The 144,179-nt window shown below is 32.1% G+C and overlaps 4 protein-coding genes across 10 annotated transcripts; 2 read left to right on the forward strand and 2 right to left on the reverse strand.

The window, feature by feature from the left end:
• Positions 1 to 821: 821 nt before the first annotated feature.
• On the forward strand, positions 822 to 39,644 carry LOC134681210 (myotubularin-related protein 3-like). Of its 3 annotated transcripts, XM_063540717.1 has the most exons (16): positions 822 to 1,003; positions 17,383 to 17,583; positions 21,070 to 21,362; positions 24,547 to 24,719; positions 25,263 to 25,365; positions 26,591 to 26,704; positions 27,118 to 27,311; positions 28,409 to 28,519; positions 29,484 to 29,595; positions 30,842 to 31,037; positions 31,791 to 31,976; positions 32,824 to 32,997; positions 33,920 to 34,945; positions 35,562 to 35,804; positions 36,542 to 36,729; positions 38,462 to 39,643. In XM_063540717.1, exons 2-16 carry the CDS (start codon positions 17,569 to 17,571, stop codon positions 38,631 to 38,633), a joined length of 3,300 nt encoding a protein of 1,099 aa, XP_063396787.1. In that variant the 5' UTR covers positions 822 to 1,003; positions 17,383 to 17,568; the 3' UTR covers positions 38,634 to 39,643. The 3 variants fall into 3 exon arrangements, with proteins under 3 accessions (XP_063396787.1, XP_063396786.1, XP_063396785.1); XM_063540716.1 differs by lacking the exons at positions 822 to 1,003; positions 17,383 to 17,583 and adding an exon at positions 20,496 to 20,596 and having other exon boundaries at positions 25,266 to 25,365; positions 38,462 to 39,644; XM_063540715.1 differs by lacking the exons at positions 822 to 1,003; positions 17,383 to 17,583 and adding an exon at positions 20,497 to 20,596 and having other exon boundaries at positions 38,462 to 39,644.
• Positions 39,645 to 52,295: 12,651 nt separating this feature from the next.
• LOC134681211 (serine/threonine-protein kinase TAO1-like) lies at positions 52,296 to 85,107 on the forward strand. 5 transcript variants are annotated; one of them, XM_063540719.1, is made up of 20 exons: positions 52,296 to 52,387; positions 58,780 to 58,956; positions 59,487 to 59,558; positions 61,434 to 61,535; positions 61,787 to 61,832; positions 65,032 to 65,181; positions 65,633 to 65,785; positions 66,055 to 66,230; positions 67,438 to 67,626; positions 68,676 to 68,834; positions 69,606 to 69,632; positions 70,243 to 70,293; positions 72,012 to 72,185; positions 72,611 to 72,745; positions 74,468 to 74,596; positions 75,287 to 75,484; positions 77,396 to 77,635; positions 78,641 to 78,853; positions 81,667 to 81,849; positions 82,271 to 85,107. In XM_063540719.1, exons 2-20 carry the CDS (start codon positions 58,825 to 58,827, stop codon positions 82,520 to 82,522), a joined length of 2,781 nt encoding a protein of 926 aa, XP_063396789.1. In that variant the 5' UTR covers positions 52,296 to 52,387; positions 58,780 to 58,824; the 3' UTR covers positions 82,523 to 85,107. The 5 variants fall into 5 exon arrangements, with proteins under 5 accessions (XP_063396789.1, XP_063396788.1, XP_063396791.1 ...); XM_063540718.1 differs by having other exon boundaries at positions 52,304 to 52,594; XM_063540721.1 differs by lacking the exon at positions 70,243 to 70,293 and having other exon boundaries at positions 52,304 to 52,594.
• An 18,529-nt stretch (positions 85,108 to 103,636) lies between these two features.
• LOC134681212 (uncharacterized) lies at positions 103,637 to 111,076 on the reverse strand. Its single transcript, XM_063540725.1, has 2 exons — positions 110,965 to 111,076; positions 103,637 to 105,419 (listed from the first exon to the last, which is right to left on the reverse strand). Exon 2 carries the CDS (start codon positions 105,407 to 105,409, stop codon positions 104,225 to 104,227), a length of 1,185 nt encoding a protein of 394 aa, XP_063396795.1. The 5' UTR covers positions 105,410 to 105,419; positions 110,965 to 111,076; the 3' UTR covers positions 103,637 to 104,224.
• Positions 111,077 to 116,286: 5,210 nt separating this feature from the next.
• On the reverse strand, positions 116,287 to 122,881 carry LOC134682010 (uncharacterized). Its single transcript, XM_063541617.1, has 2 exons — positions 122,763 to 122,881; positions 116,287 to 117,620 (listed from the first exon to the last, which is right to left on the reverse strand). Exon 2 carries the CDS (start codon positions 117,608 to 117,610, stop codon positions 116,438 to 116,440), a length of 1,173 nt encoding a protein of 390 aa, XP_063397687.1. The 5' UTR covers positions 117,611 to 117,620; positions 122,763 to 122,881; the 3' UTR covers positions 116,287 to 116,437.
• Positions 122,882 to 144,179: the final 21,298 nt, after the last annotated feature.

A 144,179-nucleotide genomic window follows, 5' to 3' on the forward strand; every position in this document is an offset into this window, starting at 1 on the left:
ACCGCGTAAATCTATGTACAAAAACAAAATTGGGGTAACAAACTAAAACTGAGGGAAACGCATTAAATATAAGAGGAGAACAACGACACAACATTTATATGTAACAAACCCAGAAACGGACTAAGCATTATACAAAATCCGATGAGAATAACAAATATTACATCAAAACCAAATACATGAATCGAATTTGGGGTAGAAAAGTACCGTGACACATCTGATAGGACCTTATAGTAATGTAAATTCACACTCAAATATAAGAGAAAACAAACGACACAACGGAAACACAACGTTAAAATGTTACACACACAGAAACAAACTATGATATAACAATGGCCATTTCCCTGACTTGGTACAGGACATTTTTAAAGATAAAATTGGTCGGTTGAACCTGGTTTTGTGGCATGCCAAATATTAAGATATTTTAATGACAGAGCCGGCCAAAGTAGATGCTGTCGAAAAAAATCACCGTAGACCCTTAATTGGAACACCGTGGGCAAAATAACTTTATTTGTATTAGATGGAATTGTTTGAATTTGAATCAGTTAAATAAAAAAAATCACCCATCATATGCTAGCATTTATGGTTATTTATATATTAGTTCGATTAGATTCTAAAAAAAAAATTAGTATTTTGATGGTATGCTTTTGATCATTGTATGAATCGTGAGTAAATAGCGAGTTCACGTCCTTTTTTGTATAATAAATGTTAAGTATGATAGTTTTTGTTACTGTCAAGTGTCCATTTGCCGATTCATTAATTATTTCGTTTTGTCCGATATTCTTAAAGATTTTACTGACCTTGACCCGTTAGTCATATGATTACATGACGTCACCGTCTGTTGACATTCTCCGCCATGTTAAGGTTTAGCCGGGACACAGGGCTTTGTTTACTTGTTTTCATTTCTTAAAATCATAGATAATTAACAAATGCAATCTAAAAGCACTCAAAAGATCGAAGATTCGTCTATTTAATTACCTAAAAAAGAAGAAACAGAAAGGAAGGAGTGAGTAGTTTTACTCTAAAACATATGATGCACTTTAAAATTGAGTTTTGACACTTTCGCTTTTATTTCCCCCTTTAGCTACAGTGTTATTGTATTTCTTGAGTGTCGTTTTGATTGTTACTGTTGTTTTAAATATTACGTTTTGTTTGCCTACAAGTCAACACCAAGCAGAGTAGAACATTCCCCAAAATGATTAACAGGAAATCTGTCAAGTGTGCATGAGTGTTGTCTGTTGACAGTTGTGACCAAATGACAATATGTGAGGTTATCAATCATGGTTATCGTAAACTCAAAGTCATCATTAAAATCATACATGTTCATAAACTTGCCTGTTTTACTTCAAATTACTTGTGGGTTTTAATTATTTGATGTGAAGTGTTATAAAGGTTTGTAAAATTCGAGGTTTCTGGGAATGCCATTAGCACCAATTTTTGTATTACCCGGTATGTATTCTGTACCCTTCTGTGATTTAAAATTAAAATGAACGCTATTATGAAAATTTTGAATTAACAGATGACAAGTTTCAGATACACTGGCATCACTTATTACTTAACTAAGTTTGAATTTCATTGATAGATATAAAATAATTATCAGAAATGATTAAGATAATTGCGAGTATTTACAGAAACTGGTTCTGTATCATATTATGTCATTTATTAACTCGGACGCAAGTATATAAAATCGGCTAGGATTTGAAAGTGTCAAGTCCCGTCAAAATATATTTTCCTCCATTACCCAAGTTACCCGATACAAACATTGATATAAATAGATAGTTAGCATGTGTAATTTATTTTGATACAACAGCAAAAATATTTTTGAGATCGTATAATGGTATGAGGTCGTTGTCTGAAGACACATTTTGTTTCCGGACAATAACTTAAGTTTAAGACAGTGTATAGATCTCTATGAAATTTAAGAAGAAGGTTCAATACCATGAAAGGTCAAGGTTGGGATTATTTTTGGGTTGATGGTCCCAGCCATTTAGCAATTTGGTGCTCAAAAGGGGCCAAAACAAGCATTTTTCTACTTTCAGGTTAATAACTTGTGTTTAAGTTTTTCAATTGCTCTGAAATTGTACCACAATGTTTGATACCACAAGTAGAAGGTTTGGATTCATTTTGGGGGTTATGGTTAACATGTACAGTTAATTAAGGAATTAAAAGGACCAAAAAGGGACCAAAAACAAGCATTTTTGTAGTTTATGGACAATAACTTGTGTGTAAGTACAAATGTATATGGATCTCTCTGACATAATGTACCACAAGGTTCGATATCACCAAAGGAAGGCTGGGAATAAGTTTATAGGTAATTGCCCAATTCATGCAGGAATAAGGGGCAAAAAAAGACCAAAAACAAGGATTTGACTATGTGGTATGGGCTTTGCTAATTGGTGATCGCTGTACGGTTACCTATAGTTGTTAATGTTTGTGTCATTTTGGTCTTTTGTGGAAAGTTGCCTCATTGGCAATACATGTAATACCACATCTTCTTTTTTATATTTTTCTAGTTTCAAGACATTTAACTTTTGTTCAAGAGTATGGATCTCTGAAATTGTACTACAAGGTTCTATACTTCAAAGGAAAAGCTGGGATTCAGTGTGGGGGTAATTGCCTCAAGGGGGATTCTAAGGTTTGGGAGATTCTAATTTTTTTAACTAACATGACTAAGGGGTTCAATTTTTTTTCTTCAAAATTTTTAAAAAATATGAAAATTTTGAAAAAGAATCTTTAATTGCACAATAGACATGATAGATTTGTAAGATCTTGACATTTATTTTGTGTCAGAAACCTAAACTATGTCAAAAATTTTATCCCAATCCAAATTCAGACAGTATAAAATTTGAAAGCTTGAATATTGTGTTCAAATTTGCCCTAACTATTCAGGGTTTTACATCTGCAGTTGTATCAGGCTGTGCTCAGCGAACTAATTTATTCATCTTTGGTTTGAATTCATATGATAGTTTAGAAAAATATGTGAATCATTGTTCAGACTTCTTAATACTAAGGATTTTTGCAAGGACTTAGGAGATTCATCATTTTTGTCCAATTCAAGTCCCAAAAGTAAGAAGTTTAATTTCTATGTATGTTATTTATAACATGTATTTCAGTCCCCATGACATGAATGATAAAACCAATGAAGGAAACTTTAGTCTACTGTGAAAGTACTTTAATTCATGTGTATCAATTTTCGTGGTTAGAACAAAATTAACATGTTCGTGGGTTTTTAAATTCGTGGATTTTAGCTTAAAAAAAAAAAAAAATTAAAAGACTAAAGTTAGAAATGAAGGTTACAAATAGTCTGGATTGAGGAAATTGAAAAGTAAGCATTGACCTGTAAAACGTTGTGATAACACTACTAATTAACCCATGATAAAGTAATCAACGAATTAAAGACCATCAAAGGTGTTAATTAGGTCATAAACATGTCACCTAAAGAAAACAGTAACATAAACAAGTGCTATAAACGTATCTTGAATGGTGCATTATGTTTGTGCGCATTACCATTACATTTGTGCGCAAAAATCATTATGTTTGCGCACAGCTTTTAGTTACTATTGCACGCATTTATTTGACAGGTAAACTCAGCTAAGTACAGGTAATAACACTTATATATTTATCAATTCATTCAATTATATAAAGAACAAGTATTCCCTCTGACAGTTAGTCCAAGTCTGTTTTTCACTAGCAAGGAGGTGGATGGGAAGTTCAAGCAGGATTACCTATATTATACAAATACTTTTTATCTTGGTCACTTTATATTCTGATTAACAATTCAATATGAAAAATATAAAACTTAAATAAACGAATATTTTCAAAATTAGTAATTCATAGTCATATTTACTATGAAAACTATTAAACTATCGTGTTCATTTCCATTCTCAATTTCATATTTATATATTTATATATATTTTTTTCATGTTGCCTTTATTTTTACATGGCTGTAAAATAAATGCGTGCATATGTAACCAAAAGCTGCGCGCAAGCATAAAAATATTTAATCCCAAATGCACACAAATGTCACGCGCCCATCTTGAATTGTCAAAAATTCTTACCAAAATCATGCTTAGCATGAAACTATTATTTCCCATATGTACGAGAGCTATGAGGATATAAAATGAACACTTTATCATACTAGCATACCAATGCTGAAAATCTGACTTTCATCGATCAAAAATATTTTTATGATAATTGAAGGATCAAGAGTTGTACAGTTTAGGTTATTAAAGATTAAATGGATATAATCCTGCATGCAGTAGTAGTTCTGTGACTGCTATAAAAGTATTCTCAGATTTGGCGTTATTCAGTATATTCTCTAAATAATATCAGTAGTCAAACCTACCGATGGGGAGCTTTCCATTACTTGATTTGGACAATGGTGGTTTTATTTCGTTGTACACTTAAATTCATGTATAAAGTCACCCTTGAAAACCACGAAAATTGGTACCCCATGAACAAAAGTACTTTTACAGTAACTGCTAATTTGATACAACATTCAAATTGTCGATGAATCTTTGAAGTTTGGACTCGACAGTTCCATGGTTCTGAAAAATGTCCAGGACTCATGCTTATAGTCACTTCCTGTTTACATATTATTTAAAGATTTTTTTGTGGATGGAATCAGTCTCATTTCCTTTTCAATGCTGACATTCTTTTCCTATTTAAATTCACCCAAAATCAACTTGGACAATTAAATGGCTATACATTTCAATTTTCTGTAAATTAACATCTATTACCTCATCGCTTGGTAAGGCTAAATTAATATTAAGCAAACCCCTGATCATCTGATGTCTTATGATGCTTAGTACTACATGTATAGACATTTTTCCCTCCATTGGACAAAGATAAAAGAGGAAAATAAATCAGCTAGCAAATTAATTTAGAAATATGCATTATAAACTGATAAAGTCAGGTTAATACGCTAATTCAGAAATAAATTGCATGAACTGATAAAGTAAGATTAATAAACAATTTGATAAGTCATTAAAATATCTTGTTTATTCCTTCCATGTTAGATTTTACTTGTGCTTATTAAGTGAATGTCCCTTAGTGTTAAGTACTTCAGTTGTATTTCCTTTTCAAATTCTGTCCGGAAACACTGTGTTGTGACATGTAGTATGGATATGTGATAATTGTTTAATGCGGCTGTCACACAGGATGTCCTATATAGTACATTTGTACATGTGGACACATATATTCTTGTTTCATTTTTCAGTCCGACAAATTGTTTGTCATGTTCTTTATTTATACATGTATGAAACTACAGTCCAGCTATCGCGGATTCACCAAATCACGCGATTCCGTGATGGAAATTAAATAAAGATCGTGGATTTCCGTGATGGACGCATTTAAAAGATCGCGACCTTTTACCTAAATAATATCCAAATCTGGTCCGCGAAGTCCACGATGACGGTTAATTACATGATAAAACAATTCATTTAGTGATGCTACATTTTGTAGCTGATACAATGTAAGCTGTCTTAATGCGAGTGTAATGAGATAAGACAACGAGGTGTTATTGGGTCTACGTGCAGAAAAATAAAAAAAAAAATGTTTTAAAGGTTGTTTTTTTTATTCATTAAGCAAACGTATGATATGTGATTACTAAATACTTTTTTAGTCTGAATTAAGTTAAAATATTCTAATTTCATCCTCCCGAAAAAAAGCTTTAAATTATTTATCAAATTTGACACACGCTACCTTTGTCGTACCTTAATTTGGATGTTATTGTGAGTTCGATAGATAAGCAACAAGGTCTAACTGGGTGTACATTCAGAATAAAAAATACCTTTGTATTTTTAAAGGCTTACGCATTCATAAAAAATAAGTATGATATGAAAACTCATTTCTTTTTAATCTGATTAAAAAATAATTTTAATTTAATCCTGTAATAAAAAAGTGGTTAATTGTTTAATAAATTTAAAACATGCTACCTTTTTTGTACCCCAATTTGGAAGTTACAAAGATTACAATGCCTGTCAATCATTACCCCAATAAAGGTTAATACACTCATGACCTACGTCGGCCAACAGACACCTGCTGTTATAAACAAGTGTGTGTCCGGCTTATATTTTAACAGGTAAACAGAAATTGATAGGTGTTTTTATTAAATTGTTGAACGATAGTTTAAACCAAACTTCACATGTTCTTCATTGAGTCTTTTATGCAAACATTTATTTCAGGAGGATAATACGTCACTTGGATTGTCTGATTATTGTCTTTGATTTCATTTGAATAAAGTACAAAATTTAATCCATGAACACTTTTAAATTTTTTGCAATAAAAACAAATGCTTGTTTTATTTGTTATAAAATTTTCAGCTTTTTGATTCTATAATTATAAAAATGTGACCAAATTGTTAAACAATCTTTTTTACTAATTTTGGAGTGGTTGGAAGTTGTTTGTAAAATGTCCAGTGACAAATATCTCGTATATCGTCGTGCAATTTCTTTAAGCGATGTTGCTGGTTAGCACGTTTATTTTATTAATGCATACCATTCTTTAAAACCCTTGGATTGTTAGACAACAGGACATTTATCAAATAGAGTTTAATGGCATTTAGTAAACATTCAAAATTGAGCACCACAAGACATGATTAAGACCCGGGGTTTATACATGTACTTATATGATGCAAAGGACAGACTGTAAACTCGGATGCCTATGTTCTGCATTAGTAAGTGCATGTCATTTTGCAAGATAACGGTGGGAACATTATGTATATAATAAGAGAAAAATGGTGGAAAACATGTTTGTCGTATGATTTGCCAAAAATTAAGCTTTATCAAACTTGGTGGGGTAAGTTGAAAATGTAGTGATGGGCAAAGAAAAAAACATAATTTGTAGTAATATAGCATAGAGGAAAAGACAGAAGATGGACTGGGAGAAGAGCTAAGTTTATTGTATTTAATTTAATGCAACAATTTCAAATATCTTTTTGAAAGATTTGTGTGGTCCTTAAAAGGACCGTTGTAATCTTTGTGTAATCTGTATACTTCTTAAAGGGCGTTGAAGTCTAGCTCTTGGTAATGGGTGTCAGCTTCTGGTTGATTGTTCTCAATCTGGACAGCAGCAAGTGCAGGTCTTTGCTTCTTTGGCTGGCGACGCAACATCTCATTAACAGCATTGATGACATTCGTTCGGAAGATGTCTTCCTGACGGACCTCAGGGTACATCCGAACTGTGAACTGACGAATTATTTCTCGTCTGGCTGGGTCCAGTTCACGTTTGCCATGCTTGCCACCACCATTCCAGTTGTAGAAGTAGCGCAAGTTGTCCATGCCGTACAATTCTGGAAAAAATCTTTTTGTTAAGGCAGCCGCAAAATTACCAGAGCTCTTTGCAGAAACCTTGATTCTTGTCAGCTCCTCATTTTGAATGTTGTACACGTCTGGTATGGCAGGTACCTGTTGGTCGTCTACAACTGCTGCTGGAATGGTGGGTCTATGTTGTCCGGCTAAAATCTGGTCATGTTGTCTCGCCAGTCTTGTTTGCATGACTTCTAGGTCTGTTATCCTACGGAGCATTGTATCATTTGTTCTCTTCATAGTATCAAGGCTTTTCTGTATTGAGGTGACTGCAGAACCTATTGCTGCTAGTGCAGACATTACAGGACCGAGATGACTTGAAGAATGGGTTGGTCTGGCTGGTGTAAAGGGTGATACTAGAGGTGGAGTTGGTGCTGTCAGATTTGGCCCACGGATGGCAACTGGTGTACTTGTAGTTGGTACAGGTAGGGGGGCTGCTGGTTGAGTCTGATTGGAACCTTCAGCAGATGCTGGTTGTTGAGTGGCAATGCGACGTCTAGGTGGCCTGATAACTGGTAAAGGATCGTAAAACCCTGGGGGAGTGACAACCCTAATAACTCTTGCTGCCGGTTTACCACTTTTGGTCAGGGGTCGAACCGTTTTTGATCTGGACGTCTTTGGTCTGCTAGGTGTTTGGCGTAGTGGACCTGATGGTTTAGCTACTGGTTTTTTCGTCTGTCTTTTCTTTTTGGGTTGAGTGGCAGGTGGGCTTGAAGGCTCATCACTCTCGGCTGCGAGAGAAAACCGTCTGTCCTGCTTTGCCTTTTCTACTAGGGCTGACATTGCCGCGTAGTCACCAGAACCAAGGATGATGGCACTAGCGTAGTCTTTAATGTTCCACTTAACGCGGTAAATTTCATTTACTTTTATTCTGTCTTCTGTTGCTATGTGGACTCTCTGGCGTACCATGACACCCCCACAGTTAACAAATCTGACAGCAAAGTCAGATTGCTCTCTGGTTAGGGCACGTAAAGACATTGTTGAAGTAAATGGTAAATATTTTATTTAACGGATAACTGAAATGATAATTTTTTTTGTTGGCCTCCGTATTTATTGCCAGTAAATTTGGCACCGCCCAGACGAAGATTTTTAATGATTCCATAAATTTCATTGGTGGAAAACTAAAAATTTACTCCCAGAACACGTGCGCTGCCTTGACACGTTACTGTGTATTACAGATGATTTCGAAGAGGCGACACTATGTCTGGCTGAACACCTGTGCTTCAAAAGTTTGTGAGAAGATTTCAAACTATTGAATAAATATATAATTTTAATAATTGTTTTAAACTCCGCAGTCTTCTGTTGCTTTATAGTATTTTGGGGGCACAAATGTATTTACATGGATAAAAAAGTATGATAAGCTAGTTTTACACCATTAAAATATGCCTTAATTTTGACTATAATGCAATCTAATATGTAGTAGAACTTAATCAGAAATCAATATTTTAATTAAATTGGACTCTATAAAGATTTTTATCATTATTCTATATCCAAAAAAAAATTTCTCTTTCGTCTTCTCAACAATGGTATTCCAAAATAAATTTATTACTTCATTAGTTTTCTGTCAAACTGGTTTCCTATTCAAGGTCCGTATTTACTAAAATGTGTATTTAAAAGATGTTGATTTGAATCGATTGATTGAATTATGGTTGCTATTTTAACCTTTAGTGACAAATATTAAATACATATTCTACGAATGAAAAAAATACACAATTGATACAATTTATATGCAGGGTAACCGAAATTAAAGGTTAGATGTTTGAATTGGCGTCAAAATGAGAGTACATGTATGTTGTTTGGTAAGAATTTTCAACTGACCATCTATAATTGACACCTGCTATTTTCAAAAGGTTTCATAGACTTTTCTTCCGATAAAGTTATTTGCAACAGGAAATTTTCTTTTAGTTGCGTCATTTAATAAGAAAGAGAATTATTATCTTTGTAAAAAAGTAAGTTGTATAAGAAGTGTAAAGATCAAATTAATAATAAAAAAAACAACATTAAATTCCGACAAAGATGTGTACAAGAATTTAAACGTTTTCAATTAAAAAAAAATGGTAAGTAAATTCTGCCAAAAATAAATCTGGATTTTATATGCGTTGGCAATTGTTACATTTACGGGTAATAATAATATTCTTACAACCGTGAGAATTTATTTTGGAAATTGTTTACGATGACATATTCGGGTATTGATCAGCGTAATACCTGTGCATGTACATTTACCTGTTGAAATCAGTTGACCACAACGTTTATTCCCGGGGGCAGTATAATGTCATTTGCTGGTATATTGTGCAACAGGGTTTTATGGCTTGATATTTTTCAAGTTTACCACCTGAAGAAATTTATGAATTCGCTGTCAAATGATGATTTAATATTAAAATACCAACTGTATGATGAAAAATTATCATTTTCATCTTAACAATGGGCAGAGTAGACGACAAAATCAAACAAGAAATCGCAGTATTGAGAAAGTCGGGCAACACAATCCAAGCAATTACTGGAATATTGAGGTCCAGGGGCCATAACATTTCGCGTCATTCCGTACGGTACTGGCTGAGAGCCTATGACAGGGGTTTTATTTCCGAGCTTGGTGTTCATGTCCAACCAAAACAACGAACCTTCAGAAAAGTTTCTGAAAGAGATGCCGAACTCATCAAAGAACTTATCAAGTCAGACTTTTCCATGTCAAGCAAGCAGATTCACAAAGCCCTACTTGCAGATGGTGCCAACATGAGTCTGTCGCTAACCAAAATAGCCATCGACGCTGCAGGCTTCACCCATTCACGACCGCGGTATGGCCAGATGGTGAGAAGGGCAAACAGACCAAAACGTGTTGATTTTTGCCAACACCTCATTGACGAAAATGACGACTTTGCAGACATAATCTTCTCTGATGAAAGCTCCATACAGACCTTCCAAAATAAGACCAATTATTACAGAGAGAAAGATTCTGCTCCAATGGTTCATGGAAAGCCTAAACATCCACTAAAAGTCCATGTTTGGGGTGCCATAAGTCGGAGGGGTCCGTCAAAACTGACCATCTTTGAAGATATAATGGAAAAAGAATTTTTCACCAACTCAATTTTACGGGACAACCTTCTTTCTTATGTTCGGGTAAAGTTTCCTGATGGACACAGATTCCAGCAAGACAACGACCCTAAGCACAAGTCAAAAATGGCAAAAGAATTTATGAACGACAACGGTATAAATTGGTGGGATATTTGGCCTTCAGAAAGTCCTGACTTGAACCCCATAGAAATGGTATGGAATCAGATGAAGCGTCATGTTGCCCGTGTAGATCCCAAAACCAAAGAGGAGCTTGTCGACACTTTACAGACCTTTTGGTGCGAGAAGATGACAGTAGAGCAATGCAACATGTACATTGATCATATATACAAGGTTGCACCTGTATGTGTCTTGATGAATGGAGCAGCAACTGGTCATCTGCCCGACAAGATTTTTCCTGAGAGGACAAGGGGTAAATCGCTAGCGTATTTCAACAATAAGCTAAAGACTGACCCAGATGTCATCAAGCGATTGAAAGGTCTGCAGTTCCAGTGATAAAGCCTCTGTTAATTCAGTTGTAAAACGGTCCTTTTCAGGGCCACCAAATTTTTCAAAAAGATTCTTTATTTGTTGTAACAATTTTTCAAAACAATAAAAATCAGTATGAAGAAGTGGCTATGCATACAAATATAAGAAGATGTTGTATGCTTGCCAATGAGACAACTATCTATCAAAGAAATAAAGTAGAAAATATAAGAAAATAGATCATAGTATATAAGCCATTCAAATTTGAATCTTCATCCTTTCAGACTTGTTACGAAATTGTCAAAGAGTTCAAATTCACTAGTACATTTCCCTTCTTAAAAAATATACTCATATCCAACCCACAAGTGTCCGTGATTCAAAGAAACAAATATTTTTAATTATAATAAAAACTTTCACTTATAAAGAACATGAATATTTTGTCTACATAAGTACATGAAGGTTTTACAATGTTAAGCACATGCCCCCATGCAGGTGAATTCTGAGTATGCACTGACTGGTATATTGGTCACTGTACGTTTAACCATCAATACGGTAATCTCTTTGAAATGGACAGAAAGATATTTTTATAACAAGTGTCCCTATTCGTCTTTGATGATGTCCTTTTCGACTTTTTAAACATACATGCACAATACAATAATCAGTTACAACAAAACAAAAAGATGTTTCTCCACGATAAAACAATTCACTTAAAAATCACCAGATGTCAGCCTCTTCCGTACTATTACGTAGTAGTGTTTTTTCAAAAAAATGAACTGAATCATTTGTCATTTGCGGAGAATGCGATACAGTAAGGGAGCCTATAAAATGTACATAGTTGTATACAGCGTGACATTGAAAATCCGAACGAGCTGTATCAATAATTATTTATATTTTCCTTTTTTTCAAGAATTCACGTTTGGAAAAACCCGGAACATATATAATATGATATACTGTTCCCAGTAAAAGCCTAAAAAAACCATTTAACATTTCAATAAGCCCAATTTGTAAGACAAGTATCATTTTAATGATAAACTGAATATCACATTTTAAAAATTACGATTTTTTTTCTCTACGGTAACAATAAAAGAGGGGGGTAGGATCCTTATCGGAACAACGGGATCGGGTGTTTTAAGCTCCGGATTTTAATATTGATCCTTTTGGGATCGGTAAAATCTTATTTTACGAATTTGCGGGAAGTCAGGATTTTAATTTATTTAAATTCGGGACAACGGGATTTCGTCTTTTTAAGCCCGGGATTTCAGGACCAGCACCCCTCCTAACCCCCCTCATAAAATAAAATAAAAATATTAGTTGCAGGATTTTAAACTATTTTTTTTATTGATAATTAATAACTTGTAACATTAATTTTACGAATCTCAAACAATTTTCAAATAACAAATTTCTAAAGATAATGAGTTCAAAATCAGTCAGCATAATGTAGCTCCTCCTTCTACATTCGATTATTACCAGAACACCTGTTCATTGGTTTAAACTTCTCGTATGACTTTTGTGTATTTTTCTGCAGGTATGCCTCGACACACAAATTAATGTAGCTCCTCCTTCCACAATCGATTATTACCTGATCACCCGTTTATTGGCTATTTATAGTATTATCTGGTATGCATTACCTTTCAGACAAAAGTACAAACGAAAGACCGCCCAATGTCAATCAAACTTTACCTGAGCTTGAATAGAACTAACAACAGGACAAGAGGAGTAATTACGGGTCAATGTGATTTTAAATAACAATACACAACTAATAAACTGACAATTTTTCGCTACCCGCTTTGACCGCCACAATTAATTCTCAAGCACTTTCATCGTAACAAAAATTAAACATTATCGATAACATCAAATTCTGCGTTATTACAATATATATATTCTATTGATTTCCACGAAGGTCCACGATAAAAAATTGACTTGTCCGCGACCATAATGGACTTTTCGCGGCAAATAATCGGTAAATATTGAATTTCCACGTCGCGATAGTCCGCGTCTTTAGATGGACTTTGCGGGAATCATCTTGGCGGGAGTGTAGGAACAGATTTAAACTTAAGATCTAGTGAAGATAACAAACAAATCAATTTACAGGACTTTTGTTTCAGTATTATGTTGTTATTATTAAATTTGTGGGTGTTATTACTCCAAGTTAGGGAAGAGAGTTTAAGGTGGTACCTAATACTTCAGGGAGATAACTCTGTAAAATCAGCTAAATGTTTAACTTACGTTCTGTTGTTAGTGAATATTAAGCTTCTCAATGATTAAAATTAGTGTGTGTCAAATTGCTATATAACTAGTGTAATTTTTCTGATAAATTGGTTGGTTCAAATTTTTTTGAAATTTTGATACTTTTGACAAAGGGTCAAAGTAAATACTTTGTAAAAGTTTTATAAAATTTAATTACGCCAATTTATTTTTTGTGAAGGTGTTGGGTACCACCTTAAAACAACTGCAAAAAGTGAAATTAGATTAAGTGTAGAACGTACTACAAATGTAGTAGATACATGCATATAGGTCAGGACAAGTGGGAACATACTATTATCCTTCTTAAGACTTGACCCTTTCCTCCATTCACATTTTTTTCTGCATACTTGATTCACATAAGATTTTTCAAAAAAAGGCTAAAAATATGCTTTAAAGTATACACAAATTGCGAAAAACAACTATTTCATCAAATAAATTCAAGTCCGATATTCTTATGATATATTCCTTTTCATATTGGATACAAATTTTATTAAGTTTGAAGATGACACTTTGTAGTCAACTGATCATGAGGTACTACACAGGCATGACAGGTGTCAAAAGGCGTCACTATGGAGGAAAGGGTTAAACCAACTGCAAAAGTGAAATTATATTAAGTGTAGAATGTACTACAAATGTAGTAGATACATGCATATAGGTCAAGACAAGTGGGGACATACTATTATCCTTCTTAAATTGCAATATATATATATGCATACTTATATGCATGAAGTGACCTTGGAAAAATAGATTATCTTTATTACATACATGAAGTTGTCTACCTAGTCATGTATTGATTTTAGTGACAGGAAATTGAATATTTTTGTAAGCTAAGTTTATAAGGACACAATGGATATTATATAACGAAACCTGCATGTCATTACACTCAATCGTACCTTGATTAGAACTCAAGGCTCGCTGAGTCAATATTGTCTACGATATAGACATTATGTCACGTCAGCAATAATTTTTCTAATGAGTTTAAAAATACGAATCCATTCATATAATACCTGGGAACGGCTTTGAACCGTCCAAGTAAATCAATATCTAGTTTGGAGAGATAAGTGCAATAAATGACTGTTTGTATACTTATATCTCAACCTTGGTAATAAAAAAATAAATAGGTGAATAACTATCTGGTTTTAAATTTCTACATAGACATAATAGATATTGCACACCAAGTCTATACTACATGTATTACTGCATGGTGCTTGAGGTTTTACAATTATTCACAAATACGTGTACTATTGCACATAAAATTTGACAATAAAGCTTGAACTTGTTGCATATTAAGGCTTTAATGGATTGCATCATTCAGTTGAAGAATACAAGGTAATCTTTTACATAAATAAGGCTGTTAGTTTTCTCATTTAAATTGTTTTTACATTGTCTTATCAGGGCCTTTTATAGCTGACTATGCGGTATGGGCTTTGCTCATTGTTGAAGGCCGTACGGTGACATATAGCTAATTTAATGTCTAGTGGCATATGATTATGATATATTTCATGCATGTTCAGGTCCAGAACAAATAAAACAATAAATGCAATGAAAAGGAAAGTTTTTAGCAATAATTTGACTAGTATGAGGCACTAGAAGTTTGAAGTGCCACTGGAAATTGAGGACATGCAGTGTTATAATTTATCATTGCAAATAAAAATAAAGTACAAATTGAATGCAAAATTATATTAGAATGTTACATTAAGGATAAAAACATTCTTAGAACATACCAACCAAAATGTTTTGCAAATTATTTTTGAGAATCATACCATTATTGATGTTCAGACATATTGTAATAAAGTGGTATTTTTCTTAATGTAAAAATATTTGACTGTAACAGGTCTAAAAAGCCTACTGCCACAACTTTAATACATTCCCATGCAGAACTAAAGCTAGGGATGAACCTTGTGAAAAGAAAACTCTTATAAAGTAAACTCTTATAAAGTAATCTCTTATAAAGTAATCTCCATGTCTGTAACAAAGTGTTAATCATATAAACAAATTTGTTGTTGTCTAAAAGAATCAGGTCTAAAACTATGGAAAATAGTTTTTAATTTACTGAAGGTTCTGTATCAAAATCTTGTTCAAAGTTCATTGTTATGGGGAATGTGTAGTGTAACTACAAGTATGGGGACAAAATGGCTTGATCAAAATATAAGAAGTGACTTTAGCTTAAAGACTAATTGTGCTTTCTTTTATTTATTCTTCAAAGATATTAAAGTCTAGAAACTGTTTATTGATTTACTTTTTCTACCAATAATTTTCTGACCCAAAGTCCTACAACACAGTACCACAGTAAACAAAACAAAGGCAAACAGGTAATGACAAAAAGTAACAAGAAAAAAAATAAGCGACGCAATGCGACACAAAATACTGTAAATTCATTTCGTCACGCGTTACCCTGGTGCTATCCAAAAATCCTGGGGAGAACACTGGACATGTTAGATAGGGGGTTTAGGATTTTCTCCTGCAACAGATCTGATTCTGTAAAGATGAATATGTGTGAAAGTTATGTCTGCACCAAAATCTTTTCCATCTACTAGTCCAAAGACCAATATTTAGACATTTTCTTTATGCATCTAACTGTCTAAATAAAGTTTACAAAATATTACTAGACCAATTAAAATATTACTAGTCCAACTAAAATTTTACTAGTCAACTAATATTTTACTAGTCCAACTTAAATTTACTAGTCCAACTAATATTTTACTAGTCCAACTTAAATTTACTAGTCCAACTTAAATTTTACTAGTCCAACTTAAATTTTACTAGTCCAACTTAAATTTTACTAGTCCAACTAAAATTTTACTAGTCAACTAATATTTTACTAGTCCAACTTAAATTTACTAGTCCAACTAATATTTTACTAGTCCAACTTAAATTTTACTAGTCCAACTTAAATTTTACTAGTCTGGGTCATCACAATAGTAGCTAACTGTAAAGGCTGTTGTTGAGTGAGAGTGATTTTTGCGGCCGAAGTTGTTTCCTTCATAATGATTTAATTATCGAATGCATTTAGTTTTGACTTATAATTTAATGTTGAGGAAACTAGAACACAAACACGGCCTTACTTCATGTTCTTGTAAATGCATTTCACACTGATCAACCTAATATAGATTTAGAAGATATTTTAAAAGTTCATTTGAACTATATACTCTAGACAAACCTATAAGTATTTTACATGCTTCATAGAGACTCTATTGATCAAGAGACTTTAAATAATACCCTAGATTTTTATCTGACAAGTTGCATGTTTTTTAAATCTTTTACATTGTTTCACATTCATGTATTTGAAATTATTTTATTTAAATTAGAAATAGTCAGACCTCAACATTAATTTGAATAAAACATGTAAAAAGGTGTGAAAATTAAATAGTTGTATTAATCAATTAAACTTATTGGCAATCTCGAAAGAAATAGTCTCTTCTTTCAGTAGATTACATATATATATAAGTACAAAAAGACACCTAATTTTGGCACATATTCAAACAATTTAAAAAATTATAATTTAAAGAAATATTTTTAGCCATATATGCACTGGTATGTAATTATATTCAACATGCAACCTTTATTTTGAAAGAAGTAGGTAGGGTTTAGATATTTGTATATGTCAGCATTTTTGTTTTTGTTTGTTCAGAACAATAACTATTTTTTTTAGAGTTATTCTTTTCTCAGAAAAAAATGTATATATATATATATATATATAAATATTCACATGTTTCATAAAACGAAAGTAGTATCAAAAAAACTTATTTGATATGATAAAACTGAAGATAAGCTTAACACTGTATTTTCTGTCAGTCATTTGAAGGTACTGTACACCTGTCAAGTTAGTTTAACGCTCATACATATGAATTAAGACTTGTAAATTTGGTTACTGAGTAAAATGATTTATTGGTAATTTCTGTAGTTTTTGTCTCATTGACCATGTTGTAATTTACATTGTTGAGTTGTGGTGATGTGCATAGGACACATTTTGTGTGCTCACAAATTTCTCCATACTCCTGATACATGTATATGCCTAGTCTAACCTTTTATTCACATGTTAGGTGACTAACTTTTCAAGAAAACATATTGATAGTTATAACATTGTACATGTATATATTGAATAGAATTATATGTAGTATTTATTAGATTATAACCAGTTAATTGAAAATCTATGATTTGGTGTCAGAGGTTGTCTGGAGAATTGATTGTCTATTACAAGACATTAAAGAACACATTAGGCCTATAATTCATATATATGATTCTTGAACAAATGCTATTACAGTTAGACTATCAATTCAACGTTTGAAAATTTATTTTTCAGGTGATTGAGGAAGTAAATTGGTAAATAGACAACACGTATAGAAGTTTTGAGACAAACTCATTAGTTAGGGAAGTTACACTCTTAGGTAGTGATACCAGTTGTTGGATACTCTTTCCCTAGACAGGAAACCAGTACTGGTGTTGTGAACAGTTTTCCTGGCTGGTTTGTGGTCAGTCTGTGAGCCAAATGCATGACAATATGGTATGTATCACATCTTTTTATTATAAAAAAATCAAGTTAATATGAAAAAGAAGATGTGGTATGATTTTCAATGAGACAACTCTCCACAAGAGACCAAAAGACACAGAAATTAACAACTATACGTCACTGCTCAGCCTTCAACAATGTGCAAAGCCCATACCGCATAGTCAGCTATAAAAGGCCCCGATTGACAATGTAAAATTATTCAAAGGCGAAAACTCACTTAAATTCATGTTTGGCTAATTAATTGTGTTCTGTTGATATAGTCTCCACACTGGATTTTAGGTCCTGTAGCCCAGGCTTGTAAAATTGCCCTGGGGCCTTGAAAAAAAACTAGCTACAGATCAACAGAATCTAACCAAAATTTTCCCAAAAATTGAGCATCAGGAGTTGGTTTCCACATAAAAAAACTTCTAAGATTCAGGTCTTCAGTCATGAACAAATCAGTATACTTACTTTCAATTTTAGTCGTAAGTTTTTTTTGTGAAATTGACTCCAGGTCTGTATAGTAGATTTCAAGTTCATCGTGAAGACTGAAATCTGTAGGATTTTTGTTTTGGCTTTTCTACATTGGCTGTTTAATATTTGTTCTTTTTCTCCTCCTTTTAGTGGACTTATTTTGTGATTTCATTGCAGACATGGCAGAGTCTCTCCATCCTTTAATAGATAAAACTATAATAACCATGTACATGTAATTTTCCATTTATGGTGTTGTTTATTCAGAAACAAATAATATGTTAACAAGATCAATTTCTATTTCAACTTTATTGCTTCGTCCGCAATGTACGAACATTAAGGTCTCCTACAACTATTAATTGGACGGAATAGTAAACACCAAAAGTTTACATATTATTATTAAATTGTGTATTTATGTTGTACAATACTTTATACCTGGAGGTAATTTTCTGTGATAAATGGATGGGTCACAATTTCTTGTTATCTATGTCCAAACATTTGATTTAGGTCTTATTTCATAACTCGGTCACTGACCTTGAGCAGATATAATATAGTTTTTAACAAGATTTAAAAATATTTTAAATAGTTTGTAATATTTCAAGCATGGATTATTTATGTATATTTAGTTAAGGATATAACTACTTACACAACACAAACATTTTAAGATTATTATATATGATAATATATACATATTTATAATGTATGTTAGGATATATAAAAATGTTACAATACAGAAAGGACGTGTGCAATACTTAGAATAAACACATTTTGGTAACCAATTGAATATTTCATTAAAGCACAAGTTAAAAAGATACTATTGCAAATTTACGTATGTAGGTATCATCCTATATTTGTGGAATTTACTGAACTGCATAAAAACTGCAAAAAGGGATGGAAAGAATTTTACAGTACAAAAGTTACTCATTCTTCATGGTTGTATTCCCATTTGACAAAGCTTTTTCCAGATAGGTTGTTCTGAGTGACACTCTTTTAAATTTGTTAATTCTTGATTTTGTTGATTCAGATTGTTTTGGTCAATGCAGGTTTACTCCAGGGATTTTTTGAATGCACTATGTCAGTATGTGATGTTTTTTAAATACTACTCCATGAAATTGAATTGAAAATTGATATAACTGTTATAAGTCTAAAAGGACAAACTAAATGAAGTATGAAAGGAATTTCCAGCTGTTTCATTACATACTTCACAATGAGTATTGATCATATATATGTAAATGTATACATGTCCTTGATTGCATTGTTGTCTTTTGACCGATAAACAAAGATAGTATATTAAACGTAATATAATGCATCTCGTTGTCTGTGTCTATATAAAGTCTGGTGTATGTATTGACAAAGATGAGGGGTTTAAATGAGTTTTGAATTACTATACATTGGTTACACTCGAGGGGTGACAAATGTATATTGTTTAGATTTGATCATTTCCCATTTACATGTACTGTCAGTTTATGATCTTCTTCCTAATATGTAGACATGGTAGAGTAAGAATTATAAGTACATCTACAGTAAATTCAGAAATTATTGTGATGTTTTTAATTAAGGGGGAATAAAACGAGTGACTGAGTATCGCAAGAATAAGAACTTGCATTTGGGTAACTGAAACATAGACCTGCATGCAGGTGTTTTTCGAAATAGCAATAATTGAACACACATTTTATTCCATTCTTGAAAAATGGCAATACTTAAAATGCACGCAATTATTTTTGAAAATACAGTATATTTATATATAAAAATACTGTTCCTGACCCTAGCAAGACGGATTTCAGATTTCAGATGAAATTCCATATAATGGAGGTACTCAGACATGAACATTATCAGATTATGTTTATTTACTGCAGATTTCCTTGATACAAAAATTTAAAGATCATGGTTTGGGAATTATCTTACATAAAAACTAAACATTTAATAAATTCACTTCCTCATTGTACATGTTTAAGAAACATTAAGAAAAATGACTGAAGCTTGCTCTTAACCATATTTCTTTTTTTTCACAAATTAGTTTTCACATTTATAATTAATGACAATGACCTAAGCCAATATAAATTTTGTTGAGCAAGTTAAATTTCCTGAAATGAAAGCCTTACATGTACATTTATGTATGTGACATTGAATGATCAGGATTTTTCATAAATGAAAGACCAATTTTCAGGCTGATATTAGCATGATGAGAGTCAAAAAGTTTTGTGTTGAGACTGTATACATGTATGTGTATGAAGATACATGTATACATTATTATTACATATTATAAAATAAGTGTTTTGAATCAATTTTCTTGTCCTACTTATAAGCTGTAAATACTATTTCCTTCCTGAAATCTTAGTCAAAACAAAGCAAAGTTGTGATAATTGTCGTAGACATTGTAAGTGGATCAATAGTATGTTATTTATAGATTATCTACAACATGTACAAGTGTCTCTCTTCCTTATATATAGATTATCTATAAGTGTCTTGTTGTCCTAGGCACTAAATCTGCTGTGTTAGGATTTTATAACTAAAGCAGATGTATGTATGTCCTTGGACATTTATTTATTGGTTCCAGGTATGTCTATAAGATATATATGTATGCTTATTTCAAAATAGGTACAAATGTTGGGCACTAATCCTTCAATATATTTCGCTGAAAATATTCCTAGCGTATATGTGTAGATGACGAAAATTTGAAGTCAAGGCCATTAAATCAATTATATGAATGATTTGTAATAAATACTTGTTCTTGTTGCCCAACTGGTCAACTGAATTACTATAATGCTTCAATATCTTAAACCTATTATCTTTCTACAGCTTCTAAGCATGTTAACTGCTACATGTTATGTATCATCTGTTTATCGTTCAAGTTTTTTTTGTACATGTTTTTAAAGCATTGTAGAGATGGCTGAAGACAAAAAAGCAACCCAGGCTTAATAGGGTACATTTTATATACAAGGATATTACTATAAACTATATTGTATCTTTTATTTAATTAAAAAATATGAAATTGAATAGAATTTTTATTAAGTGTTTTATCAATTTCAGGCCTCAGCTGACGAACCAGCCAGTATGGAGTGTATACTGAAGTCTGAGTTGTTCCCGAAGAAATCTTTGGTGTGTGAGGATGATTCTCTCCAGGTACCCTTCCCTCTGCTCTGTGGAGAGGCTGTGGAGTACCTAGGGAGGACAGCTGATGGGGTCATTGCTCTCTCCAACTTCAGGCTGCTGGTCAGGTCCAAGGACAGCTTTATCAACATTCCTCTAGGGATGGTGGAGTTGGTCGAGTGTAGGGAAATATTCTCCGTTAATATCTATTGCAAGGATGCCACTGTTGTCAGGTAAGCCTTATCATATTCAGCAGTTATTGGTGCTGGTGAAAAACAGCCTGATGGAATGAAAGACAGACAAAAATTTGATCAGTCAGTTAAAAAAAAAATTTGGGACATTAAATGGTGAATTCGGATAAAATTGCTAATCTCTCTATAATATATACTAATGGTTAAAAAAAGATATACCTTTTAAAAGTGAATAAAGAATTCCTAGCCACAATTTTCTTAATAAGGAAACCCTAAAAAAAGTCACATGTTTTTTTTTTATCTTCTTGGCCTAAGATCATGACGATAGAAACAATTTGAAACCTAGATCTACAAGGATATAAACTACTAGACTACAATACAATGCACAACTATTTGTTAAGCTGATTTGTATCTGTCAGTTTAATTTCATGTAATAAAGCATTTATTATCTGTTGATCGTGTATTATTTGTAGGCTGTGTCCTTGTAAGGTTTATTTTTAGAAAACAGAGATATAATACTGCATAAAATACAAGAGAAAAATTAAATCTTCCTGTATCATACAAATTTCTTTTGCTTACTTTATATACAAGTGCTGAATATTCAATACAAAGTCTAAAATTTAGTTTAGCTGACAGTGTATTATGACTATTCATAATTTATGTATTTATTTAACGGCCTTATTGATGCTGGTCCTAACCACAGTATAAAATGCTTATATATGTAGAGGGGGACCAGTAACAACTAAAAGAACTGGACTCAGTTTCACAACAAAAACTTACGACTAAGATTGATTGTAAGTCATGGACAATTCTGTATACTTATAGTCATACAACAAATCTTAGTCTTGAGTTTTTTTGTAAAACCAACTTCTCGAGTCTTGTTTTACGTGTAGGTACAATTTTGAATGAAATGTAAATATTTGTCTGATTAATCAGCAACTAGCATAAAAAGTACATTTTGTCTACATGAATGCCTAACTGGTTTAGGAAAGGATCGCCAATCATAAAGAAAGTTCTATCTAGTCCTAATTGCTAGTGATAGTAAAAGTTTATGATTTGTGAAATATAACCAGAGGCCACAAACACATAAATACAAGTGATATAATTTTTGTGGCTTTTATTTTAATTGCTTGACATGGAGAAATATATAAAAGAAAATGAAAAAAAATATTTTACTTGATATACATTATCCTTGTTTTCAAAATTCCAATAGGGAAAATACTTTATATAATTGTATAATTGTTAATTATAATTTATAATATAGAAAAAGAAATGTTAGGTGTAAACCTGGGTTTGAGTAATAAATCTAGATGATATACATTATTCAAGATTGCCTTAAATTAGTGTGGATCAAAATTTGGGATAATAAAAAAATATGTTACATTAATACTTGTACATGTATTAAAAATGTGGAGGGGTTCAATCTTGGTCATTTGATTCAAATGAAAGAGTACAATTGATATAAGAAGATGTGGTATGAGTACCAATGAGACAACTGTCTGCCATCTAAGTCTCAATTTGTAAAATTAAACCATTATGGTTATAGGTCAACGAGGAGCCTTGGCTCACATGGAACAACAAGCTATGAAGGGCCCAAAAAATAAATAGTGTAAAACCATTTGAACTGAAAAACCAATCTATGAAAGTTAGAAACACTTTATGAAGTGTTACGAATAAGTTAATTCGAATTAAAAAAAAAGAGTGTGTGAACACAATTAGCGAATTTGATAGGAATTCAATTCGAATGAAATGTCCGTGTTAATGAGGCATAAAAAATGATATCTGCCCTTGTTCCTAGTGAAAGTACTTTAGGGAAACTAGACGATAGAAATCACCTGATTCAACATTCTCACTATCAACTTGATCAACTTGAATTTAATATGATTGTATTACATAGATTTACATGGATTGGTGTAACAAGACTGATCTATAGTAGATAATTGGCTCATTCACCAATCATTTCTTACTTTCTGTTATAAGATCGGATTAAAGATCTATCTAGGAGTAATATTTGACTTTTTATTTATTTGAACAGATTAAATCAATTGACTGAATTGTTAAATGTCTTTGTTGTTTTATTTTTAAAAGTAGATCTCTCGTCTTTATAAAGGAAAGTAATACAGAAATCCTTCATTAAAATATTACGTATTATGAAAAGATATACATGACATGTTCTTGTTTGTTTTTTTTTTTAAATCAAATCATAATAGCATAATAAGTAAAATACAGCTTTTAAATGATATAGAAAGGAAACGTATGAAGCATTTGGAATTGCAAGGACAAATTCTTTTCAACATGTTAAAAAAAGCATAATTTGATAGTAATTGGGTGGAGTTTTACTGTTTATGATATAGAAAAAGAAATGTTAGGTGTAAACCTTGGTTTGAGTAATAAATCTAGATGTGTTATTGCTTGACTGCTTATAAAATATAATAATTAACTAATCAATTGCTCTAAAGAGACCAAGGTACACACAAATATGCTGACAGTAGCAAAAAAAGACCCAGTTTATTTAATGTTGTACATATATATATACTTTCTTATGTATTACTGTAATTTCAGATATTATTATGCAAAATTTAACTCACTAGCCAGTCAACACAAAGGTTGTGAGTTTACTTAAAACTCACATTATGCATTAAACAAGATTTTTTCAATATCCAAAGAATAAAAATCTAATTATAAACTAAAATGACAAAATTGCAATGATAAATGGACACAATATAAATAATTTCTGAATTTGCAGTAATCAGTATACATACATGTATTATACCAGAGACATATATATCCTATTCTACAAGTAGGTGCTATTTTGCAATCACCTTGTCTATCCATCCTTCTGTCCATCTTATATTTTCTTCACATTTTTCTTCAAATCTTCAAAACAAAATAACTTCATCTGTGGTGAAAAGCTGTACAGTGATGATTTGTCATACATGTATAAGCACTTTTTGCATCTGTCAAATATGTTATGAAAATTTCCAATAAAGTTTGAAAATCAAATATAATTCTATGCTTATTTCAGTGGCCTAGTGATCTTATAAGTAGCTACTACTGTAATCACAAGCCAGTCTACACAGAGGTGCACTTGACTCCAATCTTTTAATTTACTAGGATTGTCAGTTTTTTCCATCGAATGTCTGGTTTTCTCCAGGCACTCTCGCCTCCTCAACCAATAAAAACTGGCCACCACGAAACATCATCAATCTTTGATGTTTATTTTCAGGTGTGACTTCAGTACTAATGACTCTTGCCAAGACTGGTTCAAAAGGATAACACAGCGAACCAGTATACCTAAGGAATTAAGTGGCCTGTTTGCTTTTGCCTTCTTTGCCTGGTGCCAAGACAGAAGTCCATGTCCTTCTGAACATGAAGTCTGTTATCAGCTTTGTCAGCAAGGTGAGATAATACAATATATATGTAAATCAAGAAAAGGAGCACCTTCTTTGGTCCTGTTCAAACAAACATATATATATCAATTTATGAAAATGTGTCAATATAGTTAACAGGCAAATTTGCTCATGTGAATTTCACATGAATCTTGTATTATATTCATCTGAAAGTTCTCTGTGTAAATGTAAGGAGATTTTTGCCACCATATGTTTGGGCACTTCAGAATCTGGAACAAGAAAACATGAAAATGAAACCTCACAAACTGATATGTACTTATAAATGACAGTAGTGTATCAATTTTTATCAATTCAAAATGAATGAGAGGTGATATGGTGTAAAAAGATATCAATGAGACAGTAACTAAACAACACAAACAACCAAAATGGATCCGTTGACGTATAAATGTATCATTTTAGATTAAATTTATTATGTATACATGTTTGTGAGCATAATCATGAAAATTTTCTACCCATGACTTTGAACTTTTTAACATAACCTAAAGTACATTTTATTAACAAATTTAAAATATAAATGTTTGTTGTTTTTCAGTAGAAAGATTCACTTTTAGCTTTGGGAAAGAAGTGGAACGTATGAAGTTTGATCTGAAGAGTAAATCTTCCTGGAGAATAACTTATGTCAATGAAGATTTCAGGTGAGTAAATCTTCCTGGAGAATAACTAATGTCAATGAAGATTTCAGGTGAGTAAATCTTCATGGAGAATAACTTATGTCAATGAAGATTTCAGGTGAGTAAATCTTCATGGAGAATAACTTATGTCAATGAAGATTTCAGGTGAGTAAATCTTCCTGGAGAATAACTTATGTCAATGAAGATTTCAGGTGAGTAAATCTTCATGGAGAATAACTTATGTCAATGAAGATTTCAGGTGAGTAAATCTTCCTGGAGAATTACTTATGTCAATGAAGATTTCAGGTGAGTAAATCTTCCTGGAGAATAACTTATGTCAATGAAGATTTCAGGTGAGTAAATCTTCCTGGAGAATAACTTATGTCAATGAAGATTTCAGGTGAGTAAATCTTCATGGAGAATAACTTATGTCAATGAAGATTTCAGGTGAGTAAATCTTCCTGGAGAATAACTTATGTCAATGAAGATTTCAGGTGAGTAAATCTTCCTGGAGAATAACTTATGTCAATGAAGATTTCAGGTAAGTAAATCTTCCTGGAGAATAACTTATGTCAATGAAGATTTCAGGTGAGTAAATCTTCATGGAGAATAACTTATGTCAATGAAGATTTCAGGTGAGTAAATCTTCATGGAGAATAACTTATGTCAATGAAGATTTCAGGTGAGTAAATCTTCCTGGAGAATAACTTATGTCAATGAAGATTTCAGGTGAGTAAATCTTCCTGGAGAATAACTTATGTCAATGAAGATTTCAGGTAAGTAAATCTTCCTGGAGAATAACTTATGTCAATGAAGATTTCAGGTGAGTAAATCTTCATGGAGAATTACTTAAATGTCAATGAAGATTTCAGGTAAGCTAATCAAAAAGGTAAAAAATAAAAACATTATTTCCAAATGCACACATATCGCAATATTATTTCGCTCAAACAGGTGCTAGGGGCTGTCTGAAATGCTCTAAATTCATAGTTTTATTAAGGAAGTAGAGAAATTTCTAGATACATTAATGAAGTTAAGTTGTATAATAAAATGTTTACTCTGTAACATAACAATGTTGTGTCAAAGTTAGATATAATCTTGTTATAATGGTTCAAGCCAAAAAATTAAAAAAAAATCTTGAAATGTGAAAAACAAATAAATTAAATAAATTATCTTGTGCATTTCTGAAATAAATCTACATTTTTTATTCAGTATATACCTTTGATAATGTTTAAAATTGTTCTACTTTCAGTGTGTGTTCCTCCTATCCTAAGTGTCATATAGTACCAGCCTGTATTACAGATAAACATTTAGGAGACGTGGCAGGTTTTAGAGCTCAGAGGAGGTTTCCATCTGTTGTATGGAGGTAGGTTTTTATACTGGCTTTAATTAGTACTGTCAAGTGATTTAAGCAAGTATTTATAGACCTTTAATTTCCTAAAACGCTCAAAATAATTTCAATGCAATTCACATCTGCACACTCAATTTAAATAATTATAGAACTTGTGTTTCCTCATGCACTCCAACTAATTGAAATTCACATTAGTGCACTGAAAAGGATAATTTTAGATATAAGTCAGATGCACTATTGAGTTAAATACTACAAAATTAGAAGTAAGGCAAACAAAGTTAATAAAAACTGACGAAGTTTTAACAATACATCTAAAATTTAAAACATGGAATAACAAAATAAATTAGTGTTTTTTTCTGTCCATATCAATTTGTAAATGTGCATTCATATTTTGCATTATTAAAGTTAACTTTTTCCAAATATTGCAGAGACCAAAGAAATGGTGCAGTGTTAGTAAGATGTAGCCAGCCTGAATTAGGTTGGCTAGGATGGAGGAGTACAGAGGACGAGAAAATGTTAGAATCTGTTCCTATAGCTTGTTCACAGAACCCAGGAACGTATACCAAATATCTTGGTATTAATGATGATTCATCTGGCTCGGAGTCTGGTTCACAGAATGGAGGTAGGTAGCTTGTTCACAGAACCCAGGAACTTATACCAAATAACTTGGTATTAATGATGAGTCATCTGGCTCAGAGTCTGGTTCACAGAACGGCGATAGGTAGTTTGTTAAAAGTACCTATGACCTTAATCAAATATCTTTCAGAATCAAATTTAAATTCACATAATGGAGGCCTTTAATTAATCACAGAACATAGTAATATCTTGCAAATATCCTGTTATAAGTAGTGATTAGAAACACTCTTAGATAGGTTCACATATAAATGAAGAATTTAGCGTAATTCTTCAGGGTTTCAATCACGTTCACAGAAGGAAGATGCATATCAGTCGACTTCTACACATATTTCTATCTTGTTCACAGAATGGAAATATAAGTACATGTATGTGTTTAAAGCTTATACCTGTTTGTTAACAAAGCTGACTAGCTAAAGAATTATTTTATTTTATATTATGAAAAGATAATGAAAGATATAAATTGGTGGACAATCCAATCATATGCATCTGGTATTTACTGAAAAATACATTAAACATTTGAGTAACATGGTACTAGACCACAATTAATTCGTAAGGCATTTCATTTAGAACATAAATGAAAATTAGAAAAAATCCCACCTGCGCTTTCTCAATGAAATTTTTACAGTGTGTTGGACTACTTTTGGGACAAATTATATCAATAATAAAACTTCATCGGCTCTAACTCAAAATATGGACAATTTTATGTTTAGGGCATCTTGAAATCTTTCGACAGCTTCGGAAGTGCTAATTTTAAACCTTTTTCAGCTGGGCCAAATCACTACTTTCCTTTAAAATTCTGGACCCAAATTTTTTTAAAGTGTAATTTCACCCCCTACTTCCAATTTGAGGCATAAAAGATGGAGAAATAAATTTGGAAGTGGTTTGAAAAATATTGCACATGCAATCCACTGTCAACACTAGGGACTATATTTGGAACAACCAAAATCACGGGACGACAATTGTGGTCTCGGACCTAATACACTATAAAGATTAAAACGTTACTAGTTACATATTTGAAATAGAACATGGAATATGTACTGTTATGTATATTTAATATTGAATCATTTATTGTTTTTATTGCAGATGTAGGAACTGCCATCAATACAGAGAACAAAAAGATGATTATAATGGACTGTAGATCTTACAGTGCCGCTGTGGCAAACAGGGCAAAAGGGGGAGGAGTGGAGTGTGCAGGTAATGTCCTAACGTAAACACTAAAAGCCCCCCCCCACCCCCCCGGGATGGCAGTTTGTTTTTACCCCCATAATTGGAAGCCCTTTCTGAATTACTGGTACAAAAATGTATATTGATTATTTACTTACAATTATAGCTATACAAAATCAATTTTTTTAATAAAAGAGGGACGAAAGATACCAAAGGGACAGTCAAACTCTTAAATCTAAAATAAACTGACAACGCCATGGCTAAAAATAAAAATGGCAAACACACAAACAATAGTACACATGACAACATAGAAAACTGAAGAATAAACAACACAAACATCACCAAAAATAGGAGTGATCTCATGTAATAAGATATGTTTTCAGTATAATACATTTCCATGTAGTAACATTTATGATGTGATGGTCATAAGTGTACTAATGTAACAAACATAAAAACAAAGAGCATAAAAATACCAAAATTCAACAAATGTCTCAAAAAATATAGATAGTTCTGAATTTGAGTATATTGATAAAGTGGATTCATTATTATCTTTGGGATACCAATTTTCCTTGATTTCATTGGTGTTGGTTTACCAAAATTTAAATGTTCAAAGAACCACAATTTTTTTTAGGCCTGTTTGCAGATTGTAGAAAAATCAGGAAATTAAATATCCATAAAAATACATTTTTTTTAGGCTGATAAGCAGACTTAAGCACAACCAGAAAAACAAATATCTATGAAAATATAAAATTTCCTCAATCCATGAAAAATAAATTAATTATCCATATTATATTTTAATTGTCGTAAGTAAGTAATTGTATATAGAATTGAAAGACGTCTAAATTTTGTATTATATTTGAACGGGCGAAAGTTAGTAAATGTTTATAAAATTGAAAGAAATATATATTTCCAATAGATTGGGAAATACATGTATCTTCAAAACTAGGTAGCATTATTAAAAGTCATATCAATATATCATATTTATTATTTTCAGAGTATTACCAGAATTCAGAGATACAGTTTATGAATTTGGCCAACATCCATACTATACGTAAAAGTTACGTAGCGTTGAGAGCGTTGTGCAGTGGAGGTGCTGATCAACCAGCGTAAGTCAAACTCATTTTATACCTAATTTTATTTAGCAACATAGGATAGTAAAACAAGCAAACAAGAATTTGTCCATAGTATATGAATGCCCCACTCCCAATATCATTTTCTATGTTCAGTGGACTGTGTAATTGGGGTCAGAACTCTTATTTGGCAAAATAAAGATCATATCATAGAGAGCATGTGTACTAAGTTTCAATATGATTGGGCTTCAACTCACGAAAAACTACCTTGACAAAAAAGCCTCTAGGTGGGGCATAAAAAAAAAGTTTTATTTCCCTTGCACTAATAAGATGTGCTGAAATGGTTCTAAATCATTTTGTAATCCAGTGAGCATTATGTTAGTGTGGATTTATTTATTTTCATGATACAAATTTTCATGGTTTGGAGATACAGTGTAATTATGTGGATATTTCATTTCATTGTTTTGAAAATGTGAACATACAAGCCTATAGAAATATAGAGAAAATTTGTACTCAGATCTATGAACTTTAAAATTAGTGGTTCAATTATATGCATGAAATCCTCTAAAATTGATATTCCATGAATAAAAATGAATTCACAGTATGTCATTCAAATTAATTGATATGTTTATCTATAATGCAATATGATAAGTTTAAATCTCTGCTAAGAAGGCTTGGAATTGCTAAACATAATAAAAGTAAGTATCTGCTAAAATAATAGAAAAAAAACAAAGGATATGGTGTATCTATTCATGATCCAAAATCAGCACAACAGCAACAAAAAACACACAAATAACAAAGAAACAAATAAGTTTGTTTACAGTAACTGATTTTGGAATTCTGATTAAGGGAGCTGGCTTCTCAGTCTCAAGGTTATTAACTTTTCAAAACACTAGCATAAATTGATAGGGGATTAATAAAGGAATCAAAAGATCCAAAAAAATATATAGGTCACTGTGCTTGTTTTCGAGATGTAAGCCATTGAAATTCTGGCGGGAAAATGTTCTCTCTTGACTTTTCATAGCTTTATCATTGACAAGCTTAAGTCCTCAAAAACTATTAAAAAGTATTTAAAATTTTATTAGACTTTAACAGACAGTTTATCATTATACATGTAAAAGAATTATTAAAAGAAAAATGGGGGTCACCTGGTAAATTTTGTTAAGGCATTCAAATGGATAAAACCAGAGGATTCAAAAAATCTGACGGAAATTCAAAAACATGACAAGCGAGCTTCCTTAAATGATGTACCATCTATTTTATGTTTGTGTTTTTATTACAGTTGGTTATCAACATTAGAGACTACTAAATGGTTTACCTATCTCAGTGCTATACTGAAGTCAGCTCTAGTGGCAGTGAACTCTATAGATAAGGAAGGGAAACCTGTACTGGTTCACTGTTCTGATGGCTGGGATAGAACCACACAGATTATAGCCTTAACAGAATTACTACTGGATCCTTATTATAGGACCTTAGAGGTTGGTTAAAACATAAAGGGTTTTGTTTGATTTATAGAAGGATGTCTTTGAATCTAATGAATATCTTGCTGTGAGATTCATAAAGTAGTTTGAGCTTTTTTATGTTATAATTGAAATACCTTTGAATAATGAAAAAATGCCACAAATTGGACAATATAAAGACATTTTATGCCCCTGTTGTTGAGGAGGAATTAAGTTTTACCCTTACAAGTCCAACCATATGTGAGAATGTGTCAAAGTTGGTTTTCATTCTCTAACTTTAGTTTGACCCAACCAAATGTTATTAAACTTATGCACATTGCTTTTGACTGTAAAATCCAGATGAAGTTTGAATTTTGGTGGCGTCACTTTAACCATTCTAGAGTTATATCCCTTTATAAATGTTCCGTCCTCTACCACAAGTCTTGCTTCAACCAAATGTTATGAAGCTTATACTTTTAATCGAAAAACTCAGATCAATTTCAAATTTGGGTAGTGTCTCTTTTACTGTTCCTGAGTTATGTCCCTTCATAACTTTATATGATAAGCAAGTGTAGGCATCAACTGTGTCCCGTGGACACATTCTCATTTTATTTTTTAATTGTACAGAAAGAAAAAAATGTAATAAAAGTCAAAAGACAACCACACCAAAATTTAAAAAATACTAGTTATATCTAATAATTTTGAAATTGAAAAAAACATTCCAATCATATTTTCAAAAATATTGTTTGTACATTCACTTCATGAATTAAATTATAAATTATATTGTTTTAGGGATTTCAAGTATTAGTTGAGAGAGAATGGTTAGATTATGGCCATAAGTTTGGTGATAGATGTGGTAATGGTATAAATACAGAAGATTTAAATGAAAGATGTCCTGTGTTTCTACAGTGGTTAGACTGTGTTTATCAACTGTATCATCAGTTCCCTTGTGCATTCCAGTTCAATGAAGCATATCTGGTAAGTTTATAAATAGAATCTCTATGTTCACCAACTCTATCATCAGTTCCCTTGTGCATTCCAGTTCAATGAAGCATATCTGGTAAGTTTATAAATAGAATCTCTATGTTTACCAACTCTATCATCGGTTCCCTTGTGCATTCCAGTTCAATGAAGCATATCTGGTAAGTTTATAAATAGAATCTCTATGTTCACCAACTCTATCATCAGTTCCCTTGTGCATTCCAGTTCAATGAAGCATATCTGGTAAGTTTATAAATAGAATCTCTATGTTTACCAACTCTATCATCAGTTCCCTTGTGCATTCCAGTTCAATGAAGCATATCTGGTAAGTTTATAAATAGAATCTCTATGTTTACCAACTCTATCATCAGTTCCCTTGTGCATTCCAGTTCAATGAAGCATATCTGGTAAGATTATAAATAGAAAATGCATGATTGAATAATGTATAGTTTTTAACCCCACCAAAAAAAGAGTTAATAGACATAAGAAGATCTGGTATGAGTGCCATTGAGACAACTGTCCATCCAAGTCACAATTTGTAAAAGTAAATCGTTACAGGAAAAAGTACGGGTTCCAACACATTACTCACACCAAACAGCAAGCTATATAGGGCCCCAAAATTGATTAGCGTAAAACAATCAACCAGGAAAACCAAGGTTCAAATCTATATAAAAAAGAGAATTTACTGGTTTACCCTTTGAATTTTGGTGACTTGAGTTATGTCCCTTTGTAATTTGAAAAATTGCAGATTTTGCAGTATATATTTTCAAGCATGAACATCTGTTTCTCATGGACACATTCTTCAATTATTTATGAAAATAATAACAATATATTATTTTGACAGGTGAAGTTGATGCAGCATACCTATTCTCATTTGTTTGGTACATTCCTCTGTAACAACACACGGGAAAGGGAGTCCAACCAGCTCAACCTTAGAACAGCTTCTGTATGGTCGCTACTCAACAACAAAAATAATAAATTTACAAATCATCTTTACTGCCCATCTCTAGAACAACAGGTAAGAACAGCTTCTGTATGGTCACTACTCAACAACAAAAATAATAAATTTACAAATCATCTTTACTGCCCATCACTAGAACAACAGGTGAGAAAATCATGTCAACATAAATTTAAAAATAGCATCTTTATTATTGAGTGGGTCTCATTGGGGTTTAAGCGTGACCCGGGATTGCTGATTTATTTGTAAGCATGACAAGTGAAAGTATTGTTCCCTGAAAAAGTGAAATGAAGTCTAGCAGATCACAGAAAATTACAAAAAAATGAGAATTGCTTACATTCATAGTGTAAGCGGGATATGGGAATCTGACAAAACAGTAATCAGGACCCAGGATCAGAACCTCCTAATGAGACCCCGTATTGATTCTCATTAACAAGAATTATACATTTTCAAATTGCATGCAGCTATACTCCATCAAATGCTGTTCATTTCATTTATTCAAATATGAAAATACAAATAAAAAGAGTTTATGTCAATGAGACAGCAATCCAACAACACAAACGAGTTTTAAAGACAGATCATACAGTTTATATAGTTGTTTTATTATATACTGTATTATTTCAGTTACTCTTTGTTTTTTGCTTTTTAAAAAACAGTCTCAGTGTCTTTAAAAATTACTTATCAACAATTGTATTGTGAAATACAGAAAATATTCAAAAAGAAATAATTGTATATTTGCAATATTGTTGGAACGGTAGCATTGCAGGCATTTTTATGAAACTTCTTCATACTTATTTATAAGGATAAAAGGAATTGACAAAAATGAATGACATTGCCACAGATCACAACAGTATCTTTAAACACTAGATTCGTTTGTCGAACTTTATATTGACCTCTAAATGAATTAAGAAAAAATGACTTGTCAATATGACATTAATGCATAGAAAAAAACTAATATTGAATATTTTCTTTTAATTGACAGGTGTTGTATCCATCATACAATGTGAGAAGCCTACAGCTTTGGGCATCAGTTTATCTATCAAATAATTTATCAAGGACAAGTTCGGAAGATTTATCTGCAGACAAACAGGAACAAGAGCCCTCTTGTATGACTTGTAATTTACATAAAACTAGGTCATGTGAAAATCTTTTGGCCAATCAGGAGGCTCCAGTTCCAAGTCCGAGTCGACGCAAAAGTGATCCTAGCATTGCGCTAGAAAATTTTGATCAGGCTGTTCATCAGACCAAAGATACAAGTCATCACGTCCTGTCAGACTTCAAAGACACTGCTGACAGGCGGGACATCAACGATTCCAAAATACCAAAAAGTATTCCACTAGAAAATGGACATAGACCGTTAATGGGAAATGGAGTGGTTCAAAACGGGAATAGTAATGACCTTAATAAAAGTGATAATTTAGATAATCAGATTTTAGTGAATGGACATTCTGAATTGACCCCTGACTGTGATGATAAACTAGGTAAAAACATTGTTCAGAATGGACATATGAATGGGAATACTTCCGATTCAGACAACGAAAGTGGTGGAAGTCCAGTTAGGACATTCGGCAAAACTAATAGTGAAAAAACATTATGTGATATAAATGGAATTGAAAGCTCAACAGATACTTTAGTTGATGAAAATGATTTGTCAAAAATTAATGGACGACTAAAAATAGTGTCGAGGAGTGTAGAAAACTTAATCCCTGCCAAAACAGCGATAGACAAATTAAAATCATTAGAAAGCAGTTCTACGATCAGTACGAGTACAAGTGAAATAAGTAATTCCAGTATTGAACTATCAGGTTCTACTTCTGATGGAGACAATCTGCGTAATCTGACATGTTTACTGCACCAATCAAATGCTCTGAAGTTGTCGTATAAAACCAATGGCTGTGTCAAACAATTAACAAATGGGTCGTTGTCTCCAAACAGATTATATCCTACTCCAACTAGTTCTAGAACTCCTAATTCTACATGTCCGCCTACACCCGGAGCTGATAGTAAGGTAATAAAACTTGTGGGCATGTATTTGATATGGTAGAAATTTTTGCATCAATCTTGATATTTTCATTATTTTATAAGGATAGTATCAAGGCTGTTCCAAAAAATTAAAAAATTAATCATAATATTATTCATTGTGAATCACAGAGTTCTGGAAAAGTGTTGTTCAAGAGAATTTGACCACCAAACTTTTGCGACAGACCACCACAATTTATTTTTTTTGCAAAAAAATAATAGTGAGAATCAGCAGATTTTCTTCTGAACCACCAGGGGGAAAAAGATTTGATGACTGAAATCTTGCCAGAATAGTAGAAAATAGTGTTTTAAATTTTGTTCATGTTGATAACAATATTTGTAATCACCATTTTCTCAGTTTTCAGACATTGGAAAAATAGGTCTCATATTTTTGTCTATTCTTCTATCACAATAAAAAGTACCTTAAAAAAATTATATTACATGTATGATGCAAGCAATGAATGGTACACCAGCTATAACAATTTTTTTCCTAAATATGATTCTCTACATTGCTCTACATGCTCTAAGAGTTGTGAAATAAAACCTATTTAACAATCTCCCGAGGTAAAATAAAAATAAATATTATTTGAATGTTTTGTTTTCAGTCAACGACAGAATCACACATCCATAGACAGTTAAATGGTATCAGTCGCTATCTTGACGTGGATGGATTGACAATCTTCAATGAACCTGTACAACAACGAATGTTACAGGTCAAGTCTGACTACGAACGACAGATCCAGCTTCTGACATCACAGCTAGAGGAGACAAGAGCAGCATTGATACACCACGCCTCAGCATGTAATGGGGCAGGCAGATGTTTGTTAGATAACTTAAGAGATGATTTGGTGAGTATATATGTCATGTTAGTAAATGCTGGCATAAAGCAGGCATGACTTAAAAATTAAAAGACAAACACAGTTTTTACAAATACACTGTCATGCTTATTACTTAATCAAAAACCTTATCTTATGACTTTACAAGTCTTGCTCTACATGCTTTAGGAAATTAGCTGTAATGTTATTGTTTTATAACAGATGGGGCTCTATTGTGGAATATTTCTTAAATAATATTCATAGGGTATGCTCATGACCAAAAGTTTAAAAGCTTAGAATACAAAGAGTTGGATAGCACAAAAACTAAAAGATCATAACTAGAATAGGCCAAACCCAAGATTTTAATTTAAGCTCACTGTAATTTAAATTTACAGATAAAATACATCATTGAAATTATGAAACAATAACATGATTAAGTAAGAATTTGACTGGTAACATTTACAATATACAACATAATATTATCCTCACACTTTTCAAAAAAAAAAAAAAAAAAAAAAGACTTTATATTTGGTAATTAGCTTGGCAATAATGTGGGAGGACTTTCTTTGAATCTGTCCAATACCTACTTCCTGTTGTCTGATACCTAAAAATACCATTATTACGATTATGGGTTCTCACTATCAATTCTATTGCAAATATCAAAACAAAAGCAATGCTAACATGCTCGTTATATTTAAGAGTGGATTTATGTTCACATTATATTTGCATCTTGTAGAATTTTATCTATGCCTTTTTATATTGAATTGTAGTTGATGTCACCCGATTCCAATGGAGAGATGAATTCCTTAGGAGGGTGTAGTAATGCGTCAGACGTTAGCTGGGAACAGCTGGACGAATCCGATGCTAAGATTGTTAAGTGGGTTCCTGACTATGTGGCTACACATTGTGCGGGATGTAATAGTGGGTTTAATCTCGTGAAGAGGAAACATCATTGCAGGTATACATTGGCATTTTTGTCCCCTGCATAACAGGTTGCAAATGGCATGAATATATCTGGCATCTTTCTGTCCGTCCGTGTTTCGGTCTGTCTGTCTGGTCTTGTTAATAGTGGTCTCAATGGTACAATTCTTGGTAGATTTTTATAAAACTTATACTATAGGTTGATATCAGCAATATCTCGGACAATTTACATAATGATGGACGATAAACTTTTTTAAAAAGAGTTATGTCCTTTGTAAATATTAAATAGGTCCAAGGAGGTGGACATTGGAACTCTGTTCTTTTATATGATTTAAAGATTGATATTAAATAGGTATTATAAGATTAACTGCTGAGGGCTCTTCCATAAACACACACATGGTTTAAAATTGACATATTTACACTTGTACGGAAATTTGTTCTTAATTCATTATTTCTTAAAATTACAAAGTTCCCACACAATCCTATCATAATTAAAAAAATATCTAAGGTCATTGGGAGACAAATTTCAGCTGAATACCAAAACCGTAAATTCATTTATTAATTTATTTATTGGTCTGATGATTTTGTGCAGAGTTATGGTTCTTGTACTTGGATTTATTAGGAAAACATTGAAATATAATCAAATATTTTTAAAATAATATGAAAATAGAATTTAAGGTAGTTTGTATATTTATTAAAAAATTAATAGTCATGATAAAAGAATTGTTCTTATCATTGGCTTTTAATTTTGTCCATATGAAATATAGACATAATAGAGCAGCTGATATTAAAAGTGATTAAAAAAGAATGATGCAAATAAAAAGTATATTACAAACATGTTCAACCCCGCCGCATTTTTGTGCCTGTCCCAAGTCAGGAGCCTCTGGCCTTTGTTAGTCTTGTATTATTTTAATTTTAGTTTCTTGTGTACAATTTGGAAATTAGTATGGCGTTCATTATCACTGAACTAGTATATATTTGTTTAGGGGGCAGCTGAAGGATGCCTCTGGGTGCGGGAATTTTTCGCTACATTGAAGACCCGTTGGTGACCTTCTGCTGTTATTTTTTTCTATGATCAGGTTGTTGTCTCTTTGACACATTCCTCATTTCCATTCTCAATTTTATATATTATACAGACTCATAAACACTGCATAATAAGTGTAAGTAAGAAAGAGTGCTGACATTAGCTTTTAATAGCTTAAGGTATTCTTGAATTCTATGCTAGAATATCCAAATTATCTCCCCTTCCACAAATAAAACCTCATTAGATTAGGTGCTTTAGTGCCTTATTTGATATATACCATGGCAGCTTAAAATTACATTAAATTCAAATATGTTTGCCATGCTTTTATGGTGCATTGATATAGCAATAATTAGAATTATTTAAAAATAAATGTCTTATTTCTTAGCTATACAGTATACTGTCTGAAATTTTAATAATTAGTATTGCTTTTTCTTGTGATACTAACACTATCAGTATAATGAAGCAATATCTAAAAAAAAAATATGGTTGTCTTGTTTAAGATGTTATAAGGCAGAGGTTAGATAAGACACTTTATGTTAATTTGGGATAGTTGAGGGGTAAAGAGTGAAAAAATATGACAAACAGTAAAAAATTTACATTTTCTTTGTTTATTGATACTTTTATTGTTGTATATTGCTGTATATTTTATCCTTTATAAGTCTTGTATTATATATAGACACTACACGAATTATTACAATATGGATAATAAGACATGATTTTTAATTTAATTTTTAATTTTTTTCAGGAATTGTGGGAATATTTTCTGTCATGAATGTAGTAATAACTACACGCCTATCCCTCATCAGAACTTAGTGGGAGAGGAACGGGTCTGTTTTAAGTGCTTCAGTTTTCTTCAAAAACTACCATTTAATGGAATGATAGATGAAAGACCATTGGCTGCTGCTGCTTCCAACTGACTAATCAGAAACATTGGTACTAAAAGATGAATAAGTCATACTGTGAAAGCAAGAAAGATAACTTTCAGTTTCAATTTTTCTTGTACCGATATTCAGTAACTTGTACTTATCTTTTGGGTTCAGCTGTTCAACTAGATTTTTTCAATTTGTATACTATTTATTTATTTTTATGTAAAAATAATTTATTTAATTACTTTTCTAAAATATGTATATATTCCACCAAGTTTTGTTTTTTCATAAATTGATTTCAATGAGAATAGGACAGTGGGGATAACTCTTGTTTCTATTTGTACTAATTAACTATTGAAGTCTGCAGATTTCTGTTAAAACAGCTTTAATTTATGGATTCTGAACCCATAGATATAGTATACATTACTGTATATCACATCTAGTCTTTTTAAGTTATATAAAAAAAATTGAGAATTATTTTTTTGAATTTTATGTCTACTTTTGTTAACAAGGGCAAATTTGAATTTTGTATTTCCCTTGGTTTATTTTGATTCCATGTAATGGGTCAGTGGACTTTAAAAGGATTGGATTACGTAGCTCAAACTTATAATTAATTAAATCATTGTTGATGCCTCAATGTAGGCTTTTAATTTAATAAATGTCATGCTTACAAAAAGAGGTGGTTAGCCAGTCATTATTTTCTGTGAGAATGTTTTATAGATTTTTAATTTTAAATAATTTTGATATCATATGATGGTGTTTTGAATTTTTCACTTATGGGGGTATACCTTGGTCCAAGGTGATAACTCTTTTAATCAGTTTGTAAAAGTCAAGTTTCATCAGAGTATTTTAAGCATTTACCTGAAACAGATTGAAAATAATCTATGTAACCTAGAAGCTTAGAATATATTTATGAAAATGGTTGACACAAACGTACAGATGATTTTAATAGTTCTTTCCCTTGACCAAGGTTTAAAAACCGTTCCATAATTTAATGTATGTTGGTTTGTTGGCTCTCATTCAGAATTTCAAAAACTTTATTTTTGCTTTAAACTTCTGTAAAATGATTAATAGATTGCTCCTACAAATTCTTAAATCCTGAAAGATATTTTGGTTTACATGTTTGGAAAATTGTATGCACAAACTTTATGAATAACGGTAAAAACACATTTGTATACAAAATAGATTTTTGATAAAATGATTGAAAAATAACATAATGCTTTTAATGTCAGGTAAAGGGTTGTTTTTAATTAAAAAGGCAGAAAATTTATGGGCAGATGAACAAAAAATCCATAGCAATTTCTTTTAAAAAAAATGATAAAAAACAACCTCATCTGAATATGAATTATCAGTCTTTAATAAGAGACTTATATTTTCTTGGTTTAAATTTGAATTCTCCCAAACATTACATGTATCTTTAGTTTTCATTGCACTGACTGTAATATTATAGCTAGACTTTAAAGCAGAGAATGAAATAAAATTTGAATATTATATTTGTGATCATAATAATGCACTAGAACAATTGTTTACATAAAATTTCAAGAATAAACCGAATTACAAATGGAGACAAACTTGGAAGTTCAATATAGAAGTAAAAAAAGCAGGAAAATTTGGCGTAATAAAATAAAAGATTATTTAAGCTTTTGGTCAATTAAACTCTACATTTGGTTCTAGATTTGTCTCTGAAAAGTTCTTTTAACTCTTAATATACATAAAACATAATAATATACTTCTTTTACCGATGAAATGAAAATGGTTCAAGATTGAATGTGAGAACAAATTTAATAAGGCAGAAAGGGGCTTTTATGCTGACGCCTACTATTGTTGAAAACTGTTAACCTCTAGCATGTCAAGAGGTATTGTGCTTATTGGTAACATTGGGTTGCTCTCCATTCATTTATCCTCTTCTCTCAATTATGAAATTTAAAAAATGACCACCTAATTTTATACACAATTTTAACAGCATAATTTTACACCTTCATATAAAAAATGCCTTTAATATGAATTACAGATGCAAATGCATTTACAAAATAAAGATCAATTGCTTATTTTTGGATTAAAACTCTAATTGTAAATAACATATATCCACTTACAAACATTCCTTTTTCCATGTTTTTGTTTGTTTGTTAAATTCAAGTGCTACATATACATATACATAATGTTTTCATTGACTTAATTTTATGTGTTTTATATATTCTACAAAGACAAGCACCTGCTGTTTCCATAACTATTTTAATTTGATTTGATACTGTATCTATAGTAATGAAATTATATTTCATTTTTGATGCCTTGTCAGAATGAAGTTATATTATGTTATTTTTTCCTTACATTAAGTTCTATGATTTTTTAAAGAGCAAAACTTACAGTAATTTTTAGAAGACAAAAGGGTAAAAATTCTACACATTTTCAATTTGTTTAAAGCACACAGTCTTCTTTGATTGAAAACAATAACAATGAAAGTGAAAGTAGAGTTATGATTGACACAGTAATGATTTGTGATATGATTTTGTAAGCTGACAAATCTTGTTATTAAATGTTATAAACAGCTGATGTCTTTCTTATTGCCAAATTCTGTGTTAAACTTGTTATACCCCTACAAAGAGGGGTGTTAAAAGGGGGGTGTATATGCAAGGAAGAACATGAAATAAAATTGCAATTTCAATGATAACAGAACAATTAAAAGATTCTTGCACACTGATCTTTTTACTGATTTCACATAACAGGGTGAATGACGAACTTTTTTCACAGCTGCACTTGACATAAAAATGGCAAAACATGTTGCACGGAAAATAACTCATTACCGCTCTCTGCAAACAAAGTTTCAGGGGTAAATCACCTTGTCTTGTCAGTCTATCTATCTTTCATTCTCAATTCTTGCCTTGGCATATCTTTTATATTGTAGAACTAAGGTTGTGTTACTTTCGCTTTGACTTCTATTATTATTGTAGAAACATTGGAGGGTTCATTTTAGGAACAGTACTGATGTAACATAGAATTTAGGTTGACCAAGATTGGTATGTAGATGCATGAGGACAAGGTGGTGGTCCATATCAAAATCAGGTCCCTGTTAACTTTGACCTTTGACCATAATGATAGTAAAACCTTGTCTATATAAAAAAGATGTGGTATGATTGCCAATGAGACAACTCTCCATAAGAGACCAAAATGACACAGAAATTAACAACTATAGGTCTAGTTCTAATGTCTTGCAGGGTTGGATGCAGCCAATTTTATAAGGGGGGGGGGGGGGTCCAACTTTATGACCCCATTCAATTGCATTGATGGTCCACCCCCCCCCCCCCCCCCCCCTTTTCTGGATCTGCCACTGTCTGTGTTATAACTGTTGTGCCATAGAATTTAGGTCAACTAAATTTGGAATGTGGATGCATCATATGAATATCTACTGATAGTTCACCCCATGATAGATATACCTTTTCTGGTTCATGTCCTGGGCACAACTGTTGTACAGAAGAACTGATGTTGACGAACCTTAAATATGGATGAATTGGTGAGAAGTCATCGTTTCACAGCACTTAAGTCGTGTCACTGTTCCTGCATCAATGATATTCTGTCAGATCGACTTATTTGTACCAGTAACCATGTGACGAATCAACACAAACAATTACTAAAGAAAATGAACATGCTGTCAAAATCTATTTGTTCTCATTAATGAAAGTAGAAAAAGCATGGAATATAACCACTACAAATTTTAACACTCAAAATGAATGACATTATAAAAAAATGTTCTCATCACAACAAAAATAAAATATAAGTATATAAATAATTATAATAATTTGGTGGATACCACAACATCCATTCTCTTGATCTACCAATACATGGGGTTGTTGTCTTTGGTTGAAACTTGCTCTCACTTTATAAAACTAGAATGGAAATGGGGAATAGGTCAAGGAAACAACAACCGAGGGCAGAAAACAACCGGAGGCCAGCAATGGGCAATCAATACAGCCAGAAATGCCCCACCAGGAGACTTGCTTCAGTTGGCCCATGAACAAATATGTATATAGATTGTTTGCCTTTTCAGTTGAGACACAATGTCACAGTATATTGATCGTTTGTTCAGTTGATACACGATCTCAAAGTAAATTGGTTGTGTGTTCAGTTGACACGATCTCACAGTATATTGACTGATTTTCTGTTCGGTTGACACACGATCTCACAGTATATTGACTGGTTGTGTGTTCGGTTGACACGCTCTCACTGTATATTGACTTCTTGTCTGTTCAGTTGATACACGACCTCACTGTATATTGACTGGTTGTCTGTTCGGTTGACACACGATCTCACAGTATATTGACGGGTTGTCTGTTCGGTTGACACACGATCTCACAGTATATTGACTGGTTGTGTGTTCAGTTGAGACACGATCTCACTGTATATTGACTGGTTGTGTGTTCGGTTGACACGATCTCACAGTATATTGACTGCTTTTCTGTTCGGTTGACACACGATCTCACAGTATATTGACTGCTTTTCTGTTCGGTTGACACACGATCTCACAGTATATTGACTGGTTGTGTGTTCGGTTGACACACGATCTCACAGTATATTGACTGTTTATTCAGTTGATATACGATCTCAAAGTAAATTGCCTGGTGTGTTCAGTTGACATATGATCTCACAGTATATTGACTTCTTGTCTGTTCAGTTGATACACGACCTCACTGTATATTGACTGGTTGTCTGTTCGGTTGACACACGATCTCACAGTATATTGACGGGTTGTCTGTTCGGTTGACACACGATCTCACAGTATATTGACTGGTTGTGTGTTCAGTTGAGACACGATCTCACTGTATATTGACTGGTTGTGTGTTCGGTTGACACGATCTCACAGTATATTGACTGCTTTTCTGTTCGGTTGACACACGATCTCACAGTATATTGACTGCTTTTCTGTTCGGTTGACACACGATCTCACAGTATATTGACTGGTTGTGTGTTCGGTTGACACACGATCTCACAGTATATTGACTGTTTATTCAGTTGATATACGATCTCAAAGTAAATTGCCTGGTGTGTTCAGTTGACATATGATCTCACAGTATATTGACTTCTTGTCTGTTCAGTTGATACACGACCTCACTGTATATTGACGGGTTGTCTGTTCAGTTGACACACGATCTCACAGTATATCGACATTAGAAAATGCCTGTACCAAGTCAGGAATATGACAGTTGTTATCCATTCGTTTGATGTGTTTTGACTTCTGATTTTGCCTTTTGATTTTAGATTTTCCTTTTTGAATTTTCCTCGGAGTTCAGTATTTTTGTGTTTTTACTTTTGACTGGTTGTTTGTTCAATTGACACACGATCTCACAGTATATGGACTGCAATTCTCTTCAGTTGACACTCGATTTCACACAAATATGGAGTGGTTGTCTGGTCGGTATTAACTCGAATCCATACTATTATGGTATTGATTGGTTATCTGTTTCGTTGACACACGATCTCACATAATATAGACTGCTTATCTGTTCGATTGACACTCTATTTGACACTTTATGGACTGGTCTGTTTGGTTGAAGCTAGTACCACTTTTTGAATGGGTCTGTCACCTTGGATGCCGTTTGGTCTTTCACGATCCGATAACATTTTCATTGTGGAGAATTTAATATACCCCAATGGGATTTCATTTGTCAGTTCGGTGTGTACAAAATCAAATTAAATCAAATATATTTTATTGTCAATTAAAGACGCCCATTACAGGCAGAATAATCACAAGTTAAATTTGGTACAAGGATTACAAAATGATTACAATTATTTGAATCCAATTAAATCAATGATTACAACGAAAAGACAAGAAACACACACTAATGTGTATTTATAAAATGTATCATGTTTTAACTTTGACAAATACAGTGATCCTTAAAAAATATAGGAAACTGAATTTCAATATTCTGGTTTTCCCCCTTGTGCTTTCATGATCCTACATTTACAACAAGAAGCTTTACAAATATTTAAATTTCTAAATTATGCCTCTGTCTTTTTACAGTAAAATATATAAACTCACTAAGTTTCTAATAGTTGTTTTCGAACAACATTTAAATTATTAATTAAATTGCTTACTTGATTAAAAATGTGACTACATTAGCCAAATAAATTGTGATTGATAATCTAAATTGTGAAAGTTTTTGTAACTTTTAACTATGTTGGAAATAATGGAAACTCTCTCACTTTCAAAAGATGAACATTTAAGTAAAAAGTGGAGTTCATCTTCCACTTCTTTTTTTACAAAGATTTTCCATTGCCTGAAGTCACCTGTATCTGCCTCACTCTATTTCTAAATCATGATTACTAATAAATAATCTACCATTATATTCATTGTTCTCACTTTACTGGAGATATTCTTAGCTAAGTGTAGTTCGAGTGATACTTATTTGTTGCAGTTTGGTTATTTATGACTTTTATTACAGTAAATAGGGAAGACAATGCGAGATTCTCTGTCTACTATACGTTGTTTATTTTTTTTACATACGAAATATTGGTAAGTTATAAAAAGTAATTCAGACTAGACTGTTTTGATGATTAGTTCTATGTTGTGCTGTTACCTCGGGAAAGGGGCGGAACTTTCTATATACAAGATAATAGGACGTGCCGCTGGAATAGGTCACATTGTTTCAGGCTAAAAAATATGTGATGATAGGTCGGGAAAACTATCAGAAATATATGTTATTAAAAGTGAATAAAGTTCCCATAACTTCTTCGTCTGTCATCTTTCTTAATTGGTGTTCCTGGCTGTGTTTTATCAACTTATTTTTCTTTTTTGACACTTTGGTGTTCCATTCGTACATTACACACCACATGAATTCCAAACAATCTTGGAAAAGGTTACATTTGTATCTAAGCAATATATGAAAAGATAAAAAAATTTTTTTTTTGAATTATATGAAAACTTAACAGAATGGGTAACACAATCAGAATGGCACCCTATCAATTCAGTATTAAAGAGTCCCCACCCCAGTGCCACTGTCCTAGGTAAGTTAAAGGTCGTGCGCATGTAAACCTGTTTAACCCTGAAACATTTTGTTTGTGCCTGTCCCAAATCAGGAGCCTGTAATTCGGTGCATGGTTGTCGTTTGTACTGTACATCATATTTGTTTTACGTTTTTTGCGCGTTGTAGATTAATGAGGCCGGTAGTCTTGTCGTTTGAATTATTTACATCTATCATTTCGAGACCTTTTTTAATGTACTATCCGCAGTGTATGTATACTGCTAACTAGTCCGGAGCACCTGGGATCACCCCTTGTTTATGGTGGGGTTCGTGTTGTTTATTCTTTAGTTTTCTATGTTGTGTCATGTGTAATATTGTTTGTCCTTTTCATTTTAGCCATGGCGTTGTCAGTTTTTTTTTCGAGTTTGACTGTCCCTCTGGTTTCTTTCATCCCTGTTTTAGTCTGGACCGACCAGACTAACATATACTGCTTGAAATATGATCAAATATCCTATACTTCGTACTTAATTCGGCCATTTTAACAGTTTTTTTTTATATTCGAACGTCACTGATAAGTATTTTATAGACGAAACTCGCGTCTGGTGCAAATACAAAATTTTAATCCTGGTATATGATGAGTTGATTTATATATATGTTCCGGACCATATGAGTATTTGGACCATACGCGTATGGTCATGACCATATGCGTATATACTCATATGGTCCAACCATATGAGTATAATACTCGTTTGGTTATTAACGGGCCGGACCATATGAGTATTTGGACTATATAGGTATATATGTTTTTTTCAAATTACATTATAAACGTTTCAATAATACAAAAACTTTATCTAAATAAGCAGTGATGGTTTAAAACATGACAATTTTTTAATTTTATGATCCAAAAAACTACGTAAAAATTTAATATTGATGCCATAGTTAGTTTTCCGGATCACTAGTTACATTCGTGCATGTAGGCTTGGATGACATTCACTTCCACATGGTATCATAGTTTTTTTTTGGATTTGCAAGTCTTACTTGTACACGATCTTTTTCATTTACACATTTTCTTTGCGAGTGAAAAACTAGCCTTTTTGCAGCTGCGTACAGTGATACCGAGGTCTTTGGCAAATCTGATGTCTACGGTGTTTTTAAGAAGCTCTAGATCTCAAATATCGTAAAATGACTGCAATACACCATCTTCACAACAAAACTTAAATCAATCTAATTAAAATATTGATTGGACTCAAATAAACTTATAGTATGCTACTTCCCAGTGACTTCTTATGTAACAGTTCATTTAGAAATTTTTGGAATTAAATTTTTTAATCGACATATTGCCATTTTAACTCGTAGTAACAAATCGTTAATGACCATCGGTATAAAATCTGTTTACTTTAAATTTGACAATTAAGTAAAATTAACTATGTGAAACTTCTTATTTTTATTTAGCTTATCTTTTTATTATAATATAATGATAACATTACCTATATGATAGCGTCCTTTTATGAACGGTCATACCATATGAAGAGTTTAGAAGTATTAAAAGTAAACTGTAACAGATTGTTAATTACCCCGACCGACCATATGAGTATATACCCATATGGTCATGACCATACGCGTATGGTCCAAATACTCATATGGTCCGGAACATATACATATGATGTATTATAGGTAAAATGTAAGGGACCAACTTGAATTAGGTAAACATCTTTTCAATGTTTATATACAAAAGACATCCGAATTAATTCTAAATAAAAGCTGCATGTATTTAACAAAAAAAAACAACATACAATTTTCAAATATTAATCCTGTCAAACGATGTTTTGTATTCAAAACGAGGAGACCCCTTAAAAAACAAAGCAAAAACAACAAACCAACACCGTAATGCTTTTTGGACATGCACAGATTTGTAAAGCCATCTATATGTATATATATATATATACTGTATATAATGGAAAGGAAACCTACATTTCCGATTTTCAAAAAAAAATCTTTTTCGATTGACTTTTTTTTAAAAGAATTCCAAAAATTTATAAATATATCAAAATCATAAAAGTTTATAAAGTCAACAGATAATATATCAATATCGTGTTTACTTCCTTCTGAAGTCCAAGGATCAGATAAAACTTTACAATGACCTTACTAAAACACTCAAATAGATCACTTTTATCTTTATAAGTAATTATTTATTGTATTCGTATGATATATAGATAAAATATTTGATTTTTACTGAATAAACACACAACAACCGTGTTAAATTTTATCATCTGTTGCGTAAATTTGATAAATGAGCATCTATTAAAATTTTATTATAAAATGTGTATATCCAAATGTGTGGACTATATGAACACATTTTAAAGATATTATAAATAGATAATCATATAGATGAGATCGTCAAAGGCAATACGACAGTAGAAAATAATTAAAAAGCTGTTTAAAAAATCTATGACATTTAATATGTCAATAATATGCAATAAAAATACCATAAAATGAACAATTTTCACATTTTTGTATTTTGGCACTAATTCAAGTTAGCTATCAATAAGACATCGAACAATATGAAACGAAAGAAAAAAACATTTATGGAAGTGATCCAAAAGTTTCATGGTAATTGCAAAGCTTCTGTTTCATCCCATGATCAGTTTGGAGGAAACTCAACATATATTCTCACGACACTTGCCAAAGAGGAAATCCTGGATAATCATATAGATATAGGACGATGTGGTGTGAGTGCCAATGAGACAACTCTCCATCCAAATAACAATTTAAAAAGTAAATCATTATAGGTTAAAGTACGGCCTTCAACACGGAGCCTTGGCTCACACCGAACAACAAGCTATAAAGGGCCCCAAAATTACTAGTGTAAAACCATTCAAACGGGAAAACCAACGGTCTAATCTATATAAAGGTCTATTCTATATGTTCCTTTGGAATTTCAACCAAAGAGGAAGGACTGGATCTTCCATCCCTGTATTGAATACCTAAACTACATAAGTGTCCTTACAAACATTGGTATATTGCTGGGTCTTCTTAGTGCACCACGAAACCTCTTTATAAATTATTAACATCTATTTTATCAGCAGTCAAATCCGGGCTCCAAAGTTATTGTGAAACTGCCTTTTCTAAAGGTGGCGTGAATCAGATGTAGATACTAAAAGAACCAAAGGTCTTTTAAAGTACACACAATCTAAGACTCTCTCATTGCAATAGTATTAAAACATTTGACTTTTCTACACTTTGCACAAGTATTCCCCATTCCAAATTAAATACAAATTGAAAAGGTTGGTATTACTTTGTTTCATTAAAGACAGGGACTCTTAGTTAGTTTTACTTGTATATATAGATATGTGTGTGTTCAACTCAGTTATTTTATTGTTGTTGTTACTTTTGTTTATGTCACAAGTATAATGTTACTTATATGACAATACAGATTATTATTAAAAAGAATGGCGAACGTAAATGCAAGTATCTTGTCTTAGGCAGGGATAAATCATACTTTGTAAAGAATCACTCTGATTAAAAAAGTTCTCTGAAACGAACATGATCAAGATGCTTGATTTTTTTATTGACAACATATATTACGTTTGGAGGACGTGTTTTTCAACAGATTGTCGGAATTCCAATGAGAACCAAGTGTGGCACTCTTCTTGCCGACTTGTTTCTTTATTATTATGAGGCTGACTTCATACAGGTGCTTCTTAGACAGAAAGATAAGAAGTTAGCAATATCCTTTATATAACTTTACGTTCCGCTATATAGATGATTTTCTCTTACTAAATAATACAAAATTTGGTGACTATTATGAACGAATCTATCCCATCACACCGAGATAAAGGAGACTGTAGATACAGCTATGTATGCCTGATATCTTGGCTTACATCTAAAACTTGACAATGGGGGTCGTTGAATACAAAATTTTACGACAAAAGAGATGCTTTCAGCTTCCCAATGGTGGCTTTCCATTTCTATGTAGCAACATTCCAGCACCGCCTGCATGCATACGGAGTATATATCTCCCACTCGATAAGATGATTTCCTTGAGGGAGGATTGCTACTCACAAGGAAGCTATTACACCAAGAGTTCAAAATGGTGAGGTTGACATCATCATCCCTTCGTAAATTTTACGGACGCAATCACGAGTTGGTTGACCGTTATGAAATAACCGTTTCACAGATTATATCGGATATGTTCTTTATGTCGTAACTACAATATCCTTCCCTTTTCACTAAAGTGACCTACCGAATTATACTATTTACTGGAAATGTAATAACATAAGTAACACGACGGGTGCCACATGTGGAGCATGATCTGCTTCCTGGAGCACCTGAGATCACCCCAAGTTTTTGGTGGGGTTCGTGTTGCTTATAGTCAATTTAGTTTTCTATGTTGTGTCTTCTGTATTATTATTAATCTGTTTGTCTTTTTATTTTTAACCATGGCTTTGTTTAATTTCCCTCTATGAGTTTGTCTCTCACTCTGGTATCTTTCGTCCCTCTTTTTGGAGCCTTAATTTACTCTTTATTCGCTATATGATGTGTCTGGTTATTTTTTTTCCATACGAGTTTCAATGTTAGATTCGAATTTTATTTGTTTTCTAAACATATTTTACTCTAATTTGCTTGTTTCTTCAATAATGCTCCCGTTTGAATATATTATTAGCAGTCATAATTTTACCGACACGCTGACCGCTAGGACTTGCAAACTGATTTTACTTAGTCTAAAATGCAGTCTTTCCTTGGCGGGCTAGTGGGTTGTTTTTTTTAATAAAAGGAGATTTACGACTATAACTATTCTGCCCTGTATGATTTTAAATGATCAGATTCCACTCGATTTGACTCTTGAACTTCAGTTGCTAATCTTTTAGGATATTGCACAACTATAACTGTACCATCACGAATCAGAACACACGAAATATCTCTATTCAATAACCCGTGTATGCCGCGTAAAATATAAAAGGGATAACAAAACGCGAAACAGTTCAAAAGAGAATACCAACGGCTATAGAAAAATTTCAATCACTTCGAATTCCTGTTATCAGTTAATGCAGACCAAAAAATCTCAAAGACATACTTGTTACATATAAAGTAAATAAAAAACAAGAGACCTTTAAAATCGGGTGCTACACACACTGCGGAAGAAGTAATTGAAAGTGTTGTAAAGTCGCCAACACTGGTGCACAGTGCGAAAGAAGCAATAATATTGAAAGTGTTGTAAAGTCGCCAACACTGGTGCACAGTGCGAAAGAAGCAATAATATTGAAAGTGTTGTAAAGTCGCCAACACTGGTGCACAGTGCGAAAGAAGCAATAATATTGAAAGTATATAAAAAATATTTTCATAACACTCATTCGTATGTTAAAGTTACATTCTTAGGTAAATTATATATATATATATACATATATCATTATATTATATATATATTTCATTATCACTGAACTAGTATATATTTGTTTAGGGGCAAGCTGAAGGACGCCTCCGGGTGCGGGAATTTCTCGCTACATTGAAGACCTGTTGGTGACCTTCTGCTGTTGTGTTTTTTTATTTTGGTCGGGTTGTTGTCTCTTTGACACATTCCCCATTTCCATTCTCAATTTTATAATATATTCTTAGATGCTTAGACTCACATCTATAGAAATAGCTACAAAGAGGGTAGTTTGAAAACAAAACTTGACGACAAAAGATGCTTTCAGCTTCCTAATTCGCAATTGTGAACTGTTTCCATTTCTATATGTATAAATACAACCATGATTCCAGTAGCACCTGCATACGGAGTATATATTTCTCCAAATGATACGACATATTCCTGGGCTTGTACTGTTGACGTATATTTGTTAACCGCCTTAAAAATGTAATAGTTCCACTGAAAACTTTGTTATAAATATTGTCATTATATATCTATTCCTGTTGGAACAAATATTCCACACCATTTATTCCGATAGTTTGTTTACCGTTATGGAATATATATCCGTTCAAGTCACGGATAATATCGGATATGTTCCTTATTTCGTAAAATCCCGTTTCCTTTTCACGAATGTGACCGACTGAAGAATTATTACAGGATGTTTACGACTGGTGTCACGTGTGGAGAAAGATCTACAAATAATGTTTTATAACATGTATAATGAACCAATTGTTTCTTTTTTATAATTGCTGACGATTCAGTTTCTTTACATCACCACAGTATATCCAAAACATGCAAATATACGTATTGTTTTAATATTGATTTAGGAAGATGTGGTATGAGTGTCAAGTAATGAGACAACTCTCCAACCAAGTCATAATGTCACGTATAACATGTATAAATTAAAGTTGTCAATCAGTATAGCATGTATAGGTTAAAGTTTGTCTTTCAACACGTCGGAGCCTTAATATTAAGGGGATTATATCATTATATAACATAAAACAAATTGTGACAAAAGAACGATGTTTAGGTTTATGGTTCAATCAACTGCAACTGTGCTGAGACTACTATAAGCTATCAGTATTATTATAATATAGTCATCTCTGAACTGCCGAGTGTAAAACAAATAATTAATAACTGCAAATGGGTAGTTATAGTCCCATACAGTACCTCTCAAAAAAAAAATCCAAAGTTTTTTTTTGTTTTTTTTTGTTTTATACTTCTTAACTTTAATATTTACAAAGCACATTGTAGATTTAATGAGAGTAAGCCCCCCAATCAACATCTTGGGCCTCTTTCAAAAATTTAAAACCCCATGTCGGACCTCCTTTTCCTATTTTTAGATAGTTTCTGACTGTCTCGATTTCCGGTGACGTCATACAATTTTTATGAACCTGGAAAAGGTGCGACTATACCAATTTGTAGAGACAACAGATAAATACAAACTGGTATATACATTGAATTCTTCATTTGAAAAATAATAATTGTGATCTGTTTCCCGAAAAAGTCTTGTGTTCAGTGTTTCATTGAATACACAAGGCGCATGCGTAGGCGTAGCCATATTGGAGAGGAAAAGAAATCTTTTGATAATTTGATGTTGTAAACATTCGCAGATATTCAATAGAAACAAATAATTTCACAGAAATTTAATGTTGGTAAGTACAACCAGTGCTTAGGCTTGCCAACGACCTGTTTCTTATTTCCATCTTTCGCTTAGAAAAGAAGAAAATTTGACCCGAACAAAGCACCTACTTGCCCAATCTGATACAAACAAACATAAAATTGTTGCAGTTCCACATAAAAACATTCATCTAAAAAACTTCTAATGCAGACTTGTTATTCGTAAACGTTCAGATATTATGGGTCTCATCTCCAGCTTAAAGTGGTACATGTGTGACGATTGTAATCTCTGTAACATCTTCCATTTCTCTACCGAGTCTGCATAAATTACAAATTTTTGAAATGGACTTGTGCAAATTTGTACATATTTGAGAGAAACAAATTATTGGGAGTTCCAAATTGTAGATTGAGGGCACAACTAATCAATTTCTTCCTAAGTGTTTTATAACGTTAAGTTCAAAATTGCTTTGTTTACACGAAAAAAAAGTGACCCCAAATACAGACAAACCTGTGCAACAGAAAAGGTTTTAGGTCTGGCAACACCTACATGTACATGTATATCATATCTAAACCTGTCCACATATAACTTCTCTACTTAAATGTCATTTTGTGTCATGATGAAATTTTTAATATACATCTCAAAATTATATATTAATGGTTAGGTGACCCAAAAAAATTATATATTAATGGTTAGGTGACCCAAAATTTATGAAATTATCTGAGACACTTATAAATGTTTTTTTAACGTTTTAGCTGAAATAACTTCATGTATGTCAACAGCAAAATACATCCTTAAATCTAGACAACTGTGTTGATTCTTCAGTTTCCGTAAATAACGTCTTAGTCTTACATGGACAATTACATGTTGTGCATCTCTAATAAATCACTGGTTACTCTCTTGTCAAACAATCTTGTCATTAGCATGTTAATTTCTATTATTTTACCTTGCAAACAGGGTGTTTGAAGTTATCAGAGAGTTTGAATGAAGGAACTTGAGATTTTGCAGACGGTCTTCACATGACAAATCTTTCATTGTTGGCAACATTCTGCTCAATTTCTCTTGCACATTTTTGATACTAGTAATGTCAGCCTCCCTGTAGGGTGACCATACAGTGTTTGCAAGCTCTCAATGTGGTCTTGCAATTGCCTTAAATACTAATTAGTGTAAATATACAATTGTTCAGGTGGACAAACATGACAAAGGAACGGGAGTGAGACCTACATTTTGATAAACTTTTCTTCACTAGATTTGTGATGTGATTGTTTTCATGAAAAAATCTGGCATTATCTTGTCCTTGATATAATAAAACAAATATAATTGGTGTCAATACTAAGCCTTGATGAATTCCACAGGTTAGTACTTTCACATTCCTCAAACATGATATTAACTCATTGACCTGTACGCAGTGTCATGAGTGTTGTCTGTTGCTATTAATAAGGAAACATTGTGAGTAGTCTGCTCTGACATTGATACAAAAATCATGAATTTTGGGAAGTAATCTCATGTTTGTCAATAAGCACCTTGTCAAAAGCTTTCATCTAGTCAGTATATAAAGAGTATTATATACCACCATCCTGTAATAATGCCTTCTCCACTTGTCTAGGACTTTCAACAGCTGAAATGGTGTTGATCTACCACCCAGAAAGCCAAACTTTTGGTTGCTGAATAAATTCTGTTCATATGCTCAATAAGTTACTGATAAGTTTCTCCTCAATTTTACACAGGATTAGGCATGCTTGTTAGACTGCAATGTATATATAATTGGATTTTGAGATTGATATTTGTTCAACTTTGCAGACGATGGATCAATTGAACTAATTGGAAATACTGGTATATGAGTACTATATATGGGCTCAAGTTAAAGTTTCATTGCTCTAATAAGAGTGTAAACAAAGTTACTCCAGAATTGCAGGGTTCACCACACTTCTGAATTGTATTGTGAAATGATTTCTTTCTTCCTTGCAGCCTATTAGGGAGAACTGAATGGTGACATCAGAGTAGGAAACTCACTGGAAATGTCTACCAGACCACAGGGCTGGCTGCATAAAAATAGTCACCTGTCCTGAATCACCTGACTTGTAATGTTATCGATTACAATTTAAAGTAATCGACCCCATCCCTGGTCCTGATTATAATTTATCAGCCCTGAAAATTAATGCAATATAAATCCAACCCATTTTCCTACAAGATTCTAAATTATGTTTTTGTGTTTTTAAAATGTTTTTCAAACAGGCCTTTTGCATATATTGCCGTAATTTTTCAGATACTTTTCTGACTGCCAATGGCCCATACGCTGAACCGCATGGTTGACAAAATATTTTACCATGCCAGTCGTCACAAATCAACCATTGGAACTCCATTTTCCAACAAGAAAGAATTGTCTGCTTCCTTTTAGACAAATGGTACAATTTTTTTTTCTTCTGTCGAGTCAATAGCAGTTTGCTTTTGCAACGACTCAGGCCCATGTACTGTCATAAAGACATGAGTTTACCAAAACAAATTTATACTTTCTATTTTCTCTAATATTTATTTTTTTATTTAATAAACGTGATCGCAATTGGACAATTAAATACATCTAGTCAATGAGTGCAGATCTTACAAACAGGTATTACCATATGTTCCCTGCAGAAATCGCGTGGAAATACCTGGTTGTATAAGGTTAATTGGCAGTTATGATTCTTGCGTGATGTTATGAATAGGGTTAAAGTTATACTGAGAACTCATTCAAAAAATAGAAAAAGTTAATCCCAAACACCTGTCAACCAAACTGTTGAAATTTAATTTTTGACCGCCTGATTGTAAAATAGGCTGTCTCTGGCAGTTGGGCGGGCTATAATTTCCAACTAAGATGACATTGAAGCTTTATCATGTTTATTGTTGCAAATAGTTAAGGTCAATGCAAACATCCAGACAAACAAAGTTTGAATTTTGATGTTGTCACTTTCAAAGGTGTTGAGTTGATGTCCCATTATAAATTAAAAAAAAAGAAGATTATTTTGCTTTTCCACGCTTTTTATTAACCAGATTTTTGTGACAAAAATGTCGGTTATTGATTTGGGGATGTACAGCGGGCGGGCAGCAATCAAATGTTGTCCTTGCATTAACTCAGGAACCGTTCAACCAAAGCTTTTAAAATTTTGATATGTTGTTACTGACAACTAAATAAAGGTCAAGTTCAATAATGGCGTTTTTGACTTTTACCGTTCACATGGTTCAGGAGTTATGGTTCTTGAAAGATTGAAAAATTAAGTTTCCAGTCGTGTCCATGCATTTACGCATGAACTGTTCTACCAAAGCTTCCCAAATTTTAATATGTTGTTACCAATGACAAAATGGAGGTCAAGTTCAATAATGACGATTTTGACTTTTACCTTTCAGGAGTTATGGTTCTTGAAAGATTGAAAAATGGAGTTTCCAGTCGTGTCCGTGCATTTACGCATGAACTGTTCTACCAAAGCTTCCCAAATTTTAATATGTTGTTACCAATGACAAAATGGAGGTCAAGTTCAATAATGACGATTTTGACTTTTACCTTTCAGGAGTTATGGTTCTTGAAAGATTGAAAAATGGAGTTTCCAGTCATGTCCGTGCATTTACGCATGAACTGTTCTACTAAAGCTTCCCAAATTTTAATATGTTGTTACCAATGACAAAATGGAGGTCAAGTTCAATAATGACGATTTTGACTTTTACCGTTCAGGAGTTATGGTTCTTGAAAGATTGAAAAATGGAGTTTCCAGTCGTGTCCGTGCATTTACGCATGAACTGTTCTACCAAAGCTTCCCAAATTTTAATATGTTGTTACTGATGAAAAAATGGAGGTCAAGTTAAATAATGACGATTTTGACTTTTACCATTCAGGAGTTATGGTTCTTGAAAGATTGAAAAATGGAGTTTCCAATCGTGTCCATGCATTTTCTTTGAACTTTATTCTTTGAAAATGTTACGGGGGTATCATCATGATCATGCTCTCATGGCTCAGCTGTTTATTGTATTATGTCCCATTGTTAGGTTTAAAAGAAAAAGAACGTTTATAGGTTTGAAGAAGCATATTTACAAGCAGGGTTATTCTTCTTTTGTTTTCAATTGGTTAAATTATTTTTCAACATACACATATATAACTAATCTTTAAAGATTTTGACATTACAGTCATGTATTCTGTTTCTGTTTAACTGGAGAAATGGATTTGCATCTGTCAAATCGCTTATTGGTTATGACAAATCATCATTTACAGTTCTGTTATTCCTTTGATCATTAATCATGTTAGTTAATGAATTAATACTCCACTCACTAAGCTTGCTAAAGTGGGCGGTGCACTGCATTCAGCTTCTTTTTGTCATTCCTTCCTTTTATATTGCCATATGCATAGTATTATGCTTTTGTGCTAATGAAGGCTTAAATTTGGTTTTGATAGCAGACCTCTTTAATGTGTGTTAATCAGGCAGTCACTTCTTGTTTGATAATACTTTCAAACATTCCTGCCAACTTTTAAAAATGTCCATCAGGGTATTACGTGCAAAATGGTTCCCACAAAATCTTCAAGGAGGCCTTCAAATATATGTTAATGTTGTTTTATGGCTTCTTCATACTTTTACAAGCCTATAGCCATTGTGAAATTAATTATTTTTGTTTGAAATTGTGCACAAATTTGCTCTTTCAAAATTTCCATTTTGGAGCCTCCATGGGGGAAATCCCCCGTAAATAGTGACAGTTGGCAGGTATGTTTAATGTACATGTAGACCAGAGACATTTGCCTTTTTGGATACAGTTCTATAAATACTGACTACTCTTAAAACAATTGATTGTCTCTTTTGTTGTTGAAAACCTTGAATTTTTTAATTGGATGAAGAAAAAAAACTGGAATATGAATTCTGTGCAAGAAATGAGAATGAGGGTCGTCATAGTTATAATCGATTCTTTGAGAATGCAGTTTATTTAGATGTAATTGATATTGTTCATTGACAAATATATTTTAAAAATTAAATAAGAAAATATTCCCCTTTCTTTAAAAGGAACTATGAAAATATTATAAACATAATAAAAGGAACTTTGAAAATATTATAAACATAATAAAAGGAACTATGAAAATATTATAAACATGATAAAGAAGTGAGGATTAAAAGAGCAAAAAAATCATCATCTAAAAGAATAAATTTGAACTGTTGACATTTTTTTGCTAACTATTTATTAAGTATGATTGCTGAAGCAGGTACAATGATATCCTATTAAAGTGATGGATGGTTTATTTACATTGTAGTAGGTGTATTTCACGGTCCAGTGAAGATACATTACACATTCCAAATTAAAATAGTGTGACCTTAGGGTTGGATGTAAACACCAAAATAAACGAACAGCTTTACACACTATTTATTACACAATATATTTGATTATTTTGATAAAATTCTATTTCTTAAGTGTTAAAATTATTAAAAAAACTTCATTAAATTGCTGATTTTTTTTTTCTCATTTTATGAATGACATTACATTAATATGATGTCTTTTAAAGGGACAGCTTTTTTTGGGTGTTAGCATTAAGTGTCAACATGGTCAATATAATGTTTAGAATTTACATAAAGTAGCATTGTTGGGAATAAAATTTCCAGGGATTTTGGTGTTATATGTCCAGTGGGAAGTATTACAATCACTCCTGGACAAAAAGATGTTAATTAACTGTTGCCAGATTTTAAGTTTAGTTTGGGTGTATCAAAATCAAATATTTCATGCATTCATCATAATGATAATGATATCCAAATAAAAATTCCAAATTTTGAGGATTGAAATAAAACAGCTGATATTGAATTTGAATAATGTGTTGCAATGGCAGAAATAGCAGACTTTTGACTTTGGTTTTTTTTGGGGGGGGAGGGGGTGAAGAAACGTTTGAATTTAGCTTATTAGTAATAATTAAATGTATCTTATAAGGTGAACAGTAATTCCATCCACTTTTATGCTTAAATAAGAGCAAAGAATTGTTTTTTTCAAGGATTCTTTAACATACATTGTGTACCTGCAGTAAATTGAATAAAACTCATCTTAAACCTTAAACCTTCATATATAGGAATTTGAAAAACCCTAAAAATGATAATAAAATTACAGAGGCATAAATACCTTTGAAAGTTTGAAATTTAACTGCATGAAAACTAATTGCATTCTATAAAAAAAACCAGGTTAAAACTATGAATATTTCTTTTTGAAAATATTTTTAATGTTTATTTACAGAAATGTGATATCTATGATACAAATGAGTAAAAGATTATTGATGAAATGCCAGCATTACCCAAGCCCGGAAAATTAAATGATCCTGAAATAGCAGCACTCTTTTCAACAGAGGATCCAGAACGGATATTTTCAGATCTAAGAGAAATTGGCCATGGAAGTTTTGGTGCTGTATACTACGTAAGTTATGTTAACGAGAAATGAATTAATGATAAGATCATCTGAATAAAACTTTGGGAGACGGGATGTTTTTGATAATGACCTAAAAACAAGGATATATACATTGATAAACAATCTAAGATTGCTGGAAGGCCTTCACTAATGAGTAAAACCCATGGATACTATGATACCATAGATACATGTAGCCACTGTGTTCTCTGTATGGCCTCAAAGCATTGTGGAACCCTGGTGCTCTATTTTCTACCATGATGCTTAGCTATCTTGTATGATTTCCTAATTCAATGTATAGGGGCCATGGTATTATAATCTGTTGGAAAAACAGTGCTATGTTACTTTCCATGGTGCTATTTGAAAATTCTATGGAAAACACAGCTATAAAAGTTCCCTGCATTTATAAAAGGTCAAAACAAGAAATACTAACACCCTTCAACAATGAACAAAAATGAAATTGTATAGTTAGTTAGTTCAGATTCTGAACATGCTGTCCTTAGACCTGTTCTTGTAATATTTGTATATTTTTATGATTTCAGGCGAGAAATGTTGTTACCAAAGAGATTGTTGCCATCAAGAAGATGTCCTACAATGGCAAACAGGCAGGCGAGGTAACTATACAGATATTTGTGACTATATAAATAATGATAGATTGATTGTTGGGGTTTAATGCCATTTCAGAACACTAAGTTATACCGTATAGCTGGTTATTTTTTGCAGATGCAATTATTTTGCTAACTTTTGAGAATAGAAAAAAATTGCCAAAATAAATTCTGCCAATTTAAAACACCCCTTGCAAAGGTATTGAGAAAAGATTTAAATCCGACAAAATAATAACCACCAAAATATTTCGTAAACCTTATTCAATGAAAATCTCCAAAGTTTACACCCACTAAAATAACCCGCTATACTGTAGCATGGCAGCCTCTCTCTCTGGGGGAAGGCTGTAAAAGAAATGCAACGTTTGACAAGAAAACTCTCAAATCTTTTCAATTTTAAAAGATCAGAGTCAAATGCAAAATTAAAACTTGCTAAACATGCTTAATATTAATCACATTCTTGATGGCTGTCTCATGAAATAATAAAACTAGAGATCCTATTGTTTAAAGTGTAACAAAACTTAAAAACATTTCGTAACAGGGGAAAAAGTTTATATAAGTAAGGAAGTTCATAAGATTACATAAGTTTTATATGGTGGTTACATTTCCTTATTTGGTATTTTATTAGTTTGTATCTTTCCTGTGCACGATTACTGTAAACATGTAATTTGAATACTGTGGTGTCAGATGTTATGAGAAGTTTTCTGGGAAATATGTACTGTAAATTCAGAAATTATTGAGATGTTTTTATTAATGTGAAAAATGCGGCAGGGTTATAATCTAAACTCACATTTTGAAATTTTTTATAAGAATTAAACAGGATTCTTCTTAATCATCGCAACTACTGAAATTGCATTCAAATTTAAAATGAAAAAATCACAATAATTTCTGAATTTACAGTTGAAGGTGCACTTTTTCTATTTGGATTTTTTTTTTGTATCTATGACTATAAGAAATTTTCAACAGTTGCTAACGACAGCTGCTATGTCGTAGCCTAATGAAATGTAAACTTTTAAATAATAGATTGAGTTATTTTACGAATTAGACTATCATCTATTTGTCAACAAATTGTCTTGGGGCTTTCAGACATATGTAAAAAGTGATTCAACAAGATGACTTGCATGACTTGAATATGAACAAATAGACATGATGGGGTGAAAAGATTATTTTACTACACAGAACTTTGAATTGGTTGTTGATTTTGATACTGCTCCAGTCTTCATGACATACCCATAGCGAGGGGGGTTCCTCTGAACCCTCCCTTGAAAACAAATAAGCACTGTTAAAGTTAATGTTCTGTTCGAATTGAGACTGTTAAAGCCGAGCTTGTGAGTCAAACTACCCCTCTCCCCCACCCCCACCCCTTTGGAAATTCCTGGCTACAGGCCTGCATGACAAACTGCTAAATCTACAAGCCTGGAGCTCAATTTTTGAAATTTTTTAGTTAGATTCTGTTGGCCTGTAGGTATGATTATAACAGGCCTGAGAGCAATTTTATGAGCCTGGGCTGCCACTCGGCGTGAAGACTGCGGCTGCTCAATCATAACAGGACATGTGCATTTATAAAGAATATAATATTTGACAAACATTATGAATTCTGTTTTAATCATCAGTATCAATTTTTATGGATTTTGAAGGAATAAGTGAACCACAAATTAAAAAGTACACATACTTTAGGCTTAATTGCAGACTTCAGCATAACCACAAAATCAAATATCCATGAAAATGCATATTTTTTCAATTCAAGAAAATTAGTACCCACTAAAATAAATGTATTTTTGTACATGACATAATCCCTGGATTTAAACCACATCAGTCTTCGTTAACATTTATATGGCATAATATTCAACTAGTAAAATAAAAAGATTATCTGCCTTGTCTTTACAGAAATGGCAGGACATAATCAAAGAAGTGAAGTTCTTACGGCAAGTCAAACATGAGAACACCATAGACTACAAAGGTTGTTTCCTCAAAGAACACACAGCATGGGTAATGTATTTACTCAAAGATTCAGATTACTAAAACAGAAATGAAACATTTTGAATCTGTAAAGGCCAATTGAAAGATTCAGATTATTGTTAATAGAATACACTAACAAAAATTTATAAAAAAGTTTATTGAATGCTTTTTTTAAAATTAATTATTTAGCCATTCCATATAATTTGTTGTCATTTAATTTTCTTTGTTTAATGAAGTGGGAAGCAAAACAAAACTTTATTAATTATCATGTTCTTTTTCAGATGGTTATGGAATACTGCCTTGGGTCAGCTTCAGATATCATTGAAGGTTGGTGTTATAAATAAAAGCAGTTAGGCCATAATAAATAATAGGTTTGTTTGCCCAAACGCTACCTAACCAGAAAAAAACTGCCTACTCAAATTCTTTTATTGTCCTGATTTGAAGAAGTTTTTTTTTAATCAAATAGGCATGAAGACTAATAAACATCTGACACTTGAATTTCTTTTTTTTTGAAAAAAAAAGAAAATGCCTACCTACCTACCTACTGTCTCAAGCTTTAGGTAGGGTTTGGGCAAACCAAAATATTTTTAAGTGTGGCCTTAGGGGGTGGGTGTGGGGTAAGTGCAAAGCATTGATGAAGATTTGGATGAAAGATTTACTACAGTAGTAATACTTGTGAGGCTTAAATTAAAATATTGATTGTTTGCCCTTTACCGACCGACCCTATAAATTTGTTGCGCCTGAAAATCTTTTATTTGTATTTACCAGCAAGATTTTATTTTATTTTATTTTTTCGTTCCTACCAAAAATCTTATATTTGTATTTCCCGCTCAAAACTATTTTATCCAGAATTCTCAGGTTTTATCTTTAACGTATAAGGTCCAGTCCGTTTGGTATCACCTGAGCGTTTGTCATGAGCACTTGCATTTGAAGTTTCAAAGCATTTGTTTGAAATCGATGTTCAGCATGTGAACGCTTCCTGAAATCATGATATGACGTACGCTACTCTGTACCTTTATACTTAGTAAAGAACAGGGTTCATTTACAAAAAAGTTCGTTTGGATCCGTTCGTTTGATACAAAATTATCAACGTGTGTACAAACTAATTTGTAAACAGACGTTGTATTCTATGTAGGGATGGCCTTTTGTGATCCTCAGATCAGGATGATTTTGTTAACGATGCCGTTATATCTGATATGAATCAATAGTGACAAAACCCTGTAAAGTGTAGAATATCTGGCAGTAAAATCGCCAAGTTGTCCATACAGATCATTTATAAATGCCATGTAAAATATGTGACAATTGTCAGAGTTTTAAGTCTTATAGCATTTTTATTGGAAACAATGGCACACACCATGTTTTTAACACTCTAGGGACTTTTTCTACTAGTAATGTATGTCTGCCCAGACATATCTTATCAGTACAAAGTTATCTTTAACAGAAGGTACGTAATACAGAATATAAGTGCAAGTTCAAACTCTTCAAAGTTCCAGGCATATAAACGTTGAAGATATGTTGCACAACTCAATATTTTGCTATTTGAAATAAATAGAAGTTCATATGAATTAGCTTCATGCGTGATATTTTTTTAAAACTAATAGTCCCAGAAAACTTGTTTGCAAAAACAAAACGGACACAAATGACAATATGCAGAGTTTGTATCTATAAAATAAAATATTATACCTACTTGCCTACCCATGACAAATAATATTTAACCTACCTACCTACCCTGTTTCAAAACATAGGGTCGGAAAAGGGCAAACAAACAATATTTTAATTTAGGCCTAAGTGCATTGTGTGTAAAATGTGCCTGTAACAATAGACATATATATATATATATTTGTATATATATAACTAGTATATATTTGTTATGGGGCCAGTCGAAGGACGCCTCTGGGTGCGGGAATTTCTCTCTACATTGAAGAACTGTTGGTGACCTTCTGCCGTTATTATTGTTTTTTATATGGTTGGGTTGTTGTCTCTTTGACACATTCCCCATTTCCATTCTCAATTTTATTCTCAAAATCTTTTTTTCCCCTGGTGGAAAAACTCGTCCTCATTTCTATTACAAAATACCAAAATTGTGTCGGTTGTTTGCAAATTTAAGTGGTCAAATCCTCCAGACTATCACTGTGATAGTAGACTAATTAGAACAAAAGTGTAAAAAAAAAGTCACACAGAGCTTCTCTTTTCTGCACAAAAAGGTATCTTATTCTATTGGACTGACATCATTGTTATTCTGAAGTTCCATTATTATTCTGAAGTTCCATTGTTTGAGAACAATAAAAGTGTTTTGCCATGATATTGTTAGGGACGGGGGTGTCCCATAAGTAAAAGATATTTATATAAGGTTAACACTGATAACTATATTCTTGGTAAATTCTAATATAGAGCTCTCAACTCTGGTGCTGAGTTACAATCTAAGTTATATAAATACTGGTAGCGTAGCTCGCAAACTGGTTAATACAATGGTAGCGTAGCAGGCAAAACGGTTAAAGCACTGATCTAAATATGGTAGCACAGAAACTCATTAACATTGACTTACTAATTACATGTACAACAGACAACAAGATTAATTAAGCTTCACAATTTATTATATACAAACAATCAATACTATTTATACAAGTATAAATCACATGAAAACCCAACAGAACGCTTAATAAAATATACAGAGACCCCCCTTTTTGGTACGTTAATCGTTTGTCAACATCGTTGTAAACGTAGTAAAATATCTAGGTCAATTATGGTTTGGTCCATTTATTCAACGGGAATGCATACAATAGCAAGGTACATGCATTGCATCGACTGCGGCACTTTTGGTTTGCCTTGGTAAGTTCCTTGGTATTAGGAGTGACTGCCCTGGTAGCGGGTCGCAGTCTATCTGAAGACTGTTGTGCACTTGCTTTTATATCTCTGTCCCACCAACGTCTCGTGCCCCTATGGAGATGGTGGGCAAATTACGTTATGCTGATTGGATGCTGATCTCAGGTCATTAGGTCACTGACGTCAAAAAACATAGTGATGCAAATGGCGGCGATCGGAATGTTGACATTCTATCGAGTCGGGAAATGGACAAACGGGACTTATCTAAGCTTACTCTTAGCATGTATGGGCCCCGGTTACAATATTCATGCCTTACGCTAATAAAATAACAAGGTAATAAAGCGGGAACATGTGAAATAAGGATAAACAGAAGGTGGGAACCGTCGTTCAGTCAAGGGACCCCCCATGGTCAAACGGTGAAGACGAACTCTATTTTATTATTCCCAGAGACCTTACTTACAATATTTACATACAATAACAATATATAAGTATACACAATGTTCATCAAATGTGTTTGTATACGCGTTGGCTAACAGTAAACGACGAACACGAAAATAGAATAGAGTGTTTACGGAGTAGCCTGAAACAGTCGTACAATGTATGTACAAACCTACAGCTTATACCCTAAACTGTAACAATATATCATTCTTCTAAATAGTTATCGTGTAATATCTATGCTCATGCTTATATTATTTATTTATAGTTCACAAGAAGCCATTGAAAGAAGATGAGATAGGAGAAATCTGCCATCAGTGTTTGAAAGGTTTAGAATATCTACATAGCTTTGGTAAAATACATAGGGATGTTAAAGCTGGCAATATATTACTTACAGAGAATGGAACTGTCAAATTAGGTGAGGTATTCAAATGGTCAGAATACTCTATTGCTTGTTATAAGTGAAATAACAAAAATACTGTACTCCAAGGAAATACAGAAAGTCCTTTATGAAACACCACAATCAAAAGCTCAAACACATCAAATGAATGGAAAACTACTGTTGTATCCCTGACTTGGTACAGACATTTCTTTGGTAGATTAAACCTGGTTTTACAGCTAGTTAAACCTCTCACTTGCATGACAGTCACATAGTTATACTCCTGTTCGAAGTTGGGAGGTATACTGTTTAATGTTGGCCTATCCATCATCTATAAGTGTGTCCACTACATGAAATGTTTGTTATATTTTTTCCCCGAAAAAAACCTACAAAGCCTAAATCTGGAACTAAAATATATATATGTGTAAATACATGAATAAGATGTTTTTTTCGATAACTATTACATAATTTTTTCCTCTAAATATTTCAGCTGACTTTGGTTCTGCTTCCATTGTGTGTCCAGCTAACTCCTTTGTTGGTACACCTTACTGGATGGCACCTGAAGTCATTCTTGCCATGGATGAAGGCCAGTATGAAGGGAATGCAGATATATGGTCCCTTGGTATCACTTGTATAGAGCTAGGTTTGTTTTTATAGCATGATAAATTTTGAAAATATCCCCTTCGCTTAAATTTTATCTCAATATGCTTACACGAAGAATAGAATAGAAAAAGTGTGAAAATTAAACTAGTAAAATTTAAACTCGAGGTTAAATTTGCATTTAATCCTTATTGCTTTTGTTTTTCAGGTGAAAGAAAGCCTCCCTTGTTCAATATGATAATATTGCTTTTATTTTTCAACTGAAAGAAAGCCTCCCTTGTTCAATACTTCACTATAACTTTAATTTTTCAGCTGAAAGAAAGCCTCCCTTGTTCAATATGAATGCTATGAGTGCCCTTTATCACATAGCTCAAAACGATCCTCCTACTCTAGCGGGTGGAGATTGGTCAGATGAATTCCGTCAGTTTGTAGATTCCTGTTTGTCTAAAAGTCCCTGTGATAGACCCTCAGCTAATATTTTAATAAAGGTAAGAGCTTTTCCAGAACTTATTGTATTAGAAAGGGGGGAAGGTTGGAAGGCACTTGTATTAAAATTTGAATGGTGGTGGTGGTTATATATTGCATGAACTTTTTAAGGAAATGGCTCATTAAAAATTTATGCATGGTGGGGTCAATTGCATTTTTGTGGGTATTGGATTTCGTTGTTTAGTAATCTCTATATACAAAGCATTATTCACAGGGTTCTCACTAAGGCGAGTCCATGAGTCCTGGACTCATCAAAATCTGTCTGGACTCACCATTTTCAAAACTGGTGAGTCCACAGATGCATCCAGATTGAAATATTTTGTATAACATGTATAAACTGAACACAGTTAAACACAAATATCAGTATTTTATAGCAAAAGTTTAAAAGTGATCTGAATTTAATATCATTTCATTGCTCTTTTAGGAAATGGGGACTAAAATATTACATGATATTGCAATACAATATTTTCTTCTTTCTGTTGGACTCATCATGGCTAAAAATGACGAGTCCCTGGACTCACCATCAACAATCCTTAGCGAGAACCCTGAGCTTATATAAAATTTGTAATTCGTTTATCATTTGAATTTGTGGTTCACCTCCGCACATGAAACACACTAAAATTGATTTCCAACGAATAATGATGAACTCACATTCATTTAATTTATGATATAGATGATGGTGACTTTGGTTAACAAAAGGTCTTGAAAACAGATCAAAATAAATAAAAAGATGTGGTATGAGCGCCAATGAGACAACTCTCCATCTAATTCACAATATATAAAATGTTTACAGTTATAGATACAGTCAAAGTACAGCCTTCAACACGGAGCCTTGGTAAGCTATAAATGCCATCAAATTGACTAGTACGGCGACCAATCCAAACAGGAAAACCAACAGCAAAAACAGGAATACCTTTTAACCACACCAACAAATAACAAACATTGAACAACAGGCCCCTGACTTATTTGTGAGGATTTTGTTCTCTTATCAGTGCACTGTGCACTGTGAATCCCCCAAAAATACTATCTGCAATATTTTTTAGTACTAAGGGTGACGTGAGCTAACATCTTGATAAAATTTGAGTCCTTATCAGTAAGCACAAGAGAAGTAGGTTGCAGTCACTTTGTAAGATGATGGTAACTATCACCATATAATCTAAATGTTTGATATATATGATGTGCTTTAACTGTTAAACTTTCTTTTTTCAGGGTCCATTTATTGATAAAACACGACCACCTAATGTTATATTAGATTTAATACTAAGAACAAAAGATGCTGTAAGAGAATTAGATAATTTACAATACAGACGAATGAAAAAGATACTCATGGTTGATGTGATAGATGGGGAGAATGGTCCTAATGGGCGGTCAGATGTGACAGAGGATGATTCTTCTCAGGTAAGATATTGTCATGGTTGATGTGATAGATGGGGAGAATGGTCCTAATGGGCGGTCAGATGTGACAGAGGATGATTCTTCTCAGGTAAGATATTGTCATGGTTGATGTGATAGATGGGGAGAATGGTCCTAATGGGTGGTCAGATGTGACTGAGGATGATTCTTCTCAGGTAAGATATTGTCATGGTTGATGTGATAGATGGGGAAAATGGTCCTAATGGGCGGTCAGATGTGACAGAGGATGATTCTTCTCAGGTAAGATATTGTCATGGTTGATGTGATAGATGGGGAGAATGGTCCTAATGGGCGGTCAGATGTGACTGAGGATGATTCTTCTCAGGTAAGCTATTGTAAGGAATGAATTTACAGCAAAATACATTGAGTGTGTAGGTAAAGGTTATATCTTTGATTAGCTTTCTTGCTAGCTGAACGGTGAAGTCATTATTAGTTATAGTTTACTACCCACCATTTGGAGTTTTCTAGTCCTATAGACGGATAGATCAGTTTTCTGTCTGACTAGTCTAACCTTAAACCTAATGACAACTTCACGGTTTAGCTAAGCAAGCAAGCAAGTCAAAGATATTACCTTTACCTACACACTCAATGGATTTTGCTGTAATGATAGTACAGATTTGACTGAATTCCTCCCAGATTAGTATTTACAATGCATTTGGTAATGAATTTAGTGATAGTCAAGCTGTGATTTCTGTGAAAATTTATCAAAAAATAGTCCCACTGTCTTCTGGACAATATACACTTGATCACCTGGTATATATTAAATTTGATTGTCACTGTTTACTAATAACACTTTTCATTTAAACTTTTGACCATGAAATTATACAGATGTATAGAAAATATTGTAGAACATATCAGAAAAGGGACGTTCTTATTTATCCAGGATTTATAATTAATTTTGAATGCTAATTACATGCAAGAAAATATAGGGGTTGTAACAAATTTTGAAATTATGGGTTTGGTGTTAACAAAGTTATTTTCCTCATACTAGAAGTTGTTTCATATATCTAATTAAGTTTTGTTTCTATTTATAGGATGGTGATAATGTAGACAGCAGTAAATCCAGCAGTATAGCTAGTCAACAAAGCTCTCATTCAATTAGTATGAGTAGTAAAAGTAGTAGTCAAAACAGCATTCACAGTGCCACTAATGATGATTTAGTAGGATTTAGTAGTTTCTCAAGGGAGAGGAGTGTAAGTGTAATACATATGTGGATTTTATACCTTATAAGGAAGTTTCAGATTGTAGTAGTTTTGATTTGACGGCTGAATTGTTAATAAGGTTCATTGTTAGAAATGTTTTAAAATTTATTATTAGGGAGTAAGCAGCAAGAATCTTCTCATGTCCATATTGGATTAATAAAAAAAAAAAATTGGAAGGGAGATAATTTAATTTTTAAAGGGGAGATAATTTAGAAGAAGAAAAAATTCTGCTATTTTGGAAACTGAAAAATTCTTTGCATCATGAATCAAACATCTGAATGATAATTGGTTGTCTGTCTGTAATTGTTTGTGTTAATGTATGAGAAAATACAATGATTGTATTGATTAAAACGGTAAAAATATGGAAAAGCATGCAATGATATTCAAGAAAGGGTACAATGATAATAGCTTTAAGGAATCATGGTTACGGGTAATAATTTTCCGCTAAAATTAATTTTCCAAGCACATTCCTAATTTGGGATAATCACCAACATTTTGTGTGTACATAATTGTAAAATAATTTTTTCATTTGTGTCATGCATGCTATCATTTGTACGTCTATTTATATAACTGTTCACAGTTCAATTAAAGCATGAAAAATAATCATCTAAAATTCTGCAAAGAATTGGAAAAAAATAGAGCCAACTTTTTTTCAAAATCTATCTTTTATCCCATTGCAACAAGAATTCAAGAAAAGAACTGATCATTGAAATCTTCCTTTTATTCATCACATGACGCATTGGCTTTTTCTTTATTCATTAGTTTCAGTCCACGGCAGGACGTCCAAAGGTACATTAATCTACTAGAGCATGGGTATCAAGACTATATATCATGAGATATCTCAGTTGGTGTCATAATGCTAATCTGAGATATCTCAAATTATATGCATTGTACTCTACAGGCAAATGTGTACCACATGATAATTAAATAACTTTTAATTATTTGAATTACGATTAAGGTAGCACTGTGACTTTGGTTTCGTTTGGCAACATGTAAATCTTTCATTTTGATATAAAGTTGGTACCCATTTGCTGGTCAGTTATTCTTTACTTTCATTATTCTTTAAAATACACATATTTTGTTAATCTTTTCAATTTAAGCTGTTTTCAAAAATAGGAACTTTAGATATCTTGTATATACATTCAGTAATTCAGATGACTTTTGGAATCAGAGTATTTTTTTTATTTCATGACTGGAAGAATTTAAAAAAAGATTGTAATAATATTATTTTTTTTTTTTCATTTATTGAAAAACTTTTCAATCTCCAATTATTTTCAACTTTGCAGGAAAGTTATTGCATTGCAATCTAACTCAACAAACATAATCTAATAATATAAATTGAAAAGATTAATATTTTACAGAACATATAATTTAATATGTCTTGTCTTAACTTATAAAGGATTGGTCAAATCCCAGAACGAGTATTGCTGAACATGCACACACAAACAAGGTATATCTCCGCATGGTGTGATACAGCATGTCAACAATATCTACATTAAATAACATTAACAACAAAACAACATTAATTATTGATTCGATTAATCCAGTCTCTGAAGTTTTTTTGTCATTTCTACTAATGTGACAGTGCCACAAGTTTACATCATTGATAAAATAAAACTTATCTAAGCTAAACTACTATAGGACTCCTGATTATAGATAAATGCCTACATCTTGATATCAAAGCTAAATTTCAACAAGTTTATTTTAGGAAAGGTTTTGGTTGGACAGATTTGTCTGTACTGCAGACCTGTCATTCAGTTTTGGATATTTGTAAAGCAAATTTTTTTAATGTGAACAGATTTATAAAAGTGTTTATTTGTTAATTTTTTGACCGTAACAACAATATCATTTAGACTATTTTGATTGTCATTCTCTTTTGAGGGAATAAGGTTTTGGAATTGAGAAGACATTATGTCTGAAGTACAAAATAAATTATTAAACAGATTTTCAGAAAGTTCATGAAAATCTTGTCTTACTGCCCAAGAATTTTCCTCTTTTACCCAAAGCTTAATTTGTAGAACTGTAGTGTAGAAAATAGGTCAGTATGGGATGTAAACTTGAGGTAATTGTTTCACAGTAGAGATTGATGAGACATATAATTAATGCTTTATATTTATGATACATGAAACAATTGATTTGACCACAAGTGTAGATAGAGTGCATGGCAGGTTTGGTTGCTCCAAACTTTATTATTATTGTAGACAAAACTCAAATGTAATCCTAATCAAAATTCTATGTGTATTCAGAATACTTGAAGAATATTTTGTAATCATCTCAAATTCATAGCTGAAAATGTTGTAGTCAAGATAGATCCTCTTGACATAATTATCATTTTTATCACTTAAAGGTAATTACTATACGTGTGGATTCGTTTATTTTCATAGTTACCTGTTTTTTGGTGGATTTATTAAAGCAAGATTGTATTTATTCGGATACTGGATCTTTTATATTTAACAATCTTATACAACTTATTTTAAATAATATATGTTTGCCACATAAACATGATAGAGGACATTCAGGTTTACTTTCAGTGTATTTTTCTCTCCAAATCGGGTTAATACAACCTGAAATGACAATATTTTGAAATATTAATGATTAATATGGAATGGCTGTGGAATGTTGCATGTCATTTGATTGGTGCTTTTATTTTCTGTATTAATTACAGCACTCGTTCAGAATGGCCATAACATCATGACATTTATATCATTCTTTGTAAAATTGATTTGAAGTGTAGTACCAAAAACATCCTCGCAAAACATTAAAAGATTTGAAAGTGTTTCACATATATCACAATCAGTTTATTTTTGTGAATTTGTAGTCATTTTTGGAACTAAAAATGAGAACTTCTTCCTCGTGTGTGAAATTATTTATTTTTGAATCTGTTAATAAATCAACAGTAATTGTCCTTGTATTTGAAATGGGCAGGTGTTCTAGTGTTTGTCAAGATATACAAAATTTAATAGGTGTTGAAAATAAAAAAAAACAATAAGATAAATTCTACAAATGCGGAATTGAAAAAAGAATGTATTTCAGGTTTCCCATCCCATTTAGAAATTAAGAGATGTGCTGTGAGAAACTATCCACCATAGATAGAAGACGAGGATGAAAACAATTATACAGTGAATGTCCAAACCAATTTTATACCTTATAAACTTTTATGTTTTTCAGTCGTCCAATGCTAGTAATAAAAGTCTTGAACCTGGTGCTAATAATTTCGCTACAATAAGAACGACATCGATAGTTACTAAACAGATCAAAGATCACGAAGTGTCCAATGAACTGAGAGAACAGTTTGCTGGATATAAACGACTGAGAAAACAACACCAAAAACAACTTCTTTCTGTACGTATATATTTAATCATTTCAGATATCACAATAAAATCAAAATGAGAATTGTATGTTTTTAAATCTTTACCGAAAATTGTATTTTTAAAACAACAGGGAGCATCTTGACAAGATGAAGAACAATAATTTCTAATTCTTCCAACTTTTAAACTCCTTCATCAATCTACTTAGATCACAAGGCAAGAAAAAAAAACCTTAACATTTGTTTTGAAGGTTAAAAAAAGATGCACAAGGCGTTATGCTAGCAAAATACCACATGAAAATGTTATTGTACTTCTCACTTCAAGCTGAGGTCAGCCAGATAGGTCTACACTAATCCACGTTAGGCTGCCACAGAGAAGTTGTAGAAACATCACCATGACCTAGATAATAAATCTTTCCTTTCTATTATAAAATGTATTGATTTTTATTTTGTTTTGTAGCTTGAGAGTAAATATAAACAAGAGATGGAAGAACACAAACAGAGATTAGACAAAGAGTATGATAATCTAAAACAACAGTTTGGTATGGAATTAGAAAGGTTAAAGAAAAAACAGCAGCAAGATCTAGATAAAAGGGTAGGTGTACTAAAAAAAAAAATACAAGAAATACCTAAATTTAAGAACATTTGTCTATTTGATTTGTATATAGATTGTCATTATGGAACTATAAACAAGATCAATATGGAGTCTGGACTGCTTTGCTGTGTACAATTTATTGAAATTATCAAACACAAAAAGTTATTTCTCAGCACAGCAGATCTTGCTTACAAGGTACAACTTAAGGGCATACGATACAGTTTTGAACTTGTATTTACAAGTTGATGAAAATTTGTATATAGGCTATTTTTTACCTGATTAAATCAAATATCTATAATACTAAAATTACGAGGTCCAATTTGTCAGCCGTCATCACGTAAAAACGACGAATCACAGAATTCAACTTTATATATAACTAATATAGTACAAAGGTGTAGATTAAAAATTACACCACTCCAGGCCCTTTGGTTTTCCACGTAATTAATATTGCCAATAATTAAGAAGTTCCGGGTCGAGTCCGATACCGATACCAATAGTATATTCACCTGTTACCTATTACCTTATCTGTACGTTCCGCATCTGCCAGGCGCACCACTTAACGGTGTATTCAGGATTAATATGCTACATTTCAATTTGTCAGAGGGCATGACGTAAAACAGCGAATCAAAGAATTCAACTTTTTTATAACTAATATAGGACAATGCTGTTGATTAAAAAATACTCGGCCATTCCAGGACCTTTTGTTTTCCAAATAATTAATATTACCAATAATTGATAAGTTCCAGTTCGACAGGTTCAAACAGGAAGATTTGAAAGCAGAAAAAAAACTGTGTATCTTATAATTGGCATGACTTAATCAGATGACGATTCTTATACTAAAATAAGGCTTGCGCATAGTTATATCCTTTAATTCAGTCACGGACCCGTAATATCACGGGTGTGTTCTAGTGTAATAAAAACATACCTTTTTGAGTAAAATGAGGTCGAAATTTTGTATATTTGCTCAAAATTCAGATTTGTGTCAACATTTTCTTTTTTGAAAGAAAGACATAACTTTTTTGTTTTAAAAGATAAACACAAATTGTTCTTTGTTGAATAATCGGTAATTTCTGTATTTTATAAGAATCATAAAAAATTATGCAATTTATATTCAGAAATTCATGAATAGAGGAAAAAACATCATTTTTAGCTGCATGTTTATCAAAATTAAACAAAATGTGCTATTTACAGTTTTATAAAATTTGGGTCACATATTCTCCTTGCCAAATGAAACAAATTGCTGTTTTGAAATATAGTGGTCCATGTACTCGTTTTCAAATTAAATTAGTTTGAATAATAAAAATCACTCGAAAATGCATCTTTTCCTGATATGTCATAGCTTGACGTTGCGAAAATAACATTTTACGTTCGCAACGTCATTATCTCCCCTGTAACTGTATCATATGCCTTTAACATTATCAAGCTGCAATAAATAATCAGTACAGTACAGTACATTGGTAACAGATTTCATAAAATATTAGCATAAGAAATATGTTATAAGAATGTAATAATCTTGACAAGTAGGAACTACTTAAAAATATTGGTGAAAAGTTTCTCCATTACATTTTGCTGCTAAACAGAATGTTTATTATTAGTTCTAAATACATATAAATAGCATTCTGCTAATAGTTATTATTTCTTAAGATGTATATATTCTGGTACTGCTTCAACACAATTAAAGAAATTTATATCTAACATTCAAATTTTTTTTTTCCATTTTAGCAAAAGACAAATCAAGCCATGGAAAAGAAGTTGATACGACAGATTTCAGTTACACAAGATACAGAAAGGAAAACTTTTGGAGCTATGCAGAAAAAAGAATACAAGCTCAACAAAGAACAAATGAAAAGAGTAAACTTATTATTGAAATACATGATTTCTAAATTTCCAAAAAAGTTTGTGTGTCTACACATGTCAGAATAAGAAGCAAAAATTCTCAATGTTTTCTAGGCTTCTATGAAAGGGAATGTACTACCTCATTAAAATGGAAGTATAAGACAAACCCAATTTAAAAAAAAATTCTCAAAGAAAATGTGTTCAAGACTATTTTGCACATTTACGTAGTGATTATAATATGGTATATGATATAACAAGGAAAGTAGAATTCACCTAAAAAGTTTTTGGAAGTACAACAAACCCCAGAAACTTTTACCTCCTGACTTCCCCTTCAACATGGAGAACCAACAGAAAACAAGAATGAATAACACATGGTTCTGATAGCCTGACTTGGGACAGGCCCAATATTTTTAGGAGTTGAACCAGTTTTATATGTGCCAAAAACTACCCCATCTGGAGAACACTTAGACCATTTGTCGGAAAAATATAACACTTATAACTTATAACTAGATGTAGCATATCCAAGTATAAACTTGTTGAGGGAGTGGAATATAATTATTTAATGGGTGGTTACTGATTTTTAAAGTGTATTCTCTCTGTAACATGTATGTATTGTTCATATACTGCATGTTAATCTGTTATGTATTACCAGTGTAATTATATATTAAAAAAAATTGTATCAACAAATGATATTGAATTTGCCAGGAAATAGATAGTGGAACGCCTAAAAAGGAAAGAGAAGATACATTAAAATTACACAAGGATAGATTGATGTCCCGACAAAAAGAGGCAGAAACTAGACTTGAAAAACAACACAAAGACTCTATAGAATTTGAAATCCGTAAATTTAGACGACGGAAAGTCGTACAATATCATACTTTAGAGAAAGATCAGATCCAGGAGGTATTTATGTTATCTGTAATTACAGTATTTAGGTGTAGGAATATTTTTGTTCTTTTACCAAAAAAGTAGTGCATGTAGTGGTTTAATTTTTGTTTGTCAAATTAAAGGACTTAATTTATGTTAATTTTAATAAGATGAAATTGTTTTGTTATTTGTTAATATGTGAAAAATAAAATTGAGAATGTAAATGGGGAATGTGTCAAAGAGACAACAACCTGACCATAGAACAGACAGCAGCAGAAGGTCACCAACAGGTTATTTATGCAGCGAGAAATTGTGCACCTGGAGGCATCCTTCAGATGGCCACTAAACAAATATATACTAGTTCAGTGATAATGAACTGTATTGTTTTGTCAAATAAAATGGAACCAATTGAAAAACACAATGAAAGTAACAACACCATAAGGATACCGATAGTAAGAAGAAGGAATTTGTCTTTAAATTGATTTGACACTAAATTATAACAAAACAATTGTTGACTGTTGTGAACCAAGGGATATAACTGAATAACAGGTTCCCGACTTGGGGTGGGCACTTAAAAAATGTGATGGAGTCAATCATGTTTGTCAGTGCTCAACCCTCAAAGTTCTTTTTCAAAGTTAATCTATACAGACCAACTTTCCCAGTGATATTGTTAGCCTCAAATTACCGCCGATATTCGGCCTTTTCCCCAGGAGAAAATTCCCAATTACAAAAAAAAATGGCTTGAAATTCTTCCCAATTAGTTGTACATTTTCCCAAACAGTGATTGCATTTGTAGTAATGCTGTGTAAATTTCGTATTTAAGTTATTATTTTGATATGATTAAAACGTTTTTGAGATCAAGGATTCTGATTCTGATCATTGGGGTGCTTGTAAAATGATTTGTGTAAAACACGTGTATGTACAGTCATTCTATTCGTTTCTTTCCCCTCCCACTAATGAACTTTTCTGGTTACAATTTTATTGTTTCTTTCCCTGCCCTCAAATGTTCCTTTCCGGTTTAGAAAGTCTCACAATTCAAAATATTACGTGAAAAAACTCAGTAAAAAAGACGGCAAAGGTTTACAGAAGATTGGAGATGTGTTCAAAAAAATTAATAAGGTTAATAAAGTCACTGATGAATCATCTGAAATAAAATCGGAAGTTGCTAAAGCTATTGGATACATTGTTAGAGAAGTTTGTGAAACTAATGAAACAAATGATAGTAATCATGGCAATGTTGACATATAATATTGGATGACCCAGCGAAATCTGGATGCAACTATGAGAATTTGCTCATTCAATTATCATTTAAATGACAAAGACTTGAATGAGCTTGTTGATATGTTCAAGGGGTTGAAGGACAGGAAAATGGATTTGAACAATTTAAAAATTAAAATCATGAACTGTTATGACTTGACTTATCAATTATATAAAGCTCAAAATTCAACTTTAAGTACTATTAATTTTTATTAAAAATTTCCCAATTTCCAAATAAACCGATGCATTTTCCCCCTTAAAAAAGGGTAGAGGTAGTTTTGAAAAAAGACAACAATATCACTGCTTTCCAGACAGCTCAACTATATTTCTTGTAATCAGCAAGGTCTTGGATGAGTTCCATAATGAAACCACGCTTTCCTTCTTTAAGAATATTTAAAAAGAATTGAAATAACAAAATCAAAATTATTGGCGTTGTTGCCTTTTGAAATGTAAAAAAGATGTATTGTTGCATGACATTGAAATGCTTTTGTTTTATTTAGACTTAAAAGTTTAAGGATTATTAACAGTCAAATGATTAATTTATCAATTAAAATATGCCCTTAAAAGGACTTTTATGGTATACCTTTGTCTACCTGTCTGTCCATCTGTACATCAGTTGTCAACACTTAAAAAATTTTTAATATGAAGAAGTTATGACATAATATTTAACAATTGAGAATATTTTTACAGGAATTAACAAAACTACAAGAACAGCAAGAAAAGGAACACAGTATGTTATTACGTCATCATGAGTCAACACAGGAATTAGAATATAAACAATTGTTAGCAATTCAAAATTTACGGGATGAACATTTACGGAAACAACATATTACTGAACGTGAAAATCAAAAGGAATATAATAGTCGCGAGGAATCCAATTTAAGGAAAAAACATTTAATGGAGCATAAACAGCAGCCGAGGAGTTTGAAGGTAAATTTATTATTTTATTATTTAAAAAGGTTGCTTTTTTCATTGCAGTGATTTTTTTTTTTGCTTCCAAGTTTTTTGCTTGTATTTTTCAGGCAGTAAAATCCATCAAAGATATATCAATTTAAGAACAGAATTGTCCTGAAGTTTGAACATACTTTCTACATTTCTATACTTTCACATAAAAATTAACCAAACAATTTTCAAAAACAAAGATATAAGATAAACAGATAGAGTGGTATTGGAATTATAGAAATTAGAATTAAGGAGGCTCGTGGGTACAAAAATTTCAGCAAAAAATTAAACATTTGTTTTTTCACAACAAATTTTTATTTATTACACTATTAATTATTACTAAATTTGATATGATACAAAAATTAACCAAAAACATTGATTCGGTTTGGCCCCAGATGACTTTTAAAATGTTTATATCATTGAAAAAGATCCAAATTATCTCCCTTTTGTGCAAAAATGCTATTTTTTGGCATTATACTTGAAATATCTTTTATAAATCATAGGTGACCTATATTTTGCGTAAATGATCAGTGAACCCTCTTTTTTATTTCTTTTTTTTATAAGGTATAAAATAAACTTCATTTATAGAAAAAATTAGCGAAATCTTATATTAAATAAAAAAATAAATGATTTAGACCCTTGAGCCCCCTTAAATTAGGACATCTGAATACTTACTATTTATCAATTTCATAAACTTTACCGGAGGTTTATTTTTGATTTATTCCTGCCATTGTTCAGTTCATAGGATAATGTCTCTGATAAAAAAATTAAGAAAACCATAAAGTCTAAAATCGTAGAAAGGAATATTACACACTGATACATCACATTCTATCTTTAAAATATAAAAGTGAAAAATTACCATATTGGCATTCATTGAACATGTTAAAGGCTCAATGCTGTTGACATAAAATTTTAATGAAAGGCAAATGATTTATTCATATACACTACAATGAAATAATGAATAATTTTTAACATTTTATTTTTACTTTTCAGCAAAAAGAGGTGCTAATTCGTAAACAATTTCATGAAGCTGTGCAAACACAAAGAAAACAATATAGAGCTCTTAAGGATCATATTGTACAAAATACACCTAAAAATGAACAAAAAGCTGTTGTGAAAAAATTAAAGGAAGAACAAGTGAGGAAATTAAATATTCTTGGAGAGCAGTACGAGGCCAGTATAGCAGAAATGTTACAGCAGCAAAATGTGAGTAGAAGTTATCTCCCCTTATTTCAATTGATCAGGTTTATAGGGAAACAGTGATAAAAAATAATCTGAAGTGCATAGATGCCAACCATTACAATTTTCCCGTAATTTTTCCGATTTTGCTATCAAAACTACGCTATTACGGTCAAAGTCGAATAGTTACGGATTCCAAATCATCGCCGTTCAATTGTGTAAAACGCGGATTTTTATCATTGCTTTTCCATCTTGGTCAGGTATTTAGTAAATGCCAATGTAATGCTTCCGGTTTCTCGGGCAGTGATATTGTTAGCCTCAAATTACAGCTGAAATTCAGCCTTTTCCCCTAGAGAAAATTCCCAATTACTAAAAAAAAAATGGCTTAAGGGGGTAGACCTTGGTTCAGGGAGATAACTCTTTAAATCAGTTAAGCGTTTGTAAAAGTCAAGTTCATCAATGTAGTTTAAGCATTTACCTGAAACAGATTGAAAATAATCTATGTAACCTAGAAGCTTAGAATATATTTTTGAAAACGGTTGACACAAACGTACTGATGATTTTAAGAGTTATTTCCCTTAACCTAGGTCTACCTCCTTAAAATTCCCCCCAAACAGTTTTACATTTTCCCCAAACAGTGATTGCATTGGTAGTAATGTTTGTAAATATCGTATTCATGTTAATTATTTTGATATTAGAAAGCACTTTTGAGATCCTGTTTTCTGATCAGAATCATTATGGTGTTTGTAACACATGAAGTTTTCAATGCATTAAGTACCATCATTGCTTCTGTTTCTTCCCCCTCTCCGAAAAGTACCTTTCAGATTGAAAATGTCTGACAATGAAATAAAATTGAGAATGGAAATGGGGAATGTGTCAAAGAGACAACAACCCGACAAAGAAACAGTGCAAAAAAGACAGCAAAGGTCAGCATAAAATCAGAGATGTGTTTAGAATAAAATATACAAATTTCCCAATTTCAATAAAAAATGTGCATTTTTCCCAATAAAAAACGGTAGAGGTAGTATTGAAAAAAGACAACAATATCACTGTCGGGATCGACCTATTGTTGTGTAACTAACTGACTTCCAAAGAGGGAAACTTGCATTTTATGAGTAGCTTTCCCCCTTTCTTTAATTTCCTTGACAAAATGAAAATGTACTAGTCGAGAACATTTAAACAATTAATGAATAGAATACATACTACAGATGAAACATGTTAGTGCACATCAGTTTGCAATCACTGGTCAGTATTTTTTATTGGTAATTGCACGTTTTTGAATGATTACTGAAAACTTTTCAATAATACGGAAAATTTGATAGTTTGTTACTGAATGGGTCAAAAGGGGGTTGGCATCTATGGAAGTGTGAATGTCTAAATTTATGTTATGTGTGAAATCACTACTGATAGACATTTAAAAGTTAACAGACAATTAAAATTAAACTGAAAATGAAATCATAACTTTTCAGAAAAAATTGAAACGAAATATAAGCATATTAGATATATCTTGTGATGCAACCATTTAGAAGAATTACTCATAATAACTTGGGCCTTCACTCTTAAATTTTATTTAATACATTGCTGTTTGTCAATTAAATATTGTGTAAAAATATGAAATCTTCAGATTTTTTTTTTATATTAAATTTATATTAAGCTTTAGCCCTGTATTTTTAGGCAATTTGATATTGAAGTTGCAGACTAACAAAAAAATACTTACGGGAATTTTGTAACAATTATGTTCGAACACATTTTGAATCCTGAAAAATCACCAGAAAAAAAATCTGAAGTTTTGAATAAGAAATTAATTTCATTGGCTTAACAAGTATTAGAAAAGAATATGATGACTTTAATAGTATAAATGTTTACTCCTGAAATTCTTTAAGGCTATGTCTCACATGTGTATCGATTGATAACTTTTGAACCATCATTTCAAAATGTTCTTATCTGTACTGATGTTTATCCAAACCAATTGTTTCAATGAAGGCTGCAAATAGTTTGCTATAATGTAATAGTGATGTAAAAACAAGGAGAAGTGGTATATTTGCCAATGACACAACTATCTACCAAATTTCAATTGACATGAATGGAAGCAACTATAACATGCATAACTCACAGTTCTTCAATAATTGGTAAAACTGGCACTGATTAATCAGTAATAAAAGGGGCCTATCATGACAGATTGTGAAACCTTAAAAAAAGAAGAGGAAACCAACAGCCTGATTTATGAGGAAACAATCAATTAAAATCAAATTTGTAAAACAGAAACCAATAACAGTTGTATTTTGTTTTTCAATAAATGTTAGCCATAAAACTTGTGGACAAAAAAGGAATTTTATAATCATTACCGCATTTCAATTGTGAAATGAGTTCTGAAACAAAAAACCCCATACATTTACCTACTTTAAAGACCTAATCATGATCATGCTAATGGCCTACTAAATACAGCGATTGATTCTTTGTTGTTTGCTTTATGTCTACTTACTTTAATACAAATTATGAAAATATATATTGATATATATGCCAGTGATCCAATGACCCACACAGAAAGAATAGGAAGATTCAGTTATTGATAAATTTGTATCTCTATACAACCTGAGAATTAGCAAAAGTTTACTCTTAGGTAAACTTCAAATGGTGTTAAATTATGGGAGAAACATTTAAAAGAAATGACTCCGGTTTCTGTAACAATTATATTGCTAAAAAAGACGAACATAACAATAAAACAATCTATCCAAAGAGACAAACAGTTTACAATTGTAACTGATAAAAAACCTGCTAAAATGATAAACTTGATAATTTGTATGTAAAGAAGTAACTTATTACAATTGTTTTGAAAACAGATGAGATTAGATGACGCCCAGTTAACGGAGGCACAGGAGTTGAAACAACGACTGCAGCAAGAGTTAGAACTCCTGATGGCATATCAGAGTAAAATTAAAATGCAGATGGAGGCCCAGCATCATAGGGAGAGAAAACAGTTAGAGGAGAGAGTGTCGTTACGAAGAGCTCTCCTCGAACAAAAGGTAAATAGATTGAAACTTAAATACATATAGAAAACAAATACTAGTTCTTAGATGCACAGGGATAAAAATACATACTTTCATTCTTGTATAAACACATTTTCATTTAGAAAACCTTGTACAAAACTAAAGATAAGTTTATTATAAAAAAAAAAGAAAAATTCTTGTTTAAATAAGTTTATAAGTAACTGCTCTGAAACAGAATTGTTCTTGGGGTGGGACTTTATCAGTGCTTTTTCTGCGGTACCCATTTTGTATTTTCAACTCCACCAAAAACCCCTTATTTGAATAATAATGCACTGCCTATGTTTAGTTATAAACATTTATTTTGGGGTTTCTCAGGAAATATCTTGTCTGTTTTAAAATGAAGAATATACTTAAATATATCCGTTTGTTTATCATACACCTTTATCTTACTTTACAGATGGATGACGACAGAACAAAACTTTCAAGTGCTAAAACAGAAATGGTAAAAGCTTTAAATGAACGACAAATGAAAGAAATTGATGAATTTGATGAGGAGACTATAAGTTTAGGTATGAATGCCATGGAAGTGTTGGAAGCCTCTACGATGGCTCAGAATTATGATGACGATGTTAGTTTACGAGGAAGTATGATAAGTCTGACTCCTAGCAATAGTAGTAGTTCTTTTACTTCCACCTCGTATCGGGATTAACCCTCATCATGTTCGGCGTTTTACTCAGGTGTTCAGAACACCAATAGTTATTACCACACACTCAGTGAATTTCCCCTTTATAGAGGATTTCATACTCCATCACTGTTCAGTTCTGATCCAGGAAAAATAATGTGCTTAATATAGAAATGTTAACCATGTATTCTGAACGTTCAAGTGCCTGCAGGCAGAATGTAGAACCGCAGTGATGGTTACCAAGGCAACCAAATGAATGTCCTTGGACCAGGAGTAGTTTACTACAAGTGTGATTAAAATGGAGAGGATATACTCTTCATTATGAATGAAGTGCTTTCATTATTTAAGTTATCTCACTTCAAGTCTTAGAGCGGGTTGCAAGATTCAAATTTTTTAAGATTTTAATTAATACTGTAATTCAAAATTTTTCATTCCTTTATTGTGATTTTTGAAGAAATTGACACAAATGCCAAATTAATCCCTGTGATCATAGTATGTTCAGTAAATACGGCAGTCAGATGTTATTAGAATTTAAATTTAAGTTTTTATACAACTGTGTAATAAAATATTATACAATTTTATCACATTCATATGATAGAATAGATTAAAAAAGAGAAATGATTCAATTCAAATAAGAAATAAAATTGAAAACCTTAATAATCCAGTCTTGTTTTTAAAAAATTTCCTTTGAATTTTAACAACTGTAAAAAATATTTGAAAAATGTGTAATCTTGCATCCCTCTAAGCTTGTTAAAGTAACTTTAATATGTTTTACTATGCTTAATTATTTTGTTAAGTGTATACCAATTTATGATATATATATTATTTTGTATTGTATGAAACTTAGAAAATATGATAATCTAAGAATTATTAATATTTATGGTACTTAAAAAAATTAGAATGAGAGAAACCACACAATAAAATTACATCATGGAGGAATAGTTAATCAAAATGACATATCATTTCTGTTGAACAGAGTAGGTCAAACTTAGACGAAGGGATAGATATAAACAATAATATACTGTAAATTTAGAAATTATGGCATGCATTTATTATTGGGATTTTTTAAAGACCGACAAAAGTGTGAGTTCCATTATTGGGATTTTAGAAAAATCTACATACAGATCAACGGTTTAGTTTTCAAATAGTAAGTTCTTATTACTGTTAATTCAGAAATTATTTTGGTCATTTATTATTGCGATTTTGTCATTTAAGACTTAAATGCGATTTAAATTTTTATGATTTTGAGAAAAATTCTGTTTAATTCATATAAAATATTTCAAAATGCGAGTTTACATTATTGCGATTACAATTCTGTCACATTTTTCGCAATAATAAAAACCTGGCAATAATTTCTGAATTTTCAGTATAAGTTACTCACTGAATTGCATTATTTGTATTAATAAAAACATCACAAAAATTTCTGAATTTACAGTATCTTGAGTATGGGGCATAGCTTTTCTGTAGTGTTTAAATATTTTTGATGCTGATTCTTTTTCTGTAAATTTGGTTAACGGACTAATGATAGGATACATACAAAGGATGATTGTATATTAGAATTTGAATTACCCCATTGAGACAAAAGTTACATCATAATGACTTCCTATAATAAAATTTAAGTTTTGCTGATGTTTTTTGGAAAACAGATTATTAAATGACCGTTCACATCAAAGAATTAGAAATGGAATTGTATATTTTCAAGAAAGTACATGAAGTATGGACTGGTATGTTTCTTACAAGAAAAACCTACAAGTTTTATGGCTGGTCCCTTAAAACTTGTAAGAAAGAACCAAGGCACTAATAAATAACTGCTTATAATTGTTGACCATTGAGAACATACATTTCTTATAAATTATTTAATGGGAAATGCAAGTTGTTTGAGTGTTAATATATATTTATCAATGTCATGAGTATATTTATGGCTAATTCAGTTCAAAAGTAAGATATACAAAAAATCTTTATATAATTTTAGGAAAGCTATGCTCCTTTGTGAAATTTACATTTGAATCCAAGTTTCGTAAGATTTAAACAATATGGTATATTTTAGTTACTGCATACATTGTATTATTTAATAACATCCACTTATAAATATTTTACTCCATCTGTTTATTTATTTAGCTTTGTCAGGTAATTCTACGACTGTCATGTGACTGTATACCAATTTTAAAGTTACACCTATAATCAAAGTACCTGTACATTTTTGTACCTATGATTACGGTAATTTTTGTTTACCCTCTGTTATATAAGTGCCAACTGCAGTGCTCTGTTATTATGCTACTGTGGATTCACTTATTTTTCGTGGGTACCAATTTTTCGTGGATTAAGGAAAACTCACATGTTCGTGGATATTTAATTTCGTGGTTTTGCAGAAGATTGCATACAAGCCTATAGGAAATTTGTCATTTCGTTGAACACTTAATTTCTTGGTACACCTTTACCCACGAAATCCACGAAAATTGGTATCCAACGAATAATAACGAATCCACAGTATAAGGAATGCCTTTCATTATTTTTCATTTCATACACATTAGGAATAAATGATGAACAATTTGTTACAAAATAAGAACAATTAAAACATATTCCTCTCTAATAAACTTGTCATACGTAAATTACTAATCACTTTCTAATTATTATGCCGACCTTTTGGAAATCGGTGAATATGCCTGGAAATTTAAACATGACAGAAAAAAGTTGGCTAATAATTCAGAGACTTTCTGATTCAGGTTGATTGAAATGTGGCACAAATTTCTTTCATACAGCTATTTATCATGTTTTTGAAGTAATTTTTGCTGGACATTAGGGATTGGTATCTATCTATTTCTAAACTTTAAATGAACAATATAGGACTGAAAAACCAACATAAGAGGTATGTAAACACTGTAGAGCTATAAACGAAACTTGTGTTATTGGAAGCCATATTAATTATGTGAATCAGCTGAAAAAAATATGTAGCATATAAAATATAAGATGTTTCTAAACTTTTAACCTTTGAGTTGCTATGAAAAATTAATTGAAAACAGAAATTCTCTAAAATTTATCTGTATGACAATGGAGCACTGTACAACTATTTCTTCATTGTCATTAATATAACCGTATGTCACATGATCATTTCACTACGCTGCAATGTCAATCCCATAATCCCTCAGTCTAATAATCCAGGTGAAAATTTAGTAACTGTTATATTATTTTAGTTAGAAACACCTTTGGTGCTATTCTTTGTAAAAATAACATGTATAACAAACATGATAGGCCAAAATAAGATACATGTGTTTTCTGCTAACCCTGCATACTCCTATTTTTAGTGCCTACACTAACACTTTTTATGCCATTTTGGAACAACACTGTTCAAGTCAGACTTATTCCCTAGTAGTAACCAGCTAAAAATGTTTGTTAGAAAAAATGATATTGCCTGCCTACATACCCTTATTTTTTAGCACAATTAGCGGAAACACATGTATTATTTTTTGGGCCCTATGCCTTGTTTTTCATCATTTGCAGCATTTTATTCAATCTCTGAAACATAGACTTGTGTCATTCTTTTGTCAAACTTACTCTGTCACACCAATAACAATCAGGGTTAGGGCATGGAGTGATTGAGGTTGTTTGGCAAAGGATGACATGAGCCTGTTTCTGAGATTTTATTACTTACTGATAATCAGGAATAAATAAGATACTCTCTGTCTTTCTATATAAGTATATTGCACATGTGTATTTAAGCTTCTGAAACAGTAAGACATGAAGGATTGTTCTACATGTTATGTGGATTCATTTATTTTCGTGGACACCAAATTTGTGTATTAAGGAAAACTTGCATTTTCAAGGATACTTGATTTTGTGGTTTTACAAATGTTTGCATACAAGCTTACAGAGAAATTGTTAAACACAAAAATCCAAATTTATCTGAATCCATGAAACCAACAAAAAATTGTGGCCAGCAAATAATTATAAAGCCACATTATATGAAAGGAAAGAACTTAGTAAGACCCTGTTAAATATTTTGTTCTCCTTTGGTTTTAGAAGAATCCATGAGAAATACTTAAATTTTGGGGTATGCCAATAGATATTGGTCAATGGCTATAATATTTTGTAAAAATTTACACAAGGCTCTCATGTAGGTTAAAGTAATTACTTTACATATTGTGAATTTATTATTACTTGTGGGAACTAGAAGTTATAATAAAAATTTGGTTTGGGATCCACAAATATTAAAAATAAATGCTTGTATGAAAAGTATGTAAAAATTCTGTAATAGAGTATATATCATGTTTCTGAAATCGGAAGTTTTTCTCAATTCACAAAGATTGGTACCAAATGAAATTAACAAATCCACATTAAAACAAGTTAATGACTACTTGATGTGTAAATAAAAATAATAAAAAGATCATTGCATTCATTGCATTTTTCGGATTCTTATACTGCAGATCTATATAAACAAATTTTATATACAAGCCAGTTAAAAATTAGAACTTTTGATGAATGCTATAATTTGTGATTCTCTCGATTTCACACAATCCATGAAAATTAGCAGCCCACAAATGAAAATGAATTTATATTACCCCCATCCCCCTTACCTATTTGTATACATCCATCCATTAGGCCAGGTTTTATATACCTCATCTGTTCTAATACTCTTTCTGCTTATTTATAGGTTTATGTCCGCTTCCCAGTTTGTTTATTTTAGTTGTTTCAGGAATAATTGTAACAATACAGCACACGGACATGACATCTTGATATTTATGGCCATGTTCACCTAAACAAATGACAGGGTTTTTGAAATTTATGTAAAAAAAATTCCAATAGACTATAATTAAATTGATTTGGACCCGAATAAGATAAATCCTAGTTTACCTACCAAGATGACATAGTAGAAAAAAACTTCTACCTCAGGAAGAACTGCAGCGTTTCTACAAATCATTCCCCATTTTTGCTTTATTATTAGATAACTGCTGTAAATTCATTTCATACATTCTTAAATGACCCACAAAAAGCTGCAAATGTCAAAATTTCATACAATATTAGGTGTTATGATAACAAGTGATTAATTAAAGGATGGGGAATCCTTCAACATGTGAAAGGTATATTTTATTTCTTCAATGCCTTGACCCACTTGATATTAACAGTAAATTCAATTTCGTGCCAGCTCTTTTCTTCTTGGATATAAAATTTCTTTTGTTTCTATGATATTGTTTGGATTAATACACATGGTATAATTGGTATAGACTCGATTTAAAATTTGGTTTGAAAATTAAAAAAAATTGAAATCCATGAAAATTAAAGGTTATGACCTAAGTTGGAAATAATTCTACTTTAAACTTAAAATAATTTGTTTCGCTAACTGTTTAACAAGAGAATAAGGCCCCAAGAATGATTGTAAACTATAAAAAGCGAATTCTAAGAATTTAAAAAATAATTTAGAGTGAAATAAAGGGGAAATCAGTATAATTTTATTTTTATCATAACACAGTCATGACAGTGTTACGTTACATGTTTATTGTTAGGTTGAGTGTAAGTTTCCATTATAATCAGATCATGATTTAAGTATGACCCTGCTGAGTCTGGTTCTTATATCAATACTACAACTTCCATCAATATGCCATGTAAATAGATACCACTTGTTATATGATTAAATATAAGTGCCACAATACCTGTCCTGAAGTATTTTATTTATATCTATTTTGCTTTTATCTTAAGTAATACAGTCAAACCAAATCTCTGTGATTTCAGCGCTTCTATAAAAGCATGCAAAACAAAACTTTGATCTAGTATTCTACTTGCTATGTTTGCTTGGAAGTTTGCAAACAAAAAGTAGGCAGAGTTTCAATAAATACTGGGATTTGAATGGACCTGAATAGAAGTTAATGTTTATTGCCCAATCAAATTTCAGTATATATAGTAAACAAACTACCTACCAAACATCCAAACAAACATAGGAAGCAAGTTGACCAATGGTTTGCTTTGCATACTTTTATAGTAGAGCTGTAGTACATTTGGACTGTTTGGTATTGCAGTTATTAGTATACTTTATATTTTGTATCCTCAGCATTAATTACTAGTTAAAACAAATGTTCAAATATCGTTTGCATTGTTTGAAAGTACATCAAGGAAATAGTTGACTGTGCACTGACCTAAGGCCTTATTATCTGAATTCCCCAAGCTCATTCTCGGACTCAGCCTAATTAATATCTGTGTTTATCAAAATTTGGAGGAAAATGATTTTAAAAAAGCAGAAATTTTTGCAGAGTAGACTCTTTTATAATTGTAATTGTCACAGAAATGGTTAAATTGCTTGATGTGCAAATCCCTGATGTTCATAAAATAAATGTTTTATATAAACAAAGAACTACTCATGATATTCCAATCATACTTGTAATACTGTGGATTCTTTCAATTTCGTGAGTACCAATTTTTGTGGGAAAAGGTATAATGTATTTTCATGCATATTTGATTTTGTGGTTTTTACAAAATTCTAAATAAAGGCTTAAGAAAATTTGCACCTGTACCAATGAGATCCATGAGAATAGGTATCTCATGAATAATAATAGAATCCAAAGTAATTAAACTCAATTGTAAGTTGAAAATGTGTATTAAAGTACTTGATAATTTTCTGTTGGTTCAATTTGTATATCAATGGTACTACTTTAATTTATAACAATAGTAATGACTTCGTACAAATTATAATTTGAGCTGATTTATAGAGTCCTTTAGAAACAAGTTTAAAATGTTATACATATATTGATAACAACACTAACAAAGCATAAGTAATTATACTAACTAAGTGTCTTATCAATCAAAACACATAGTTTACAAAAATAAATTTATGTTTGTATTTAAAAACCAGAGATACATAATCTTCAATGTTTATTTGATAAAATCCTTAAAATTTCCATAATTCAATTCTGTCTTTATACCCTGTTTGTAAACTTATTCTAGTACAGCTTGAATTACCTTTTCTTATTTTAAACATGAAAGTTTAATAAATTCTTGTGGTGTAATAGACTTGAGATATGGTGCCGTGACCAGGACTAAGTATGTTGATACTTACCAATTATTTGGTAAATGTTATATTTACGAAATTAACACAGAAAAAATATATTATGAGTGGCTTTGTACTAACTTCTTATTTTGAATAGTATTTTGGTGCTAAAACAGATATGTTGCAGATGCTTTTATAAAGTGATAAGTCATAAATGTGTTGACTTCTAGTAAAAATTTGAGGATTCTTTATGCAGAAATAACAGTATATATACAAATACGTCATTGATAATAGTGTGGGTAGTTTGTTAAATATGGTATTAATGAATACCAATGTGATTAGTCAGTTAGACAAGATATTTAACTTTTTAAATGACTGTATTTTCAAATGAATAAGAATGAAAAATTTAATAATACACATTAATTGTAACAACATTTGTTTGTCTCTTTATTACTAATAACCTTGAAATATATGATTTTTTTTCTCTTAACAACCATATTTGTCTTTGTTTATACCAAAAAACTCTCTGACAGCATAGTGAACATTTACTGTAATTGTGCTTAAATTTGAGAGGTTGCTAATCAGACAGATGAGACAAGGCTGGCCTTAGGTGGTTTTTGTCGAGCCTGCAACTTTTGTTGCAGAAAGGTCAACATAGGGATAGTGATCCTGCGGCGGCTACTGCGGTGGCGGTGCTAGCTCACTTCTTAAAAGCTTTATATTTTAGAAGATAGAAGACCTGGATGCTTCATACTTTGTATATAGATGCCTCATGATATGAACTTTCCGTCAGTCACATGTCCAATGTCCTTGACCTCATTTTCATGGTTTAGTGACTACTTGAAAAAAAAGTTATTTTTTTGTAATGTTAAATTCTCTCTTATTATAAGTAATTGGATAACTATATTTGGTATGTGCGTACCTTACAGGGTCCTCATGTCTGTCAGACAGTTTTCACTTGACCTCGACCTCAATTCATGGATCAGTGAACAAGGTTAAGTTTTGGTGGTCAAGTTCATATCTCAGATACTATAAGCAATAGGTCTAGTATATTCGGTGTATGGAAGGACTGTAAGGTGTACATGTCCAACTAGCAGGTGTCATCTGACCTTGACCTCATTTTCATGGTTCAGTGGTTATAGTTAAGTTTTTGTGTTTTGGTCTGTTTTTCTTATACTATATGCAATAGGTCTGCTATCATTGGTGTATGGAATGACTGTAAGGTGTACATGTCCAACTGGCAGGTGTCATCTGACCTTGACCTTATTTTCATGGTTCAGTGGTTATAGTTAAGTTTTTGTGTTTTGGTCTGTTTTTCTTATACTATATGCAATAGGTCTGCTATAATTGGTGTATGGAATGATTGAAAGGTGTACATGTCTAGCTGACAGGTGACATCTGACCTTGACATCATTTTCATGGTTCAGTGGTCAAAGTTATGTTTTTTAGTTTTGGTCTATTTTTCTAATACTTTATGCATTAGGTCAACTATATTTGGTGTATGGAAATATTTTATGATCTATATGTTGGTTACACAAGTTTTATTTGACCTTGACCTCATTTTCACAGTCCATTGCTAAGTTTTAAGTGTTTGTGTTTTGGTCTGTTTTCTTTATTTATAAGCAATAAGTCGACTATATTTGTAATATTGAAGAATTTGTTAGCTGTACATGTCTGCCTTCATCTGACCGTGACCTCCTTTTCATGGTTCATTGATCAATGTTTCATTTTCTTGGTTAATGTTGAGTTTATGTGACAGTTGTAATAAAGCTTTATATTTAGGTCTGTCAAGATTGTATCAAGGATTAGTAAAGAAGGCGAGACATTTCAGTGTGTGCACTCTTGTTGATGTTATTATTATTTGTCATTTAAAACTTTCGTAACTAATATAGGCAACAGTAGTATACCTCTGATCAAGCATCATAAATCAATTTAGAGAAAACAGATCCGGGTTACAAACTAAAACCGAGTAAAACACATCAACTATAAATGGGAAATAATGGAACAGAAACGCTGAACTGCAACGAAATCAAATGACAATGCAACATACATAGAAACGAACTATTATAATAATAACTAACACTTACCTGACTTGGTACAGGAAATTATAAGTAAAAGGGTAGGCTGAACCAGGTATTGTGACTTGCCAAATCTCGTGTTTTATGGCAATGCTTAATATACTGCTAAAATGGCAACATTACGTGACAGGAAGACAGTACAAATGAATGTAAGAACACTTACAAGTGTGACAAATAAATTTTATCCAAGAATACATGTTTTATGTATAGGGGGAGGGTTGAGATCTCACAAACATGTTTAACCCCGCTGCATTTTTGCGCCTGTCCCAAGTCAGGAGCCTCTGGCCTTTGTTAGTCGTGTATTATTTTAATTTTAGTGTCTTGTGTACAATTTGGAAATTACTATGGCGTCCATTATCATTGAACTAGTATATATTTGTTTAGGGGCCAGCTGAAGGACGCCTCCGGGTGCGGGAATTTCATGCTACATTGAAGACCTGTTGGTGACCTTCTGCTGTTGTTTTTTATTTGGTCGGGTTGTTGTCTCTTTGACACATTCCCCATTTCCATTCTCAATTTTATTTATGTCACTGACCAGATGTTTTGTAGATAATCTAAGATGCAGACTTTGAGAAGTGTATAACAGTTCAACAAAAACATGACAAATTCTCTTCCTAGCTTTTAAAGATATTGTACGTAAAACCCTTAAAACATATAGAAAATTTCTTGTCATTTATCAATCATTTATTATATATAGTGCAGTGTATTTTATTTAAGATCGTTAAAAACATACTTAAAAGAAAAAAACTTACCATAATTTCATCTCTACAAGAGCATTTTTGGGAGACGTCAATTTGAAATTTGAAATGTACGCTTTATGTTCTTTCATTTGATATGCGACAACCTTACCATCTGAGAAATTTGAATGTTTGCACTTATGACCCAACCCGTCCCCCTGGGATGAAAAGGGTGTTTAAAATATTCATTGTTAAGTAGAGTTTATTAAGACCTTCAATTTGATATATCAGATGACCCCATTTGACAAAATGCAAATAATGATGCAATATCAACTATATAAATCTATAATACTAAAATAACATGGTCCAATTTATCAGCCGTCTTCGGGTAAAAGAATTCAACTTTATATAAAGCTAACATAGGACAATGGTGTAGATTAAGGTAAGGTTTGATACACAGGGAGATAACTCGAATTCAAATAATTGAAAAAAGGAGGGACCCGCCATTTTGAATTGCTTTGAATAACCAATGTTCGATAACTCCAATATTATCGAAAATAAAACAACACCTCCCTCAAAATCGTCGTTTTGATGTAATTTTATCAAAATTTGAATGGTACAAGAAACGTTATGACCTTCAGTTTGTTAGTTTTCATTTATATGACGTCACGTTTATCCATAACGTCTATGTGCAAAAGCAATTCATGAAGTTTCGCGGAGTTTTATTTTTTTTTTCATAAATGTACATTTTATGCCCCCGCTGTAGCAAAGGGGGCATTTAGTTATATCTTTGTCTGTTTGTACGTTGATCCGAATGTACGTATTATAGTGTACGTCCGTTTTTACAAAATTAGTTTCCATTCTCTTTAGTCTTCCTCAACCAACTAATATAAAACTTATGCACAATGCTTTTTGCCACAAGAACACAGAATAGATTTGAATTTTGATGCCTTCACTTTTACAGTTCTAGATTTATGAATGGTCGGACAGGGGATACCTTTCTCCATTCTCCCGTCCCATTTCTCTTGTCTCCCGCCATAAAAAACAAAAAAAACCTAACGTATGGGAAGCGTATATATACTCTCATACATTATTATTTCAGAAGAATTCAAATACATTTTTCCCTAAAAATCGTAAAAAATCGGGATTTTGAGCTTTTCACCTGAAAAAACGGGACGGGCGATGATCGATTTTTTTTTCATTAAATAATTGGGTAATCCTCCCTGAACAAAATGATGTATCATATTGCTATAATATCACCAAGAAAAAAATCCAGGTTTTATGCAAACCTTACCTTAAAAATTACACCACTCCAGATCCTTTTGTTTTCCACATAATTAATATTGCCAATTATTAACAAGTTCCGGGTCGAATCCGATACCAATAGTATATTCACCTGTTACCTATTACCTTATCTGTACGTTCCGCATCTGACAGGCGCACCATCAAACGATGTATTTGATTTTGCTATATACATGGGTCATAATCACAAGGTCGACATAACTAAATTCAATCATTGTCAAATTGTTCCCTATTGTAGTTTTTGTCGAGCCTGCGACTTTTGTCGCAGAAAGCTCGACATAGGGATAGTGATCCGGCGGTGGTGTTAGGTCACTTCTTAAAAGCTTTATATTATAGAAGGTTGGAGACCTGGATGCTTCATACTTTGGATATGGATGCCTCATGTTACGAAGTTTTCGTCAGTCACATGTCCAATGTCCTTGACCTCATTTTCATGGTTCAGTGACTACTTGAAAAAAAGTTAAGATTTTTTGTAATGTTAAATTCTCTCTTATTATAAGTAATAAGATAACTATATTTGGTATATGCGTACCTTGCAAGGTTCTCTTGCCCGTCAGACAGTTTTCACTTGACCTCGACCTCATTTCATTGATCAGTGAACAAGGTTAAGTTTTGGTGGTCAAGTCCATATCTGAGATACTATGATCAATAGGTCTAGTATATTCGGTGTATGGAAGCACTGTAAGGTATACATGTCCAACTGGCAGGTGTCATCTGACCTTGACCTCATTTTCATGGTTCAGTGGTTATAGTTAAGTTTTTGTGTTTTGATCTGTTTTTCTTATACTGTATGCAATAGGTCTTCTATATTTGGTGTATGGAATGGTTGTAAGGTGTACAGGTCTACCTAGCAGGTGTCATATGACCTTGACCTCATTTTCATGGTTCAGTGGTCAAAGTTAAGTTTTTGAGTTTTGGCCTTTTTTTCTAAAACTATATGCAATAGGTAAACTATATTTGGTGTATAGAAATATTTCATGATCTACATGTCAGTCGCGCATGTTTTATTTAACCTTGACCTCATTTTTTACGGTTCATTGCTCAGTGTTAAGCTTTTGTGTTTTGGTCTGTTTTACTTAAACTATAAGCAATAAGTCAATTGTATTTGTTGTATGGAAGAATTGTTAGCTGTACATGCCTGCCTGGCATGGTTCATCTGACCTTGACCTCATAGTCATGGTTCAAAGGTAAATGTTTAGTTTTTCTTGGTTTATGTTAAGTTTATGTGACAGTTGTAATAAAGCTTTATTATCAGGACTTTCAACTTAATATCAATGATTAGCAAAGAAGGCGAGACATTTCAGTGTGTGTGTAACACAATTTGTGTTCCAATTTACTATTTACATAATTAATACAATTTCAAGTACATGAAATTGACCCTTACAGACATTTATCGTTAATGTATTTTGCTGACGTTATATAATTGCATTGCGCAGATGTTAATTACATTGTCATCTGACCAACTTAGTACATGTATTACTTAATAGCTAGACTACTCTATACAACGGTTGACATTAATGGCCAGTTTTGACAGTTGATGGATTGCCCCTGTGAACTATATAAGATTCAGCTTTGGACTCGGGAAAGAGGACAGATTGGTACAAGAGATTGGTACCGGAGATTCTGCCAAGGTCTACCCCTCGTGGGTAGGCTGAAACTCATGCGCTTAATATCTGAACATACTCTATCAGGACTGAACAGTTATACTATACGATCACGTGCCCGTGTGAGATATTGAACATTCGAACAATTCAACTTTAAAGACAGTTTGTGAACATTCGAACATTTGAACTTTAGAATCTTTCTTGACTTTGTAATTACTTAATAAAATATATTTTTTACTGGTAATGACTTTGTTACAAGTCGTAAATTTGGTGCCGTGACCAGGATCGACTTGTATTGTCTAAAATAACGCGAAGGAATATAAAAGGTAAGAACTCAGTTACTTTCATTTTTCTTAATGGGAAATCAAGATATTTCTATGTCAGTACAAAAAGAAGAAAAGGCTTTTCAAGGGATGGCACACATATTAAGCAAAGTTTTTAATTTTAAAGGGATTGAGGCCGTACTTTAAAAAGGCTTAAAATCTGATGTTTGTTCACGAGATGTGGTTGGCACGATTTTTGTTATTAGGTATTTTTAGGGACTTTATATATAGGTCAATTTAAAAATTATAAATACACATTTTTTTTTCATGATAAGAATGAAAGGTTATTTTTGGTGTATTTTTGTCGAGCATTCGACTTTAGTCGAAAAAGCGAGACTAAGCGATCCTACATTCCGTCGTCGTCAGTGTCGTCGGCGGCGTCAACAAATATTCACTCTGTGGTTAAAGTTTTTGAAATTTTAATAACTTTCATAAACTATACTGGATTTCTACCAAACTTGGACAGAAGCTTGTTTATGATCATAAGATAGTAAATTTTGTAAAAATAAAATTCCATTTTTTCCGTATTTTACTTATAAATAGACTTAGTTTTTTCTGCGGGGAAACATAACATTCACTCTGTGGTTAAAGTTTTTAGAATTTTAATAACTTTCTTAAACTATCCTGGGTTTGTACCAATCTTGGACAGAAGCTTGTTTATGTTCATAAGATAGTATCCAGAAGTAAATTTTGTAAAAATATAAATCCATTTTTTTCGTATTTTACTTTTAAATGGACTTAGTTTTTCTGCTGGGAAACATAACATTCACTCTGTGGTTTTTAGAATTTTAATAACTTTCTTAAACTATCCTGGGTGTGTACCAAACTTGGACAGAAGCTTATTAATGATCCAGAAGTAAATTTTGTAAAAAGATAACTCCATTTTTTCTGTATTTTAGTTTTAAATGGACTTAGATTTTCTTTTAGTTAACATTACATACAGTTTGCAGTTAAAGTTTTCAAAACATTGATTAGATTTATTAACTATTCTAGATTTTTACCAAACTTAGACAGAAGCTTCTTACAATCAAATAAGATGGTATCAAGTGGAAAATTTTCATAGATTTTTTTCCTCATTTTTGTTGAGCCCACAATTTACAGCAAAAGTAGGCGAGACACTGGGTTCCGCGGAACCCTTACAAATTTTTTAATTTGCTGTTATTGAATTCAATAGATATCATAGGATAAATGATTTTTAAAAAGAGTAAAATGTATTTTTTTATTAGAAAGTTAGAAGCTAGTTTTTCGTTAGATTAATATGTACAAAAACAAGTAAATATGTCTGATACAATATCATTTTTTTGGGAGGTATTTTGGGTTTTTGTTTTGATCATATTATGAGTTATTTTTTTGAAGATACATTCAATTATTCTAGAAAATATGCATTTTCAGTAAAATTAGTAGAGCACCGGTGTAAATGAAGGTTGGATTAGAACCTTTGGTAGATGAAGTTAAGGGTACATTGAGGATACATTGTTTGTGTTTTATATGCCATTGACGATTATGGGTTTTACGCAGTTGGATAGTGTTTACGCACATTTGTTTAGAGAAAAAACAAATAGTCTATAATTTTAGATTCCAACCCCTTCTTCGGATGATTAACATAAGTGATGTTAAGTTATTAAATGGTGCAAGTTGTTTATGGTGTTAGATTACGCCATATTTACATATTGTTAATAGATTAAGAGAAGTATCTTCATAAAGTAGCACATTAAAGAAAAACATGGATATGCTTGCCCTTAGGGATTTATAGTACTACTAGTATTGTTGTAGTAGACTGATATTTGTAAAGAAAAAATAAGAGACATATGCACTTCAGAACTTAATGACAAAATTTAAGTGAAATAGATAATTGATATTAAAGGAAAACTAGCATTCAAATAAAATTGAAATTGAAAAGTAAACAACTATGAGGATTATTATCAGAAATTAAAATAAGAATAAGGAAATAATTAATTAAGGAGTTGAAAACAAATTCTTAACTATGTGTTTTGTTAATATTAAAGTAGGCATAGATTTTTTTTTAATTGTTTTAGTTTTTAAGAGGTTACTTAAGTTTTAAATGTATATAATATTTTAAAACTCAGATCTCAACATATACCATAACACTAAGTCGTATTGAAATGTATCAAAGGGGTAGGCAGTAGGTTTGAAATTTTAAAACAAAGGAAAAATAGATATATAAAAAAGAAAGGAATCATTATGATGAGGAAACTATATACTATTTTAGAAAAATGTAATACATTACAGAGAACGACATTTTTTTCGCAAAAAGGTGTTTTTGTTGTCAAATAGGAAATGTAGAGTCAGTAACAAATTGCGCAAGAGGTAGTTAAAATTTATTAATGGAATCTTAAACGTTGTTAATTTTTTGGTCTATATTTAACGTTAAGATTAATAAATGAAGCAAAAGATTAAAACTGTAAAAGTATTACAATTGGGAACAAAGTAACACATATAATATTTAGTATATATTATTTGTTATAGGTATAATGTAGGTGAAGGGGTTAAAGACAAGGATCAAATTTTTTTTTTAATTTGTGAGTTTTTAAATCTATTTTTTATGTCCTGTGTTAATAAACATATATTTGTTTTTATTATGTAGGATTTTAAAAACTTGTAGAAGTTGTATACGACAGTTTTCTCCTTTTATTTTTTTGTTTTAAATAGATAATTTGATATAAAAAAGAACGTATTGATTTATATACGTAGAAATTGTGAAAACTTAATTTTGCTAGGCTTAGATAACTTTTGGAACTTGAGGCGAGCTAACAAACTGTCAATTATCTGATTGATAAATAAAAAATAGGAAATTTAGGAAAGTTAACAAGTTTTTATTTTTTCCAAATTTAGATAAGTTAATCAGATGGGTTTGGTGCGATCTTCATTGGAATAGCAATATTTGTGTACGGTTAATTAATTAAGAATATATCTTGGTTAGCCAAAAGGAAGGTTGTAAGTTCTGGTTCTAAGGCAACGAACGATGGGTACCAAATGGTGACAACGCAAATGGTTGAACAGATGTTACCGATTCCTCTTCCTCTGCGCTATTGATCAAGGACAAACCTTAACCGAAGGCCGATGTTAACAGCCTCTTTTAAGAAGGACGAACCAACAAGCTAGATGCGTCAACTACTACGTATAATGAAGATGATGATGACCGACACTTGTACAAAGATTTGCGTCCTTTCCAGCAGTTGATGAACTTTATACTATGATGGTGACGGAAATAAAATATGAACTATGTATACCGAAATATTGAACTTATGATTCGAATGAACTATGTGTAAATATATCCAGCTATTGGACTTGATGAATGTAATGAACTTATTATATTCAGATGTTGGACTTGCCGAATTTTATGAACTATATATGTGGTGATGGTTACCCAAAACTTAACAAGGAACTACTGGATTTATAATAGCATAAATGAAGAAGGACTATCGTATTTTCCGAACTTTCGTTCTTATTGCGAGGGAAGGGATTATGTAACTCAATTTGTGTTCCAATTTACTATTTACATAATTAATACAATTTCAAGTACATGAAATTGACCCTCACAGACATTTATTGTTCATGTATTTTGCTGACGTTATATAATTGCATTGCGCAGATGTTAATAACATTGTCAACTGACCAACTTAGTACATGTATTACTTAATAGCTAGACTGCTCTATACAACGGTTGACATTTATGGCCAGTTTTGACAGTTGATGGATTGCCTCTCTGAACTATATAAGATCCAGCTTTGGACTCGGAAGAGAGGACAGATTGGTACAAGAGATTGGTACCGGAGATTCCGCCAAGGTCTCCCCTCTCGTGGGTAGGCTGAAACTCATGCGCTTAATATCTGAACATACTCTATCCAGACTTAACAGTTATACTATACGATCACGTGCCCGTGTGAGATATTGAACATTCGAACAATTCAACTTTAAAGACAGTTTGTGAAAATTCGAACATTTGAACTTTAGAATCTTTCTTGACTTTGTAATTACTTAATAAAATATATTTTTACTGTTAAGGTGTCAGACCACCAATTAAAAATCCCTATCTGTTCAACCAAATTTTGCAATTTTCACAGCTTTCTAAATATTTTACCTTAAGTTTAACTTCTTAGAAACCAGGAATATCCTGAATTGTACATGTATCAGCATTCTACATTACAATTTTCACCATACCTTTAAAGCCTTCTAACAAATTAACTGACCATCAAACAGAGATACTCAAAACAACAAACCTGGTTTTCTGAAAATCTAAAATTAGTATACTATGGAGCGCATTAATCCTCAATTTTTAATGCAAACTCATAGACAAGTAAATTTTGGCTCAAAATGATCTAGATATATGTCTCTTTCACCAAAAGTTTCATTTCTGCATATGTGTTGGTTAGTTTAAGTAAACAAGTACACCAAAAGCACTATTTTGTGTCAGAGTAGGGCTACTTTTACATACGTTCTAAATTGGAGGGAGTAATTGGTGGTCTGACACCTTAATGACTTCGTTACATGTACACTCTTGTTTTTATATGTTACCTGTTACCTATTACCTTATCTGTACGTTCCGCATCTGACAGGCGCACCACCATACGCTGTATTTGATTTTGCTATATACACGGGTCATAATCACAGGGTCGACATAACTAAATTCAATTTTTGTCGAGCCTTCGACTTTAGTCGAAAAAGCGAGACTAAGCGATCCTACATTCCGTCGTCGTCGGTGTCGTCGGCGGCGTCAACAAATATTCACTCTGTGGTTAAAGTTTTTGAAATTTTAATAACTTTCTTAAACTATACTGGATTTCTACCAAACTTGGACCGAAGCTTGTTTATGATCATAAGATAGTATCCAGAAGTAAATTTTGTAAGAATAAAATTCCATTTGTTCCGTATTTTACTTTTAAATGGACTTAGTTTTTCTGCGCGGAACTATTACATTCACTCTGTGGTTAAAGTTTTTAAAATTTTAATTACTTTCTTAAACTATCCTGGGTTTGTACCAAACATGGACAGAAGCTTATTTATGATCATAAGATAGTATCCAGAAGTAAATTTTGTAAAAGATAACACAATTTTTTCTGAATTTTACTTTTAAATGGACTTAGATTTTCTTCCAGTTAACATTACATACAGTCTGCAGTTAAAGTTTTCAAAACATTTATAAGATTCATTAGCTATCCTAGATTTTTATCAAACTTGGACAGAAGTTTCTTACAATCATAAGATAGTATCAAGAGGAATATTTTTATTGATTTTTTTCCTCATTTTGTTTGAGCCTGCGATTTACAGCAAAAGTAGGCGAGACACTGGGTTCCGCGGAACCCTTACACATTTTTTTAAATTGTTCCCTATGGTAGTTTTTTTTTAATTAGTAAGACTTTCTAAGATAACAATACGAATACTAAAAATTTGGACTTCAAATAAGGCGTATAGGTACAGTTTTCAATTCACTGTTAGCGGGCATGACGGCAAACAGCAAATAATAACAATTCAACTTTATTGGACAATGCTGTTGTTTAAAAAATACTCAATTGCAGGACCTGAATATTACCAATAATTAATACTTAAATAACGAGGTCCAATTTTTCAGCCGTCATCGGGCAAAAACGACAAATCAAAGAATTCAACTTTATATATAGCTAACATAGGACAATGGTGTAGATTAAAAATTATACCACTCCAGATCCTTTTGTTTTCCACATAATTAATATTACCAATTATTAACATGTTCCGGGTCGAATCCGATACCCATACCAATAGTATATTCACTTGTTACCTATTACCTTATCTGTGCGTTCCGCATCTGACAGGCGCACCATCAAACGATGTATTTGATTTTGCTATATACACGGGTCATAATCACAGGGTCGACATAACTAAATTCAATCATTGTCAAATTGTTTCATATTGTAGTTTTTTTTTATATATTACCTGTTAACTATTACCTTTTCTGTACGTTCCGCATCTGACAGGCGCAGCACCAAACGATGTATTTGATTTTGCTATATACACGGGTCATAATCACAGGGTCGACATAACTAAAGTCAATCATTTTCAAATTGTTCCTTATTGTATTTTTTTTTAATTAGTAAGACTTTCTAAGATAACAATACGAATACTAAAAATTTGGACTTAAAATAAGGCGTATATGTACAGTTTTCAATTCACTGTCAGCGGGCATGACGGCAAACAGCGAATCAAATAATTCAACTTTATTGGACAATGCTGTTGTTTAAAAAATACTCAATTTCAGGACCTGAATATTACCAATAATTGAAAAGTTCCAGGTCGACGGGTTCAAACAGAAAGATTTGAAAGCAGAGAAAACTGTGTATCTTATAATCGACACGGCTTTATTAGATGGCAATACCAATAAGGCTTACGCAAAGTTATATACTTTTATTCGGTAACGGACCAGAGATATCACGTGTGTGTTCTAGTAGAAGTTATGAAACTTACAAAGTCAATGCAAAACTTGAAAATTTCAAATTGATATTTTGGTGTTATTTTTCCATGTAATGTTTTTGGTATTTAGTCAAACATATAACTATGTTAACCTCTTCAATTTCTAAAACATTTTAAGTGGTAAGCTCTTGTTTATTCAGAAATACATGCCTCCGCTCGCAAAACTTCAAACTGCATTATCTTTAACACGACAGATAGATATCTCAAATCTGTTAAATGATAAATGATTTACAGTTGAAGGACAACATTATAGAAAATTTGGACAAAGTTCACCAAGGTCACAATTAATCATCAAATATATGATGCAATACTAAACTTAAGAACCGGAAGTCATAGAGACATGGGACTATCACCATTCAAAGTCAACTTAGGACTACTTGACCTTACAAATATCACAAGGTCAAGGTCATTGTATATTGTGAAGGTCAAGGTGAAATTTCATCATGACCTGACATTGACCTCAAATTGAAGGTCTTCAATTACTGATCATCTTTGTAGTTTGTAGTAGGTTGATATCTGTTACCTTTAAAAAGATATACACACAATACTATACTTTTAAGAATCATCCCGTTGTAACTTTTAAACAGACGGTTGGACATTTTTGGGCTTATTGTATAAAATGTAGAGCTCGTCGAGAGGAACATTTAATACACAGACGACAACCACTGAATAAATTACAGGCTGCTGACTTGGGACAGGCACACACATAAATAATATGGCGGGATTAAACATATTAGGCTGTATTCTACAGTAGTAATCTTTTATCTCATTGTCGCTGATCGAGAGTTGTCATATTGGCAATCATACCACATATTCTTATTATGTTTATTTCCACCTATGATAGAAGCTGGGCATTATGTTTTCTGGTCTGTTCGTCCGTTCGTCCTTCCGTCCGTCTGTCTGTCCCGCTTCAGGTTAAAGTTTTAACTCAAAGTAGTTTTTGATGAAATCGAAGTCTAATCAACTTGACATGTTCTTTTGATATGACCTTTCTTATTTAAATGCCAAATTAGATTCATGATCCATATTTACGGTCCACTGAACATAGAAAATGATTCAGGTTAAAGTTTTGGTCAAGGTAGTTCTTGATGAAGTCCAATCAACCTGCAACTTAGTACACATGTTCCCTATGATATGATCGATCTTTTTTAAATGCCAAATTATATTTTTGACGACAATTTCACGGTCTATTGAATATAGAAAATGATAGTGAGAGTAGGGCATTCGAGTTCTATGGACACTTCCTTTTTTTTTTATATTTTTACTTAACATTGTAGTTCAACCTTATATAAATTATATAAAACAAAATCTTTACTACGACTTAAATAAAAAAACAATATATATTGGAGGTTAAAATAAACATATGTTATCTGTTATCTGAATTATATATTCACTAGCAATGTATAAAATCACAACACTATAGATAAATTTACTGCACTATTTGTCAATCCATGCTCATACCTTTCAGATCCAACCTAATTTAATATTTGATACGCATTTGTTGTAGGGTTTCATACCATTCTGGTTTAACAAATGTGCCTGCCCAACCAAGATTGCTGATATTGCTAAAAATAGAACATTTGGGGTAAATGTAGTGTTTGGATTTTACCTCTGACACTAACACATTTAGTTCATTAGGTTTAGGTATATTATCACATATAAGAGCGTTACTTTTATACGTTAATCACACGCAAAATAATTGCTTAAAATTACAATATGTAATTTGAATGCTTTATTGTTCAAGTGAGAATTCATCAAAATTCCACATAATACTCACTGGGAAAGAGTCGGTCACACAATTGTGTTTGAATCAGAAATGATTTGGTTGATAATAATATTATGCCATTACAACTGGATAAAACAATTAAAAAAATATATTTTTAAAGTTAATTTTATCATGTTTATAATGTTTGGAACAGTTTTGAATGTAAAAGAAAAGAAGTATTCATGCTTCTTTGCCTTAAAAGAGATAAATGTTTCTATATATTATCGTCTAAATTATTGTTTCTTTGTGTTGGGAACCCTTCTTTCCAGAATATCAAAAACAGTTTTGACCTTTAAAGAATAGGACATAGACAAATATATCCATTGATCATTGAATTATGTCTTAAGTGTCTATAACAAAAATATTCACGAATCCATTTGAAAATGTAAGCATAAAAAACATCAAAGATAATAGTCTTATTACTTTGTACGCATTGACATTAAATTTTGACTAATTTAATCATAAAGGTTCGAACCTATGAAAGAATCTCAGGTATAAAAAGTCATTAATCAGGAAAAAAGTAATAGTCTAATAATCATATTCTATTCGCTTCCTAAGCATGCTAAAAGTTTCAAGTGAATGATCGGTACCCCTTTTTTAGTTGAACGTCTTTTTTTAATCAGGAATTGTGCTCCTGCTGGGTAAACTCTTTCCTTTTCTGTGTAACAGGCATAATCCTCAATGTTAAGTGGTTGCCACTGCGAATCAGTTGAGTTGTCAATAACGAAATATACTTTCAAGTCGCCGCTTGGTGCGCAAGATGGAAATATCTGAGCACATTTCCGTTGAACAGAGGATGAAATAAAGGATAACCACGTAAACTTTGTTCCTGGTTGGTACTTTTCTAGATCCCTGGCAGATATTTTCATTTTGCGATATGTTTTTGTTTTTTCTCTTACCAAATCTCTCCAACAAAACAGAAGTAGATGAAACATCAGTATATATGGTCCGAGTGCTAGATCATTTGCTGTAGGTTTGAATCCTGTATCCCGTTGTCGCCTCAGTGCTGTGTTCATGTTCGTATATAATTGTGTTGATTCGTCAGTATATACATTAACGATCCTTTTGTAAAAATCAGATTTGGTAGTACACTGACTGACCACTTTGCTTGCTTCCTCACAGCTCGAATAAAGTGCTTCTGCAACTTTATCCCTAACAGCCATCCAGTTGTTACCTGTATCGACATGCTTAAAAACGTCATTCAATAACACTGACAGTTGTTTAGTTTTGTCAACATGAGACGGATGGAAAGCTCTTTTGTACGCCGCCAATGTAATTCGGAATAGACCATATTCTTCATTTTCGATAGAACCATTCCCATCATAGTATGTATCGATATCATCTTCACGTTGAGAAGGTATATGGTTCTTAATGATATTTGAAACCTCTAAATATCCAAAATGTTCAGCTATTTGCTGTGCCGTATGTCCACCGGTTGGTCCTTTCTCGGAAATGCTTTCTTTTGCCTTTAATTCTTTGTCACATGTTTGAAACTGTATGAGTGTCTTGATTGCAGAGGAATTGTTCCACCAAACAGCCTGTTGTAGTAAACTCCATCGTCTATCTTCAGGTATTATATTTATGAGGTATGGTTTCAGTGGTCGGCCTGGGGTCCCTAGAATTCGCCAAACGTCTGGCCACTTTCCCATTTTAGCTGCCAAGAACATGCTTTGGATATCGTTATGGTCCTGTTCAATACTCCGTGTAGAGGAGGATATTGCACCCATTTGGAAGAGACTGAAAATGATATAATACTTTTAAAAATGTATTCTTGACATTTACCTTATGATAATAAAAAAGGTTAACGGAAAGTATTCATAAAAATAAAGACAAATTGACGCTTCATTAGCAAATCGACAATTAATTTGGTTCAAAATGTCTGCTTATCAAGGACCAAACCACGGCTGCATGATATCAAATTGAAAACAACTAATTATATGCTGCCTTACGATAACGAGCACTATCATCTGATATACCAAGCGGATAACTTTGTACGCAAGACGAACTTTAAGTCTAAAGAAGAATTCATTAAATGAGACTCAAATCAAAACCGCTGAAAGGCGAAATCTTATACAAAGTTGAAGAGCATATCAGTAAAAAATTGCGGGCAACATAAATTGAAAAAAAGAAATATGATATGATTGTAAATGAGAAAAATATTCATCAAAGTTCAAATGATGCCGTAAGCAATTGTGGTAGACAGTACGCTCTTCGAGAAAGAAAGAAAACCACAACGTAGAGTCTGTCCATACATGCTAAATATCAAATAATTCAATTGAGAACACAAACGGCCTGATTTACAACTAAATAATTAACGAAAAACAAATATGACAACCACTAATCTAAAGGTTTTTTGTTTCATTACAGATACAGCGTTTAAAAAGTTAACGTATATTTAAATTTTAATATTTTTTGCACCATTATTTGAAGAAAACGAAAACTGGTATTAAAAGGATGCAACGTCTTTCTTAATATCAGTAATACCAATACCACCATCATTTTAAAAGCGTAATGTTGCTTGGATAAAGGCAAATATTTAAACTTTAAAGATTATAAAGTGTATGTATCAACAAAGCACCCATGAGTTGACCACGCATAATCATTGTGTTTCTCCTAATATAACATAAGTTCATTTGAAAGAGGATGTGATAAACAATTCTAAATTATATTTTCCTTTAAAGACAAATATTCTATTATCATCATTAAATCAGAAATAAATACCGTAACACTTCTTTCATTTTAAGATACTTTCCGGAATTCACTCTCAACATAAACGTATTTTACAAACAAACTGCTATTGGGACAGACAGATCAAAGCCAACAAACTCCGAAACAGCGTTATGAAAGGCCGTTCATGTCAAAAACCAGATAAAGTAACACGCGATAAAATCACATTTAACACGATAAATACAGTTTAAACGCGTTAAAATATTTTTTACCGCGTTATTTAATTATTTAACGCGTTAAGCACCAAACTACAAAAAAAATACCGAAAATGCTTTCATCTTTCGTCATAACAACGATTTAAGACGTGAAGATTTTTCTCGAAACTTACTAAATGAAATGGCCACATGTGTCATATAAACTTTGTCAATTAACGCGATAAAGTTTATTGATTTTCAGCACATTTTTAATATCATCGTCATTAACTACTTATCGCGTTTAAATAAGAATTAACGCGTTAAATGAAGGTTTAACGCGTTAAATAAAGATTTAACAACTTTAACGCGTGCAATGCTACTTTAACGCGTTAAAAGCATTTTTAACGCGTCAAAAGCAACTTTAACGCGTTAAAATCAACTATAACGCGTTAAAAGCAACTTTTTTTATTTTACATTGTCTTATTGGGGCCTTTTATAGCTGACTATGAATTGTTTTACATTGTCTTATTGGGGCCTTTTATAGCTGACTATGAATTGTTTTATATTGTCTTATTGGGGCCTTTTATAGCTGACTATATGCGGTATGGGCTTTGCTCATTGATGAAGGCCGTACGGTGACCTATAATTGTTAATCTTTGTGTCATTTTGGTCTTTTGTGAATAGTTGTCTCATTGGCAATCATACCACATCTTCTTTTTTATATTAACGCGTTAAATGCAACTTTCCACGTGACGCGTTAAATGCAACTTAAACGGGTTAAATGAATTTTTACGTGTTACATGCAACTTTTACGCGTTAAAAACAACTTAAACGCGTTAAATGAAACTTTAACGCGTTATATGAAACTTTAACGCGTTAAATGCAACTTTAACTTTAACGCGTAAAATGAATCTTTAACTCGTAACCTGCAATTTTACAGCGTTAAAAGCTAGTATAACAGGTTTAAAGCAACGTTTAATTTAATTTAAGCTTACTTTTCATATGTATATATATGAACTGATCATGTTTAGTATTAGGCCATCAATAATTAACATTTATCAACCTGTCTTTACGCTTCGTCTTGAATGAATTCTGTTTATATGTCAGGTTTTTCAGATACCTTACTTGGTCTTTTTTGCATCTTTTGATGTATGTATCTGACATTAGGGTTTACCATAAACTATGGTAGTTTGACGTATACTTGCATAAGTCTTTAAAAGTCAAGTTCTTTTTCTGCAAACGGTGAAACACATGACATACCGTATAGCGGGTTATTTTCGCGGGTGTAAAATTTCGCGATTTTCATTGAATAAGGTATACGAAATATTTTGGCGGTTATTATTTTGGCGGATTCAACATTTTTAACATTACCTTTGCATGTACACTTTTAAATTGGTGGAATTTATTTTGGCGATTTTGTTCTATCCGCGAAAATCAGCGAAAATTTACACCCCGCGAAAATATCCCGCTATACGGTATCTTTACTATATCTATCAACCATACATTAGTTAAACATTACAATCGGATATTGTTACTCGGCTGCCTGTCAGATAACCGAGGCTTTTTTTTTTTTTCGGAGAACAGATTATTTACCCCCCCCCCCCCTTAAATTGGGCGCTATTATTAATGCCCATCCTGTAAAGCTGAAAAAGACTGTCTCTCTCTCTCCGTTGGTTTTTCTGTCCGTTATCAGTCCTGAATTTTGTTCAAGGTCATGAGTGTCTTTCTGATATTGTTCGTCTCAATCAAATTGCTAAACCCATTGAGTAATAGAACAAATTTATTCGTTCAGGTTATCTTCATTAGTTTTTGTTTAATATGTTATTTGATTGAGTGAAGCAATTTCAGTTGATATTTTAAAGTGTGTCTTCCTACGTTGTGATATTACACTATTGTTTCAAGTTGGATAAAGGTTGGTGCCTTTTAAAACGATTAAAACACACTGCATTTGTTTGCACCTGTCCTAAGGCAGGTACCTGGTACCGTGGTTGTCATTTTTTCGATGGGCTTCATAAGTGTTTGTCATTTTTTTTTATAGATTAGATCGTTTGTTTTCCTGTTTGAATTGTCATACACTGGTCTTTTTTAAGACCCTTCTTTTTTGGTAATTATTTAATTTTTTAAGATGAAACATGTGAAATTACATACTACAGTATTAGACAAAGTATAAAAAGTTAATCAATACTTGTAAGATCGATTAAATCATAACGGTATAATTAAAAAGATATAAATATTACAATTGATTTTGTTAATTAAATGCTGCTTCTAGAAATTGCCACTTCTTATCCATTTTTATTTTATGTGCAGGTGTTAAGAAACATAAAGCGTATTTTTCTATTTTAATCCAATACTTTAATTATTCTATCCCACCATATTTATTGGGCATTACACTCTTACATTTACATTTGTAAATATTCTAGTATTTAAGTAACAACAATATATTATTAACTGTTTTACTGTTGACAGAATCCTCTGACACACCTAAAATGACCTCTTTTGCACTAAAAGGCAAGAAGATTTCATATTTCTAATCCAATCTGTAATGGATAACCAGAAGTTTTGTATTACATTACATTCCCAAAAAATGTGAAAAATATTTTCTCTGACTTCTGAACAAAATGTGCATAGTTTAGTTTCTTTTAATTTACATTTATATAAAAAGGAAATACAAAATCCTATGAACAATCTTAAATTGAAAATTTTGTAAAAACGAATTTTTGGTTATAATGAAGGGCATGGACTAAAATAGCATTTCAAAAGATGCGAACAGATCATAGTATTCGTCAGCAACATTATTTCAAAACTACATCCAACGATGTTTTAACGCGTTAAACGATGTTTTATAGCGTTAAACGATGTTTTATCGTGTTAAGCAATGTTTTAACGCGTTAAATGATGTTTAAAAGTGTTAAAGTAATGTATCTTAGCAACGTAGTTGTGTTGAATTTAACGCGTAAATGTGATTGATTATGACACATGTGGCCAGCGCGACGGTTATTTTATCGCGATAAACGTCTTTTTTCACCTACGGGTTAAATCACAAACTTGATAATTGCAAAGTTTAATGCGTTAAATATGTTGATTTTTTTACGCGTTAAAATCTTGTTTTAACGCGTTAAACGGAACTTATCGCGTTACTTTATCGAGTTTTTGACAAGATTGGCCTTTCATACAGCGGTTACGTTCTTTACTACGCTACGTTGATAGTTTAGCGAAGCAACGCCACCACTGTTTCGGAGTTTGCAAAGTCAATTCACATGAATTAAGCGGCGTTTTGCATTTGCACCGATCTGCATGTCATCTGCACCGATTTTCTTCTCTCATTTGCGCCGATTTTGTTTTCATTTGCGCCTATATTTTTACAGGTAAATTACAGGTGAATAGATATAAGAAGATGTGGTATTAGTGCTAATGAGACAACTCACTATCCAAGTCATGTTATTTTTCATTAATCATTATAGACCTACTCCGTTAGCCAGTTGTACAAATGTTACGAATTTTCAATCATTACATTTATATAGCTGTTGTCCCCTGCTCACCACGGGGAAACGACAGAAGGCCTACTGGATATATCTCCTTGTCCGTACCAGTAGTTCTTTTGCCTCCGTCTTTTGATCATCTGTCACATGGTTATGTACGTTCTGTGGTTTGGCAGTAGTCAGACCATCAGCTGAATTCGTGGTAACTTTAGCTTTACACGATATTATGGTACGTCAGAAAGATATGGTTCAGGACACTGATCTTACGATGTGTATGACCGTCGATGAGTAAAGAATTGACTCCTCGGCTCGTTTTAGTGTGCAATACAAATAACTTATTTATAAAACCTAAGTGAACAGAATAGATTTAACCAATGGTATAGTATATGCACAAGTATTAACTTACCTGTAAATCTAATAAGAAGCAAATGTAAAATCGGCGCATATGAAAAAATGAAATCGGCGCAAATGAAAGAAAGAAACTTTTTAAAATCGGCGCACTGTCATAAGCCCGAATTATGACATTACAAAAATACCCATAAATACACAACAAATGATAATGATTTTAACTAAAAACGAAAACTGCAATACAACAGTAAATTAAAAAAAAAGAGCAAAAAAAAAAAAAAAAATGATACGTTTTGCTTTTTGATCACCATAAATTTAAAAACACAACAAAGGATAATGAATAAAAATAAAAATAAAAACAGTAACACCAACAGTAAATTCATTGCCATAAATGTCAAATAGCAGAATCAGAGTTTGGTAAATTACTATAATCTGACAAGTGTATGGACAATATCCGGATAAATCATATTGATAGTAAACATTTATCAAGTTTATCGATATTTAAAAAAAACATATGTAAACCATATTATTATACATGTTATAATCTCCCTTTGCCATTGAAAATATTTTTAATAATACAGAACAAATACTTACTGTCAGTTACAGTTATAGGATTATTCATCGAGTATATAGGAATTGTAAAACCATTTCCAACTTTTATACTGAAATGATATAACAAGTTGGATTTTCCGTAAACTGGTGAAGGAAAATTTACTACAAATACTATAAATAGAATAAGAGGAATTTCACGGAAACTATAAATTGATTTATAGACAGTATATTGACGACAAGAATTATATAAACATGATATCCTGAAATCTGTCCAAATTAGATTAAGAATTTGAGAATAACTGCTATGATATTTTTTTCTGTTCTTAAAAAGTAATGACAAAGTATGAAGATTATATCAACAGCTATTCAAAAACTTGCTCACTATAATTGTGCTAACAACATGAACAAAGAGCAATGAAATAGGAGAAAGTTCATTACCGATTTTAGGATATAAGTATATTGTTTATTAAGCTTCGGAAGCTGAATTTAAATTAATTGATCATTTGTATATACACAGTGTGTCCTTTTTATTTTAATCAAAACAATCTTGATTGAACAATTAATGAGAAAGAACACATACTCCCATTTCAGAAGTGCAAACAGTTCTTTGAAGCTCTAGAATGACGCCGGCGCATTGAGTAAAAATAAGATCTGTTAAGATACAGAAAGAAATGAAATTCAATTTTCGGAAAATGCAATTACTAAAATTGATGTTTATAGAAATAAAAGAGCTTCCCGAACAAAATATGGATACGTCTATTCTAATTTATGGGTACACAACCGCCATTCAGACCGTGAATTGTTATTATCTAAAGGATATTTAACGTATACTAGTATAAGTTTTATAAGCAATAAAAAGGATGAACAGTAACAATACTTTTTTTACTTTGTCAATTTAACGATTTAATGTTAAATTTGTACATAGTTTCAATCTGAAAGATAAAAAATCTTATTACATATCTTAATCAAAGATTGAAACGATGATATTGTGAAAGGGGGATGATGTTCTGCAGGACAATTGAAACAGGAATATTTTAGTTTCTAGTTACGGCATCACTCTTTATTTAAGTTTCCTTCGGGTATGTTCTTTTTTTGCTTTTTTTAAATTTTTGATTGAATAAGTTACAGCTTATAAATTAGAACACGGAGAAGCTTTATATTCAGACAATAACAAAGGGTTCAGTTTTCGGGGTTGATTATCTAACAATGTAACGTTAATCAAACTTTTTCGCAGGTGAACAAAATCGTATTTTACCTCATATGATTTCATAGCTATTTATTGTTATAGCATGAATCCAGTAGTTAGTTCTTTTAAATTGTATCTTACGAATTCAGACAGAAAATTTACAATAATATTTATACACACCTGAAAAAAATGTTTCAAAACTTCATTGGAAACAATGTAAAATGACATAAGAATGTGTATAATTTTGGTTTTATCAAAAACTTTTAATCCGTTTGTTGTTTTGATATTGAATTCATTAACTTACATTTCAGGCAAAATCAAGACTAGAGATATGCATCATTATAGCTGCACTGGAACAGTTATTCAAGCTTTGTCTTGTCTTCTATACCGAATAAAATATTTAATATAAGAGAAGTTATGTCCTATCCATGTAGCCTTATTATTGGATGAAATGTCAGTTACTTATAGATTATTTTACCTATGACGACGCTGTCAGTTTCATGCCAATTTCATAAGCAACGCCACCTGCCTCCTGAGTTTCTAGCGATAATATTCCATCTCAAGCGAGAAGTATGCTATGAAAATGGTATGAAAAATTATCACAAAAGAAGATCAAAGGAAAATGCACAAGATAGCGATAATAACACGAATTCAAATTTAAAACTTAAACGGATTAAAAGTATTTGGTAAAACCCAAATTATACACATTATTAAATAATGTCATTTTACATTGTTTTCAAAGTGTTGCAATGCTTTTCCACAGGTGTATACATATACCTGATAATTTTACCCAACTTAAAGACAAACAATTCCTGATGTTGATAGTAAGACTGATTGACTAAGTCGATTGCAGACATTCTTCTGCACAATGACCTTTGTTTGGTATTTAAAATTTGGAAGGTTAACTAAAAATTTCAAAACTTAATGTTATGCTTAAATATTACGATAGCTAAATTTGAAAAAAAAACTTCGTCATAATGATGTGAACGGCGACCTGTATACTTTATATTAAAACTTTCAAGATTTCAACAATAAACGAGAACAAGAGTGCAAACATGCTTTTGCAGTACTAGAATGACGATGAAATAAAATCACATTTTCGGTAAATACAATTACTAAAACTGCTGTAAATAGATTTAAAAGGATTTTTCTCAACACAAGACAGATTCAGCAAAGAGGATTTTATTAAAACTAAAATTTAAGGATACAAAGCCACCATTGTGCTTAAAAAAAAAAAAGGATTTTTTTGGGAAAATTGTTCAGACGTATATAGTTATATATATGTATTGTGAAGCCCAGGTGGTCGAGTGGTCTAGCGCGCCGGTTCAGACGAACTTATAAATATAGTTATTTCTGTGACTGAATCTTACATTAATTTGAAAGATCCTTTACTATATATATTTCAGCTGATCTGTAACTATTCCATCTTCATGCCTTATAAATCATTACATATATACATTGCAAATTGAAAAAAATGGTTTTGTATCGTAGCTTCTATATATGAAAAGGTAACAGTAGTATATCGCTGTTTTATAAAATATGTTTATGTGAACTTTGAGTGAAACTTCTACTTTAAATATAAGTAAACTGATATGACGAAAGGTTTATCAAATATGGTAATCCTATAATTAAACACTGTTTTTTTTAAGAGGGGGAATATATTTTGTGATACAATTGAGAAAGGATCTCAAAAGGGCATGTTAGCTTGTGGTTTCGGCATACTTGTTTATTTCGAATTTACTTGGCCCGCCATGCTCTTCATCTTCGTAATGTATGTTGCCTTGTACACATTTTTTATTCGAGCGTCACTGATGTGTCTTTTGTATGCAAAACGAGCGTTTTGTGCAAATACAAAATTTTAATTCTCGTACTAGTATCAATGATGAGTTTATTGAAGTATTCAATGAAATGTGAAATATTGATTACATCACATTGTCATTATATATGTAAATAAAGGCAATAGTAGTATATACCGTTGTCAATAGTACTAAATCATTTTAAATGAATTCGACTCACAAACAAAAACCTAGGGACACCCCCGGCACTAAGAAGAAACAAAACGAACATCAAAAACACTAAACTGCTTTAAAAAACGAATGCCAACACACAGAGAGACAGACTATGGGATAGCAACAGCCGTATCATGTTAACGTAAAGTTGAGGAATTTGATACAATGTCTGTCTCTTAGAATGCTTTGTATAAATTCCGTTTAGTATGAACACAAACAAGTATAACAGTGACACTTTTGTCGATGCTTCTTTCTTTTGTAAAACAACAATTAAGCACGATATTTTATAGCAAAGTAACAACTACCTAAAAGTATTTTATTTAAAAAGAGTTGGTTTAAAAAAAATGAAAACGCATAAATCCAGCACGGTCAGAAAGACTGCATTAAAATCATCAGAATATTTTGCGGATTGAATTTGGAACTTTTTAAGTATTATTTGACCTATGTCGTTCGTCGGATATTGAATTATATGCTGAATAAGTTGAATGATGATGTTCGGTCAAAAACTATACGCATGACTAAATCAACTTGACATCCGCGTATTGTCTATAAATGTCCAAGAAATCTGAAATAGAATTTACAAAATGAACGTAATTCAACCGTTATATGCCTTTAGCCAAACATGTTTTTTTTAATCGCTATCATTATATTGTTTCGCCAGCGCGGAAACCCTATTGTATAAAAAGAGATGTCACAGTCGTGGCATTCATGCGCATTTGAAATTTGGTACAAGCAATAGGACTTGACTGACAACTTCAATTCGGCCTTCTAATATCTCAATGTTTTATATATGCAGAAAATACTGTACCCACTTGTGTTTTATCGCTTATTTACAAAACGATCTTTATATTTTAATTACTGATAGAATCTGTTCCATGGAAAACAGAGACCACATATTAAGTCTTCTATCGGCTCCTACAATTTTACTTAACACCTTTATTGCAGTCACTACCAGGTCTTGCAGAAATTCACTTCAGTCTCTGTTTTAGTTAAGACTCAAATAAGAATACTTTGTCCCTATCTTCCAAAACAAATTCATTGTGAAGCTTGAGTGCAGTTTTGACTAAAACATGATCTTTCAATGGTTTCTAGAGACATTTTGTTGTATTTTGAAAATAATTTGCCTAAAGCAAACTAAGTTATATTTGATTCATTTTAATCTTAACTCTTTATTCCTTCTTTTCACTTTTTATATTGATTCATATCAGAAAGATGAAACACATCCTCTGAAATCAATTTTGATACAACCTTTTATATTTCATTGCAGTCATATTCCATATGAAAACTATTTTCTTCTATGAATAAACATGGCAATGAGTCCTAAATGTTTGAAACGATTGTAATGTATGCGATATACAGTTATAATGTTACATTACAAACGATGGCTAAATGCTTCTTTAAATGTAAATATGAGGTCTTATCTTTTATGAGTTTGAAATCATCAACAAAACTCGCATATCAATAATGTGGTCATTTTTTTTTTTATAAATTTCTGGTTTACAAAACTTTGATATTTTCGAAAAACTAAGGATTTTCTTATTCCAGGCATAGATTACCTTATCTGTATTTGGCACAACTTTTTGGAATTTAATTCCTCAATAGTCTTCAACTTCGTAACTTTTTGGCTTTATACCTATTTTGATATGAGCGTCACTTACTCGCATTATCCCCTTAGAATAAAACATTCGTTAAGACTAAGAATGTTTAATGTTTTAAGTCAACTGAATGACATAACAACTTATCGTTATCCTACATATCCAGAGATAAGATCGAGTAGGTAATGTACAAACAGATTCAAGTGATTCTCCACGTGAAAAACACTTGCGAGCGAGAGTCTCCGATTAAAAGTAATACTATTAGTTAGACACTATCTTGACAAAATCAAAGATGAATATTGCCTCTCACTCACTTATGAGATTAGGTCAGCCGAATTTTGTTGACAATAAAGCTCAGGTGATCAATGTATGAGGTAAAAAAGCCTTAATATTTCAAAAATTCAAAGTTTTGTAAACTGTTAAGTTATAAATATGACAATATTAATGATAACTCATGTAAACACAGAAGTGCGTACGTCTGAACTAGTGTGCAACAAAGCCTTGGATTTAAATGAACGTACCACTGTCATTGCCAAAACAGATAAATAAAAGACTATACAAAATCATTATTCCATTGGAAAATGTATGAGTACCACACTATAGATAGATACTTTTATTTTAATACAAAAGATATGAACTAAACTCTTATAAACAAGAATATCTGGGCGCATAAAAGATCTCAACAACAGGTTGATAAAATAATGTTAATTAGACAATAATCGCCTCTATTCGCTTCCTAACAGCTTTAGAAGAATTGTCGGTATTCCATTTTTAACGGAATATCTTTTAATTAGGTATTGTGCTCCTGCTGGGTATACCCGTTCTTTCTCTGTGTAACATGCAAAGTTTTCGATGTTGAGGGGTTGCAACTGTGAATCAGAGGAGTTGTCAATAACAAAATGTACTTCAATATTGCCACTTGGTGCACAGGATGGGAAAATCTGAGCACATTGTTGTTTGACAGAGGACGATACAAAAGACAACCACGTAAATTTCTTTCCTGGTTGGTACTTTGCGAGATCTCGAGCAGATATTTTCATTTTGCGATATGTTTTCGTTTTTTCTCTTACCAAATCTCTCCAACAAAACAAAAGGAGATGGAACATAAGCATATAAGGTCCGAGTGCTAGATCATTTCCTGTAGGTTTAAAGCCCGTTTCTCGCTGTCGCCTCAAAGCTGTGTTTAGATAAGTATACAATTGGGTATCTTCGTCGGTGTAAACTCTAACAATAGTTTTGTAAAAGTCAAATCTATTTGAACACTGACTAACAACATCGCTTGCTTCCTTACATGCTGGGTAGAGTGACTGTGCAACTTTATCTCTAACGGCAACCCAGTTTTTACCTGTATTCACATGCTTGAAAACATCATTCAATAACGATGAAAGAGATTTCGTTTTGTCGACAACATAAGGATGAAAAACGCATTTGTAAGCTGCCAGTGTTAGTCTGAATAGACCATATTCCTCATTGTCGATAGCGCTGTTCCCATCATAGTATGTTTCGATGTCTTCCTCACTTTCAGGAGTGATGTGGTTCTGAATGATCTTTGATGCCTCTAGATATCCAAACAAATCAGCTATTTCCTGTGCTGTATTGGCACTGGTTGGTCCTTTCTCGGAAATGCCTTCCTTTGCTTTTAGTTCTTTGTCACATGCTTGAAACTGAAGGAGAGTTCTGATTGCAGAGAGATTGTTCCACCAAACAGCTTGTTGTAGTAAACCCCATCTTCTATCCTCAGGGACCAGATTTATTAGATATGGTTTTAGTGGTCGACCTGGGGTCCCTAGAATTCGCCAAACGTCTCCCCAATTTCCCATTTTTGCTGCCGCAAACATTCTTTGGATATCAGCATGATCCTGGTCAATACTCCTTGTGGAAGACGATATAATGCCCATTGTCAATAACCTAAAACAATTATACAATAAAACTTAAAAACTGTTAAATACTTGTTTTGAATTGAAAAAAAAAATCCGTAACATTTACTTAACTTAAATCAATATATTTGGGTCGTTTATAAGACCCAAGCGTTTTGATCCAGATGAGGGCGACAGTAGTTAACAGATGTCGAAATATCCAAAATCGGAAAAAGAAACAAATCAAGGTACACCCGCCCATTCCGCACCACCAAATCTTCTGCAATACGATATTTATCCACTCCAGAAAATTCAAATATTTTAAATGCTCAGCGAGCCTCGCGTTTTTAATTTGCAAATTTAATTGCCTCGAGTGGATTAATATCGTATCACACTCGGTACAGTGATAAAATATGATCTATAATACCCACATTTCTCGTCTTAAGCATACAAATTCTTTTTTCTTGAAAATTAGCAAAACACAAAGGTGATCATACACTACTTGTTGATGTTAAAAGTTGCTTACGAGTTTAGATTTAAATATTCGTATTTAGTTGCCATTTATAGCTGTTTATAATACGCCCAGTGGTTATGATAGTTATCAAAAGTACCAGTTTTATAATTTTATACGCCAGACGCGCGTTTCGTCTACATAAGACTCATCAGTGACGTTCATATCAAAATAGTTAAAAAGCAAAATAAATACATAGTTGAAGAGCATTGAGGATCAAAAATTCCTAAAAGTTGTGCCAAATATGGCTAAGGTAATCTACTCCTGGGGTAAAAAAATGCTTAGTTTTTTGAAAAATTCAAAGTTTTGTAAACAGAAAATTTATAAAAATGACCTTATAATTGATATTCATGTCAACACCGAAGTGCTGACTACTGGACTGGTGATACCATCGGGGACGAAACATCCACCAGCAGTGGCTTCGACCCAGTGGTGTTAATAGTTATTAAAAGTACCAAGATTATAATTTTATACGCCAGACGCGCGTTTCGTCTGAGTCATGTTAGCATGATCAACATATATTTTTCTTATATCGGTTAATTCATATTAGTAACTAGTACTGTGCATTTTTTAATATTTGATAGATCTCAAGTCCTATGGAATTCGTTTGTACAGATGAACTACGAAATTAAGTGTTAAACACATTAAAATGTTTCTATAAGTTCATATGCAAACTTTGGCAAAGGAATGAAATCAAATATCCCGAAAAATTCAAGTTTTCATAAATCAACGAAAATTGGTACCTACGTGAAAAATGAAACCACAGTACAACAAAATGTCATTAATACTTCAGATATCTATTTGCTTGTTGCATATGTTTGGATTAGTATCAATAATTAATGAGTTTCTGTACAATATGATTTTTACGTCCTATTTAATTCAATACTGCATTATTCATCATGTACATGTTGTATATTGATTTTCTATTGATGTTTTCAAATTATCTACTGTTCCATAACGGTGTTCCTGATTACCTGATGTTGTTGAATAATATCGTTTACTAAAAATTAAGGCATTATGGAAAACTAACTTTCCGTAAATTATCATAGATGTGAGAGTGATGTGGTCTTTGAAAAATCCAAATACAATTTTCAGAAAATATATATTGTCAATTTAACCTATGTGGTAGTTATGGTAGTTTAAATGAAAATCAACAATGATTAATGTTATACTTTTTTTTATCTACCCATGCAAATAGTTCGTGTATGTCCTATCATTTTAATTGATTGCCGATATTCATATCAAATAGAATTATATAAAATTGCACAACTGGATTTTTCAAAAGCCGAGCATCAGCATAAGGAATAAATTAATTACACTAAAGGAATTATTTAGCCGTTTTAATAATATAAACATCATAAATTTCGTAATGAGTTAACCAATCAACCGTTATTAACGCATCAAATGTATATAAAAAGAAAGAAGAAAAAAACATCCAAAGGGCAGAAAAATTAATCAACAGTAATTTTTTCTCTCCGGTTTTCAAGTTTTTTTAGATCCTGTTTTGCATTTCAGTTTAGGTGTAATACCACCATTGATTTTCCCCTATTAGTCTTTGTTAAATTTGCACTTTTAAAAAAATCGTGCAGAATTTATCTTTGTTTCAAATAAAGAAATACTTGGCATGAGTAAAGTTTTATCCTGTCCAGTTCTATAGAAAAAGTTTCACATAACAGTTCATTGTATATAAGAAAATAACCATCATTGGAAGTTAACCAATCAAATTTCTCCCCTTATTCTATCTGTGTACAAGATTTAGTAACCATGTAACCTCAAGATTACAAAATTTTCTATAGAAATCACAAATAAAAAATAATGGTGTTTTGAAATACCCAAGACATATGTTTATGACACAGAAATAGTTTTACTGCAATAAAATGTAGGATTAATTACCTACAACGGTCAAATTCAAGGGAATATTTTTTTAGACCTACTTTCGTATGCAACCGGATGTGACGTACCATGATTTGGTGGTATTACACCTAAAGAAGACCTTTTTGTTCAATAAACTGAATGTGATTTTTTCCCTTTGTACTACTGGTTATTTCAAGCATTTCTGTCAAGTTTTGTCATAATCAGTTCAATAGTTTGAGAAAAATCTAGTATATTGAAAGACGACATCTACAGCGATTCGAGCAAAATTTCTTCGACAAATCCAAACCAAGCCGCATCAAGATAGAATAGAGTGTGGACCAATAAATGATCAAATATCTATCTTATCTGCCTACAAACAGTTGAAAATGATACACAAGATGATTTTAGGAAGATAAAATGCCACTAATAAACCTCTTTGTCTTCTTTATAAGGTCTCTTTGGGTCAATTTATACCTCTCATTTCCTCAAAATTTCTTCTTTCAAGGCCAATAAATAAAAATATTGGGGTAACTTTCACTCATTTATGGTAGAAATGTTATAAGAAATGAGTTATTGAAGCATTTTAGCAGAATGAACAATTCATATAAAAGTTTACTGTCCTCAAGGAGGTTTCAATAAGTCCTGACGTAAAAAATAAATTTACGCCGCGTTCCAAAGAGGGACATAAAAGGCTTCTCTTTTAGTGAATAACTTGTCGTTACAACATTAAAAATAATTTCATCTACTTATAACTATATATCTATTTAAGTATTACCTAAGAAGATGTTATATCATAGCAAAATATAAGAAATAAGAAGAAAAAGCCCACCCCCCTCCAAAAATATATATATATGCACTTAGTATGGCTTGTTCTGTCAACTGAATATTCAAGGTACAGTCCTATTTCAAGATAATTTTCTAATAAAATGTGTTTTGGAGACTCAATCCACTCAGAATATTTCATTTTTTGTATTATTTCACTTAAATAGCAAGAAATTTAAACACATAAGATTACTCACAAGGCCATAGGTGCATGTACAGCTTCCCATATTAGGTGTAATACCACCATTGATTTTCCCTTATTAGTCTTTGTTAAATTTGCACTTTTCAAAAAATTGTGCAGAATTTATCTTTGCTTCAAATAAAGTTTTATCCTGTCCAGTTCTATAGAAAAAGTTTCACATAACATTTCATTGCATATACGAAAATAACCATCATTGGAAGTTAACCAATCAAATCTCTCCCCTTATTCTATCTGTGTACAAGATTTAGTAACCATGTAACCTCAAGATAACAAAATTTTCTATAGAAATCACAATATATTCCTAACTTTGTAAAGGCATTTTTAAATGTGGGAAATGGTGGATTGAACTTGGTTTTGTCGCGCGTAACCTCTCACTTGCATGACAGTCACATCAAATTCCAATATATTTGTAACGATGCTTGAACAAAACAGACATAATTGATAAAATTGCCAAAATAGAGATACATTAATCAACATCGTGTCTCAAAAATAAAAAAAAAGAATATATTGTTTCGTTTCCTTTCGGAGACCTTGTTTATGACTGCTCCCAAATGTTATATTGCTGGCGTTTGCCGTATAAACTGTTCTCCAAGTAGACTGATTATTGATTGGTATTTTTTTGCATGGTCAATGATTCTTTTTAAAGGCTTGTCAAAAAGGTTCAGTTGGCATAAAAAAAGAGGGAAGAAAGATACCAAAGGGACAGTCAAACTCATAAATCGAAAATAAACCGACAACACAATGGCCAAAAAAAAAAAAAAAAAAAGACAAACAATAGTACACATGACACAACATGGAAAACTAAAGAACAAACAACACGAACCCCACCAAAAACTAGGAGTGATCTCATGTGCTCTGGAAGGGTTAGCAGATCTTGCTCCATATGTGGCACCCGTCGTGTTGTTTATCATGTTTATGTGATAACAAATCCGGTACATAGTCTAATTCGGTAGGTCACATTTATGAAAGGGGAGGGGATTGTAGTTACGACGTACGGAACATATCCGATATCATTTGTGAAACGGTTATTCCATAACGGTCAACACACAAGTGATGGCGTCCGTAAATTTACAGTGTAAGCAGGGATGATTTCAACTTCACCATTTGGAACTCTTGGTTTAATAGCTTCCTTGTGAGCAGCAACCCTCTATCAAGAAAATCATGATAAGATTTGCAAGCACGTGAATATCGTATCAATTCGGAGATATATACCCCGTATGTAGGTGCTGCTAGAATGTTGCTACGTAGAAATGGAAAGTTCGCAATGGAAAGCTGAAATCATCTTTTTTGTCGTAAAATTATGTTTTCAACCGACCCTTTTTGTCATTTTGTATATATATTTATTGGCTCTAGGTTATTTTTTCACTTAAAAAGTGACAATTGCTTCCGACATGCTCCATGTATATTATGTATACTCTACAGAATTTCCCAGACACCATTTGTAAGTTGGATTAAAACTGATTACACAAATTCATTGGATAAAATATCACACTAGTCTTTGACATAAAATCGTCCAAAATTTATTTACATAGTATATGTCAATTTTTATGGAATAACACCCCTTCCCAGATTTAAAAATCCTTGCATATCCCAATAGTTATCATATCATTACTTTAATTTTTGCTTGATGTCAGTCAATATTAGACAATTTGTATCAATTAAACATATCTTTCTATCTTAAATCGTGACAAATGAAAACATATCAAACAGCTAAAGGGAAATAACTGTAACACAAACAGAACAAATATAATTTAATTTTAGTTCTTGCATTTGTAATCGAAGTTAGTCTCATATGAACTACCTACCTTTAATCGCACTTCTGTGTCGATACATTGAGTAATAATTGCTTGTGAACATTCATGCATCTTTTATACTGACATGGAAAAGAAAACATATATTTCGTAAAATACGATTTATTGAAAATACATTCACAGAAAATTTAACGCATCGACTTTTTAGCTATAAATAGATTTAAATGTCAGTATAATTACCTCGCATCAATAACAAATAACAAATCGAACTACTAGTATATTTAAATAGAAAACAAGGGAAGTTTCCTCTACAATAAACGCTTGAAAATTGACTATGAATAAGAAGGATACATATAAGTACATATGGTATGATTGCCAAAGAGACAACTATCAACCAAAGATCAAATGAAGTGTATGCAAGCACCAGGTGGAAATGAATACAGCAGACATTAACAAACGACTAATACTGTACGATCCAGACATGGGAGAGGCATATGAAGACTTTGGTGGGGTAAACATTATATATAGCGAACAACATAACAATACACTACATAAAACAATAAACAAAAGCACAGTTAACACAAACCAGTCGTGGAATTGCCTGCCGTTGACATATATTTGTAAATTTAAGATATTCTTATAAGGGTGTTTTTACTAAGCTGCTGATACAATTCTACATAACAAAATAAACAAGCAAAACATTAGCATGTTTAAGCACAATTTATGTTATGATTTGTTTTTTTGTTTTCACTGCTTTTCAACTTTGACCGAGTTGTGAAATGTTGTGAAAAATACAACACTTGAACAGCACCTTATAAGGAACATTCATTCCATTTTGGTTTCATTCCATTTAAAGAAAAGTGGATAAAAGCATAAAAAGGGTGCAAAATGTGTTGTTTTAATAGTCTATGTCTAACGTCCGTACGAAGCAAGTGAAATATGAAGTTGTATGCACTCAAAAATTGTATTCCTTTTATGCACCGAATCTATATCAACAGCACTTATTACTGGTTGTTTAAACTTTTCTGTTTCATAAAATACCTTTATTTCTGTAGGATGTCTGGTGGTAAAAATATTGGCATTTTAAGACTGAAATTTCATGCAGGTTTTAAACAGTAAATTGAAAAAACTTTGCATCAGACCATATTGTCTACATATATAGTTAAAAGCAACAGTTTTGTTACATCCAGGCATCATATTTGATCATATCTCAGCAAGGATCTTAGCAAAAAGAATCATATTTCCATCTTCAATATCATTTATACGCAATTTAATATGCAAACATATGGAAAGGCCCAAATTGACAACTTGTTATTTTAAGCTTGACATTGCGTAAGACCATGTAAAACTCATGTGTTATGCTATTTGAAACTTATATTTACATGAAAAGAACATTTATGATATGTGATATGTTTTGTTTTCACTTAACAACCTCAGAAAATTGTTGTAAGTGGAAAATATTACATTTCATATAAGTGCAATTTTGTGTTTTTTTGGGATTTTTGAAGCCAACATTTGAAAATTGAAATTGTTCTATTTCAAGGTCACAATTCTGCAACTAACATTGAGATATAAAAAATGCTACATTTTCTATAATATATATCACATGGCTTTGACACTTTGTAAACTGACTCCTAATACACTAAGCTTAAATCATGTCAAGTTTTATTGGAAGTGGTCAAGTTTTTTGTCCCCTATTAGGCCCAAGACCACAATTAATGACCCCGCTTTTCGTTGTTCACGAATATAGTTCCCTTTTATTATAGTGTATTTTTCTTTATTTTTTTTCTAGCCCTTTCTCATTCATTTCTTAGCTTTTCTGGGGTGTAAATGTAAGAAGAGAGATGAAATAAACTTTTCGATGTTTTATTTTAACTGATTTTAATAAGGAAAAAGTGATTATGCCAGGTGCAAAAAGGTTATATTTACACTTTTCGGAACATTGTTTGACTTGCCTATATGGGTATGGATGTGTATTGGCCAAATTTGTATGATGTAATGATGCAATTTTTATGGTAAATTGCATATATATTTGTACTTGTACTGTACATTACACACACAAAAATTAGACAAAAAGAATAGGCAATTTTTTTTTAATGGGACAAAACGTTATTAAGAAATGATAAAGGAATTAATTGTGGTCTCGGGCCATATAGCGGAAAGTAGAGTTAAAAGATATTGCTAGCTTCTTATCTTTCTTCTTGAAAAGTTCCGGTATGAAGTCAGCCTCATAATAATAAAGAAACAAGTCGGCAAGAAGAGGGGCACAATTCAATCTCATTGGAATGCCGATAGTCCGAACGTAACAATTATGTCGTCAATCAAGTAATCAAGCATCTGGATAACGTCAGTTTCAGAGAATACTTTGTTTGAATCAGAGTGATCCTTTACAAATTATGATTTATCCCTTCCTAAGACAAGATACTTTTATCTTCGTCGGCCATTCTTTTGCTGAAACAAAGCAATACCAACTCGTTCAATATGTCTTTTACTAGTAATTTGGAATGTGGAATACTTGTATAAAGTGTAGAAAAGTGAATTTTTTTAATACTATCACAAGATGAAATAGAGTTAGATTGTATGTATCTAAAAGATCTTTGGGATTTTTAAGTATCCACATCTGATCCATGCCACCTCTAGAATAGGCAGTTTCACAATAACTTTGAAGCCCGTCTTTGATAAAAGAGATGTTAATAATTTAGAAAGAGGTTTCGTGGAGCACTTGGAAGACCCAGCAATATATAGTTGAGTGTAAGGACTCTTATGCAGTTTAGGTATCCAATACAGGGATGGAAGATCAAGTTCATTATCTATGGTTGAAATTCAAAAGTGACATAGAACCGACCTATGATTATCCAGGATTTCTTTTTGGTAAATGTCACGAGGAAATATGTTGGTTTTTCAATTGAATTGTCAAGACCTAAGTCGTTTAGCAGTTTATGTAATGAGTTTTACACACAAAAGCGATGTTGTTTGGGGTTTTATCTGCGGGGACTACAACATATTTATCATGAAGGTAGGATAAGTGTCTTGCAACATTAGGTTCTTTAAAGATTGAGATAGCATGGGAATTGATAGACCTGTTCAGTTTCCTAATTCTGATTTGTATCAATGACCTCACTTCCTTATTCCATTCCGAAAGAGTGGTTATGTCTTCCTTCTCATGCATAGCCGTCCATTGCCTGGCATTATCTTCGACTGAATCCATCAAAATTTTAAAGTTGTATTTTCCATTGATGGATTTCGGCTCACGATATATTGGACCTTTCGATAACACATTTCGTGTTATTATCAATGTTGAAGTAACCGGTAATAACGTGGCAAACCGGATAAAATGTAAATTGGGAACTAGCACAAGTGCAATCAGGGGGTTTAAACTTGAAGTCGTCAATACTGAGATCCTGAAAAAACGTGTTTGTAATTGAAAATTTTAGTTTCAATAGGTTTGGTATAGGTATAAGAAATGATTGGTACAGACTTGTCTTTGAAATAAGGAGGTATTTTCGATTGAACTATTTATGATGAAGGATATTGCCTCAGTTGACGCCATCGAGAACTTTGTTGGTAAAAGAAAGATTAAGGAAAGATCATTTTCTTTTTCATCTTTTCCAATGCGGACTGGCTTGAAAAGTCTGTGACTTGCAATTTTAAAAATTATAGCTGTAAGTTGGTATTGGTTTAAATGAGGGTTTATAACATTGGTTTTCAAACATAAATTGAAAAAAGAATGAAGTTTTGAAAGGGGTAACAAATAAAGTTTCGTGCGAATGTGATGAATACCTAACGATTTTGTATAAATGGCAGTAATTCATTAATACAGACATCATGCAGAGTAGGTGATGTATAATGACGATGACCATGACTGCGTCTATGTCGAGGAGTAGAGTTGAAAATATTCATCACATTCACCGAGCTACACGAAGGGCTAGATAGAATACCTATACCATCAATGTTGTCATTGCAACCATATGGTGTCGCAGTTCCCAATAGTCTTATCCAGTAGTCTTCTTTTTGTCTACGAAGAGTCGTTGCAAGATTATGATTGTTAGAGATTTGGTTTATTTTTTCGATAATGCTTACTGTCATAGACACGATGGAATGTTTGGGCTGATTTAAATGCTGGTAAAGAATGTCGTTATCATTGAGGTTAATGTCTGATCTATGACCGCACATACGTTAGTTTAGCCTTCGTTTCATTTAAAGTGTTCCGAAACACAAAATTAATGTAAAACAAATCAAACGGGAAAACAAAGGTCTAATTAATGTGCCAAAAATTAACGAAAATCATATATAAAACACAGCATCAAACAGCTATCACTAAAATAATGGCTACTGACTTGTGACAGGCACAATTGATTGTCATCAAAGTAACAACACTTAGTCATTACCTCATTAGAAACATTTATGCCATGTTTGGTTTCACTCCATTCCGTGGTTAACTAAAAGAAAACATTCGTCTTTCCCATAGGTTCCTATATTTAACTAATTTTCTGCTACCGGCCATCTTGGACGATTGATTGGCTACAAAGTCATAACACTTGGTCAGCAATCATGCATAAGTAATATGTTATTCATAATTTCATTTCGTAGTTCTCTAAAAGAAGTTCAAAATTAAATGTTAATGATTGTGTTGGATGATAACGACGACAGACAACGGGCCAGTTCATCTAACAACGAGAAAAGACGAAAAGAAAACCTAAACAAGCTTAAAACTAAGCAACACGAACATCACCAAAAATCCCAGTGTGATCTGAGATGCTTGAGAAGGGTTCGAAGATAATTCACCATGTGTTGCACTCATTGTAAATTCATTATCTATTGGCAATAATGGATATATGTCTTAGTATTTATTTCTCTGTATGATATTCAACTAATGTCCCACTGCCTTTATACAAAACTTTGAATTATTCGAAATACTAAGGATTTTCTTACCCCAGGAGTAGATTACCTTAGCCGTATTTGGTACAACTTTTTGGAATTTTGAATCCTCAATGCTCTTCAACTTTGTATTTATTTGGCTTTTTAACTATTTTGATCTGAGCGTCACTGATGAGTCTTATGTAGACGAAACGCCTGTCTGGCGTATAAAATTATAATCCTGGTACTTTTGATAACTATTTACACCACTGGGTCGATGCCACTGCTGGTGGACGTTTCGTCCCCGAGGGTATCACCAGCTCAGTAGTCAGCATTTCGGTGTTGACATGAATATCAATTATATGGTCATTTTTATAAATTTTCTGTTTACAAAACTTTGAATTTTTCGAAATACTAAGGATTTTCTTACCCCAGGAGTAGATCACCTTAGCCGTATTTTTGTACAACTTTTTGGAATTTTGGATCCTCAGTGCTCTTCAACTTTGTATTTATTTGGCTTTTTAACTATTTTGATCTGAGCGTCACTGATGAGTCTTATGTAGACGAAACGCGCGTCTGGCGTTAAAAATATAATCCTGGTACTTTTGATAACTATTTACACCACTGGGTCGATGCCACTGCTGGTGGACGTTTCGTCCCCGAGGGTATCACCAGCCCAGTAGTCAGCATTTCGGTGTTGACATGAATATCAATTATATGGTCATTTTTATAAATTTTCTGTTTACAAAACTTTGAATTTTTCGAAATACTCAGGATTTTCTTACCCCAGGAGTAGATTACCTTAGCCGTATTTGGTACAACTTTTTGGAATTTTGAATCCTCAATGCTCTTCAACTTTGTATTCATTTGGCTTTTTAACTATTTTGATCTGAGCGTCACTGATGAGTCTTATGTAGACGAAACGCGCGTCTGGCGTATAAAATTATAATCCTGGTACTTTTGATATTTATTTACACCACTGGGTCGATGCCACTGCAGGGTGGACGTTTTGTCCCCGAGGGTATCACCAGCCCAGTAGTCAGCATTTCGGTGTTGACATGAATATCAATTATATGGTCATTTTTATAAATTTTCTGTTTACAAAACTTTGAATTTTTCGAAATTCTAAGGATTTTCTTACCCCAGGAGTAGATTACCTTAGCCGTATTTGGTACAACTTTTTGGAATTTTGGATCCTCAATGCTCTTCAACTTTGTATTTATTTGGCTTTTTAACTATTTTGATCTGAGCGTCACTGATGAGTCTTATGTAGACGAAACGCGCGTCTGGCGTATAAAATTATAATCCTGGTACTTTTGATAACTATTTATACATCAAAGCAGAAAGAATTGTGGGTAAACAACTTTTAGCTATTTAAAGTTAAACATAAATGTAGTAGTAAGATACATAAAAGCAACAGTAGTATACCGCTGTTCAAAACTCGTAAATCCATGGACAAAAACAAAATCGGGGTAACAAACTAAAACCGAGGGAAACGCATCAAATATTAGAGGAGAACAACGACACAACACCGAAACGCAACACACACATAAACGGACCAAGCATCAGACAAAATCTCACGAGAATAACAAATATAACATATAAACCAAATACATGAATTTGGGATAAACAAGTACCGTGCCACGTCTTATCTTAATATCTCAAAAATAAGAGAAAACAAACGACACAACATTAAAATGCAACACACACATATGTGATAACAATTTGAAATGCAAGCAAATTTTGAAAAAATGAATAATTACCAGAAAGATTGACGTTGTTATTCTCAATAATAACCAGATAACCACTGCTTGCGAAAAAGAGCATCTGGCCATAGCAGACAAAAAATATTCTTAACCTTTTTGGATTCGAGCGTCACTGGTGAGTCTTTTGTAGACGAAACGCAGGTCTGGCGTATATTGAATTTAGTCCTGGTATCTGTGATGAGTTTATTCCCATTGCCGGTTTCGTCTCAGATGGTCTCACCAGCCCAGTAGTCATCACTTCGGTGTTTAAATGAATATCAATTATATGGTCATTTAAAAAAAAAACAAACTTTTAAAGTAATAAGCATTCGAAAAACTAAGGATTTTCTTATCCCAGGCATAGATTTCCTTAACCGTATTTGACACAACCTTTGTAAATGTTGGGTCCTCAATGCTTTTCATCTTTAAACTTGTTTGTCTTTGTAACTTTTTTAATCTGAACGTCACTGATCAGTCTTACGTAGACGAAACGAGCATCATGGCGTTTCAACATTATAAGATTGGTACTTTTGAAGAAATGTAATCACCGGATCCTTATGTATGTTAAAGTATACATTACAATTGTATGATTAAAAACGCCCAGTAAGGTCTATAACGTTTACATATAACTAATCAATACATGACATTTTTCAACTTAAAGATAAAAGTTTATTTTATTGCAAAATTACACACATCACATATTATCAAGCTTCAAACAGCATATATGTTACACTTATCAAAAGGTAAACATACCAAGTTCGCGTAATATAGATAAAAGGACAAAACTAATTTCGTGTTGGTATTCGATATTTTGAATTCGAGCAATATGCTGGTGATTTATTTTATTTTTTTCACTACCGTTAAAGGTTTCCTTTTGATCGACCAACAAAGTAATGGAGGTCAGAATTTACCAGCTAACCAGTACATGACATTGTCGAAGTTTTATGAGGAGGAGAAACGGCTGCAGCAGAAAATGGAAAATCTACAATTGGACACGTTTACACTTAGACATGACACGGACAATTCATTTGTTTTGCTTACCGCTCAGCTGCAGCAGAAACTGGAACTGCTTGATACCAAATTATCGGATATTGCTAAAATCAATGAATCTTTACAGGATGTTCTAAAAATAGAAGACAAATAAAAAAGTCTGGAGCTAAGTTACAATAATTTGAAAAACGAAAACACTATATTGCAGAACAAATACAATCAGGTGGTAACTGAACTCCAGTTAGTTACGAACAAAACGAAACAACTCGATAATCAGTTAGTGTTGCAATCAGGATTATATAATGTTGTTTTGACAAAGTTGTCCATTCAACGGAAAGAATCAGCAGACTTAAGGTATGAGTCAGTTTTGGTTAGCCAAGAAATTTCAAACTTAAAACAGTTAAGTAGCATACAGCCACTTCAGGAAATCAAATCATTACAACACAAGGTAGAAACAATCTCAGCAATGACAAATTCATTAAGTATGACTGAACGTGCACGTAGTGAAGATTTTCTGGCGTTATACAACATGACTACAAGCTCGATGAATGATCTTCAAGTTAGCACCCAAAGAAAAATGAAGCAACTAGAAAATGATTATAACACGTCCGTTACAACTATAGATCATCGCATAGATAATTTTATAAATGAAACAAGAGTGTCACAAAATAACATAGCGGCAGAGGTGAGCTATATTCACAAGAATCAAAGTGATTTTGCAATGAACTTGGAGGAAACTGAAAGCGAAGCAATTTAACGTTTTCTTATTTAAACGATATTGAAAAGAAAAATAAGGAAACTGAAAACCGAAATAACTTAACCTTTTCTCATTTTCAAAAACAGATTGATGACAGCAGAGAACTAGGTAAATATTATATATAAAAAAGTTGGGGCTTCAACTATCACATTACTCTAGGCCTCTATCTAAATATACAGAATCAGATTAAATAAAGGTTAAATAGCAGGTTTTATTTTATATTTGACTTCAGTGCGCTCATACAAATTAATTAACACTTTTTACTGTTAAGGTTTAAATTACCAGTCTTAATATAATTCATGCAAAAGACCTAGTACCAAAACTGAGTTAACATCTTTTTCAAATCGAAAAAAACCTTCTACAACAATTTCGATTTCAAATTTTCTGAATCGTAATAGTGATGGATTTATTTTCTTTTCAAAATGATCACCAGCCTGCTATTAACACCTTGAATGAAGATCGTTACTAAACACTTCAATAGAAAGATACCAATATAATAGGCTGTATTAGGTATATCAACTCATTTAAAATAGGAATTACATATGATGTCTTTCACTCATTTGAATAAACTGAATGTTTGTTGGGGTTTTAACGCCACTTTTTAGCGCAATTTTCGGGCTAATTCGTTGCTGCCAGCTTTTATCAGTGGATGAAGCCGGCGTGTCCTGAGAAAACCAACAACCTTCGATAGGGATACTGAAAACCCTAGTCAATTCAGTTTGGAATCGAGTGCACCCACACGATCGGGATTCGAACGTTCAACTTTAGTGTTTAGTATCTAGTGACAATAGTAACTTATTAGACCATTCGGCCACCGAGGCCCATCTGAATAGATTGAACCAACTTTGATATTAAGTAAGAAATGTTTGCTAATATAGTTAACCTCGATCCATTGGCTACTGTGTTTTATCAATTTCATAATAAATTAAATAGTGATCCAGAACTTTTACCATTGTTTAGAATCTTTATAGTATTTTGTTGTTATCTTAGAATCATATTTTTAACTAGTTTCTTTCAATTTGCTTTACAGAAAAGAAAAAAAAAACAATATCAATAATATTTTACAAATATCATACATTATTACATTTTGTATCAGTTATTTTAGAAACACAAAAGAAATAATAAAAAACCCAAATACAAGTAGAATTGAAATATCTTTTCAGTGACCATCACAGCCCATCTTTCATTCAGTGCAACAGTCGCAGGCATACTCAAGTTTGACGACGTCAGCTAAAGTATTGGCATTAATAACCTCGCATCGTTCAAAAATACTGGAACGTTCATTTGTGAAAAAGAGGGAATATATCTGATTTCTGCGTCGATCATGTGTACTACAAATTATGGCTTTTACTACATTTACCTGAATGGAAGACATATTACTAATACAATGACTGGATTAAACAGTGATTCCCCTACTACAATTCACCAAACCGGTACTATTGTTGTAGCACTGCAGTTACATCATAATGATAACGTTTGGTTATACAATACTGGAAGCTATACTATGAAAGGAGGATTATGGTCTACGTTGACAATTGTAAAAGTGAAATAAGATATATGAATTAAAGATTATGTGCTTATATAAAAATCCGTATCAAGTTCTTAAAATAAAGGGAACAGTAGTATACCGCTGTTCAAAACTCGTAAATCTATGGACAAAAAGCAAAATCGGGGTAACACACTTAAACTGAGGGAAACGCATTAAATATAAGAGAACAACGACACAACATTAAAATGTAACACACACGGAAATGGACAAAGACAAAATCCCATGAGAACAATAAATATAACATCAAAATCAAATACATGAATTTGGGATAGAAAAGTACCGTAACACGTTTTATAGTAATGTGAATTCACACTCAAATATAGGAGAAACAAACGACACAACGGAAACACAACGATAAAATGTAACACACAAAGAAACGAACTATAATATGACAATGGCCATATTCCTGACTTGGTACAGGAAATTTTTAAAGAAAAAATGGTGGCATGCCAAACCTCGCACTTTCATGGCAATGATAACTATAACATTAAAATGACAACATAATATAACAGGACTGCAATTCAAATCAATAGGAGAACATATTAGACAAAGATACACATGAATAATAGCTAACAAAAGACAACAGGTTTGAAATTCAATATGCCAGAAACGCGCCTCGTTCAAAAAAGACTCACCAGTGACGCTCAGATATAGAAGTTCGAAAGTAAAAACAAGTACAAAGTTGTACAGCACTGAGGATCAAAAGTTCAAAAAGGTTGTGCCAAATACGGCTAGGATTTTCTGCCTGAGATAACAACATCCTTATCATTTAAAACAATTTATGCTTTTGCAAACAGCAAATTTGATCAAATGAATATAAAAGATACACATGATAAAACTGAAGTATTAACTAATTACAGAAAACAAAACCCGGATACATTACAAAGACCAACACGAAAAATAGACACACGTGACTTAGTCAAGGCATCGACGCAAAAAGTGAAAGAAAGTGACGTCACAAACGAAGTGTGAAAAGGCACAAAAATAACGTCATATTTGAAATTCTGAAACAGCATAAAAATGACGTCACATTTGAATGAATAAAACTATATCTCAAAAGTAAGATAGAATTAGGACTGATTTAAGATTATATTTGAACTAAATACTGATATTAAATTTAAAAACAATGCACATTTCAACACTTATTAATAGCAAACAGAGGTAGCAATTAACTATATTATATAGCTATGTCCGGTATGTTTTGAATCTAGCTTCAAACGTAAAACATCGGACAGATAACGTTGAACAAAATCAAATCTAATAAATGAAGGCGGTAATTAATTTTCTTCACCATAACATATGAATATAATAGAAAAGACATCAACACATTTGACTAAATCCGATGAGATTTACATATATATACTCAAACTAAATACATGAATTTGGGATAGATAAGTAAGGTAACACGTCTTATAGTAATGCGAATTCACACGCAGTAAAACAGTCACAATCGGGAAAAATCATGTTCTGTGATTAAAAGATTAGACGACGTACTTACAAACCACAATTTACCTTGTGGTGAAAAAGGTCCTTAGCTAGTTTGATCAAAGACACATCGTATGGATCAACCAAATTCGTGATTGTGTTCATAAAATTTACGGAGTGTCAATTTTAATCTGTCCTTCTCATAACTTTGTTGGAGCAGTTTCTGTGTAAGGAGCACACTCCTGTATATGAAGTCCGTATAGTGTGATCAAGCACGAGAATAACGTATCAATTGTAATATGTAATCACCATACGAAGGAGCAAAAGGTATGTTACTGCTGAGAAATGGGAAATTGATAATTGGGAGGTTGAAATCGCCCCGTTTATCATAGATTTTCGTGTGAAATCGTCCATCTGCGTCAATATTGATGAAAAGATCAAGGTATGAAGCAGTCCTTCTAGTTTCAGTAGTATCCTTTATTTCAAGTTCGCTGGAATATACGAGATGTAAGTATTGGCTGAATTATGAGTTATTCAATGATAGAACATCATCAATATATCGGAAAATAAAATGAAAGAAGTTTGCAAGGTGCTTTTTCTTTTAGATACTTATTAAATTTATAAAGATTGATATATCTAATAAGCTAGCAGATGAATATCAAATGAAAAATAAAATGTCATACATTGCATCTGTCAAGGAATAAACGTAATTAGTAAAACAATTTGAAGTTGCACTCTCAATTTGTCAAAGAGTTTACAATAGTATATCTGTATGTACACCGATACTTTTGAGCAATGAAAAGAAATATTGTTTGAATTCTTTCCTATTAGTACCCGAGGGTACCACTAGCCCAGTAGCCAGTACTTCGGTACTGGCATGAAAATACGGATTTTTTTGTGTTATTAAAATTTGCTGTTACAATATATTAGAAATTATTATAAATTTAGGAATGTATCTCCCTCATGCCTAGATCTGAATCCTTTCACGGAATTGGCTATACGTTTTGGACCTTTTGGATTATAGCTCTTCATCTTTTATATAAGCTTTGGATTTCAAATATTTTGGCAACGAGCATCACTGAAGAGACATGTTTTGTCGAAATTATCATCTGGTGCAAGAAAATTGGTACCGTTAATTTTATTACAATTTACCTACTTTGTACGTTAAAATGCCATTTAAAAAAAATGTTTGCCAACTTTTCGTTACCTGTGGTGACCTGTATACGATTTGATGAATTGTAAAATAAACCTTATATGTTGAAGAACATATATGGCATATTTTATCAATGTTTGCTTTCTTATCGACATAGTTAACATGACCAACAAATATGGGGTTTTAAATAGAAAATGTTTATGATTTTAAGCAAATTGTAATTAACAGGCAGTTTTAGTACTGCTATTCTGACTTCAAGTATTAATTTGAATACTGTTTTCAGTAAAGGATATAAGCCAATAACGGTTCATTCTGTAAAACAGTGGGCAGGTCTGAGGTCACAGTCCGAAGAACTGATCAATATTTTACAAAATGGATTAGATTCTAGTCTTTATTTCTGTAGATTTTTCTCCATTCTGTAAATTCCATTCAGACTCTTATACATTATATCTTACTAAAAACATTGTTGAATACGTCGAAAAAAGCAAGCAAAGATTTATTTTCATCAAGTGTGAAAATGGTGTTTCAAAATGATAGTCCAATCACTGAAATGAAGAACGGGTAAAACAAGAGAATGGCGTCATTAACTACTTGGAGTGAACATATGATTCTCAATGAGAGACCCTATTTAATGAAAGCAAACTAAATGCTTAAGGATGTTCGCTCCTGTTGTTTTTAAATTTTCGCTTGATATTCGGAATCCTTTGGTTTCATCCATGAAGGTACCATTGAAAATATCCCGCTGACGTTTTCTTTTCTTTTCATAATTTTATTACATATAGTTTAATAAGTCACATTTGAAAATCAATTCCTTCTTATTTTTTTATGAATTTTCGATAAAAATGTGTCTATCTTTAATGTATAAAAAGATTAGAGGGAATTATTTCCCGCCAAATTTTCAATGTCTTATATCTCGAACACAATTTTTTTTTCCTACTTATTTACTTCCTTTATTTACAAGATTGATCGCTTATATAAATATACAGTGTTAATTTCCATTGTTTAACGCAAGCGTACATTTTAGATACATAAATTGAATAAAAACTACGGTTTCTTATTTGTGCATTGTGATTAAAAATCCGAACGTATCATTACTTGCATTTGTTTACAACTCTGTATTGCATTGTTCTGGTCGTACTATTACAAATATTAAATTTCATGACTGTATCATGTGTTTCCATCAGTTTACCATAGAACTATCACATGGTTAGGTTTGAAATTAATGGAAAAACCTAGTTTTTAGTGCTTACCTTTTAATTTATTGACATAGCTTCACGCATCGATTCTCAATTAATAGTGGTAAAATGCACAGAATCCTACTTAAATTTTGTGAATAAAGTCACCAAAGATACCAGGACTAAATTTTATATATACGCCAGACGCGCGTTTCGTCTACAAAAGACTAATCAGTGACGCTCGAATCCAAAAAAGTTAAAAGGCCAAATTAAGTACGAAGTTGAAGAGCATTGAGGACCAAAATTCCTAAAAGTTTTGCCAACTACAGCGAAGGTAATCTATGCATGAGGTAGAAAAGCCTTAGTATGAAAAACGGTTTTAATTTTGGAGTGTTGCGAGAGTTTATGTTCTATTTGGAAGGCAATTGTAGTGACCTGCAATACAAGTACCATTCCATTGAGTTTAGTTATATGTCTTGTGTTTCTGTCTCTGACCTAGGTTTTCTGTATTTGGCATTTGTAGTGCATCATGACATAAGACATTGTAACGTGTGCCAAGATGAACTTTTGTACATGACTGCTGTGTATATCTTTGACATGGAACTATTGACCAGAATATGACTTTTTGACTTTTGTTCTATGCACGTTGGGTGTGTCATCGGGATACAGTGTGTACATTACCTTGACCTCAAAATATGATTTTCAATTGATCATGCTTCTGAATATGTGGCATGTAGATGTACTTGCATTGGGTGATGAGTCTAGTGGCAATAGAAACTTCATGTGAGCTTGACCTTTGACCTCAATATACAACTTGTATATTTTGTATGAATTTAATGGGGAATTGTCTGATTGGCACTCATACCACATCTTATTATATCTATTTCAGATATAAAGATATATTTGTTAGTTTTGTGTAGCACGATAACACTTTCCTTAAAATCTGCTTTTTTTTTATGAGGAACTCTTGACCAGACTATGACTTTTTGACTCTTGATCTCTGCATATTGGGTGTGTCTCTTGGTATGATTACCTTGACGACAAGGCAGGAGTCTCTGTTCTTTGATAATCGTATGTTTTTAATTGTAAGTTCAGTTTTATGTTTTAGAGTTTGAACTAGTACACACTTTGTTTAGGGGCCATATGAAGACCGCTTCTGGTCGAGGGATTTTCACACTTTGTTGAAGACCTATTAGTGGCCTTCGACTGCTTTCTGCTCTTTTGTCCCATTACTGTCTCTTTTACACATTCCACATTTTCATTCTAATTTTTAAAGAATGTTAGGTTCAAATGAAAACCAAAACCTTTAACTTTTGTGAAAAATTTGAGTTGGTCTCATTTGGGTTCAAGTGTGACGCGGGATTACTGACTTTTTGTAAGACATTTTGCAAGTAATTATTAATTCATTTCACTATGGTATCAGTGATGAGTCAGAACTTGATATACGCTGCAGAATAGATCCTCTGTTTAGATCGACAATTAATATTTAACCTACACAATAAGAGATACGAAATACTTTCAAAAATGGACTTGATAAGTAGTAGGAGGAAAATGAACTTTAAAGTCAGTTAGACAGGTCGAATAGAGTTTTTGCAGATCGCCTAGGCTAATTCTTATAAAACATAATGTTTAAATACCTAGTTTAATAGTTTACAGATAATTTTATCTTTTACATAAACAAGGATAAAATAGTATCATTATTGAAACTGTGTACATTATGCCATTGGTGGGATAATATTTTATCCTATTACGGTGGGGAACTATTTTTTATTGTTTTACTCCATATACGGAGGTGTGCCTTTATCGGCAGAACTTCATTGAATACAGATACAGATAAAGAATACCAAGCATTTGATTGTTTTACTGTTAAGAAACCGGAAAAACTGCACTGCATTCAAATGCTTGATATAATTACTTCATTTATTTCTATAAACTAAAGATTCAATTGCTAAATGTATAAATGCGCTCTTGAAAGCCACTACGTATACTGAGACTATTCAAAAGGATGGTCACCATGGCTTAAATAGCACGAAGATAACATATAGCTAAATGAAGTGTAGCTTCGTCCCATTAGAATTAGAAAAATTAATAAAATAATAATAAAGAAAAGTTATATGATTTCCAATACACTAATGTCATGAATGAACTAAAAATCCCTAACTTTTTTTGTGCATTTGCACAGAAATTATTCTTTCTTCTGATCTTGTCATGAGACATTGAATATAATATATATACATCATTGATATAAGGAGTTCAATTGTATTAAAAAAAATGAGAATGGAAATGGGGAATATGTAATAGACAACAACCCGACTGTAGAGCAGGCAACAGTCGAGGGCCACCAATGGGTCTTCAACGAATATGAGAAGAACATAACCCGTATCATGACAACACCTGGTTTTATTATGGCACCCACAACGGAGTTGGGGTACGTAGTGTTATTCTACGTTTCTTTTTTTCTTATTTTTATTTTTCTTCAACTTCTTTTGTTCAGCTTATATCTTGGAATTGCATGAACCGATTGTCATGGAACTGTACCATAATAATACCCTGCATGTGCAGATTTGCAAACAGTGTATGGCATATCCAAGATGGCGGCCGTTGTCATGGAAACTGACAAAATGTGAAAAAAATCTAAATTCTAAATCTTTCATTATAAGACCCAAGTGGATGTTACTTTATAGAAATGTTACCTGATAGGACCTGATGTGCATGCAGTATTAAGAAGTTCCAAAATGGCTGCCATTGTCATGGAAACAGGGCGAAAGTTTAACAAACCAACTTTATGGGTAGGTAACATGTGATGATTCAAAGTGGGTACTGTCTTTAGAATTTTCAAAATGGCTCCCCTTACCATGGAAACTTTCCAAAACAATTAATGCATCAAACTTTATGAAACCGGCATGTACAGAGATGAAATATTATTTTGGAATTTTCAAAATGGCCACCGTTACCATGGAAACGGCAAAAAATCCCAGAATTTTGAAAGTACTCCAAATTGTTTAAAACTTTACTGCAATGATAACTGGCATGTCGTGATGCAATTTTTGACTTTGAAATGATCAAAATAGTTGCCGGTATCCTGGAAATAGGGAGAGAGGGCCATCCGCTATTGCTTGCAAATCTAGTTATAAATGTGTTTATATCCGACCCTATGAGTGAATCAATATTAATACCGTTCATATGCAATCCATTATGACTTGACAACAATATCATAACTACATCCTTTTGGAATTTGTCTGTTTAAAGGTATGGTTAGCTTTTGAGGTGAATGCATAGTAACAATAACTGTTAAGTGTCTTTAAATATCAGCTGTATTTGTACGAGACTAAGAAACAGGTTAAATGCAAGCTTTAGCGAGCTAATACTTCTGTTTCGAGTCGAGTACAAACACAGCTGATAATTAAAGACACTAAACAGTTATTCACTTTATCCTTCAATTAACTCTTAATTTTGTTTGTGCTTTGAAAGACAAAAATAACTCACATATTTTGCATTTATTTTCTATTTGAAATCTCTTGAGTCCCGCTAAGTAATATTAAAATCGCACAGTCAGTTAAAGACAAGTTCGCAAAAAAAAAAAAAGAATCTCGAATGGTCACCAATAATACATCGCTCAAGGTGAATATTTATCTATAACATCATAACAACTTATTTTAATAGTGAAAACAATTAACATTGTCCAAATTTAAAATAGAAGTGTTAGGAGTTGTCCTACGCTTCAGAATTCTGAACTTGACATTCACTTTTAACATGCATACTAACATTGACATTGTTGATTTTTGAAATCGATTATTGTCTTCGTAGAACATTCTGCTGTTCATGTTTGCCTGTTACTTGAAAATTGGTTTTATTCTTAATTTCTCTAAAGAAAATGTTTGAAAACAAATAGAATGTATAAAAATTATCGTTAATTCGCAAAAGGTCAAATAATACGTCATTGGAATGCGACTGCAATGCACATTATGAGGTCAAGTCCGGCAGTGGAAGGATCTTCATTTTGATATCTGTATAGTATAAAGATACAGCATAGCGATATATGTAGGGCTGTATCTGTATAGTGAGACATTCAATTGCAGGATAAATTTATTTTGTGCCGCTTTATAAAGAATATTACCATAAACTTTTGGATGTGAAATACCTGAATTTATTTTTACGAATAATATCCTTGTACCGATGATAATAGTTATCAAAGGTACCAGGATTATAATTTAATACGCCAGACGCACGTTTCGTCTACATAAGACTTATCAGTGACACTCAGATCAAAATAGTTATATAGCCAAACAAATACAAAGTTGTAGAGGATTGAGGACCCAAAATTCTAAAATGTTGTGCCAAATACGTCTAAGGTAATCTATTCCTGCGATAAGTAAATCCTTAGTTTTTAAAAAAATTCAAAGTTCTGTAATCAGGAACTTTATAAAAATGACCATGTAATTGATATTCATGTCAACTTCAAAGTGCTGACTATTGGGCTGGTGATGCTCTCGGGGACGAAACGAAACGTCCACCATCAGCGGCATCAACCCAGTGGTGAAAATAGTTATCAAAGGTACTTGGATTATAATTTAATACGCTAGACGCTCGTTTCGTCTACATAAAACACATCTAAATTAGTTAATGTTTTCAACAGCTTGTGATATCGAAAACCCTGGTGTATTAATTTTTCCTACTCCTCAGTTTTAGACTCGTACATCGAATTTGATATAAGGCGGTCAGATCAGTACCAGAATCTATGACAAACGAGACGATTTTAGTTTTGTAATTTGACCCACATGCATATTGTATATACCTTTCCCAACTCATTCGGTATTCAAGAGTTTGCGGCTGCTACACATACTTTATAAACGTCACCAGTGTATTAGCAGAAAATTATTAATCAGGGTTATGTAAAATAACTCTTGTCAGTTATCTAAAAAAGTTCAACATAAGATATCAAGACCTTGTTGATAAATATTCCGTATAAACTTCACGGTCTTCAATTAGATTACTGGCGTTGTTTATCATCTGAATTACGTGTTATGGGGTTTCTTTGTATTTGTCTTTTTTTCAATTATTTAGTTAACACCTTTACTTTTCAGTCCATATTTGGCAATATGAATTTGGCGTGGCAAGGTACTTATCCCGGTGTCCAGCCAATATGTTTGCTGTGATAATGATTTGTATTCTTGTTTTTCATTGTTGCTTATGTGCTTTGTCCACACTGTGTATCATCGCCACCGGAAATTGGGTACTAACGAAGCGGAGAGAAATAAAAAAAAAAGTAAACAAGTTAAGAGTTCATTCAATTTAAAGCATTTCCACTCATTTGATGAGGGTGCCGCTTAAGAAATGATTTTCTGATATATAATTCTTTAAATTATTAGGCCGATAAGTACAAATTTAATACAAGATTTTGTGTAATACTCAAAAACTTGCCACTTAGTACCGGAAAATTTCGAGGTCTATCGGCCTCTGTCGCCCCATTCTCAAGATATTGAACTGTTTTTATGATTTTTCCAAACACATTTTTAGATTATTATAATGTGGCATCATATTTACTGAAATTTGTTGTCAAAAAGATGTATTTTAAAGAATATAGACCATAAAAAATAGAGTCTAGGGTACGGCAACTTGCTCGTGTTGACAAATTTACTGTATGGCAACTTGTTTTCAACTGTATGGCAACTTGCTTATTTTAGAATAGTTATTTACCGTACTTTCAAAGCAAATAAAGTATTAAGTTCAAATATCTAAGGTGGGGGGTACCTTTTTATGTTAAACTGTTTTTGTCATTTTTATGGAAAGAGAATCGTCCATAGATTTGATTTCCAATAGTAATAATGGTAAAATACTATCTCTTTTTTTTATAACCATGACAACAATCAGGATTTATTTGATCCCAAATATTGCAAAATAGGGGGTTGAACATGTCACAAAGATCTCAAAAACTTGGTCCAAAGGAAAATTTCAATCAATAAGAGTTATACCTTTCCTGAAACCATAGACATATATCTATCAAGAGATGAAAAAAATCATATGCATTTCTGCTGTTTTTTCCATAAAATTGAATTGAAAAGATCGAGCGTCAAATCTTTGTTGAAAAACAATACACAATGACGTATAAAACATGCTAAAATCAATCTAAATGTTCAAATTAACCCACTAGGAAGGCTATTATATTATTATTCAACCTTCTAAAAATCAATTCAATTGTACAAAAACTTTCATATTTCGAAAATTTACCATGACTATAATGCGAAACTAAACTTGCAACTGTGTATTGGTATACCTGAAGCTGTCTCCCAAGTGAAGAATCATTTAAATACAAAAATGGGGTAAAAGTTCAATGTTTGTCTCTTGAAATATATAAATTAACCAAAATTTAAAAAAATTAAATAAATACAAAGACTATATAGCAAAGGTTACGGACTCAAGTTGGGTCACGCAGGGGGAACAAATGCGTCAGTGTTTAACACTTAGTAAGGGATATCCCATGCCTTTCTTTATATGTCTAACCAATGAGTTATTTCTGACTTCTATTTGTAATGTATCCAAAACGTTAAAAGGAAAGGCCACTTCTTATCCAGCTAAAATCCTGGTCAGTCCTATGATGAAATTAATTTAGATGTATATGAAATGTTTGATAAGTTATATTGACCCAGAGTACCTGGACGGAATTGTGAAAAAATAAAGTACCTTTTCAATTTGCCATTCGTAAAATAACTGAACAGTTTAGCCTGGTAGAAGAGGCCGAAAATTGAGGACTTGGTTCTCAAATGGATGTCAAATTTGCTAGTCTAAGACTTCATAAATGTAAAAATGGGCCTAGACTTTTTATATATCAACTCAGAGTTAATAATTAGGACTTGGAGATGAACGAGTGCTTCAACTTGTGACACCTTAAATGTTACTTTCTGATTTATACACTGGTTTTGATGAGTTAAAATAAAAATCAGTAAACCTTCGCAATTCCTTTTAATAAAATTATGTTAGCAATGAGTCGTATGAATATCCTGACTGCGATGTAACCATGATCTATAAGAGCCCCCGCCATAAAAATAATAATGTTCGCGCCCTATAGTATTCACTCATTTTATCTGTTTGTTACACTTTCCTACGTCTTGACGATAACCCAAGTTTGCTACGACTGATTGACATAAAACATTTACTCAACAATATTCATAACCAGAAGAAGAATCACTTTTGCTGTTTGGAGCATTTTCGATTATTCATAAAATACATGTAGTGTCCTTTTTCTTGGAGTCAATCACTCCGTCTGCTTTTCCATCCGTTCAATTGTCTGTTCATGTGTTATATTCTAGAGGTCAACATAAATAGTTCAAGAACAAAAAAAGTTACATCAAGACTATGTCAAAGGACATCAATAAATTTATGCTCACTGATAACACTCAAATTCCCGTATTTTATTTTTATTATACTAAAACATACATCCATATCGTTAACAATAACGGAGCGTGTATTCTATTATATATATCGGCATTTTGTGTGTGACCTCCAAATACTGCCAACAATAGAATTAGTGAACCTAATGGTTTCACTTTCAATGTTGACATTCTGTTCCCTGTTAATAATCGAACAGGACTAGTAAATGTGCTATCCTTCAGTTCTAGCTAAGGAGTTTAATTGAAGGTCATACTCATATGCATGTTTAGCTTATTTTGTCAAAATTGAACCAAACTGATTGCTTTAAGCTAATTATTATAATAATTTCACTGTTTGAATTTAATTAATGATGTAACAAAAACAAATAATATTTATGTGTTTTTAAATCATAGCTAATACCCCTTAACAAAGACTATCAAATTAATATACAA

The sequence above is a fragment of the Mytilus trossulus genome, chromosome 8, assembly GCF_036588685.1.
Source record: "Mytilus trossulus isolate FHL-02 chromosome 8, PNRI_Mtr1.1.1.hap1, whole genome shotgun sequence".
Classification (NCBI taxonomy): Eukaryota; Metazoa; Mollusca; class Bivalvia; order Mytilida; family Mytilidae; genus Mytilus; species Mytilus trossulus.

Excerpts from the sequence above, each read along its gene's own strand:
- LOC134681210 (XM_063540715.1), top strand. The coding sequence starts at position 20,558 with ATGTATGTATGTCCTTGGACATTTATTTATTGGTTCCAG. Across the intron at positions 26,705-27,117 it reads TTTCCATCTGTTGTATGGAG|AGACCAAAGAAATGGTGCAG; the intron begins GTAGGTTTTTAT and ends CAAATATTGCAG. Across the intron at positions 35,805-36,541 it reads ATAACTTAAGAGATGATTTG|TTGATGTCACCCGATTCCAA; the intron begins GTGAGTATATAT and ends ATTGAATTGTAG.
- LOC134681211 (XM_063540719.1), top strand. The coding sequence starts at position 58,825 with ATGCCAGCATTACCCAAGCCCGGAAAATTAAATGATCCTGAAATAGCA. Across the intron at positions 74,597-75,286 it reads ACAAAGAACAAATGAAAAGA|GAAATAGATAGTGGAACGCC; the intron begins GTAAACTTATTA and ends TGAATTTGCCAG. Across the intron at positions 78,854-81,666 it reads AAATGTTACAGCAGCAAAAT|ATGAGATTAGATGACGCCCA; the intron begins GTGAGTAGAAGT and ends TTTTGAAAACAG.
- LOC134681212 (XM_063540725.1), bottom strand. The coding sequence starts at position 105,409 with ATGGGTGCAATATCCTCCTCTACACGGAGTATTGAACAGGACCATAAC.
- LOC134682010 (XM_063541617.1), bottom strand. The coding sequence starts at position 117,610 with ATGGGCATTATATCGTCTTCCACAAGGAGTATTGACCAGGATCATGCT.